Source organism: Paroedura picta, chromosome 9 (assembly GCF_049243985.1).
Source record: "Paroedura picta isolate Pp20150507F chromosome 9, Ppicta_v3.0, whole genome shotgun sequence".
Lineage (NCBI taxonomy): Eukaryota > Metazoa > Chordata > Lepidosauria > Squamata > Gekkonidae > Paroedura > Paroedura picta.
Window position 1 is genome coordinate 10937320 of NC_135377.1, and position 119311 is coordinate 11056630.

At 45.2% G+C, this 119311-nt stretch overlaps 4 protein-coding genes across 10 annotated transcripts; 3 read left to right on the forward strand and 1 right to left on the reverse strand.

Moving 5' to 3' along the window:
• Positions 1 to 2950: 2950 nt before the first annotated feature.
• On the forward strand, positions 2951 to 35694 carry FBXO32 (F-box protein 32). Its single transcript, XM_077351557.1, has 9 exons — positions 2951 to 3095; positions 14548 to 14660; positions 16941 to 16990; positions 17314 to 17406; positions 26581 to 26674; positions 29139 to 29323; positions 32823 to 33005; positions 33757 to 33900; positions 35114 to 35694. The coding sequence occupies exons 1-9, from the start codon at positions 2980 to 2982 to the stop codon at positions 35201 to 35203; spliced, it is 1068 nt and encodes a 355-aa protein (XP_077207672.1). The 5' UTR covers positions 2951 to 2979; the 3' UTR covers positions 35204 to 35694.
• Positions 35695 to 48344: 12650 nt separating this feature from the next.
• NTAQ1 (N-terminal glutamine amidase 1) lies at positions 48345 to 54986 on the reverse strand. Its single transcript, XM_077351558.1, has 6 exons — positions 54749 to 54986; positions 53786 to 53885; positions 52183 to 52233; positions 50345 to 50493; positions 49266 to 49390; positions 48345 to 48597 (listed from the first exon to the last, which is right to left on the reverse strand). The coding sequence occupies exons 1-6, from the start codon at positions 54832 to 54834 to the stop codon at positions 48491 to 48493; spliced, it is 618 nt and encodes a 205-aa protein (XP_077207673.1). The 5' UTR covers positions 54835 to 54986; the 3' UTR covers positions 48345 to 48490.
• Positions 54987 to 57824: 2838 nt separating this feature from the next.
• ATAD2 (ATPase family AAA domain containing 2) lies at positions 57825 to 85207 on the forward strand. 4 transcript variants are annotated; one of them, XM_077351561.1, is made up of 28 exons: positions 57825 to 58264; positions 61583 to 61731; positions 63975 to 64027; positions 66623 to 66788; positions 67360 to 67462; positions 67987 to 68077; positions 68360 to 68470; positions 68773 to 68890; positions 69275 to 69382; positions 69658 to 69766; positions 69968 to 70083; positions 70533 to 70707; positions 70785 to 70873; positions 71902 to 72061; positions 73347 to 73437; positions 73911 to 74225; positions 74628 to 74754; positions 75600 to 75786; positions 76134 to 76319; positions 76764 to 76899; positions 77013 to 77209; positions 77929 to 78088; positions 78274 to 78396; positions 78803 to 78955; positions 80741 to 81139; positions 82074 to 82207; positions 82617 to 82745; positions 84735 to 85207. In XM_077351561.1, the coding sequence occupies exons 2-28, from the start codon at positions 61685 to 61687 to the stop codon at positions 84765 to 84767; spliced, it is 3816 nt and encodes a 1271-aa protein (XP_077207676.1). In that variant the 5' UTR covers positions 57825 to 58264; positions 61583 to 61684; the 3' UTR covers positions 84768 to 85207. The 4 variants fall into 4 exon arrangements, with proteins under 4 accessions (XP_077207676.1, XP_077207678.1, XP_077207679.1 ...); XM_077351563.1 differs by lacking the exon at positions 57825 to 58264 and adding an exon at positions 58367 to 58698; XM_077351564.1 differs by lacking the exons at positions 57825 to 58264; positions 61583 to 61731; positions 63975 to 64027 and adding an exon at positions 64650 to 64789.
• Positions 85208 to 87479: 2272 nt separating this feature from the next.
• On the forward strand, positions 87480 to 113938 carry ZHX1 (zinc fingers and homeoboxes 1). Of its 4 annotated transcripts, XR_013233983.1 has the most exons (5): positions 87486 to 87825; positions 89215 to 89364; positions 92855 to 92989; positions 96293 to 96545; positions 100464 to 101045. XR_013233983.1 is itself a non-coding variant. In XM_077351565.1 (3 exons), exon 3 carries the CDS (start codon positions 101318 to 101320, stop codon positions 103928 to 103930), a length of 2613 nt encoding a protein of 870 aa, XP_077207680.1. In that variant the 5' UTR covers positions 87513 to 87825; positions 89215 to 89364; positions 101081 to 101317; the 3' UTR covers positions 103931 to 113938. The 4 variants fall into 4 exon arrangements, 2 of the variants coding, with proteins under 2 accessions (XP_077207680.1, XP_077207681.1); XR_013233982.1 differs by having other exon boundaries at positions 87480 to 87825; positions 92855 to 96545; positions 100464 to 101063; XM_077351565.1 differs by lacking the exons at positions 92855 to 92989; positions 96293 to 96545; positions 100464 to 101045 and adding an exon at positions 101081 to 113938 and having other exon boundaries at positions 87513 to 87825.
• Positions 113939 to 119311: the final 5373 nt, after the last annotated feature.

Genomic DNA, 119311 nt, shown 5'->3' on the forward strand with positions numbered 1-119311 from the left:
AGCACATTAAAATCAGAGTCCAGTAGCACCTTTAAGACCAACAGAGATTTATTCAAGGCGTGAGCTTTCGAGTGCAAGCACCCTCTGGCAAACATTCTTGACTTGTAAATAGCCCTTCAGACAGTCACACACACATGCATATAGCAGAAGACTGACAGCTGCTCTTCCAATGGCAAGGCAGCTTCCAAAAGGAACTTGTTTGGCTGAACAGGTTGTGTTTAACTCATAGGATTGTCAGACATACACACACACCCAGTGGAGGCAGTGGAGTTCCCCACTGACATGCCCAGCCCCCAGTTGCTGATCAGTTGGCCAGCAGGGGGAGCTAGATGAAGAAAGAGAAAGGCACGGACCTCATTGGGGCATCAGAGGAAGTGACATCATCACACCAGCAATGTCCAGGTGACACTCTGGTGTTTGGGGGGAAAACTCTATGGCAGAAGCCAGTTTTACCAGTGAGTGCACATTAGCAACCCTGCGCACAACATGCCCAGGTCCAAACTATTTCTGACTTGATCAATCAAACAAAAGCAAGATGTTTGATTGGCAAAACCAAACCAAACTATTTCAACTTTTTGACCATGAAGGAGCCCCCGAAATAATTTTTCAGGCTTGAAGAGCCCTGGAAATGATGTCAACTAGCCACACCTCTCTGACATGACCCCTGAAAGTGACATGTCACCGGAAGTGCTGTGGTAACAGCCAGGCTCAAAATGGAGGGGTGGGGAAGAGAAACAGGAGGCAGTTTAAGCCGGGAGTTAGGCTCCGCCCCTTCTCAGATGCCGAAACCACAAGATAACTCCCACTCTGGAGGCGCTGAGCAGAAAAGGGCTAATTTCCTAGCTTATGGCCAGGGTCATTAAGGCAGGATGAGAAAGGCCACAGACTCCCTCTAAGGCTCCCACGGGCCCCTAGTTAGGAATCCCTGGTCTAAATATTTGATAGTCTGATTAGAAAGTTAACCAATACTGTTCTTAAATAAATGTTCGCTGAGAGAAAAAAGTCAACCAGTCGAACAGACCGAGAAATAAAAATTGAATGTTATTTATTTATTATACATAGAAGCCCGTTTCCCATATCGATTTGCCTCCCAAGGAATGTGTGCCACAGAATCCCTGCACATCACAGAGGACTCCAGGGGTGGTGTCAGCATGCCCTGTGGTGGGGCTGCTGTCAAGTGGCCCCAGAGCTTCTGCAGGGCCCGCTGCTGTTGACTCCCAGCTGACACATCTCCTCTGAGGGCTGCCCTCACACCCTTGCACCGACTTCTTGTAATTGCTTCGTCACCACTGCTCCCGGCTGCATATGCTGCCAAGCTGTGCCGGAGAAAGGCATGTGGGTGGCTCATAAAGCATCAACAGTCTTTGTGGCCATGACCGTGGTGTTCCAAGCTGCATCCAGCACCATTAGGGAAAAGCTCTGCCCGCAGGAGGTGAGAGAGCTTGCAAGGGGGCGGATGAAGGCTGCACAAGCAGGTTGGGGGCACAGCTCCAGCCCCAGGCGCCGCTCCCAAAATCTTCAGGTGAGCTCTCCCAGAATTACAGGTTATCTCTCCACCTAGAAACCACAGAATTACAGTTCATCTCCACAGATCAGTTCCTAGGACTTTCAGCTCTAGGTATTTCTCCACCTTTCCCAGATCCTTATCTCTCCAAACCCCACCTCCAGATTTCGAAGAAGTTCACTACCCAGAGTTCGCCACCCTACACTACATAGATATTTTGTGTAGGAGATACTGACCCTGGGGTTTGTTTGGCTCTCCCTCCCCTCTCTTACAAACACCACTCACATATTCAGGATCTGCCCCTGGCATCTGAAAAAGTGGCCTATGGAAGTTTATGCTGGAATAAAATCTTGCTCGCTTCAAAGGGGCCACATGACTCCAATTTCACAAGCACCCTCCTTTATGCTAGGCTTGACCGTCACCCAAAGTAGCTGTTTTATTGTAAGGGAATTTCAGAAACAGACCAGAAGATGGCTGAGTTACAAGTTATTACACCTCTGGGACAATGGAACTCCCAGGCCTTAAGAAGCGTTATCAGTTTCTTACCTCAGTACGGATGCTGCCTGTTTGTAAACTCTTATTATGCTGTATGCAGATTTGCTGCTATTCACAGGCCTTACCAATTACCTTAATCAGCCTAGCAGCTCCCTCCAGCCATGGTCAGAACTTGGATGGGAGACCTCCTAGGAAGACTTGGGAGGGTTATGAAGAGGAAGGCAGTGTTTGTAAGCCACGTTGGAACTCGTTTGGGGAGTGAAAAGTGGGGTATAAGTCACGAGCTCCCCCTCCACCAGTTTGCAACTAGGGCTTCATACTCTGGAATCTCTTAACGCCTGGGAAGGGTGGGATATTGGGTGGCGTGCGACCTCACCAGGGCCACCAGGGCCACCTCCCAAAGCTTATTACTTATATCTTTGCGATCGAATTTATATACCGCCACCCCCGACCACCCATCTCTCGGGGAACTGTTCCCCCTCCTCCCTGAATCCTCCCTCCGCTTTGTTTTGAGCTCGGCGGCCCTATAAATATCCCGCGGGCGGGCAGCTGCGCCAGGCCCCGGTGCCAGGGCAAAAGTTTCCACTTCCCGGGATTGTGCAAGCGCGGGCGAAGGCGGCCCCGCGTCGGGAGCCGCAATAAACAAAGCCACGTGTCCCCCGCCCGCCCAGCCCGGCCCGGGAGGCGGAGCCGCCGCGGCTTCTTCCGGCAACAAAGAGCCGCCAGCGCCTCGCGGATAAATACGGCGCCGGGCCGGGCCGAGGCAGAGCGGGCGGGCCGAGGGAGGACGCAGCAGCCGCAGCTTCAGCAGCCCGAGCGGGAAGGCGGCCGACTCTCACCCGCGCGTAAAGGTGCGCAGCCGGCGGGCGCGCCTGGCTTTTGGAGCGAGGGCCGTTGTCGCCGCCTGCTGCGGGAGGGGTGTTGCTGGCGTCCACCCCACCCACCCCACTGGGCACCCTTTGCGGGGCGCGGCGGCCGCGATGCCTTTCCTCGGGCAGGACTGGCGGTCCCCCGGGCAGAGTTGGGTGAAGACGGGCGACGGCTGGACGCGCTTCCTGAACGCCAACGAGAGCAGCTTCCTCCCCGAGCGGAGCAGGTGAAGCACGCGTCGAGAGGGGAGGGGGTGGCCTTTTGGGGAAGGGGACGGGGACGGCTGCAGACAGTCAGATGCAAGCCCGCTTGCTTGCCCCCTTCTTCCTTCGCCTTGCGCGCCCCTGTCTGGATCCGCCTGCGCCGCCTTGGTCGATGTCGTGGCGTCGTTGGAGGCTGCGCCGCTCAGTGCCCCGACCTCGCCGGGAACCAGAAAGATCCGGGGGAATCGAGAGCCGCTTGCTAAACCCTGCCGCGGCTCCAGATGTTTCCCAGCAGCGCGTTGCAGCTTCGCGTCTTTTCGGGTTCGGCTAGAGAAGCGGTGGCCGGAATGTGGCTCGGCAGGTGTCCGTGGACTACAGTTCCCATGCGCCGCTGCCAGCATGGGCAGTTGGGCCACTCCTAGGCGAGGGAGAGGATAGCAAACGTCTTGTCTGTGGATATCTGTCTAGACCAGGGGTGGGCACACTGCGGCCCTCCGGATGTCCATGGACTACAATTCCCATGAGCCCCTGCCAGGTGGGAATTGTAGTCCATGGACATCTGGAGGGCCGCAGTTTGCTCACCCCTGGTCTAGATCTAGGGCGGTGAAGAGCAAGGACTCTAAATCAGGGGTCCTCAGCATGATGCCCGTGGGCACTGTATGCCAACACTTTTTCTGGTGTTAGGGATGCCGGCCCCTAGGTTGGACCAGGGGATCCCCTGGAATTATAGCTTATCTCCAGACTAAAGAGATCAGTTCCCCTGGAGGATATGGCTGCTTTGGAGGGTGGACTCCATACCATTATCCTGCCCCAAAACCCACCCACTCATGACTCCACCCATAAAGTCTCCCAGTAGAGCTGGTAACCCTGACTGGTGTTTTTAGGAAGAAGGCAGAGGCAGGTAAAGCTTTTGTCTACCAAGGCTATTTGGAAATTTCATTGGGTGTGCAGGCCTTTTTTAAAAAGTTGCTTTGCCCAAGCGCAGCCCTGGGACCTGCCTTGTGTGACCATTAGGTTAAGGTGTGGCGATCATTTTGTGGCAGGCTCTGCCTCCTGCAGCAGCCGTTCTGTAGCTGTGCCCACCTTGCTGTGTCAGAATTCCAGATGGGCCGGCAGGCACAGAAAGGTTGGAAACCCCTGCTCTAACAGCTCGATCACAGAAGAATTCCTTTATCTTGGCTGTAAATATGCAGAGGCATGGTTTAAATCAGGGGAAGTCAAACTGCGGCCCTCCAGATGTCCGTGGACTACAATTCCATGAGCCCCTGCCAGCAAACGCTGGCAGGGGCTCAAGGGAATTGTAGTCCACGGACATCTGGAGGGCCGCAGTTTGACTACCCCTGGAATATACATGCAGCTGCCTTTTACCGAATCAGACCATTGGTCTAGCAAGGTACTTTGACCGGCAGCAGCTCTCCGGGGTCCTGGGCAAAGGCCTTTTGCATCACCTATTCCCTGATCTTCCCTAGATGCCAGGAATTGAGCCTGGAGCCTATCTGCAGGGCAAGCTGGTGCTCAGTCACTAAGCCATCGAATCCAGGTTTTAATATCTGCTTGCTTGACTTGTGATATGGCAAGTTTCCTGTGGATGTGTTCGTAAGGGCAATTCAAAATGCTTGAGGATTGGGGGTTGATATTGGTGAAAGTCCAGATTCTTGAGACCGAGAGCCGACTCTTTAACGAGGTTCAGAGATACAAGATAGAAACAAGTCTGGCGGCCTCCTTGCCCCGTACTGATCCCGTGGCTGTTGCCTCTTCACAGTCAGTTGCTGGAACAGATGGATCCAAAGCCAAGACTTTGGATGAGTCATTCCAGCTGTGAGTGCCTCTGTGTGTTTGTTGTCCCCATGCAGATGTTGCGTGGGCACTGCATTCATAGTGGCATAAGGCAGGGGTAGTCAACCTGTGGTCCTCCAGATGTTCATGGACTACAATTCCCATGAGCAACCGCTGGCAGGGGCTCATGGGAATTGTAGTCCATGGACATCTGGAGGACCACTGGTTGACTAATCCTGGCATCAGGTACCAGCTGCTGGGGTGCTGCGTTCGTTGCTCAGGGCATATTTGCTTGCCGTAAAGTGGAAAGCAAATGCCGGTGCGTGTTGTGGTAGTGAACGGCACTTTTTAATAAGCGCATGGTAGAAGCGTGAGTGTGGCCAAAGCTATCTCCTTAGGAAGCTAGGACTCCTGAACTGTCTGAGCATGTGAAGCAGAATAGAAGAAGAACCCTGCTGGATTAGACCAGTGTCCCATCTAGTCCAGCCTCTTGTTTCACACAGTGGACATCCACAGAGCCTGAGGCCTTCCCTGATGCTGGCTCCTGGCTCTGGGGTTCAAAGGGCTACTGCTTCTGAATGTGGAGGTTCCCCTGAATCACCATGGTCAGTACCCATTGATGGACTTATCCTCCTTGAATTTGTCTAATCTCTTTTTAAAGCTGTTTATTCAGGTGGCCATCACTGCATCCTCTGACGGGGAAGAAACATTTCCATTCCCAAAGGAAAGGCATACTCAAGCAGTGATGCTTAATAAATAAATATGTATGTATATATATAAATAAATAAAAGATCTTAACATTTGGAAGGGATTCTGCATGTGCTCAGAGTCTGCCTTGCCTTTGGTGGTCAACATCAGGCATCAGTATCACAACTTGGCTTGCTTCCACTGTTGCTGTCTCTGACACCCAACACAGTCCCCTTCTCAGATTTTGGCCATTTTTTCTTCTTCTTGGCCCTTTTATTACTGTGGGACACTTCCAGCTTGTTTTTACACTCTCTCTTCTGGCTCTATGCATGCATCTGGGGAAAGACGCTCTAGATCAGGGGCAGTCAACCTGTGGTCCTCCATATGTCCATGGACTACAGTTCCCATGAGCCCATGCCAGCATTTGCTGGCAGGGGCTCATGGGAACTGTCGTCCATGGACATATGGAGGGCCACAGGTTGACTGCCCCTGCTCTAGGTAGAGGAATCAGGAATATGCTCTGTGTTAGAGTGAATCATTTAACTCTTTTCATAGGTGATAAAGTCACAAGTATCCTGAGGATTGAGTGAATTGGTACGGTAAAAAAAGAAAGAAAAATGTTTTTCTTGGAATTGAAGGGGGTAGTATTCAATTAGGCAGGGAATATCCATTAGAAAAAATGATTTTATTTTTTTTAAAGCAATAACCATGCTAGGAATTGGGGCTCCATTGGTAGACAGATGCGTTATAGTTAAGCTGAACTTCTTGGCACAAGTTTTGAAGGGTCCAACTTGCCCCTTAACCAAATCTGTTAATTCTTTATAAGAAAATAGCGGTTCAAATGAACCAAGGATTAGTGCTGTATAGAAATCTGCAGGCTGTTTTTTTGGCAGATGATGCCACTTGCAGAAATAGGAACTCAATGTCCTGTTAGCAAAGATATACTAAAAAGGGGGGTGGGGGGGAGAATCTTTCTTCCTTAGCGGACTGTCTGCTTAATTGCAAGCAATTGATCCTGACAGGATAAGTGGCTTCAGAGCACATGGTAGTGGGAGTGTGGGATTAGACAGAAATGGGATGAGTCTGTTCTTAAACTCCCCGAGCTCTGATGGGTTAGTATGTTTACGGTAATCCACCCGGGTCCAGCAGGCTGTTGTGGTTTATTTTGCTTGGCAGACAAGGGAATGGTGACCACGTAAGCCGAGATCTGTCTTCTGTCCTTGGGATGGAAGGCTTTAATAATCAGAAGACTTTTTTATTTAAGTGATAGCCAATCTAGTCCAAGTGTCCCATGTCTCTATCTTGGACAGAATGTTGTAAATCAAGATGTTTTGAATCCATGTTGGGCAACCAACACTCTGAAGTAGGTGGGGCTGAGAGAGCTCTAACAAGAACAGCTTTGTGCAAACAGCTCTAGCAGGGCTGCGACTAACCCAAGGTCACCCAGCTGGCTGCATGTGGAGGAGTGGAGAACCAAACCCGGCTCTCCATATCGGAGTCTGATGCTTAACCAGACCAGGGTGGTTAACTACACCCTGTAGAGTGCAGACCCCATAGCCAGTCTATAGGCCAGGTGGGAGATGGTGGGGGCAAGGGGCATGGATTTGTAGTTTTAACTGTAGGGTGTCTTATAATCTGATTATGAATGTTTTAACTGTGTTGTAAATCGCCCCATGCCTGCTTGCAGAGAGGGGCGGCCTATAAATCTAATAATAAATTGTCTAGAATCAAGGTAAACAGCAGCATGGGCAGAGGCTAAGAAGTTTTGAATTTGTTGTGGCTGCATTAGCTTGCTTCTCCTGCTGGCTCCAGTGCTACTCCCAGGCTCTTAACCAAATAAGAACAGTGTCAGCCGGGCCCCATCAAAAGTAGGAAGCACGATGCCCTTCAAGGCCGAAGCCTTCCCAGCTGCTTGACCTCTCTCTCTTGTCAGGATTAAGCATCAACCTGTTAAGTCTTAGCCAGTTAACCACCGCAGTCGGGCAGTGGCTCAGGGCCTCTGCATACACAACCACAAGGATCTTTCGATAAAGAACTAGGTGTCATCAGCTTATTGGTGACGGCCCAGTCCCAAACTGTTAGCAGCTGTAAAACGAGATATGCCTAAGAGCTGTGATTCCAAATCAGGGGTCCATGGGCCCTGGGAGGTCCGTAGCTTTCTCTTCCCACCTTCATGGACTTGGCCTCTAGCTAGGGAACCAACCACCTCTGCCCAGGGGGGCTCTATGGTAAGGCACGGTTATAAAAAATCAAAGAGGGGGAGTCGGTTGTAGCATGGCAAGGGGGCGTCTGAGCCGTCAGTTTGGTGTAGTGGTTAGGAGTGCGGACTTCTGATCTGGCATGCCAGGTTCGATTCTGCGTTCCCCCACATGCAACCAGCTGGGTGATCTTGGGCTCGCCACGGCACTGATAAAACTGTTCTGACTGAGCAGTGATATCAGGGCTCTCTCAGCCTCACCCACCCCACAGGGTGTCTGTTGGGTGGAGGGGAATGGGAAGGCGACTGTAAGCCGCTTTGAGCCTCCTTCGGGTAGGGAAAAGCGGCATATAAGAACCAACTCTTCTTCTTCTTCTTCTCTGCTCCAGCCCTTCTTTCCGGCCTACATGAGGCTGAGCCTCCATAGTAGTAGTGAAGGCAGGGGGAGGGAGCGAAAGGAGGGTGAAGCAGGGGGGTGGTTATGTCACTTCCCTGAGCATGGCAGGGATCCATGGTCAGCTGACATCACTGTTGGGGGGGGTCCTTGAAGTCTGAACATTTATTTTGGGGGGGGGGCTCTCCACGGTCAAAAGGCTGCCTTAGAGCAGGGGTAGTCAACCTGTGGTCCTCCAGATGTCCATGGACTACAATTCCCATGAGCCCCTGCCAGCGGTTGCTGGCAGGGGCTCATGGGAATTGTAGTCCATGGACATCTGGAGGACCACAGGTTGACTACCCCTGGCTTAGAGGTAGACTTCAGCAGTCACCAAAGCAATTGAAAAACGTAACATGGGACAGTATTAACTTTGCTGATGTTTGGCAACGCACACATCCCTGCTAAGGAATGCCAAGTCCACTTATGTGATCAAAGCCTGTTCCGTCACCGTTCTTGGCTTGCGCAGGGAGAGTTTCGCCTGGGCACGAATCCAAAAAAAAGCCCTTGTCCCCAGTGCCGAAGTTGAGGGAGTTCGCGTCTCCTTCCCGAAAGTCTGTATCTGCTCGGACACTTTGCAGAATAACAAAAGTCCCTTTTGGACCGCAGCTGTTGTGCAGAAGGCCTCCTTTGCAGCAAGCACTCTGCGCTTGTCCTGCTGGGAGACGGGGACTCTTAAGTTTCAGGTCTCATGGCTCGAGGCAACAAAGGCCTGTCGAATCATCTGATCTGGTGACATTTCTGTGTCCTAGTAACGTAGCCGGGTAAACACAGATACAGTTTCTGCTGGAGATAATGACGGAGGTGACTTTTGCCTTGGGAAAACACAGCAGGCGGGGGGGGGGGGGGGGCTGGGGAGAGAGGAAATGGGGTGCGAGACATCCGTGGATAAGACACGTGAGCTGCCATCACTGGAGGGTTTGAATAGCGCCAGTTTTGTTTGACAGCTCTCCGTTTCTGCATCTCTAGGTACATGCCAGGAGAAGGGCAAGGTGAGAATCTAAAACATAAATGCACAAAGCAAAGTTGAGGGTCCGGTGGCACCCTTAACACCAGCAAAGTTTTATTTTCAGTATAAGCTTTTTGTGTACATGAACACAAAAGCTGCCACTGGGTTCCAGGTTTGTGCTGTTGCTCCAGGCCGACACGGCTACCCACCCAAATTAAATGCATAGTAAGCCAAACCCAACATTCAGACTTTCCAAAAATTGCCTGGATTTTTTTGCCCATTTTCAGTGCATTGTTAGCTGTGTCTGAATTGTCAAGAGTAGTAGTTCCCCTTCATGTGTTTGATGCCCCCAAACACTTCCTGATTTAGCACATGGGCAAGGGGTCATGGCTACTATTTAGTTGGCCAGAAGGCAGAGCAGGGCGGCTTCCGGCATTGGGTGTGCCAGATAGGCGTTGTGTACTTGTATGATGCTTGGGCAGAAACTAGGGTTGCGACTTGGCTGGTGATGTTGAGCAACCTCCCAGTCGTGCTCCTTGTGCCCTGTCCTTGCTCCGTGGAGTAGGGGGAGGTAGAGGAACAGCATGTGGAAGTTAACTTCCTGTTTCAGAACAAAAAGTGATGTCATGACGCTCAAAACAAACTCCGTGGTTAACCATAGAGATTGTTTGCATTCCCGGAGAATTGTGATGTCAATTCTGTTTAAAAACAGCAAGAGGCTGCCAAGAAGTATTTGCTCTGTTAAGGAGCATATGAAACGGCTTCATAATATACAGTCCCTTGGTCTGTTATGCTCGGTGTTGACTACTCTGGCTGGCAGCTGTTCTCCAGGGTTGCAAGTGGAGGTCTTTCACGTAACCTACATCCTGAGCCTTTCAACTGGGGATGCTGGGAATTGAACCTGGGACCATCTGCATACAAAGCTGACGTTCGACGGACTACTCATAAGCTCCCTTCTCAGAGCAAATCCTCTAAGACAGGGGTAGTCAAACTGTGGCCTTCCAGATGCCCATGGACTACAGTTCCCATGAGCCCCTGCCAGCAAATGCTGGCAGGGGCTCATGGGAACTGTAGTCCATGGACATCTGGAGGGCCGCAGTTTGACTACCCCTCCTCTAAGAAATCCTGTCTTTTGGGGGGCAAAAGGAATACAAGAAAGAAGTTATCTCATTCTGCTCTTCTGCGTGCACTTAGGAACTTGATCATAGCAGTTACTAAGACAAGAGAATGGTGGTATGTTATTAATTTCTGCTGTACTGCACGGGGTAAAAGGCCAAGGTTTTTTTTTTTAATCGGATGGCAGCCTGCCAAGATGTTTCTTTTTTAATATTATCCAATTAAGAACGAGATTTTTATAAAAATGCCATGACTTGGCTAGTAGATTAAACAACGGAGTCAGCTGTCTAAAGATGGCTCAGAACATGCAGGCTCTTGTTACAGAAGAAAGCGGGAACCTGATATCTAACCGGGCCAGAGGATTGCATTGTCCTTGTGTTCATGACCCTGGCTACGCTATCATAATACAAGGAGAATAATGAGTGCGTGCATCTGATAATAACCGATAAATAATTTTAGTGCAGTTCAGCTGATGCTGATGAAATCGCCAGCTGTGTGTGTCATGCAGGACAGTTATGCAGCCACCATTCTGTTAAGCCCCGTGGCTCTCTCTTGTTAATTGATTCATTAAGAGGATATTTTCCATCGTTCCCCTCCAGTGAAGTGTTTGAGGAAGTTCAGAGAACAAAAACCATCAGCATATCAGCATGGCTGTTCTGCTTTTCTTATGTCCTTTGTTCTAATCCCTACCACGACCACCAATCTTAGTACAAGTGCATATATAGTTTGACTTGCTATTTCTTCCTTCTGTATCATTGATATGTAGGAGCATACTAATAAAGCACTAAAAGAAAACCCTTTCATACAGTTGGATATGCAGTTGTGTTAAGGTGAAGTTCTTGGTGTGGTTTTAGAAGGGGCTCATTGGTAGAACACTGGGCATAAGGAATCTCGATGCGAATATATTTAAGCTCGTAGCAAGCTTGCTTTTTTGCTGTGTTTTATCCATGTGCACAAGGACATCAGTAACATAACAGCCAGAGGGGAAACAGGATAGACCAGGAGCTGTGGCCATTTATCCATGCTCTGACTCCATTATGGAAATTCCCCTGCTTGAACCGGCATTAAGGAGGAGAGGAACACAGCACAGAGAAATGTCATAACACCCTTTGATAAGTTGTTGGAACTGTGTTGGGTTGCCAGCTCCTTGTTGGGAAATCCCTAGAGATTTGGGGGCTGGAGCCTTTCAAAGGCAGAGTTTGGGGAGGGGAGGGAACTCAGTTGTAATTCTGGGGACTCTCCAGGCCACACCTGGTGGTTGGCAGCCCTGTGTTTCAGAGTGAAGGTGAGGGTTGCATTGTTTTGAGTGATCTTCCTAGGATGGTTGGGACACTCCTTGTATTTAGAAAATGAAAACAAGAGGGACGATGACTATGCTAGGAACATCCTCCCCATCATCACAGGTCTGGCATGAATTTCCCCCCAAGGTTGTGTTCAGGTAGGACATCCTGTGCTCCTAGGCAGACTGAAATGGACCAGTCCTTGCAACCTCATGCCACATGACAGCTGCATGTGTGGAAGAGGTCTTAGTTTCTGTATTGCTCATCTCCAGTCGTAAGCTGAGTGGTTCCAACTCTGCTCCCAATACTGTGTTATTTATAGACCTTCCCAAATGTGAATAGCTGCTTAGAGATGCATTAGACAGACCTGAGTGTATCCCTGCCCAAAGGCACCTGCTCAGGCATGATACAGGCAGGAAGGCATGACGTCAGAGGTGCAGGAGGAGGTTACAGGAAGGTCATGTGGTTCATTCTGCAATTTCCGTGTAATGATGGGTGTGAATGTCATTATCGGCGCTAAGATTGCTAACCGTGCAGCTTTTATTTGTCAGGGCGAGCGATAAAATTGATATATTTTGAACCCAGAATTGCCCCTTAGGACAGAAATTTCCTGCATTTGAAAGGTGTCTGGGAGACAGGAAATGCTGGGAGGTGGATCTCATTCCAGACTTCATGATCAGTTTTAATATCTCTTCTTCCACCTTGGCTCCAGTGGACTGGAATAATAATCAGATTGTTGGGCAAAGCTGAAGGCAGCAGCAGAACAGGAAGACCCAACATGAGTTGGATTGACTCAGTCAAAGCAAGCCAAGGCCCTCAATTTGCAAGACCTGAGCAAGTCTGACAATGAGAGGCTGCTTAGGATGTTATTAATTCATAGAGCTGCCGTATGTTGGAAGTAGTTTGATGACACTTCACATATGTGCACACACATGCACACATTCTGTGTTGCCCAATCACAACCGACTTATAACAACTCCTTGTGGGATTTTCGGTGACCCATTCCATCATTCTTCTCCTAGGGTTATCCTCCTAGGATAAATTCCCAGTTCCTGGTTGACAAAACCTTGGAGAATTAGGGGCAGAGCCTGGAGAGAGCAGGTGTTTGAGGAGAGGACAGACCTCCATTTAGCATAATGCCATAGACTCCGCCCTCCGAAGCAGCCATTTTGCTCCAGGGGAACCAATGTCTGTAGTCCAGGAACCTCTAAACCAGGGGTAGTCAAACTGCGGCCCTCCATATGTCCATGGACTACAATTCCCAGGAGCCCCTGCCAGCGGTTGCTAGCAGGGGCTCCTGGGAATTGTAGTCCATGGACATCTGGAGGGCCGCAGTTTGATTACCCCTGCTCTAAACCCTCACCTGGGGGCTGCCAATTCTACAAGAATCCTGGGAGGGGAGGCCCACCTGCATTCTAACATATAAAGGGTCCTGATTCAGATACATTTAGTAGGCTACAAGATGCCCGATGCCCTTGAGACTGGAGGTATTGTCATTTATTAGATGGCACTTCTGCCCCGAGAGCAGGCAATTGTGCTGGGAGGTGAGATGAAGATAGTAGGCTCAGATGTTAAGGATTTTAATGGAGTTCTTTGGACAGATAGGGGATTTTAAAAATGTATGTTAAGCCCCTGGGCAGCTGGGAAAACATTCCATTTAGCAGCTTGCACCCCCCCTGGGTGAAATCCAAGGTGAAAGTTACTAATTCTAATCCCTTTCCCTTAAGTTTGAATGCTCTCTGTGTTTGCATGTGTTTGTAGATTCGGGTGGATAGCCATGTTGATCTGAAGCAACAGAACAAAAGTTTGAGGCCAGTGGCACCGTAAAGAGCAACAAAGTTTAATTCTGGGTATTAGCATCCATGTGCATGCACACTTCTCCAATGTGTGTGTATTCTGTTCTTAAATAAAATCATTTACTCGGTCAGCATTTGTGTATCTGGACTTCAAGTATACTTTTGACACTAGGAGGCAACATGAGGAGAAGGCCTTGTTCGTTGGCCCTGCGAGACAACTGGTTAGCAACTGAGTGAAAAGGGATGCCGGGTGAGACGGCATGAAATAGGGTGTTTCTTATGTTCTGAACTTACTTTGTGCTAAGGGGAGAGTCCGTGGGCTATAGAACAGGACATACCTGTGAGATACTCCCCGAGTGGTTTTGGGGTTGCCAATGTCCAAAGTTTTGGAGTTCTTCCAGAATTAGAACTGACCTCTAGAGCAGGGGTAGTCAACCTGTGGTCCTCCAGATGTCCATGGACTACAGTTCCCATGATCCCCTGACAGCGTTTGCTGGCAGGGGCTCATGGGAATTGTAGTCCATAGACATCTGGAGGACCACAGGTTGACTACCCCTGCTCTAGAGTATAGGGATGAATTTTGCAGGAGGAAGTGGTAGCTTCGGAGGGCGGATTCACTGCTGTCTCATTTAGGTTGCCAGTTCTGGTTTCGGAAATATCTGCAATTTTTGGGAGTAGAACTTGGGGAGGGGGCTCAACAAGATATAATGTCATAGAGCGAGGTTGGCCAAACTGGCTCTGCAGTTGTTTATGGACTACAATTACCATGAGCCCCTGCCATAAAGTCTACTTTCCAAAGCAGCCGTTTTTGTTAGAGGAACTGATCTTGGTAATCAATTGTAACAGTGGGAGAACTCCAGGTGCCACCTGGAAGATGGTAACCATAGCATTCTTCCCTTAATGAGACCACGTTCTCTCCAGGCATTGCCCTGAAGTCTTCAGGACTTTTCCAAGCTTGAGTTGGCAACCCTAGGTCAGGAGTGGCCAAACTGTGGCTCTCCAGACATCCGTGGACTACAATTCCCATGAGCCCCCTGCCAGCACATGTAGTCCATGGACATCTAGAGGGCCACAGTTTGGCCACCCCTGCCCTAGATGGTCTTCAAGTGGGTATAAGTGCCCTAGGAGTCACCTCCCACAGGGTATTGCAGTATTACTCTTGTTTTAAAAGGGAGAAAGTTCTGTTTGCAGTCAGTGCAAAAGAAATCTAAAACATTCCCCCTTTTTGATGTCATCCACAGTTACTGCAGAAAGGAAGACTACGAGAAGGAGAATATTTTCAACAGCATCAACTGTGACATTGCTGCGAAGAAAAGAAAGAAAGACCAACTGAACAGCAAGACAAAGATTCAATGTAAGAGATTGATGGGGAGATTTTTTTTGTTTTTTTTAAGCTGCTCGAAATAACAATAAACATCAGTGTTTGGAGGGAAAACCCCCTCTGCTTCTCACACAATGAAATGACCTCTGTAGCTCTTCTAGAAGTCCCTGGGGAGATTTTGCACCCATGTTTTGACCTTCAGCTAGAGAACTTGAATCCGTTTCAGCATGGAGACTTATGCTTGGGATATTAATCCTTGCTTCATGCTTTCATGCTTTTTTTTTTTTTAGTTCAGATTTAAAAAAGAAAACTTTATCATTCCCATTTGGCAGGAGGAGAGCTATTTTTTCCCGATGGTACATTCAAGTGAACCAGCTCCAACTTGTTTCTCTCTCCCTTTCTTGCATGTACATATCCCTACGTGCGATGTTTGTACGTCCACGTCTATATCTTTTAAAATATCTGTCAAATGCTCAGAATGATGAGTGTCTGAAAAGGACAGAAAGCATCAAATAACTGAACCCCCTTAAAATAAATCGCTCTTGTGGGTTATTTGTAACGTCCCAGCAGCAGCCCAAAGGGGGAAATGTAAGTTAGGGAGAGAGGAAAAGCAGAAATGAATAATTTTCTAGTCAGAATTTCATTTGTGACCTAATGGATATTCGTGGGGCCATGTGGTGGCAGGATGGACAGCCCTGTGTGAAACATCAAGCGATGGCTCTTACCTTTGGACGTGCCATCATATGTGAAGCTCTCTGCAGATGGAAAACTAAACAGCGGGAAGAAAGGGTTTACCCCCACTTACGAGGAACATCAGTGAGGAACATTTCAGAATATGCATAATAAAGACTTTCACCACTTCTTTCCCGTTGAGAAACCCCTGAAACATTCTTCAGGCTTCGAGAAACCCCAGGAGTGGTGCGATTGTGCAGAATATGGCTGGGAAGCAGAGCTGTGGACACGCCCACCCGGGGCCCCTCCCCTTCCCACCCCCTCCAGGCCCATCATTGGCCATTGGGGGGGGGGTCAACATGACCATATTTAATCATACCACCCAATGAATGTTTACTAAATTTTAAAAGTATATAAAAAATTAACTCCCACCCATTTGGGAAACCCTTCCAGGGCTGCCAAGAAACCCCAGGGTTTCATGAAACCCTGCTTGAGAAATCCTAACTTAATATTTTGCTGGCGGTTATTACTTCATTGTTTTTCTCTTTCACACTGCTCTTTTCCAGTGTGTTTTTAAAATTACTCCTCATGTCCATTGTACTTCGGCCTTTATCTCTGTGTGTAGCTCTGCCTCTCATCGTTGCCATTTTGTGCCTGTTGTCAATATTCCTAAGGTGCCGACAAGCTCAAAAAGATCGGGGACCCCAGGTTTAGAGTGTCTTCAGATCTGTGGCTAGAGGAACCAGAATTTTTATCTTATTATTTATTTATTACCGCCCTCCTCTGAGGCTCAGGGCGGTTCATGCATAACATAGGGGTAATACAGTGCAGTTTATAACATCAGAAACAATAATGGTGGATTCTATAACTGAAGATAACAAGAATCACATTTCCTATGACAACATTAACTTTCAAACCATGATCTCTTAGGTTGGTCGGTTTGGGTTCAGATTGTGGGGAGGGGTTTCTGGGGACCCAGCATCTAAATGCCTAGTGGAAGAGCTCCCTTTTGCAGGCCATGCACAACTGTAGCTGGCAGGCCAGTTTGTTTATTAAAAGCCAGGGAATCGACGGCATTGAAGCTGGCAATTAAACTATTTACTGGCAATATTAAACTACGGAGTTCTGATACAAAGTTCATTTATTACAAATGTAAGTGGGTATAGCCACGTTGGTATGAAGCAGCAGAGCAAATTTAGAGTCCTGTGGCACCTTTAAGACCAATAAGGCTTTATTCAAGGTATGAGCTTTCATGCGCATGTTCACATTGTATCTAAGGAAGTGTGCGTTCACACAAAAGCTCATACCTTCAATAAGACTTTATTGGTCTTAAAGGTGCCACTGGACTCTAAATTTGTTTTATTACCAATTTATATGCCATCTTTCCAGAGGTTTATAAAACCCTGCCAAACCTGGGGAGAGGGGAAAAGGGAAAGAATTTATGTTTTTCAGTAACACTCCCTGAAACATTGCCATTCCAAAGCAAAATTTGTCTTCAGAAGCCAAGGGAATTGATTTTGTTCCATCTTCTGTTCCTCTGCAATCCAGGGGGGGAAATATTAAAACCCATGCAGAAAGTAGCACATTGGAGTGGGATCAACATTTGTGGTTTGACGGCAACGATGGTTTTTGTTTTAACAGATTTTCATCAAGAAAAATGGATTTACGTACACAAGGGCAGCACAAAAGAAGTAAGTATACTTGTTTTTAACTTTGCTTTATGCAGCACACTCTCCCATTTGCCACAGCCAAAGAGGCTTATAGCTGTCTGGACATTGTGTAGACTAGCAAATGCGGGCAGGGGCTCATGGGAATTGTAGTCCATGGACATCTGGAGGACCACAGGTTGACTACCCCTGATGTAAACCATTCCTTTGACATCAACAGCCGTTGTTTGGCAGTACTAGCGTCAGGCTAAGTACTTTTCTTTTCTCTTTGATCCTCGTTCGGAACCTGCAACACGAGTACATCATAAAGTGTTTTCTCCCCCTCCCTTTCTCCCCTCTGTCCTCAGCGCCATGGCTATTGCACCCTCGGGGAGGCCTTCAACCGACTGGATTTTTCAAGTGCTATTCTGGATTCCAGGCGATTCAACTACGTCGTGCGGGTAAGTGAGAGAGAACGTTCTGCTCCACCGAAGCACTAGATAGACCTCGATGCAGCTTTCAGAAGATGCTTGCAGGACAGGAAGACTCGCAGGCTGGACTTGCAAAAGCGCCTGCATGTTTCAGCACTTACATGATTTATATTCCCAAATCACCTAATTACAAGAGCAGCCGTCTGGCAGCAAGCAATTGGAGGAGCACCAATGTAGCAAGACTTTAGGTTGTTTTCCGAGAGATGGGTGTTCCAGTTTCTTTGTTTAGGCGGATTATCTGTGTGGATTGGATTGCTCATATTGTTACAGTCAGTTTGAGTGCTGATAGGTATGATATTTTCTATTTTCTGGTTGCTTCCCTTCAAGTCTTTCAAGGCTTAAATGAGATTTAGGAGTGTCTCCTGAAAAACAAATGGCCCTTCATTATGGTTGGGGAGAAAACCCAAAGAATTCATAGAAACGTAGAGTTGGAAGGGACCATACAGGCCATCTAGTCCAGCCCCCTGCTCAATGCAGGATTAGCCTGAAGCACCCAAGAGAAGTATCTGTCCAGCCGCTGGTTGAAGACGGCCAGTGAAGGGGAGCTCCCCACCTCCTAAAGCAGCCCATTCTACTGCTGGACTAGACTCATGGAATCCTAGAGTGGGAAGGGGCCATACAGGCCATCTAGTCCAGCCCCCTGCTCAATGCAGGATCAGCCTGAAGCATCCAAGAGAAGTATCTGTCCAGCCGCTGGTTGAAGACTGCCAGTGAGGGGGAGCTCAGCACTTCCTTAGGCAGCTGATTCCCCAAGCTACATCCAAAGGTACTTTCAGGCTCTTTCCTGAAAAACCACTAGGCCAGAAGATGCTGTAGGCCAACATCTGAGTCTAGTTCTGAGTCAGCATCCATCATACCTTTCAAGTTTTATAGGTGGAAATTGGGACACTCTTCTGCCTTTCTATGAAGCTGGCTTATGCCACATTATAATATCATCTCATGCAGATCCATATGGTTTTTGCAGAGGAGGCTGTACTGCACTGGTAGAACACATGCTTTGCTACTAGTAAAACCCACATGCAATTGCTTCCATCTCTAATTAAAGGGATATTCAGTAGCAGTGGAAAAGATGATTTTCTCCTTGGGAGTCTACAGAGCCTTTGCCCTGGAGTGAACAGTAGGGAACTAGTTGGACCAGTGATCTGATTCATTATTAGGAAGCATTCCTCAGTGTTTCATGATGGGTTACAAAGAAAAGTGTGCTGTGAATATCTAGGACTTCCATAAGTGGACCTGTTTTATCCAGAGCCACAAGAGGTCAAGTGGAAATACAGACAGGCCAACATGTTTAGGGTTAAGGGTTAGGGAATCTATCTTCATGGAAGACCCCTACTAAGATCATCTTTGAGGAGGCCTTGGGATGGTGCTCCAGTACTCTGTTGTTAAGATCTGAGATTTATTGGAGGGAAAATAATGGCATTTGTAGGACAATGGCAGCTTGAGTGATCCTCTGGCGTGAAGTTTTGACTGACATTCGTCTCTGCATAGTTAGAGGAATTAATGAAGCTGAAGTTTGTTGCCCCAGACGGAGGCTGTTGGGAGGTGCTTCTGCAGCCTTGGCTTCTCCAGAAATCTTGGCGTATATTTTTGGGAGCTTCTAGCCATGGTGGATCTTTCTTGAATTCTGTCCTGCTCATCCAACCAAAATGTTGAAGGAGCCATGGGGCGAGCATCAAGGACGTTATGTGCTCCTCAGCTGACTTTCTTCTGTATTATTGACTTTTCATTTGAGCCTTTTTTGGTAGCATGCCGGGCCTGAGGTCATGGGAGGGAATCCAAGATGTGGAGATAACTGGGTGGTTATACAGGAGATGAACAAAATGGATAGCATCAAGTGCATATACGTGCCAAGGATTCAGCGTATTTTTCATGTATAAGTCAGCAAAAAGTACCCTTTAGTTCAGAACTGCAGGAAATACTGGTTATCTGTTGCCTGAATAATTTCCTGCTAGGATTGTCAGTGCTGGGTTGGGAAATACTTGGTGATTTTGGGGGTGGAGTTGGAGGAGGGGAGGGACATCAGCAGAATACACTGTCATCAAGTCCATTTTCAAGAGTAACCATTTTCTCCAGGGGAACTGAGGGGAGATCCACCGTAATACCAGGAGAACTCCAGACCCGACTGAAGAAGAGTTGGTTTTTATACCCCACTTTTCACTGCCTGAAGGAGTCTCAAAGCGGTTTACAATCCCCTTTTCTTCCTTTTCCCACAACAGGCACCCTGTGAGGGAGGTGACGCTGAGAGAGCCCTGATATTACTGCTTGGTCAGATCAGCTCTTTCAGGACAGTGTTGCCCCGCTGGCTGCATGTGGAGGAGGAGCAGGGAATCAAACCCGGCTTGCTAGATTGGAAGCCACTGCTCTTATCCACTATACCACGCTGGCCCTTTGGAGGTTGACCACCCTATTTCTTGGAAACTTGGCATCACGCATCTTGGGAAGTCACTTTGTCTTTGAAACTTTCAATTAGGATGTTCTTGTTCTTGAAGACGGATGGAAGAATGCCGCCATTTTTACTGAGCTCAGAATCTCTCCCAAATAATCTCACCCACAATTTGCTTCTCAGCGTCCCAAAGCTCCCTACAGCTGCATTACCCCCCTGCAGATTCACCCCCCACCACCACCACCTTCTCAACATGGTTGTAGCTGTTCAAATTCGGAATCGCTCACTGTAGCCTTTCCTTCAAGTGGGTAGCCATGTTGGTCTTAAGTAGCACAACAAAAATAGAGTCCAAGAGCCCCTTTAAGACCAACAAAGATTTATTCAAGGCTCACGCTTTGAATAAACCTTTGTTGGTCTTAAAGGGGCTATTGGACTCTATTTTTGTTGTGGTCTTTTACGTGAGAAACTCATGAGGGTGACCCAGAATGGCCTACTGTTAAAAGTTTAGCGCCTTCAAATGAAAAAAGAAAATCTACTCCAGATGGATCTTGCAAGATTCTTATGAAACTAATTGGCATTTGTTCTTGGTGCATTTTCACCAGAAGGGCTCCCTCATGGTGTTAAAAAGACAGTGTAGATGACATATTTGAAAAACTGCTTAAAGACCTGCTTTGGCGCTTCATAACTGTTTTGCAAACCTTAAGAAATCAGCCGTGATTTATGGCTCCAATAAACTAAGTGGGATTTCAGGGAAAGGTGGAGGGGGGGGGGAGGTGTCAGTGCCTTTCTCCTGTCCCCGTGATGGGTAGAAGCGAAATATTCAAATATTCAGACTGATGCTAATGTAGGTCAATTGGAGGCAACAATTAAGCATTATTATTGTAATTTTTGGTGAATGGACACACCTCTGCTCCAGTCTTGAGCATTTGGGCTCACTTTCATTTTAACTTTTCCAACTCATCTACACATTACGAAGAATGAGGTGACGAATTCTTGAACATACTGATTCAGTTCCAGATGGGGAGGGAGGGGATCCTAATCTTGACCGTTTCTTAAAAACCTTTAACCAGAAAGTAACTCAGCGCAGGAGGCCAGATGTCCCAGTTTATTTCGCTTCTCAAGAGAAGATATTTTCTTTTTAAAAACAACCTCCATGGCAGTCTGAGGGATGGTAGAGTCCAGAATTCAGCCGTTTTATTCTCTACAAAGTGTGGACAGGCTCTAAATTTAGACCACTTCCAAACAGCTTCTTTACTGGCATGCTAGAGTCACAGTGCTTAAGAAGGCATAGCTGTGTTTTTCTTCAAGCAATTCCCTTATTTCCTGGAGCCTCCGAATTCGAGCGCCGGTTATAAATGCAGAACTCTCTAATTCAAACGAGCTGGTGGTTTGGCAAAAAGGAAGCGAGTCTTCCAGCTAACCACTGGAACCCAAATAAGAACCTGATGTTTTAAATAAATTGATCCTATCAGCCAAGTCTCTGGTGAATAGTAGCTCACTTCATAAAATACCACATCCACGACGGGGCTAGGTCCAGAAAGGCTTCGGCTCTCCCGAGAAGGAATTCTCTTTTTAAGAACCTGAGAGACAAATTGTTGATTGCCAGATGTCAGACGTAGCTCGTATCGTAGCCCTGGCTCGATGCTGCTGTCTTTCTCAATTGCGTAAGAGTTGGAATAACGCCGCCCAGGCCCTTTGGCATTAGCTTTTGGCATTAGCTGGGGGAGGGAAAGGATAAAGAGCGTGTTAACAGGAAAATCGGTGATGGCGGCTACCGTATTGTCCTGTAGCTCGGACAAAAGGCTGCTTGGCTTTCGCGTTTGTCTAGATAAACTTCTAGCTGTTCTGGAAGGAGGGGGAAAGATCCTGAAAACTGATGAGCTGCTACATTCCAGAATCTGAGACTGTTTCTTTTTTTTTTCTTGTGCTTTGAGCACGCTTATGTGGAAATGTGACTCTGGAAATTGGTTGTTCATGAACCTCTGCCCAGAGCCAAGATAATTAATAGGCGAGGTGGATGGAGCATAGTCCCAGTACTGGGGAAATGCTAGGGCTGGGGTAGGATTACCCCAAGTCTCCCAGTGCAGAGAGGGTTGGACTCCATCCAATATGACAGTTGTCCACGAGATGAGAGCTTGCAGGTCTCCCTAGGGGGGACTCCCTTCTCTGGCACACGGTGTCCAATTCAGATTGAGACTGGGCATGAAAGGCAACTGTGCCCAGTCCTCCTCTCCATGTGGTGTTGTTGCAGAAATCTTTGTGTACCCGATCGGTACATGTGGAGCTTCCAGCAGTATAAGGAAGACCTTCCAGGCCATTTCAGGGATGTTGGATCCCCTCCCTCTCCTTGCGCACCCCAATCCAAATTGACGGCCTCACACGTTTGGGTATTAGACTTGAAAGAGCACGTGACTTGTGCAGACCCAGGGAAAGTGATTATTTGGTCTTTATTCTGCGTATTACAAAGCTTGTTAGAGAGACATGACATGTGCATGCCAGCCATAGCTATTGATCCCATCCCTCCTGTGCTGACAAATCCTGGGAGATTATGGAGGTGGTGGTTGGGGGGAGGGGGTTCCAGGAGGAAATGATGTCACTTCTAAATGATGCTCTAGGAATTTCCCTCAATCTCTGTGGTAAAAACTTTAGAGACTAGGGGAAATTCCTAGAGTGTCATCATCAACCCTCATTTTGCAAAGGCTAAATGGTAGGGTAGCTGCTCTGTGCCTCTCCTTCGGTTGTATCCTCTCTGCCCATGACAGGTGAGGAGAGCCACCAGCGAGGCAAACAATCTGAGCCGTCGCTTCTTGAATTTTTGCAAGCCCTCCTGGCCGCTCCCCATCCCAGTTGGCCACATTTCCGACAGCCTCTCTTCCTTGCCGAGGTGTCCGGTCATAGACAGATGGCAGCGGCGCATTCCTTGCATCATGTGATACACTCTTGAGCAGTGTTTCGCAAGGGTGACTCCCTCTCCCACACTAATGCGTCAGGCAGAACTGCTTGAAGATGTTAGGAAGTACAAGGAACTCAGTTCCTGGAGGATTGCATTACGGTGCGTATGACTGACACAGTTGGGTAGGCTTCCGTCTAATCCAAGCGATGAATGGTTTAATGCAGGGGTGGGCAAACTGTGGCCCTCCAGATGTCCATGGACTACAATTCCCATGAGCCCCTGCCAGCGAATGCTGGCAGGGGCTCATGGGAATTGTAGTCCATGGACATCTGAAGGGCTACAGTTTGTCCACCCCTGCATAATTCATGGGAATCGTAGTCCATGGACATCTGAAGGGCTACAGTTTGTCCACCCCTGGTTTAGTGCTAGCAAACAGGCATTGATTTTCAAGTATTCTTATACCAGCTGTTTTCCTCTTGGGAGGCCATCTTGGGAGCCAAGTACACATAGCCAAGGAATAAAATAATAAAAGTGGACCTATAAAAACATAAAACCATGTTAAATACTTACCTGCCTCCCGGTTGCACGGAGAGCTTGTGGAGCAAGTACTTCTTGAGCGGTGGTCTTACTGCGTTCTTCTTCCTGTAAGATTTCTTTCAATGAGTTGTTGGGGGGGGTGTAACTTCACACTCCTGGCCCAAAGGAAGAAACACAGCTGAAACAGATGAGGCAGGGAGACCTTGAGGATGTGGAAACATCTGCTTTCCAGATGTGCGTGCAGAAGATACATTGCCAGTGCTGTGTTTCTGGTGGATTTTGTAAACTGGGGTGGTCTGTAAGGTGTCAGTCTTGGATCTGGGAGACCCAGGTTCAAATCCACACACAGCCATGAGACTTGGGTGACTTTGGGTGAATTCTTTCCACTTAGCCTACCTTGCAGGGCGGGCAGTTATAATAAAATGGAGGAAGGGGAGAATGACAAACTCTGCCTTGGGTGTTTTGGGGGAAAGGCTGAATAGAAACATACCTAAAGGAATAAATCACGAAGGGTTATCTTAATGGGCAGTTGTTGTTTTATTATTTTTCTCTCCAGCCGTAGAACGGATTCCGGTGTTGAATAGGGGGTGCGGTGCAGTCTTCATGTGACCATGCTATTTCAGCTATGTCCTGTATGACTGCACTCTTAAAAGCCTCTCTGCACATAATCTCATTTGACTAGTACACAAAGAAGATTGGCTAGGCTAGAAACCCAGGCTATTTGAAAAATGCACATCTCCTCCTAGGTCTCTGCCTTGGGCACGGTGGCTGTTTTTCTCATCTCCCCCCCCCCTTGAAATGGTGACTCATTAAAAAATAAACAAGATCAACTGGTGCTAGACAGCTTGGCATATTAGCATGGGTGCTTTTTCTAACCCCGTCACCCTTGGCTGATGCCAGTCATGTGGAGCGCGAGGTATTAATAGAATGCCCACGGTAGAAAAGCCATCTGTTGATGTCTCAAGTTAGCTGGGAAGATAAACAGAGGAGTGGATCAGTTGCCCTCGGCCCTTTCGCTGCCTTGCCCTGACGGTCACACGGTGGTGACATTGCTAAATAAATTGGGCAAATGGCTGAAAATCTCTCTCTCTTTCTCTCTCTGTGCTTCCTCCTTTCCTCCATTTCCCACCTGCTTTTGCATTTCTGGGCAAGTGCTGGTCAGTCCAATAAGTGCCTACCATTATTTTGAAAGGACGAAGCAGCACGGCCTTAGAGTAAGGGTCCCCATCCGTTTTTAGCCTGTGGGATTCCGACACGGCATGGTGCACACAACCGCAAAATAGTTCCTGTGGCTTCCCATTAGTCAGGAAGTGGGGATCCTTATGCAGAGGTGGTGGCGGTGGCCAGAGCAGTTTTTAAACACTGCACCGCCAATCAGAAGCCTTGCTGTGCAGAAGCCAGACCTGGCCCCGCCCACTTTTAAAAACCATATTTGTCGGGTGCTGGAAAATGTGTTTGCGGGCATTATGGCACCTACTGGCAGCAGGTTGTGAACATTGTTGGTGTAATCCAGCTTTTTTCCATTTACTATTGAGAAACCCCTGAAACATTCCCAGGCTTCGAGAAACCCCAGAAGTGGCGCAATTATGCAGAATATATAGTGGGAAAGCATAACTGTGGACACACCCAACTGGGGTCCCTCCCCTTCCCATATCCCCTGGGCCCATCATTGGCCCACTTGGGAGGGGGAGGCAGGTCGACACGATCATATATGGTCATATCACCCAATAAATACTGTATATACTCAAGTATATTTTTAAGTACATTTTTAATGCTGAAAAAGCCCCTCCTAAGCATATACTCGAGTGAGGGTCCCACTTACCTTTTATTGTTGATATTGGCTAAAATTCAGGTGGGCTTATGCTCATGTATATATGGTACTTAACAAATATATATTAAAAGCTAATTAACTCCCACCCTCTTGGGAAACCCTTCCAGGGCCATCAAGAAACCCCAGGATTTTACAAAACCTTGGTTGAGAAAGCCTGGTGTGATGTGATCTCTTCTTTGCTATGGTCAGTGTTGTATAAGTTGAAATGCAGCTTTTCTTCACAAGATGAAGAATCCAAATTCTGCAAGCATCACAAAATGCGTCAAGTATATATTCCAACCCCCGTATATTTTCTTCCTGATTGTAGTTCTGGTGCTGAATTTAGATGTGTCCGCATCGCATTTGGCCGTGTTCTACCTGATGTTTATGTTTTTTTTTAAATGCAAGTTACTAAAACGTGAGTGCTTTCTAGGTTGTTTCCAAAGCAGACACAGCATGCAGCCGTATCAAATACTTGTTCTGCCGGTGTGTAATTTAAATAAACAGTAATTATGTATAATGATATGCTGGCCCCTCTCCATGAAGAATTGCAGAATCCATAAGCAATGGCCAGAGAGTGAGAGAGACCTTCATGATTCTAATTCATGGGGTTGCTTTCAGTCGGAAGTTACTTGACAGCACGTAACACGCAGAGATGTGCATGCACACACGCAGAGGGGTCTTTTCATCCATGGGAAAGGGAGCCAAGTGTGGGGTAAAAGATGAAGCTTGGTTACAAAGCCAAATCTTTTGGGATGCTTCAGGCAGCTGTCTTTCTCCAGAGCTTTGAGAATGCACATGATTGATATTCTCTGTGGTCCACAGCTGAATAATGAGATCTGGTTCTGCTTAATGGACCAAACAGGATTTGTGATCAGATGGCAAATAGACCATGGTTAGCATAAAGTGAGCCAGGGCTTGTTCTAATTATGGTTTGGTATTCAGTAGATAAACCATAGTTGTGGTGGTTGTTCTGTCTTAGGAGGGCAGAACACTAAGCAGTTGGGAAATGAAACTGGATGAGCAGTTCTAAAGTTTGGTTTGTGTGTATGTTTGGAAGCTCAGACCATGGTGTGCAAGCCACGAGTTCTAATCTAGGTAAGACCTGAGGGGAGCCATTTTCTAAATACTATTGAAAGATTCTGGTATGTGCCCATGACAGTAGGGAAGAGTAATTTTTGGAGATGGTCTCATAGCGGCTTCCCTCACACTCCTCTTTGTGACACATCCACTCCCAGCAAAGATTAGGGGGGCCCAATCTGTTTTTCTCCTCTATCACTTATAATGGCTCAGCCTAGCTATTAAACCCTTGAGAAAAGGCAGAATCGATCACTATCACTTGAGCTCCTGAAACTATCTCTCTTTTCCGGCTCTTCTGCCTATCTCTCTCTTCTTTTTTTTTAATAGTCCGTCAACAAGCCAATGTCCAAACGGTTTTACTGCAGGTCGTCTGATGAGAAAGCTGAAATTAGAAAAGCATTTCTGTATTCTAAAGCGGAATGTCTTTATTTTTATCCACAGCTGCTGGAGCTGATAGCAAAGTCTCAGCTGACATCACTGAGTGGAATCGCCCAAAAAAACTACATGAACATCTTGGAAAAAGTTGTTCAGAAAGGTAAAAGCAGAAACAAAACAACTCAAAATCTAGGGCTGGGCTTCCACAGGGATCAATCTGAAGCATGTTTACTTAGAAATTAGTTTGGAATTCCATGCTCTGTAGGAGCTAGTTTGGGAGCTCAATTGAATTCACTCTAGTAGGGCTCTCTCGGTTAAGGTTGCCAGGATCAGACAAGAGAATTCCTGTTTCAAATCCCTCCTTGGCCGTCTAGCTTATCTTGGGCCAGTTATTTGACCTAATTGACCTCACAGGGTGGTTGTGAGGAAACAGTGGGAAAAAGAAAGTTATACACTTGGTGTCGTGGTTAAGAGTGGCACCTAATCTGGCAAGCTGGTTTGATTCCCTACTTCTTCACATGCAGCTGGGTGACCTTGGGCCACACACCGTTCCCTTAGGGCTGTTCTCACAGAGCAGTTCTGTCAGATCTCTTTCAACCCCACCTGTTTCACAGAGTGTCTGCTGTGGGGAGAAGAAAGGAAAAGGTGCTTGTAAGCTGCTCTGAGACTCTTACAAGGAGTGAAAGATAGGGTATAAAAGCTTCATTTTATCCTCCCAAGACAAGAAATCTGCAAGGTAGGTTAGGTGTCTGTGTGAGTAAGCCGCTTTGAGATTCCTTCAGGTAGTGAAAAGTGGGGTATAAAAACCAACTCCTCTTTTACTTCTATCTTGAGCTCCTTTGGAGGAAGGTCAGGATAAAATAGCTGTAAAACAAACACACAACTGGCCTTACAAGCAACAGATCAGGCTGCTTGCATGAACCATAGAAAACAAGCCCTATGCAGAAAAAAACAAGCAAGTTGGATAGAAGGCTAAGCTAAGGCCCTTCTCTCTGTCTAGCTTTTCTGTGAGGAATAGCATTTTGACATTGTATGTACTTAAAGCATTTCCACGAAGCTGCCTGATACTGAGTCAGGCCCTTAGTCCATCAGAGTCATCAAGGGCGGGATTTAAAAAATTAATCATGAAGAGGAAGAAGAGTTGGTTCTTATTTTACAACCAACAAGTACTTACAACCACTGTTATTAATTACTGTATGTTTTAACGAAGACTGTTTCATGTATCGTTGATTAGTTTTAATGTAAACCGCCCTGAGCCTTCGGGGAGGGCGGTATATAAATCTAAATAAATAAATAAATAAATAAATAAATAAAATAAATTATATGCTGCTTTTCTCTACCTGAAGGAGTCTCAAGTGGCTTACAGTTGCCTTCCCATTCCTCTCCCCACAACAGCCACCCTGTGAAGTGAGGCTGAGAGAGCCTTTATGTTACCGCTGTGTGAGAACAGCTGTAACCAGACTATGACCAGCCCAAGGTCACCCAGCTGGCTGCATGTGGAGGAGCGGGGAATCAAACCTGGCTCGCCAGATTCGAAGCCATCTGAAGCAAAGATGCAACTGTTGACTCAAGCAGGCAGCTCCTCCACAGGGGTCTTTCACAGCACCCATTCCCTGATCCTTTTAACTGAAGCTGCCAGGGGTTGAATCTGGGACCTTATGTAACTACCTAGATCAGGGGTAGTCAAACTGCGGCCCTCCAGATGTCCACGGACTACAATTCCCAGGAGCCCCTGCCAGCATTCGCTGGCAGGGGCTCCTGGGAATTGTAGTCCATGGACATCTGGAGGGCCGCAGTTTGACTACCCCTGACCTAGATACTCTGCCATTTATCCATGGCCCAGTTAATATTTTATTTCTGTTCCGTTATGCACAAGGAGCTTCTACCGGTAGTCTCAAGTGGTGCAGTCCAGACATGGGTTCGTTACCTTTGTGGGGGAAGTAGATCTGAAGCTTCATACTTGGCAGGAAATCCCTAGGTCACAATGACCCGAGCTAGAGAGTTAATTGTGTTTATGTCTCATCAGTAAATCACTGATGTGTAACTTCTGTTCCATTTATTTCAATGTAGTGTAAGAGTCACGAGCTTTCCATCTTGACCTGGATGGCTCCAATCTTGTCAGATCTCAGAAGCTAAGTAGGGTTGGACCTGGTTACTGCTTTTATGGGAGACCCTCAAGGAAGTTCTGGGTTGTTAGACAGGGGCAGGTGGTGGAGTGGTTAAGAGTGGCAACTTCTGATCTATGAAACTGGGTTAGATTCCCCACTCCTCCACATACATCCAGCTAGGTGACTTTGAGCTAGTCCCAGCCCTGATAGTGCTGTTTTCACAGAGAGGTCATGTCAGAGCTCTCTCAGTCTCACCTACCTCACAGGGTGACTGTTGCAAGGAGATAATTATAGAGTTGGAGGATACATCCAGGGTCCTCTAGTCTAACTCCCAGTACACTGCAGGAACTCCCAACTATCTACCCACCCACGGTGACCCCAATTTCATGCACAAATAATCTCTCCACCAAAAATCTTCCAGTTACCAATGAAGACCACTTGGATAGAGTTTAAATTCACTTAAAAGATTTTTTGTTTATTTCTTATCCCTGTTTTTTTCTTCCCATGCACAAAAAGTCCTGGAAGACCAGCAGAACATCAGATTAATACGGGAACTTCTGCAGACTCTGTATACATCCCTCTGTACCCTGGTCCAAAGCGTTGGCAAGTCCGTCCTGGTTGGAAACATCAATATGTGGGTCCACAGAATGGAGACGATTCTTCACTGGCAGCAGCAGCTGGACAACATCCAAATCACCAGGGTAAGTGAGGATCCTGCCTTTCCTCTGAGCAAGCTCCAAAGTGATGCGTGCTTAGCTTTTTCCATCTGGTTTGTGGAATCTCTCCCACTTGGCATGGGCAAGTCAATTGTGAGCCTTTCTGAAAGAATGGAGTTGGGCTGAATTCTGGGGGACCTGACTGAGCTAAGGACATCTGCACATAGAAGCAGGTCTCTGAATGCGGATTGCTCCCTCGATCAGGAACGATTGGTGCAGTACCAGAAACTGCAATGTAACATGTATCAGACACAGATGCAATCTTCCAGCAGTGCATTTCTTCCAATGGTGTGCATGCTGAATTTGCATGTCCCAGTCATGTAATAAAAGAAATATTTTTTTCCAAACATGCCCGGGAACGTAGCTGAGAGATAATCCATTGGATATATCCATAAACTCCTTTGATGGATTTCCTTTCATTTGCCTACTGCCGGGTCTTTTAACTAGAGATACTGGGTCTTGAACCTGGGACTTTCTGCACACCAAGCAGATGCTTGACCACTGAGCCACAGTCTCCCTCCCCCCCCCCCCCCCCCGTTTCATTCTTTCCTTCAGTTCTGTTTTTTAGGCTTCTAGTTGGATCCACAGCCCAGATCCTATTTCAACACTTATTGATTGTATTGTCTTGTTGATTGTATTGACTCGCTCTTGAGTAATCCGCCTTGAGTCCCAGTGGGAAAGGCCAACTATGAATAACATAACTAAATAAATAGAGTGTGATTTTTATGTTCCTTCTACGGCAGCTTAAAATGCTCTCTAAAATGTTGCTCTTCAGGAAACACGTATTTTCGCCCTGTTCACACATTACCGTGAATGCATTACCTGTTTCTAAGGAACAGCCAATGAGCTTTCACTTTACACAGGAATCTGCGGCCCAGTGCCTGGATAAATGTAGAATTTGAATCACACGTTCAGCTGTATATGTCTGGACTGTAACATGGACTCAGGTCACACATAAAGAAAAATCAAGGGTGCACTGTACTCATATTTTAGGGATTCTCATGATTATTTAACCAGGCCTCTTAGGAGCATTATGAGGGACAAACTGGGGCCTGCAGGTAGAGGGAGGAATTGATGTCCACCCTCCATTCGTTAGCAGAGTCTTACTGCTGATTCATTCCAGCGGCTTGCCTCATGCTCCCTTGTGAATTCGTGACTCACGGTGAACGCGGTGACCCCAGTCCAGGCTTGTTAGGGGCCCGTTTACACATCTTAAATCTACAGATCTCCAGCATCTTTTTTATGTTGCTTGGCCTTGAAAAGTCCCTTCAGCCATTGCCCTTCAAGGAGGGGCGGTCCTCGCCAGACTTATGCTAAAACTGTTGAGGGGAGAGAGATGAACTGTACTAGCGGCACTTGGCCATTTACAGTAAACAGGCCGAATGTTTCGGCTGTATCTGAGTTGGCAAAGAGTGCTTTTGAGCCGCCAAGTAATCTGCTTGAAAGGACATGGCGGGGGGGGGGGGGAGGGGGCGACTAGGATATTAACCACATAATGCGTTTCAGTGACTCATTTAAAACCCCGTCAAGGAAACGAAAACGAACTCGCTCTTCCAATCCATTCTGAGCTTGTTTGTTTTCGGCATTTGAAAAAGATCAGGAAAAAGAAAAATCTAATTCCTCAGGGAACGCTCTTGGTCATCACGCTTAATTCTGACCGATTTAAGCTTGTGATTAAGGATTTGGCTGTCTTGTTGCCTTCTGCTTAGGACAAAGCAAGCCGGAGTTTAATCCCCCTGAATTAAAAATGTCTGTCCGGCTTGAAGGTTAGAGGTTGAGCCTTTTCACTCCTTGAGCCTTTTCTGGTGAGTGAAAGCTGTCCTCTCCCCCCCACCCCCGGTAACATATACAGATATTACAATTACATCGTTGGAGTGACTCCATGAACAGTATTGTCCTAAGACAAACATACCAGTCATCTGGCTCTTAGTGAGGTGGTAAACCTGTGTCTTGAAAATACCCTTTCGGACTTCACTGGAAAGCTTGCATGATAAAAAGGCTTCCCTGTAGAAACCAGGCTATACACAGGACATCAGCGTGAGGGAGGAGGCCAAGGTAGCACCGTTCTCCTTCACATGCCAGTTTTCTGTTCAGAGGGTATTTTTTTTTCTGACTTGGACACCAGTTTCGGAGTCAGGAATTCTGACTCGAGTGAAACCTCAGCCTGCGCGGGAGCACAAAGCTTGCTCCCAAACTTCCTGATAAGCTTTCAGCTTTCTGCAGGGCCTATAAAACGGAGGTCTTCCGCCAGGTCTATGGTTGAGGCTGGGGTCGGCGAGGTAGATCTACTGCCCCCCCAGGCCTTCAGGCTTGGAATGAACATTGTCGGACCTCCTTCTCCACCCACCCCCCTTTAGTAATAGGGATTAGGAATGGGGTTTTTCCGCCATGTTGGGAGTATTTTGAAGTCTTTTAATGTGTGCTTTAATGGGGATTTTTTAAAACATTGTGACCTGCCATGAGCCGTTTAGGGAGTGGCAGGAAATAAATCTAAATATAATTACTACTACTATTACTACTACTACTACTACTACTACTACTACTACTACTACTACTAATAATAATAATAATAATAATAATAATAGAAGGAATCGGTGCGTTCATATGAACAGAAGCCCTAACAAATATCTTTTGTGCTTGCATGAAGACGGCCGTGCCAACTCCACCCTGTTCATTCTACCACATCTGACAGGGATGATGAAACTGCCAAGGATTGTGTCACAATTGGCTCCAACTAGGACTCAAGGGCGTAATAAGTTGGACAGAAGCTGGTCATTGATTCAGCTGCAGATTAAATTCCTTAATGAATGAAAATTAGCTTCTTTCAGGCACAAATCCATACCCCAGACTGGCTTAGCTTACTTATTTCATTTATAGATTCTTATTTTCCCCCACATGGACCTCAAGTGACTTACAACATTCTCCTCTTCTCCGTTCTATCCTCACAACCATCACTGCCCTGTGAGGGAAGTTAGACAGAAAGTGTGTGACTAGCTGAGGGGCACCCACCATGCTGCCATGGCAGAGCGGGGACTTGAACTTGGGTCTCCCCAGTCTGTGTCGGAGACTCTAATCTAGGGGTGTCAAACAAAAGGCCTGGAGGCTGGAATCGGCCCATCTAGGGCTCATAGCCAGTCTGCTGCGAGGAATGATACAGAAGGCTGCTAAAAAGGTAGGGAGAGAGAACTTTCAGCACAAATTGGTCTTCAGCAGTCAAGCAGAACCCCTTTGCTTACATGGCAGCCTCACTAGTAATTTAGGGGCCACCAAGGCGAGGTCAAGTACCTCTCCACTTGACCTGCAACTCCAGAAATGCTGACTTGGATGGCCATGGGGGTCAGCATTTCCGCAGACTATTCCATTTGAAACTTGGAAACAGAAGTCCCTTGTCAAGTGCGTTTGTTGGTTAACTTTTGGAAATGGCTTGCAGCTTCCATGGTTATCACACCTCCCTTTCTAACTCCCTGTTTCTGTCTTTTCCCAGCCTCCCTGTAAAGGCCTGACGTTCACAGACCTGCCCTTATGTTTACAACTGGACATCATGCAGCGGCTAACAGACGGGAGAGACATCGTGAGCCTCGGGCAAGCGGCACCGAGTCTTCAGGTGCTCAGTGAGGACCGGCTGCTCTGGAAGAAACTTTGCCACTACCATTTCACAGACAGGCAGGTAAGAGCCTGCAGGAATGCAATTTGGGGAAAGTCCTAACAAGAGGGGGGACAGAGTCACCAAGGTATAATGAACAGCTTTGGGCTGATCCTGCGTTGAGCAGGGGGTTGGACTAGATGGCCTGTATGGCCCCCTCCAACTCTATGATTCTATGATTCTGTGATACAGGGGTAGTCAAACTGCGGCCCTCCAGATGTCCATGGACTACAAAGCCCATGGGAATTGTAGTCCATGGACATATGGAGGGCCGCAGTTTGACTACCCCTGGTATAATATCATGCTAGGACTGGGGAGACTTGGGACCAAACCCCAGTTTACCCATGAAACTCACTGGGTGACCTCAGGCTGCATTTTCTCTTTCAGCCTTTGCCAGTTTTCCAGGGTTGTTGTGAGAATAAAATGGAGGAGGAGGGAAAACTTGTACAGCATTCTGAGAAAGATTATGAGTAAAAATTGGTAGGCACTGAAAACACGGCCCCTAGAACCTTGTTTCATTTCACCCCAAATTCATTTTCAGTCTCTCGGGCCCAAATTATGTATCCCTGAAGATTCCATGGAGTTGAAATGCCAGTTATCCATCAGATGCCTAACAGACAGTTTGCAACATCTTTATATATCCTGTAGCGTTAAATAAAAGAAGGAACATGTTCTAAGTTCCTCCTGCTGAAGAGACAAGCATCCATTTAAAAAGTGGCTTGTCTCTCCAGCAACTATAACGTCAGTAAAACAAATATATTCTTTTACCTTCCAGATTCGCAAGCGGTTAATCTTGTCAGACAAAGGACACTTGGATTGGAAGAAGATGTACTTCAAGCTTGTGAGATGCTACCCAAGGAAGGAGCAATATGGAGATACTCTGCAACTCTGCAAACACTGCCATATTCTCTCCTGGAAGGTAGGTGGTCAACCCCCAAACCAAATGGAATGCATACCTGATAGGTGTTAAATTTTTAGCTTGGGGTAGGGGACATTTTTGGGTTAGCCTGAGCTATCCAGGACAGGACAATCTTGCTAGATCGTGGAAGCCGACCAGGTTGGATCAGACTTGGTTAGTACCTGGGTAGATGACCATGGAGGAAATCTAGGTTTGCTACGCAATGGAAGCCAATGGCAAACCACCTTTGTTCACCTCTTTTCCATAAAACACTATGGGGTCACTTCTAAGTAATGTAATGACTCTATCGAACCAAGAAACAACATCCAGGTTGTCTCCCAAACACAAATAAGTTTATTACCAACTGAATAAATGAAAGCAGCAGTGGAGCGTAGGAAGCAAAGGCAAGGTACGCTAAACAACCAGAAAGTGAAATTATTTATATTCCACGTGTGATAGGAGAATGATCATACTTTTTAAAGCATACATCATAGACTGTGACTTGACAGCACTTTACACACGCACAGTGGATATGCTACCTGAGTGTAGAGTTAGGCCTTCTGGCTACTAACCAGGGCCAACCCATCCTGCTTAGCTTGTGAGACCTGATGGGATTGGGCTGTACTATGCTGCCTTCCCTCCCCCACCATTCACTGCAACATTCCTTATGACATGATCTGCTTTGAGAAATCGGTGACTGCATTCATCCCATGCAAAGGAAAGCGACAAGGAGGATCCGGGGCCTGGGGACCAAGCCCTATGAGGAAAGGCTGAGAGACTTGGGAATGTTCAGCCTGGAGAAGAAGAGGCTGAGAGGGGACTTAGTTGTTCTCTTTAAAGTATTTGGAGGGCAAGGAATGATTCCTGCTGGCAGCAGAGGATAGGGCCTACAGTAATGGGTTTGTGCAGACCAGTACTGGTTAGATACCAGGGAGGAAAAATTCACATAGTAGTTCAGCTGTGGAATAGGCTGCCTGAGGAGCTGGTGAGCTCCCCCTCACAGGTGGTCTTCAAGCGGCTGGACAGATGCCTATCCTGGATGCTTAAGGCTGATCCTGCATTGAGCAGGGGGTTGGACTCAATAGCCTGTATAGCTCCTTCCAACTCTCTGATTTGATTCTATTCTTAGCGCATTAACTTCAGTGGACTCAGTGCTGTTTGGGATTGCTCTGCAAACCACCTAAAGATACGCCGCTGATCAAGTAACCAATTATTAATTGTTTCTCCTTTCTAGGGCACTGAGCATCCCTGTACAGCTAACAACCCAGAGAGTTGCTCCGTTTCACTTTCACCCCAGGACTTCATCAACCTGTTCAGGTTTTGAACTCCACAGGGATTTCACTGTATCTCTTGATACCTTGAAGGGACACTTCACACTGCTGAGAAGACCTGCTCCGCCTGTATATAGTGTGTAAATATCGCAGTTTGGGACTCCCGCACCGTGAGATTTTTAGGAGGCAAAGGGACTTGTTGTTCGGGTGGCATCAGCCTCTTCAAGAACATGGCCTTCGACTGATTAAACTGATGTGCGGAGAGACATTGCTCTGTAAATACATCGCTTTGTAAGACTCTAGAGTGGAAGGTACAGGGGAGAGACTGAAGTCCTGCTTAAAGGGATTCGGATGAAATGTGCTGTCCATCCATTTGAAATCTCTCTTTTGTTTCAGAGCACGGGAAAGGAAAACAGTTGTGGTTAGGCTAAAACGATTGAACCACTCCCCGATCTGGGTTTTGTTTACTAGAGATATTTATACGGAAAATATTTTTAGAATGACATATATGATGGGAAGGATACGTCCCTTTATGCTTTTTTTTTTTAAAGAATCAACACAAAATGTACACACCATGCCATTTTCTACCTCTGAAAAGCTTTCCGACCTAATATGCAATGTGAAGTGCTTGCATTTTATGCAGACTTAAAGGGAAAAACAACCTTTGTGACCGTAACCCTGCTTCTTCAGGTTAATGTTTGATCCCTGGTTTTACTCTGCTTGCTTTTTTTGGCCATATTTGAATAGCTGCGGTCTAGGGAAGCTAGAAAAGCTGTTAGGTTTTGGGTAGACCCTATCTTTGAGGGGCTGCTAAAAAAAGAGAGTTTATGATGGAGACTCTTGTTGTTATGCCCCATCAGTCCTCAGTGCCCTGGAGCTGCAGTGTGGCCATCTGCTGATGCTGTTCTCCTAGATCAAGGGTAGCCAAATGATGGCTCTCCAGCGATCCTTGGATGACAAATTCCCATGAGCTTCTGCAAGCACGTGCTGGGGCTCATGGGAATTGTAGTCCAAGGCAACTGTAGAGCCAGAGATTGGTGACCCCTCACCATAGTTTTACAGAGCTAGATTCAAGTCCAGTCATACCATAGAGTCCAGTCGTACCATAGAGACCAGTAAGGGTGTAAGCTGTTGAGTCAAAGCTCCAATCAACTCTCAGAAGCTTATGTCCCCCAAAGTTTATGTCCCACACACTTTTCTTGGGTGCTTTAGGATGCTTTGGGCTGACCCTGCGTTGAGCAGGGGGTTGGACTAGATGGCCTGTATGGCCCCTTCCAACTCTATGATTCTAAGTCTTGTTGGTCTCTCAGCTGATACTGGACTTGAATCTAGCTCTTCTACTGCAGACCAAGATGGCTGCCCTCCTGAATCTATTGTCATGGTTGTGCAGGTTTACAATGCCCTGGAGCTTCAACTGGGATGACTCACCTACAAGGCACTCTGCCTATTGGCTTGGTACCCTTTGACATAAATAGTCCACCTTTCCATCCTCCTTGCCATCCCCAAAGCAGCTTTGATTTTCCCCCCATACACACAGTCTCCAGGCTGCCTGCCTGAAGCACAGGACGAACCTGACCGAATCGGCATTCCATTTATTGAATCGTGAAGCCAGGATGATGCAGGAGGTGAAAATTGGTATTTGCTCTGCATTTGTCAATAATGATAACGTAGGCATTTTGAATCTAGGTTACTTAAAGGCAGCCGGGTGGTAACCACCCAGTCGTGAAATCTGGTACGCACCTTCATTCATTTCAATGGAATGGACAGCTCTGTGTGCATTGAAGTGAATGAGGAAGCTCACTTCTGCCATAGCTTATTATGTTATCATCAGGGCATGCTCTGGGCATTGCAAGGAATTGGCAAGGATGGTCATGAGTCACTCACAGCAACACTTATCAGCATGAAAGGCTACCAAAATAAAAACCATGTCTCCATCCTGATTTACTTTTTGCCCCCCAAAAGTTTTACATACACATAGCTAGAATTGGAGCAAGGAATACAGGTTGAGTCATTTAGAATGTTTGGGTTTCCATGAAATTAATGAGAATTTCCACCTGAGACTACTCCAGTGTTTTGTATTGTAACTGCTATTCCCTATGTTAACATCCTGAGGACCACCCAGGTTTTAACTCCAGGATCTGATTATTGTCCTCAAGGAAGAGATCCCCATTTTGGGGGAAACCAGGGAAGAAACACAATTATAAAGTTTTCTTTCTCATTGTTTGAAAATAATGTATATAAAGTCCAGGTGCCTTGTCAAAGACAAATCTGGAAAGTTAGTGTCTAAAGAGAGAGAAATTCAAGATATCAGGAAGGAGTATTTGAGTTAATTATTGTTAAATATTTTATGAGACACTTGTTTTTTTCCCCCCCTGCTTTGGTCATTTTTGATCATCCATTTTGCAAGCGAAGACACCATGCCGTGACGCAGAAATAAATTGGTTGGAGCAGGTTAGTGATAAGGGGTGGCTGCTGTTCCCTGTCAACAGGAATGCAACAGAAAGGACTTCCCCCTCTTGCTGCATTCCAAAGAGAAGCCAAATCCACAATTCTGAATATCTGTTAAAGAACCATTCGGAAAATTGTAATGGAACTGGGCTGTGAGCTCATCAAAGCCTGTGGGATTGCTCTCCACCAGTATTTCGATGTCTGTAGCTGTCTCTGAGCTGCATTTCATAGACAAAAGATGCTGGCTGTTGCCTTTGGTGAGCCCCTGGGTGGTTTTCACCAGATGTTAGTATCTTGAGGAAGCTCCATGCCCTGCAGGTCACATACATCCTGAGCACAGCACAAGCCTCAACTTCCATCTCTCAGTGGGCCTCATGGCCCAAATAAAAAGGGCAGGCCTCTGTTCCACTGCATCTTCTCTTTGGGGGCAGCTTCTCCTGCATGTCTACTGGGATGCAAGCATCACCCAGCCCCTTGCTAAATGCATAAGTACATCTGCCGTCAGAAGGCATCAAGAAGTGAAAAAACCCTATGCTTCTAGAGGTATGTCTTTAAAGGGGATCTTAGCACGCTTCTTCCGCCGGCTGGCTAAAGAAAATGCATTTTTGTGGGATGGGCTATGTCAGACCCAGTGAAGCCAAAGACCTCAGCGGCAGCCTCATGTGATGCATCTGCTGCTAGACGGCACCACTTCAAAGGGCAGGCAGAGGGATCAGATGTTCGCTTGCTCCCTCAGGCTAAAAAAAGAACACCCGGGCATGTGGAACTATCAGGGCAAGAGAAAAAGGGCTTGTTTACTAGAGATTTTCTTACGGTGCTGTCATTCAGAGGAACGACAAAACATGTTAACATTTCTACACTTGTGATGCTCAAGTTGTATCCAGTTGCACCGTTGAATAACAGAGTGAGGACAAGCAGCATGGTTTAGATGGTTACGCTGAGAGTCGAGTTCAAGGAGCCAGCAGCCCAGCTTGTGCTACAGGATAGGGGGGTGGTCTCCTTATATATATGTTTATAGTTGTTAGCGGTGAATTAGGGACGGACTTGCCATACGATTGCCCATTTCACTCTGTGGCGCCTTCATGCAAGGGACAGGGCATTTGTCTCAGCAACCAAACTCCCACGATTCTTTGCGCGAAATGGACAGGAAAAGTGGGCATGTTCGAACCGCAGAAAGGACCCTTTGGCAACCGTGCTCAGAAATCTGTGCTATTTGTGACAGTAGCAAAGGCAATGGATGTAGGGGAAGGTGACCTTTGGCTATTAGGCCATGACGTGTGTGGGAGAAAAGGAGCGTGCAACTGTGTGTGTGCGTGAAAAGTCACATTAAAAATGCCATCTTTCGGTGTACCACACTAAGTGCAAAACCGGTTAATCTGTACTGGTAATCACACATCTTGTTCTTTTTATTAATCATTTCCTGCATACAAACCAGCCCTTGATGAACAAATCCCTAGTGAATATTGCTGGCCTGTGTTATGGCTTTTTATTGTTTTGCTTTTATAAAACGCGTGAGATCTCAACGATCGAAGCACTTAATATTCATTCCTATGCAAAGGAAATAAATAAAGGTCTGTGCAGGATGTACGTAGGAAGATTTGAATGCTTTTTGGCTTTTGAATAAGGAGCCCAAGTTGAAAAGGCATGGCTCTTTGAGGGAGGTGACTTTTTGCCACTCCTTTGCCCATATCAGACGAGTGGGTTAGAATCTTGGAAAGATCAGATGGATGTGGAAGAGAAATCTCAACTAAACGGGGATTTCACGTAAAGCTCTTGTTCTCCATGGAGCAAGGTCAGATGCTGATAAATGTGCTGAGGAGTGTGATTTGTAGCTTGTTGCTACTGTACAACTGCAACAAATTTTGCAGGACAGGTGGTCATGAGGTGGTAGAGTTCCAAGAAGGTTGGGGGGACTGCACCATTTCAGACGGCTACAAGTCCTGTGTGGGGAGGGGGAAATCACATTTTTTTGGACGCTTTTCTTATATAAAAAGGCTCTTGTGCAGCAGGAAGGAAACTAGCATTGCAGGTATAGGGAGGAGATTCAGCTGGAACCTTTCAGGTTTTAAATTGGGGTGGATTAAAAAAAAAATGGCCCTCACTTGCACCCTTGTTGGCAATGCACGTGTAGACCAGTCCTGATTTGAAATAGTCCAGGGACATTCCACATGCAGTAGTATTTAATAAATCTGACAGAATGTTCTGGAGGCTTGAAATCTTCCATTCACTACCCGAGAGAGGACGGTGTGGGGAGAGACTTCTCAGCAACCTGTTTTCATGGCTTGTTTTCAAAGCCCCAGGGGTTTTGTTGAAAGGGAGAGAGGCCTTTAATTATAACTTTTCCTTTTGCTGGCTGTCCTGTTGGCAAAAACAATAGCTTGCTCTAAACGTGAAGCCTTTATGGATCTTTTAGGTCGTGTTCCTTTTGTGGATCAGATGGGCTGTTTATGAGATTCAGGGTTCTGGAGTGACGCCAGTGATATGTGCAGCGCAAACGAAAAGCAGGACTCGGTTCTGTTTTTTTTTTTATACAGTTCAAAAGCTCTGTTCTTACTAAAAGACGAATTCTCTTCCCCCTCCCCCTCCCCCTCTAATTATGCAGTCTCCAGAAAACAAGCCTGTTATTACATTGTGTTTAGGATATGGTTGCCATCTGGGCATTGGAAAATACCTGAAGATTTTAGCGGGTGAAGCCTTGATGAGGGCGGAGCCTGAGAAGGGGAGGGACCTCAATAGCAGACAATGCATAGAGCCCACCCTCCAAGGCAGCCATTTTCTCCAGGGGCGTGGCTCTTGGTCACTTAGAGATCAGTTGTAATAGTGGGAGAAGGCCAAGTGTGATCTGGTGGCTGCCAACATTTGGATTTCATCTGGGTCTTTAGAGGACCAGGAGTTAAATGTTGGATTCCCCCCCTTTCTCACAACTTCCGTTTAGGAATGTCACCGATCTGGAAGCTTATCCCCAAAATAACTGTGAAGAAAAGGCTACTAAAGACTGTGGGTGAAATTATTCTCCTTGATAAGGGCATTAATATTACCCGGGGGGGTTCCTTGATTTGCAGTGTTCCCTAATACCTAGGGGGTAGCAGCCCAGACAAACCACTGACACACTCCCGCCCTGTTTTCAAATTATCTTTGGTTTCGACATTCAAGATTAGCGATTTGTGCCTTTGCTGACAATATCGTGTGTGGCACGGAAGCATCTTGCCTGTCATTTTGCTCCAGGGAAATCTTGTTTGCAGGAGGCCTACTCCAACAAAGCATCTGAGGACATTGCAGTCATGTGTATTCCAGGGAGCTCCTGGAAACCACGAGTTGGGTGGCTGTCTCGGGTTCAAATCCCGGTATCTCCAGTTAAAAGGACCGGGCTGAAAGACCCCTGCCTGAGACCCTGGAGAGCGGCTGCCCGTCTGGGTAGCCAGCACTCACCTCGAAGGGCCGATGGTCTGATCCAGTATAAAGCGGCTTCATGTGTGTTGAAGGATGAATACAGTTTTCTGGAAGGGCTTTACGAGAATAAGAATCATTCCGTTCAGATTGTGAGGTGTGTGTGCCGTGCAGGAACTGGAGTGGAAGGGCGAGGCATCCGTTTTGCCCTTTAGCTGTCTCTGCCCTTTCCCCTGCTCAAATGCAGTCCCTGGCAGGGAAAAGAAGGGTCTCTGTCCTGCTGTGCAATTACATAATGCCAACAGAATGAAATGTTTCTTTTGCATTAAAGTCACTGACATTTCTTTTTAGAACTTGATTAGCAGCACTGAGGTACGCCTGCCTCTATCTGTATAAAGAAAACGCTTATTTGTTTAAGAGATTCTGGTGTTTGTTTGTTTTTTAAAAACACAATGTAGTTTAATGATATGGTTCTGAGGTAAAACTAAATAAATAATTGGAACCTCTTATTGTGTGGTTGAAAATCCTCCCATATAAATTTTGCACAGTTCTTTTTTCTTGCATGTTCAGCCCTTTAACTTTTACAGCTGTTTGGTACAAGCAGTGATATATTGGGTTTTTTTTTTTTTTGTAAACTGTTTTTTGACACTGAATTATAAATAAAATGTTCAGATATTATGGATGTGCGTGTCTGCCATTGCTTCGGCGGGTTTGGTCATCTGGCTTAACGTTGCCTGACTCTGGATAACTTTTATGTCCCAGGTTTTTTGGGGAAACACAGCATAACTCACTGGTAGAGCACATTCATTACTGAAGGACCCACTCCTTGGCATTGCCAGGTAGCACAGCTTGGGTAATAGGTGCTAGGAGAGGCCTGCCTGTGTTTGAGTTTCTGGGAGGCCTTATAATAATGAGATTAGATGGGCCATTGGTCTCATAGAATCAGAGAGAAGGTATCTCCTGCATCATCTAGTCCAGCCCCCTGCAGATTGCACAAAATTCTCAACTACCTGCCCACCACAGGGACCCCAATTCCATGAACAGATGATGCCCTCCTCAAAACCAGAATCTCTGGCCTGGAGGAAATTTGCCTCCTGACTCCAAAGTGGTGATCAGCATTTCTCTGGGCATGCAAGAAAGGGCCACAAGAGCCAATCACTGACACGTCCCTTCTGCCCACCCACTCACAACCTGCCTAATCTGTCTCCCTTCTATGAACAGCTTCATATGTGGCCTGGTCTTCATTGAGAGTCACCCCTGGCAGCTCTTTTCCCAAGACCATGAACAACATCTGTTCACCAAACCAAAATAGTTAATTTAAGAACCGATGGGCATTGTGTTACATTGGCAAATTCGGTAGATCAAGCTGACAGTGGTATTAATGTGCCGCACATCAACAGCACAGATTTGAGGTCATGTATTAGTCCTTCCCTTTTTCTGAGGAAACTTGGAGATGTAGTTATGGGCCTACGCTCTCTTGGGAGAAGATGTTGGGGTTTATATCCCACTTTTCAAAGCAGCTTACAATGACTTCCCTTCCTCTCCACACAACAGAAACCCTGTGAGACAGATGGAGCTGAGAGAGCACCGACAGAATTGTTCTGTGAGAACAGTTCTAATAGGACTGTGACTGGCCCGAGGTCACCCAGCTGGCTGCATGTGGAGGAGGGGTGGGGAATCAAGATGGCTCTCTAGAGCCTTCGGGGAGGGCGGTATATAAATCTAAATAAATAAATAAATAGATTAGAGGACGCTGCTCTTAACCACTAAAGTTAGTAGAATGGTCATCTCTCTAACCAAACTACATTTCCCATGATTCTTTGGGGGAAAACCCTAAATGTTGAACAGGATTCAGATTGTGGTGAATGTTGAAGTGCAAACACTTGTAGCTTAATTTTTTATTTCCGTCACTCATAGTCTGCCTTTCTGAGAGCCAACTTGATGTAACGGTTAAGAGCAGCGGCCTCTAATCTAGAGATCCGTGTTTGATTCCCCACTATTCCACAGGCAGCCAGCTGGGTGACCTTGGGCCATGCACAGTTCTGTTAGAGCTGTTCTTTCTGAGTAGTTCTCTCAGAGCTCTATCAGCCCCATCTACCTCATAAAGCATGTGTTGTGGGGAGAGGAAGGGTAGGCAATAGTAACTGCTTTGAGGCTCCTTCGGGTAGTGAAATGCGGTGTATAAAAACCTGTTCGATCAGAAAATCTGTTAGATGATTGTCATCTGTCCCAATGAAGAGAGCTCATGTGACCGCAAGCTGAACAGGAGGTGGAAGTTCAGAGCTCTGACTGTGCCACCATCTTTTAATGTTTAATGTTTTGAGGGGGGTTTTAAGGGTTGTACTGCATTTTATGATTTTATTGTAAACCGCTGCAAGACTAATTGGGAGTAGCGGTATATAAATCCAAAGATAAATAAATAATAATTTTTTAAAAACTCTATCTCACTTACTTGGACTCACGGAGGATTACAGAGTGAGTCGATACAATCAACAGAACTGGTCTTTTTTGTCTGGAGATGTGCTGCCATCCCTAGCAAGCCCAGCATAATTGTAAGTCTTTACATGGCTCATTAACCAGGACAAAAATTACATAAGAGGATCCTAGTTCAAGTATGTCAAATGTTATCTATGCCTGCAAGCACACTGTAATTCCATGATTCTGAGAAGTCTGCTGATGAAAGAACAATGCAAATGGATGGTTTATTTGGCCAGTATAAAATAGGCACGGTTTGCTACACTGCTCTGTTAAAATATCAGGTTTCCTCAAATTCCTTGTCATGCAAATTAAATGCATCTAGCAATAAGTATTTTTTTTTAAGAAGCTCACTCCTGGGACTTGACTACAACATGCAATCTTTATTTCAGGATAGTCCTCATACTTAGGAACCCTCTATTTTTAACCCAATGGTGGAACACAACACAGTCCAGAGTCTAGAGGGGTGTCTAGACCAGGGGTAGTCAAACTGCGGCCCTCCAGATGTCCATGGACTACAATTCCCAGAAGCCCCTGCCAGCATTCGCTGGCAGGGGCTTCTGGGAATTGTGGTCCATGGACATCTGGAGGGCCGCAGCTTGACTACCCCTGGTCTAGACAGTTTGTAGGGACACTAAGAGAAGAACAGGAAATGTCTTACATTGCAGAATAAGCGGAGATGTTGAAAAACTTGTTTTGCTAAGTAGCTGATGGCTTGGGAAAAGCAGAATTTACTTCAGATTTGTATTTTGAAATGGCCAAAAATACCCTTCCCCCCCCCCCCCAACTTGAACAAATGCAAGTTTACCTTTTTTGCAATGTACGTCTTGGGACATTTGGATGACACATTCTTACATGTTTTGACTCACAAATTATTTTCATCCAAGGATATATTGGAATAATAAAAATGTGCTCATAAATAGAATTTAATACCAATGTACTAAATGGAAGAAAATCCTGACTGGTCTAATTCAAATCATTGTTAAAATATAGAGTCCCAAAAAGAAAAAAACCCTCAGAACCAAAAGCACAGCAACCTACAGCTTGTTCATCATTTATATCTTACTGGAGGCGATAATATTGTTCTAGAGGAAATTCAGTTATGGGTAAAATAAAGCCCTGTTCCAAAATACAGAGGGAATTCACATCCGTGTGCACAAACATCTCTGCTTCGTCCTTCCTTTCATCCCACTGGGAAAGCTCTATTTTTATCATTTTCTGGTAACGGAAAGATCCAAATATATTAAAGGGTAATATTTTCACATGGCCTGGATCCTGTTGATTCCAGCAAAAATAAGAAGTAAAAAAGGATAATAGTTGGTTGGTAATGTTATTTTGTGACAGTAATATTTTATACAGATGAATGTCAACTTGCCTTTAAATATGATTCTGTGACTTTTGTCAGGGTTACCAGAAGTCCTCTTTTTGTGTGTGTCCGTCCTGTTTCGGGCCCTTTTTAAAAAGCTGATTAAAATGACCACGTTGGGGGTCAGAAAGTTAGGAATATTTCAATTTAGTAGCAATGATCACTGCTTAAAGAGTGGAGATAGAGCCTCTTGTGGCGCAGAGTGGTAAGGCAGTAGACATGCAGTCTGAAAACTCTGCCCATAAGGCAGGGAGTTCGATCCCAGCATCCGGCTCCAGGTTGACTCAGCCTTCCATCCTTCCAAGGTCGGTAAAATGAGTACCAAGCTTGCTGGGGGGTAAACGGTAATGCCTGGGGAAGGCACTGGCAAACCACCCCGTATTGAGTCTGCCAACAAAACGCTAGAGGGTGTTACCCCAAGGGTCAGACATGACTCGGTGCTTGCACAGGGGATACCTTTACCTTTTTAAAGAGTGGAGGTATTTTAAAATGATATTTGTTATAATGATCACTTGTTTGAAGTAGTCAAGAACCAGGATCTTCTTTTTTGCTTTTTAAAATATGGTAACCCTACTTTAGTAGATTTCTCTTGAAAATCTAGAGTTTCCAGCCACCTAGGAAAAGAAAAACACTGACTTCTTAACAGAGGCTTAAAGTGTGGAAATGACTAGCTGAAATTTTCCATGGCATGCAGGTAAATAACATCCCATTAAACCTCTATGAAAAGAGATGGATTATTTTTTTCAGTCCAGACGGCCGACAACCCTTGTTAGGCTGGATGCAATTCAGAGGGAGAAAGAAATAATAGGCTTGAAGAGCAATTGTGCTCCTGATTTGAGATTATTTGCAAATGGTGACACCTGGTGGCAGAACACAGTATTAGCCCTCTAGAGATAAAAGAGAGGTACCAACTCAGTTTTAAAGCAGAAAAATCCTCTTCCATCTCATGATTAAACCACTGAATGCAACAGAAGTCAAAGCACCTTCTGAAATGGAGCCATTAAAAAAATTTAGGAGGAGCTAGAATGTGTCAGGTTGCTTCAGTTGCCCAGAAAACATAATCTTTGATTTGGCAAAAGAAAGTGAAGTAGACATATACATTGTTGGAACCGAGGTGCAGGGAATTGAACACAGCCTATAACTCATTCTAATCCCACCCCCACCCATAAAACCCCAAATAACAAGGGAAGCTTCAAAGGGAAAACAAGCCAGGCAGGTAACATGTCCAAAGGAAGGAAAGATGGGGGGGGGGGTGCAAATGGGGAAAGGAAATGAGGGAGCAATAAATTTTCTAGAATTTCTATAGGCATGCTCATGAAAAAGAACAGACATTCCAAATGGTTTGTAACAGTGTCAGGAATCTCCAGGCAAGAACTGGAGATTTCAATACTCTTACAGTCCAAAGAATCAATGAATCCCAACAAGATTTACAACACAAAAGCAGTTCTCTACAGGAAGGCAAGGCAATTAAGATATTAAGATATCAGTCCGTTACTCTTCAAAGACCAACAATGGTAACTATACGCAGAATAAGGTGGGGGTAGGGGTGGAAAGATACACATTGGAGCCACAACAATTTGACAGAACCAAACTGGTTCTGACAGAATGGTCCAGAAGGTTTAAAAATATATACATCTATATGTAGAATTTACCCAGGGAAATCAAATCCGGTTTTATCATGGGTGATACAAATTCATCGCAGTACAGAACAAAAATATACAAAAAGCCTGAATTTGACAATGGGCCCATGTGTATCCTGCATCCTGTATCCCAACATGGCTACATAGGAAAACAACAGCCTCCCCATCTCACCAACTATTATCCAGAGGTGTGCTGCCTCTGAATGTGGAAGTTCTTTTTAGAGATCTCAAACCTGGAGACGGTTTCCTGGGCATCTCTTGCAAGGCTGACATTGGAATAGAGGATGGGAGTGTTCCTCTGGGGACCCAATTTACACTTTTCCTTTGTCTTGCCTTTAGCTTTCATAGCTGGAGATGATCCCAAGGGAAGCATGACCGAGACCGGATCCACTGGGACACAGATCTGGAAGATGAGCCGAATGCATTGATTCTGAAGATGACGGGCCAACTTGGGACAAGGGCTCCGAATATGCCTTAATTTCGATGCCCTGTCCTCCCGAACTTTAAGGGTGAAGAGTTGGCAGGCCTTACATGTGGAAATGCTATGCCCTTCATCCAGACAGGCAAAGGTTGTGTTTATCAGTTTGAGTCATCTTTGCTCCACAATGGAAGCACTTCTTGAAAAGGGCCTTCTGAGCCGTGGGAGGAACTCAGAAGCCAAAAAATCCTCTAAACTGTAGCTGGAGACTGGAAAAAAATGACTTTCTCCTTTGGTGGCAAAAGAAGAATTGAAGGAAGAGGGACACTGCTGTGCTGGAGTACATGGTCCCTGGGCAGGAGCAAGCTTTTGTGTCTAGTACACAGCACCCCCTGGAGGCTTCTAGCTGTAATGACCTGTCCGATGGCAGGCCTCCTCATGCGCAGTCCCCATGTAGGACTGCACAGAAGATCAATGAGGAACAGGAAGTTTCAAGATGCTGACATCTCCCTCTGCTGGTCAAAGCTAATATTACATCAAAACCTTGATGCCTCATTCTCTCACCCAACGGAATATACCGTATTTGCCGGCGTATAAGACGGCTTTTTTCCTCTGAAAAACATGCCTCCAAGTGGGGGGGCCGTCTTATACGCCGGGTGCTCTTCTGGCGAGCAGCAAGCGGCGGCGAGCGGCGGTGGGCGGCGGCGAGCGGCGAGCGGCTCCCCCCCACTGGGTGAGCTGCGCCGGCGGGCGGCGAGCGGCGGCGAGCGGCTCCCCCCCACTGGGTGAGCAGCGCCGCGGGCGGCGGTGAGCGGCGAGCAGCGGGCGGCGAGCGGCGAGCGGCTCCCCCCCACTGGGTGAGCTGCGCCGGCGGGCAGCGAGCGGCGGCGGGTGGCGGGGAGCGGCGAGCGGCGGCGAGCGGCTCCCCCCCACTGGGTGAGCAGCGCCGCGGGCGGCGGGCGGTGGGCGGCGAGCAGCGGGCAGCGAGCGGCAAGCGGCGAGCGGCTCCCCCCCCCCACTGGGCTCACTCAATATTTTGAGTTGAAATGTTGGGGGGTCGTCTTATACGCCCAGTCGCCTTGTACGCCGGCAAATACGGTAGTTGTGATTGATACTGTATTTTAATTCTGTACGGAGCTGCTGCCAGGTTATTTCTGGGTTGTTTTAATGTACTGATTTTATTGCATTTTTAAAATGCTGTGAGCTGTTGGTGACCATGGGAGCAGTGGCATACAAGTATAAAGAAATTAATAATAAAAATTAAAAAATAAGAGCCCAAATGCTTGCAATTTCTTTTTTTGCTTTTACCGAAAATATACTAATTGCAATCAACTGAAATATCTCAGCCCTGACATGGATGGCCCAGTCTAGGCCGATCGCTCTGGATCTCGGAAGCAAAGCAAGATTGGAAGTAATTTCTAAAAACTTGTGAGAGATTCCCCCAACATTAACATACTGGATTTAGCTTAACACATTTTTATTTCCAAAAATGCCACAAATAATATTCCAAGTTCAAACAAATCAAAATCAATAAATACACTGGCACGCATCATCAAAGCAATGATCCAGCTGGGATGATTTCACCGTCCTTCGCTGAGAGCTGCAATCAGCTCTGCCTGCCAAAACCCTGCACAAATTCAGAAAGCGGCAATACGGACCCCCATCCCACGCCTGGATTCATACTGATGAAATCATCCAGGTTCATCTTGAAATCTAAGGAAAAAAAGAAAGAAAAAGAAATCAGCAATGGTTTTTTAAAGTCTCCTAAACGATGACCTGGGTGGACTAGGCTACTCTGATCTCGCCAGATCTTGGCTTCTAAGCAGGGTGTCTGTTGTGGGGAGAGGAAAGGGAAGGCAACTGAAAGCCGCTTTAAGACTCCTTCGGATAGAGAAAAGCGGCATATAAGAACCAACTCTTCTTCCTGTTCTTCTGTTCTGAGCAGTAATATCAGAGCTCTCTCAGCCCCACCTACCTCACAGGGTGTCTGTTGTGGGGAGAAGAAAGGGAAGGCAATTGTAAGCTGCTTTGAGACTCCTTCAGATAGAGAAAAGCAGCATATAAGAACCAACTCTTCTTCATGGTAATTGTAGTCCATGGATATCTGGTAAGTCAGTTTGGTCACACCATATCTAGGAGAACCCAGCTTCGAAGCCCTATTCTGTCCTAGAAGCTCACTAGATGACCTTGGGCCAGTCTCCCTCTCACACAACCTACCTCACATGGGTGTTGTGAGAATAAAGTAGAGGACACTGATGTGAGATGTTCTGAGTGTCCCCATTGCAGAGAAAAACGGGATCGAAATAGCAAAGTGTCTATGTCGGTTAAGCACCCACAGTCCTGGGGCCTGGTTTGGAGAAGACGTAACGAGAGGGGCTTACCTGCAGTTGTGATGCACGGGTACAGGGGAGGCGGCTGTAGCCAGTTCCCACTGGCATCCTTCATATGGGACCGGTCGGAAGCAAAAGTCTTCAGATACAAATCCGCTCGAACCACTCTGACTTTTCTAAACAAGCAAAACGCTTAAATGACAGGCGCTGTCGAATCCCCAGCATGGACATCAGCAAAAAATGGTCTGACTCTGCTCTGGTATCTTCCCATTAGGTCTGAACCTAATACTGATACTTGAGCACTGAGCTACATAAGAACAGTTAACCTGGAGCCTGGAAACCCACTTTTAACACATTTATTTTACAGACTGACATCTATATGCCAGCTAAGTCCAGAAAAAAGTGACAGGGTATGTGTGTCTGTGTCACTTTGTTTTTTAATCTTCAACATTTCCCAATGTATAACTCACAGGAGTATAACTCAACTCTGGTGATGTCGGTTACTTAGTGGTATTCTGGCTAGCCCAATTTTGTCAGATCTGGGGAGCTGACATATGCTGAATCAAGTTCATTATTATCTACACCATGGTTTCAGGCAGAGGTCTTTCCCATCACCTCCTGCCTGGTCCTCTTAACTGGAGATGTTGGGCAGGCAGGTTTGAACCTGGGATCTTCCGCATGCCAAGTGGTGGCCCTACTACTGAGCCAAGACATTCAGGCTGACTGTCTTTAAGAATCTGCAGAGGGGCCAGAGCTCAGTACTAGAGGATTTGCTCTGCCAGATTCAATCCCTGGCATCTCCAATTAAAAGGGTAAGATATTAGATGAAGTGAAAGACATTGAGAATTGTTGCCAGTCTGAGGAGGCCATGCATTCTCAACCAGGGTTTCTTGAATGGGGTGGAAGTCATTAATATTTTTAAAATTTGTTAAACATTTATCAGGTGATATGACCGTATTGATCATCAGCCAATCAGGGAGAAAAAAAATCCTGTACTTTTAACAGATGCTTTATGGGATGCTATTTAGTAATATCCGCAACCTTATTTAGCTCCAAGCTGTGAAAAGCCACTCTACAATTCCAAATTCAGCACAGCGTGTCACGTTCAAGTTTGTGCTTTTGAGCCTCACCTTCGAAATCCTGGCTCAAGAATATCATCAGATTTGAATGCCTCTTTGACGTAAGTGTCAAATGGGCATGGGAAAGGAAGCACCGTGTCGAGGTCATAGATGAAGTTCTGGTTCCCACTCGATACGTGAAGTAAAATAACATGGTAATCCTGAAAAATTGGAGAAGGCGGGGAAAACCCTGTTAACTGCATTTATAACAACTGTAGTTGTGATTATTACAGAAGCCTGGAAAATTCTAATCCCCTCTAAGCCAGAATTTTTTGGTGCAGCTAAACCAGAGGTAGTCAAACTGTGGCCCTCCAGATGTCCATGGACTACAATTCCCATGAGCCCCTGCCAGCGTTCACATGAGCCCCTGCCAGTCCATGGACATCTGGAGGGCCACAGTTTGACTACCCTTGACTAAACAGTCAGCTGGAGAAGACTCTTGCGAGTCCCTTGGACTGCAAGGCGAACAAACCGGTCAGTCCTAGAGGAGATCAGCCCTGACTGCTCCTTAGAAGGCCAGATCCTGAAGATGAAACTGAAATACTTTGGCCACCTCATGAGAAGGAAGGACTCCCTGGAGAAGAGCCTAATGCTGGGAGCAATCGAGGGCAAAAGAAGAAGGGGACGACAGAGAATGAGGTGGCTGGATGGAGTCACTGAAGCAGTCAGTGCGTGCTTAAATGGACTCCGGGGAATGGTAGAGGACAGGAAGGCCTGGAGGATCATTGTCCATGGGGTCACGATGGGTCGGACACAACTTCGCACCTAACAACAACAAGACTAAACAGCTGTTTTACCCAGCCAATCTGCTCAACACAATCACACTACTTACTTGGGGAAAATCACTCAGTCCTAGAGCTACTATTAGTAGAGGCAGTGGCGGGAGGGGTGTGGTGGACTGGGCCAAACTATGGCTCTCTAGATGTGCACAGAGTCCAATTACCATGAGCCCCTGACAGAATTTATACATCCTAGAGCAGGGGTAGTCAAACTGCGGCCCTCCAGATGTCCATGGACTACAATTCCCAGGAGCCCCCTGCCAGCGAATGCTGGCAGGGGGCTCCTGGGAATTGTAGTCCATGGACATCTGGAGGGCCGCAGTTTGACTACCCCTGTCCTAGAGCCTTATGTAGCCATGCCACTTAGTCTTCCTCAGCCCTAAGGCTCCCACTACTCCTAAAATCTCCCCAACCTGAACCATACCTAAACTAACCCTAATTTTAACCCGAGAATTTACCCTGACATAAATCCCTAAATTTGTTTACATATTTTTACATGCAAAATAACATCAAAAATATTTATATATCCCATGGCCTTTCCTAAATATCCCACTAAGCCTTCCCAATCCCCAATACTCCCACTTAAGCTAAAAAAGCCCCAACCCACACCTAAACTAATCCTAACCTAAGAATTTACCCTGATATAAACCCCTATTTTTAAAATATTTTAGCATATATCCCATGGCCTTTCCTAACCATGTCTTCCCCAGTTCAAATTCCCCAACCTGAGCCATACTTAACCTAACCCTAACCCAAGAATTTACCCTAATCTAAATCCCTATTTCTTACATGTAAAATAAGGTCTGCTGCTCTTAATCACTGCACCACACTGGCTCTACCTACGCAGTGTGCTGTATAACTCAGTAGCAGAGGGGAAGTTTTGCATGCAGAAAGTCTTTGCATGCAGTTCCATCCTTAGCAGTTCAATAGACAAGGAATCTCAGGTCAAAAGGCTGGGGAAGATAGTGGCCACCAGCAGGATTCAGAAGGGTGGACCAGTGGCCCAATTCAGTATAAAGTAGTTCCATACTTTTGTCCTGAAAAAGCAGAGCTAAATGTGCATTTCCTCACCCAGATCACTGGCTGATTTCCACCTCTTGACTTTTGCTTCCAAAGTGGTACCTGTAGGATTACAACAAACGAAGGTGGGGGTTGGGTTTTTTTTTTTTAATACTGTACTTTGTAAAAACCTTGACCACCCTCCCAGAAGCATAGGGCAGAGGGTGTGGCTTTCCCTGTCCTGGGGGGGGGCTAGCAATGCCCTAATTACTTCTCCGCCCCCTCTCTCCTTCCTTCCTATTCGAATTTCAGAATAGGCTATTAGGGATGGGGCAGTTTTTAGATTTTAATTATTTATTGTACACTGATTTTATACACATTTTTGTTTATGTTTTATTCTGATGTACCCTGCCCTTAGTCCAAAGAGAAAGAATGGGAAATAAAAACAATAAATAATAATATTATTATATCCTCATCATGTGAACCCTATGAGGTAGGCTATGCTGAAAGACAGCAACTGTCCTAAGATCAAAGAATGGGCTTCATGGCTAAATGAAGATTCATTTATTGATACCCTGCCTTTCTCCCTAAGGAAGATCCGAAGTGGCTTTCATGCCAGCTTGGTGTAGTGGTTAAGAGTGGCAGCTTCCAATCTGGAGAACCGGGTTTGATTCCCCGCTCCATCACATGCAGTCAGATGGGTGACTTTGAGCAGTCACATTTTAATTAGAGCTGTTCTCACATAGGAGCTCTGTTAGAGCTTCTTCATCCCCACCTACAGCCCAGGGTGGCTTTTGTGGGGAAAGGGGAAGGTGTTTGTAAGCCACTGAGACTCCTTCAGGTAGTGAAAAGCAGGGTATAAAGAACAGCTCTTCTTCTGTTCTCCATTTTATCCTCCAAGAAGTCTGTGAGGTAGGTTAGGTGACCATGTGTGAGCAGTCTAGGGTCACCTATGGCAGAATGAAGATTCGAACCTGGGTCTCCCACATCCTCCTTCATGTGCTAACTATTATACTCATCTGAATGAGAATGGCCACTTGTTGGTTTGTCTTTCTTTTTACTCAACTTGCTTCCTCCTCCTCTTGTTCCTTAAATAGGTGCCAGATTCCTGGGAACGTTGTGAGTGGCAACATTTGAACACAAAGTGACAGGGAAGAATTTAGTGATGGGTTCCCATTAATGGCAGAGAAGCAGGACCTATTGTCAATTCAGAACAACAACGATCCTCTTCTGGACAAAAAGTCATTAGCAAAGGGCCTGAAGCTACAGACAGCTACACACAGTATAGAATCTAGAATAGACTCAGGTGGGTAGCCGTGTTGGTCCGAAGCAATAGGAAAGTTTGAGTACAGGGGAATTTTAAAGACCAACAAAGTTTAATTGTTGGTCTTGTTGGGATATGCAAAATCTGCAGTGTGCATAATTGAGCAGAATTTCAAGGGTGTCCTGCGGGGGGCATCAGAAGACATGTATATTTAGCATAGGTAGAATAGGAACTTCTAGAAGGTTTTCAAATTATCTACTCTCTCACACATCTTGAAACTTTGCCAACAGGTTTTACAGGTGCCACTGGACTCTCAATTTTGTTCTGTAGAAACCTGGTGTCACATAAAGGGCCAGGCCGTATTTCTCACACCACTTTGTGCCTCAGCGTGAAGTTCCCACCCCAACTCACCATCCTTCTGTCATTGGAAATGAAAACGGCATGAAATTCTTCCAAAGGGTATCGATCCTGGCTTCGGATGCATTCGCAAAGCTTCCAAACGTTTTCCTCACTGCAGGGGGGAAAGTAAACCGAGATGATCTCAGAAGGTTAGTGGGGGAGTCTCATCCAGGAATGTTAAAGGCTAACAAAATGGCTATTCCAGAGATGGACTACAGCCCAGTTGGTAATGTGGGAAGATGAAAGATCTGTGGTGTGCATGATTCAACAACATATGAAGAATATCCTACACAGGGCATCAAAGGAGCCTCACGGGAGGGCAGTATACAAATGTAATAAATAAATATAATTAGCATAAATTATTCCCATGACTCACAAAGAGGGAGATAGTTGACATCTATGATATCTTTCTTTCTAAGACTTCTGTCCAAATTGTATTCTAAATATTCTAGAGTCTAATTCTACCTACCAGCCATATAGCATGGCACAGGTTCCATATAGGGTGCAAAGAGGCAAATTCATTTTGTAAAGGGGTCATCCCTTATGGAGAAAATACACAAATCCCCTTTGAGACATTACAATGTAGAGGGGAAAATGGAAATCGAGTGAAGGACCGCAATGCACTGTACAATCTGCAAATACTCTCCACTAATTTTTTCCCCATTATGCTATGCGTTAGTTAGGAAATTATGCTCTTGACTGTCATTCCACTGGAGGACCAAGTCAAGGTGCCCCAGGACTCAAAGCTGTGCGTGGCCTGGAGATGAACTGTAATTCCAGGGAATCCCCAGGTCCGGGTTGGAAAATACCTGGACACTTTGGGAGTGGGCGGGATGGAGTATACTGCAACGCGGTCCAGCCTCCAGAGCAGCCGTTACCTCCAGGTGAGCTGCAACCCCGGGGCATCCCCAGATCCCTCCCGGAGCCTGGCATCCCTGGCGGTCCCCAAGCAGAGCCGCCTCTGGGGCTCCTTACCAGTAGCAGCTGGTGTAAAGGCAGGCAGGGCGCGCAGGCACCGCGGGCTGATAGGCATCGGGGGCGCCTGCAAGCGGCTGGTCCATCCGGCCCCCTGCTCAGCGGGCGATGGGGTGGCAGCGCGGGGCTCATGGCCCGGGAAGACCAACCCAGGTGTCCCTTTGCAGCTGCACAAGGCTCAGGAAGTGTGCGGAGCGAGCGGCGCAGACGCTGCGCAACGAGGAAATCCTTCCCCGGGAAACCGGGCAGGGTTGCTGGAGCGAGGCGCTGGGCGTGTGTACTCCGGAAGGCAGCCCTGCCTAATTCTTTGGGCTGGCCTCCCGAGGATGCCGTGCAAAAGACCGCGCCGGTGCACGCTCCTCGGAAGGGAGCCGCGCTCGCCTCGCGGGGATCCCTCCTCAACCCTGGGCATGTTTGCTTGGGAGGAAGGCCCACTTGATTCCTTAGGATTGAGTCCCAAGGGGGTTGTGCATGGAATCCCACCTCTACCCTGGGCGTGTTTACTCAGAGGGAAGCCCCCGTTGAAGCATTGAGATTTACATTCTAGAAAGTTGGACATAGAACTCCTTCTTCTAGCAGTTAATTCCATCAATTTACTTTTAAGTATTTCTTTTCTTCTGGGCCTACTTGTTTTATCACCTTCACTGCACCCCCCCCCCAAGTTCTACTGCTGAGAGGGGGGGAAGCAATCCATGCATAACTTTATAAACCTCCCAGAGTGATTGGCCTTTTCTTATGGAAAATCTGAGTCAATTACAAGCCTGAAACTTGCTTCCTGGTTCTGCTTTTATTAAATGTAGCCCAAAATATCCAAGCAATGAGAGAGAGGGAAACCTGTCCATTATAAAAACACACAGTGCAAATGAACTCATGGAATTCTGTTGTTAGGTAATAAGTTCTAAGTAATTCATTGACAGCTTTGGAAACTGAGTACTCCACAGGCCCTGGGCATTGTCCTTCTTTTATTACCTATTGACAGTTTGGTTTTACGATTCCTATTCACTCTATCTGCTAGTCTGAGCAAAGCAAGCCCCAGGCTTGATTGAATCTTTGGGTGGGATCCCTTCCTTGACCAAGAGAGTGACCTTCAGTCACCCAGCCTTTTTCAGAATGATCCGTCAAACAAGCAAAAAGTCCTTTGATTTAATTTAATGTGATTTGATTAAGCTTCTCACATCTGTACAGTGCTGTAGATTCCTCATGGGCCCCTAGCGCCAAATAGTTCAGGCAGCTGTTTGCAGATAAGGGATCCACAGCATTGTATTGATGTGAGAGAGCTTAAACCTGCCTTTAGAGTTGGAAGGGGCCATACAGGCCATCTAGTCCAACCCCCTGATCAATGCAGGATCAGCCCTAAGCATCCTAAAGCATCCAAGAAAAGTGTGTATCCAACCTTTGCTTGAAGACTGCCAGTGAGGGGGAGCTCACCACCTCCTTAGGCAGCCTATTCCACTGCTTAACTATGACTGTGAACATTTTTTCCTGATATCTAGCCTATATCGTTGTATTCTCTCTCTTTTTACTGTTGAGGAATCCCTGAACCATTTTTCAGGCTTTGAGAACCCCTAGAAGTGCAATGGTGCAGAATATGGGTGGGAAGCATAGCAGTGTACATGACTGGGGCGCCTAGCCTTCCCGCCCAGGGTGCCTAGCCTTCCCACCCCCTCTAATCCCATCCTTGGCCATTCCGGGGAGGGGGGAGGTCAACATGACCATATCCAGTCATAAAGTTAAAGGTATCCCCTGAGCAAGCACCAAGTCATGTCTGACCCTTGGGGTGACGCCCTCTAGCGTTTTCTTGGCAGACTCAATACGGGGTGGTTTGCCAGTGCCTTTCCCAGTCATTACCGTTTACCCCCCAGCAAGCTGGGTACTCATTTTACCGACCTCGGAAGGATGGAAGGCTGAGTCAACCTTGAGCTGGCTGCTGGGATTGAACTCCCAACCTCATGGGCAGACAGCTTCAGACAGCATTTCTGCTGCTTACCACTCTGCGCCACAAGAGGCTCTATATCCGGTCATACCACCTGATAAAAATATCTTTAAAATAATTAACTCTCAGCCATTCAGGAAACCTTTCCAGTGCTGTCAAGAAACCCTAGAGTGTCATGAAACCCTGGTGGAGAAAGCATGGCTTGGCATGGCATGGCTTCTGTTTTTGTACTTGTATGTGTTGGTATATAGCTTCTACCTCACAGGGTTGTTGTGAGAAAGAAAGGAGAGGGAGGGGTGTTTATTTCGTCTGTATATTGTAATCCTGCCCTCTCTCTAAAGAGCATATGTGGCTGGCTTTCTCCTCACTTCTATTTTATCCTTGTACCAACCCTGTCTGGTAGGTCAGGCTGAGGGGGTGACTGATCCAAGACCATACAGCAAATTTAAAGGAAGAGAAGGTTTGGATTTTTATCATCCAGACCAGGGGTAGTCAAACTGCGGCCCTCCAGATGTCCATGGACTACAATTCCCAGAAGCCCCTGCCAGCATTCACTGGCAGGGGCTCCTGGGAATTGTAGTCCATGGACATCTGGAGGGCCGCAGTTTGACTACCCCTGATCCAGACCCTAGCTCCAGTACTCTTGAGACTCTCACTATTCCATATAGTTTACCCAGAGCTCTTTAAGTGTAGGCTTAGGACATATTAGTAATAATGTATATAATGTATTGTGTATTAGTTTCTGCTGACTGAATTTTTTCTTTCTTTCTGTACTTGAGTTATATAAACCTGGTTATGCTTATTAAGAAGGTAATCTGGGCTGTGGAAAGCTTATGCGGCAGCTAACAAGATGTGCAAATGCTTAAAAAAACTTTTTTTGCAGTAATAGACTGGTAGTCCAGCTTTGGAAAAATTAGGTGTGACATGACTCATGCACACAACAGCTTATTAAAGGTATGCAGCTTTACAATGTTTAGGCTTCCCATTCCCAAGGCTCCCAGCTGCGGGTTGGGAAATACCTGGCGATTTCTGGGGCGGAGTCTAGAGGTGGGGTTTGGGGAGGGGCGGGATCTCAGCGGGATATAATGCCATACTGTCCACCCTTGAAAGTAGCTTTTTTTCCCAGGGGGACTAATTTTGATCGTCTGGAAACAGCGGGAGATCTGCAGGTGCTATCTGGAGAGTGGCAACCCTATCCAGCCCCCTCCCTGGCTTCTATCTAACACGTTAGAATATAGGAAAGCGGGCTTTCGTAAAATGGAAAGGCGAGCGGGCGGGTAGGTGGCTGCGCCTTTAAACAAATTCTTATTTGAATCCCGCTTGGCACACACCGGCAACGCCAGGCCGATCGGGCGCAACCGAAGGCAGCCAATCAGAGCCCGGCAAAACAAGCTGCTCGCCTGAAAAAACTTCTGCACGCGCCAAAAATTCCGAAACGGGGAAAGCGCTCAGTGATGTCTCCTTCCGCGAGCAGTGGCGCTCGGCGGAACTTTTCCCCCCTGAGAAAAATAGCCCCCGATATAGACGCGGTTTAAAATCGCAGAATCGTTTTGTGGTCGGCTTCGGGCGGACGGCAGATCGCGGTACGTGAAGCATTTTATCCTCGACTAGTGTTTTGAGCGGGTTGCCGCCGGAGGGAAAGGGCTGTGGGGCGGAGGGATCCGTGAGGCGGCCCCGTCGGTCTGTGGCGCCAGAATTCGGGGGCTGCCTGGAGAAGTGGCGGAAAGAGTCGGGGTCGCCGCCTGATTCGGGGCCGGCCATGGTGATGCTCCGGAGCGGTTGGGGCGGCTCGAGCCGGCCGGGCGCGGAGGAGGAGAACGATGGCGGGGGCGGCAACGGCGCGGCCGCCCCCTCCACCACCGCGAGCCGCCGGCGGGACGGGCCGCCGGGGTCCCTCTACGACGCCATGGAGACGAGCTCCGTCTTCCTCAGCCTGGACTCGCCGAGCCCTTCCTCGCCCCGGAGCAAGCGAAGCAGCCGGTCCGGGGCGCCGCGGAACGGGTCTCGAGCCGCCGAGGTGAGCGGGACGAGGGAAGGCAGGCCCTGCGGGGGCCCCGGGGCCGCGGGGAGGCTCGGCGGGCGAGCCTTGATTTCGAGGGCTTCCGAAGAAAAAGTCTGCCACGGCTGCCTTTCCTTTCCTTTCTTTTCTCTTTTAAAACAAACACTACACTTTGCATCCCAAGCCAGACTGGATTAGGGTGCCAGGAAGAAGCACAGTAAGAAATTCCCTTCAAAAAACTTAAGATTTCCAGCCGAGACTGGAATGTGGGGATCGAGGCATCTCCGTCCCCCGCCTGGAGGTTGGCAACCTTAGGAAGCCCGGGTCATTCTGCCGCGGCCCTCCCCCCCGCCTCCCTCCCAATTTTAGCTGCCCTCAACCCCCGCCGCCAATGTTTGCTTAAAATTGCCGTGAAACAGAGAGGGCGAACCGGTCCCAAACTAACTGCGAGTGAGATCCAAGGGGCAGGTTGCAGGCGAAGAAGTAAGGATCCAGAGATGTGAGATCCAAGGAGTACTTGATTTATTCAAAACAGGAACAGGCCAAAAATAAATAAAACGGGGTTCCAAAATCCCTTTTTGGCTCGCTCTTTTGAATAAATCAAGTACTATTCGGATCTCACATCTCTGCATCTCTGGAAATGCTTCACCTGCAACCTGCCCTCTTGGATCTCAGGCGTACTTAAAATTGCCTGCTGCTTCTAATATTTGGTAGTCATTTCAGGCATCTGTCCCACCCTTCCCCCAGGCAGATCCAGGTGCATAGTGGTGTAGGTCTGAAGTAGCAGAACAAAATTGGAGTCCAAAGGCACCTTTAAGACCAACCAAGTTTAGTTCTAGGTGGTGGGCATGACCAATTCCTCAGACAGTGAAACAGGAATAATCAGTGGAGACAGAAGGACAGTAAATAAGCAGGAAATTAGTAAACAGCATCGGGAGGATATCTCACAAATATGCTGCATGATATCTTGCTAGAATCACAGTTGTCAGCCCTTTGAATTCAGTTGCCGTTCTCAAAAACATAAGGGGAATAAAAAGACTGATATATCTGTTATTCTAGCAAGATATTATGGTTGCAACAGGTGTCCTGGAAAAGCATCTGCTCTTTCCTCATTTTCTCTTCTGTAGCTTTTGTGGGCGCTTTCTAATAATGAACTACTTCATGCTTTTGGAACAGGATTTTGTTACTGTTTTGGGATATTTCAGCTGCTGGATTAGATAGGATGCTCCACAAAGTCACTGTTGTGTATGTATTTTAATGTATCTACCTTCAGTACTCTTGTCATTACATGAGGATGCGAGGTCATTGGTGTTCTATGAGAGAATCATCAGTTCCCCTTTGATTAGGTGCTCTCCTGAGAATCTTCATACTTTTAAACATTGGGATTATTCAGGCCTTGTGCATATTGTCCTTTTGCAAATAAAGTATTCCCCAGGCCCAATCATATGCTGGAGAAAACATATTGGTCTGAAGGAGATGTAGCAGCATATGCCCTTCCCACCCTAAATACAACATAGGTTGGTTGCATAAATTCAAAGGCTAGTGGGGTGGGGCATGTTTGATTTAACTGGTTACATAATTATGTGTCTGTCTCAATTTACTAGTTGCAAAAGCACATTAATGTGCTTGGCACTGTCAATAGATAACTTATTTCTAGTTAGAAGGTGTAATTTGTGCAAATAGTGACCAATGGAATAAGCCATCTAGGAAAATTATGATGCCTTTTGTTTGAGTGATTCAAAAAGTTAAAGCAATAGTTTACCCTGTTTCTGACCCTGTTTGATGGTAGCTTTGCTCTGCTAGATTTGAGTCCAGTAACACTTTAGAGACCAAGATTTCCAAAGTATGTGCATTTGAGTCAAAGCTGTCTTTCTCAAGTGGTATTTTTGTGATTCATAAGGCAGGTGTATATTAATGTGTTATTGCCTAGGAAAGCTCTTCTCCAAGTAAGCTAGATTCAGGTGGGTAGCTGTGTTGGTATGAACTAGCAAAACAAAACTTAACTCCAGTGGCACCTTCAAGATCAACAAAACTTTATTCAATGTGTGAACTTTTATGTGCATATACACTTCCTCAGACAATGACCTAGTTAACCTAGCAATTAGGTAGTACTGTTGGGATTTTGCAGGAATGTCCTTTAAAGATTAGGGTGATGCTCAATCCAAAATGCAATATGGGGGCAATGGCATGTTTTGTTAAAAAAAAAATCCCTGATCCTTTTTTTAAAAAGCAAAACCAAACTAGAACTGCCTTACAGTTTTCAAAGAAGGGAACTTGTATGGGGTCTGAATTAGTGTCTAGAATAGCTAGTTGCTTGGTTTTTTTCCTCTGCAAAACAAATATACGTATTCCAGTCCTCTGACTGGTTTCTGAGAACAAATCTTCATAATGGATAACAGTTTGCTGTAGTTACAGACAGGTATAAGTTGTATTAAAGAAAGTATGCTAGAATCACTTTTATTGTTCATTAGTACTAAACTTTGTTCCCAGTGTTATTCATTTATATACCACTTTCTCCCCATCATTCCCTTCTGCACTTTACCCTCCAAAGCCTTCCTCTATGTAACTGGCCCAAGGTCACACAGTGAACTTGCATGTCTGAGTAGGGATCTGACCCTGGTTCATCCAGATTTTAGCCTGACATTCTCATCACTGTACCATGCAGGCTGCTTAATTTGCTGCTCTTCAGTTTTTAATATGCTGCTGGATTTCTGCTTCATTTTCCTGAAATCAAGCTCATAAATTTGTGCAGTGGCTAGTGTTTTTTTCCCTGTGTATTATAACATTGGCCGACAAGACTGTTATCCTTTGTTGTCTTAATCATTCCAAGTTTAACAATTTTGTCAGCAAGGTGGAGCAAAGCTTCTAAATGTAATCTGTGTATGCTCTTGTATCTCTTTAGGAGTTCGCTTCAGACAAAGAATGTGAACATTTTACAAGGCATTCGGTAAGAGTTCTGCAAAAGAATAACCAACGATACTCAGATTCAAGTTTTGGAAAAAGCATGGCAATGTTAAGCGAGAATGGTATTAACAGAAAACATTTTACAAGGTAATTGCTTTTTATTTCTTGCAAATAAGTTAGCAAAATCCTGTTGTCCTTTCTGACTCTGAGCAGAGTCTTCAAGTAATAGTACCCTCATTCGGCAAGCAATAGTACCTTCATTCTAATAAGAATTTCTAATAAGAAATTTTAAAAACCTGCATTCGTTTTTGCTGTGTTCTGTGGCATACTAAATGAACAGTGAAATCTTGGTGAACTGATACTTGATATAACCCAAATCTGTAGGTACAATTAGTGTAGACCAAGTTGTGTTGGGTGCAGTAATATCAGTCTTATGAATGATGAACAGAATTTATGAAATATATGGTTTCCTATTAGAATTCTCACCAAATATCTTCCTAAAGATCAAGAACCCTGTGGAAGGAATACATGGGGCAGTAGATGGAAATATGTAATCCATCTGAATGGAGCAAGGCTTCTTATGGGAGGGGGTCCATTATTTGCTCCCTCCAACTAAGATCTTTGCATTTTATTCTAAGTATCCAGATACTTAGGCACAGTTTTTGGGGAGAGCTCTAACAAAAGCAGGGGGGCCGCAGAAGAGTTCCTTCTGGGAACTCTTTCCTGTTCACAGTACATGAGAAAGCCAATATAAATGATTTAGCTCTTAAATTAATAAAAACCAAACAACTAGGGTCACACAATATAACTGATTTCAGAAAGCCGAGTGCAATATCTTACATGCCAGTTTTTTAAAGTTTTGAATCCTAGTGTTTATTTATTACTCTATTTTTGAAACAAAAACTGGACTTCTGATGCATTTTATAAATTCAAAGCAAATGCTAATAGAGATTAAGTTACAGTTTTAATAATACTGCTGGAAGGATGCCTGTCCAATATGTCTTCCTCTGGGCTCAGTAGTGGCAGTTGAAAGAAGGCGGGGTTTTCACCTGAATCTGATGTATAAGAACAGTGGGAAGTAATTAGCTGTTTCTTATTCTGGCCTCTCAGTGTTAGCCAAAAGAAAGAATAATATAGGATATTGTCTGAAGGACAGTTTTCATGATTATATGACAACTTAATCTACCTTAGATGTCTCAGGGCCCTGGTGACCCAACAAAATCAACATTTTAAATAGTTTAGGTACAATTTAGATATGTATTCTGCCTTTTCCGAAAAGGTTCAGGATGGATTACAACAATAAAACAATTGCATATAAAATACATAAGTTTTTTTTTAATTTTCATATTTATAGGCTGACGCTGTCAGCCAGTCAGCTTGTGATAGCTAACAACATTTAAAATCTATAAACAGCATATAAAAACAGTTAAATATTGGTCTAACCCTCCTGTGCCAGTCAACCACCACCACCATGGACTGCTGGTAGGGCTCCAGAGCAGTGGAATAGCCATTTTCTAAATGCTGGAGGAGGGGCAGATCTCCCCTTTTTGGCTGCCTGGCAGAAGAACTCTGTCTTGTAGGCCCTGCAGAACATATTAAGCTCCGTCAGGGAGCTCTTCCGGGAGCTCATTCCACCAGGATAATAAAATCAGACACTGGCCATGCATAAATAATAAAATATAGATAAGTAAATGGCTGGCTGAGTTCAAGGAGGGTGAACGGAACAAGATCAGAAGAAGGCCTCTGAACAGGTCTGACTGACAAGCTTGTGGAAGCTCAGAAAAAGAGTTGGCTCTCATATGCTGCTTTTCTTTACCTAAATGAGTCTTAAAGCAGCAGACAAGCCTGTGAAGTAGGTGAGGCTGAGAGAGCCCTGATATTTATCAGTGCTGTGGTGAGCCCAAGGTCACCCAGCTGGCTGCATGTGGTGGAACGGGGAATCACCAGATTAGAAGTCAGTGTTCCTAACCAGCTCATCAGATTAGAAGTCAGTGTTCCTAACCACTACATCAAACTGGTTCTTGGTCCCACAGGGCTTGAAATTCATCTAGTGAGGGATTCCACCAGGATGGGGCCATTAAAAATGTCTTTGTCTTGGCAGTAGCCCAGTAGAGCATTTGGAGACCTGACACCGCCAACAAGCTGTGTGATGATAAGTGCAGTGTACAAAGGGAATTATAGTGGGAGAGTTGGTCCCTCAATTTTATCAATTGGTGATCTGTCTATAGCCAAAAGTTGAATAAATAGTGTTCTGTATTCCTTGCCAGTGCTAAATTCTTTCTCATGATCAGGAAGATTCTAGTACTGCTTCTAGAGAAAAGTGGTGAAATCAAATATCAGACCCAATGTGCAGCTTTGAGATTTAACCAGTGTTATTATTTTTTCCGTAGGCAACTGGCCAGACTGCAGGCAGATAATAAAAAGGATGAAGACTGTGAAGAAGGTAATTTAGTAAATAAAAATCTTGTGAATTGGTGAGTGGTAAAAGGACTTAGTGGACCGCTGAGCATATCATACTTTCTGTTCAGGGCTTTCTATCAGCTAAGGTGGATGGCTATATGTAAAAGGTATCAAAGTTAAATTACTCTCTGATATAAGGGATTTGAGTTCTCTTCACTGCAGTAATAGGGACTCCAGGGGTAACGTTGCTGAAGACAGGTGAATGCAAGGTGGTAGAGAACAAGAAAAGAGTAGGCTGAGAAAAAGATTTGAGACAAGTCATCAGTGAACCGAGGAAGTACCTACAATTGTTAGGAGGGGCTGAGCAGGAAACTAGAAGGGAGTACTAGAAACGTTAGTTGGCCCAAAGGATGCAGGACAAAGCATGCCATGGCCTGAAATCTGTGGAAACTTAAGTTGGGAAATGTGGAGCAGAAGCTAGGACTGGGGAAATCTTTGGAAGAAGGGCCTGAATTACAGTATTGGTGTGAGAGATGCGAGCAAGCAAGGAAAGTTTTTAGGGGTGAATTTTGTGGGCCAGAAAGCCAAGAAATAAAAGGATTGTTACATATGGGATCTAGATTCTGATAAGGAGTTCTGTCATGTGAGGCTTCTGTTATTGCACCATTGTGATCTGGCATTCTGGAGGGAGCAGTGATAGTTGAAATGTACGTCTAGTCAGCCAGTTATTTGACTGCAGGATTTGAGAAGTGTATTCTCCAGAATGTAGCTTTGTTGCTTCAGATTTGGCGGTGTATAATTTGAGGTGAGGCCATATTTTCAGATGTAATGGTACTTAATTTTCAATATCTTTACTGAAGCAATTCTGTATGGATTATATATTTAACTAGTGATGAGGCCCGTCTTAAAAGCGGGCTGGGGGATGGCGCCCTGACAGCTCACAGCAGCAGGCTGTAGAGAGTGGCAAGACCATGGTGGAGGACACAGTGGCCTTCCCCTGCCCCTACCAGTGGTGATGGCATCACAAATGGCAAGGTGCCAGTGGGTAGGCAGCCACTTGTATCGTTGTTAGGGAGGAGACGGGGAAACATGAATGACCATGACCTGCTGACTCCATGCTTGGGTGAAGGGGGAGGTAGGGAAGAGCTTCTGGCCTACAGTGGAGGAGGGCCCTCCCAGTGAGGGCCAATTATAGCCCCCCTGGTGCTTCTGGGCAGTGCTAGCTCCTCTGAGTGGCCCTCAGGGAGCAGGGTCCTCCCTCCCCAAGGACCAAGCAGATGGCTGGCATGTCAGAAGCACCCTTTACATTTTACGTGGGATAATGATGATGATTTTGGACGTGCCCTCAGAGTGCAGATCAAAATATCTGCGTATTGGTCTCAGGTACTAAAATGGGAGAGATTTGTATAAACCTGGGAGAACCAGGATGGGGGGCAAACAAGCAAGAGGGAGCAGCACCTGGTATGGTAGGATAGAAAATCTATTCTTGTGGTTTCTAATGTGTTATAATTTAGTGAGTACCAGACTTCTGGAATGTTATAAAAGTGAAGGTACTTTTCAAAGCAGTAAAATTCTTAGCGACTTTACAATTTAAGGTAACACAAATCTAAGGTTCTTTGGTAATCCTAGCTGTCCACTAAAACATATAGTTACTTCATAATTCTTCAAGAGCAAATAATTCACACTGTCTTCTGACAGCAGGGATAATTCAGACAGCAGGGATAATGTGGAGACCCCTTCCCCTCCTTAGCCATCACTTAATTATTTTCATAATCTTGTGCTCAAGTGACACACCAATGTATAAGGGAACTGTAGGCAAAGCCAGAGGTTATATTTCTCCCTCAGCCATGCTCATGCTTCTAAACAGATAATTTGCTCTGTTTTTTAAATGTCTTTTGGTATTGACAGATATTGTATACTTTAAAATGTGTATAGTTGATCTCTTCCTTGAAGGAGGCTTTTTAAATAGGACTGTAAAGTAAAGGTTTATATTTACGTATAAAACAATAACGAAGATAGCATTTCAAGGGAAGTATATTTAGTTCAAAATTATCACATTTATATTATGGTATGTTCCACATCTTATTTTTCTCTCCCAACTTTGGTTTAAAATTGCTCTGAAGGGCCACATTACTCTCTGGGTATTTCAAGAATATTCACTGATAATGATAGATACAGCTGAAAGTTATCCCTCACTCATGCCTGCATATGGAATCAGAGTCATCAAGTTGGAATGCACCCTACAGGGTCATCTAGTCCAGCGCCCTACAGAATGCAGGAAATTCAGAACTATCTGCCCATTTACAGTGACGTCAATTCCATATCCAGATGATGCCCCCCCCCCAAAAAAAAACTTCTCAGAATTCCTAATTAGCTTAATCTGGAGGAAATTTTCCTTCCGACTCCAAAGTGGTGATCGGCCACTGTGAATTAGCCTTGTGTCTAATTCATAGGGGTATTTCTTTTTTTTAAATTATGTAGTGTAAAGTATACAGGATATGCCACATACTTAGCCATAATTCCCATGCAAACTATATGTGAACCAATTATATCCTCCAAGATACAGTATCTAAAAATGTGTTTCTCTTTGCATAAACAAACTAGTGAAGATGCTTTTCCGGGGTTTTTAAATAATTAGGTACTGTAGTTCCTGTCACAAAATCCCTCAGACCAAGAGTAAATACTAAGCCTGGTAATGGTGCAGAAGAAAATGGAGATGTCGAAGTCCGCCGCAGTTGCAGAATTAGACGGAGCCGCTACAGCACAATGAATCAATCGGTTCTGTTTGACAAGCTTATTACGAAGTAAGTTTTGTGTGTATTGTCAAAGTCTGAAGAATTTAAAAGCTTTTTAAACAAAAGTCCTTTGAATTGTGTTGGGTGATGAGCTAGAGGCAATGATGATGGGTTTTCTAGGAAATATTGAATCAAGAAATTTTCTAATTTGAATAATGCTACAAAAGAATGCAAACTGTACGTTAAAACTTTGTCCCTGTAGAAATGGTGGGATTTGTAACACAACAGCCCTGAAGACTACAAGTAAACAAATGTTGTAGGGCAGAAAAATTTCCACCCCATATTATTTTTGGTCTTACCTTCAGGAATGACTTTACCAGGGTTGCGAGTGGAAAAGGACTATGTGAATATTCTGTGTATGTTCTTGTGGGGCCTTCTGGATGCTAACGTGTCCAAATATTACACTTCTTAATAATGCTTGAATAGTTCTAAATACAAGTATAATACATTCTCATTGTCCATTTTAAATGATTGGCTTCTTTGTACTTGATTGTCTTAGCTCAACAATGCAGGATGGCATGTTCATCTTATTATATGAAAAAATATTTGAAATAAGTAATATTTTTTACACTTTTATCAGCACTGCAGAAGCTGTATTACAAAAAATGGATGACATGAAAAAGATGCGCCGGAGACGAATGATGGATTTGGAAGACCTTGGGGTATTCAATCATGCTGAAGAGGTAATGTATATTCAGTTTATGCAAAGAACAATGTCTCTTTATTTACTTTGTTAAATGTATTTTGCTTCATTACTTTACTTTTGCAAGTATGGTAAATATTGGGTAAATATTTTCAGAGGGTTGTTATTTGAGGAGCATTCCACAGATATATTCATACATTCTTAGGTGTTTGTTTAAAATTATGGACCTTGTTTTCATTTGTACATCTCCTAGGTTGACCAACAAGTTTTCAAGTATGAAATAAGAAAGAGGGAACCCAGAAGGACATGTACTTTATTTCCCCCTGAGTCCCATTTCCTAAATCCTCTCTCCTCCTGGCAACCTGTACATCTACTCCTTAGTTCCTTTTCCTTCCAAGTCACCAACCAGCCTTTCATTTATTTGTATCCCCTTCAGCCTTATTTAAAGGAGCTATAGCATTCTTCTCTCCTTGTAACAGCCGTATGAAGAAGATTAGGCCTGACTTGTTTTCTATGAACTCTCATGCATAGAAAGCAACTCAGTGTTTTCTTATGTCATTTTAGGAAAACCTTGATGTATACTCATGTGGGAAAACAAAAAGAGGGATTCCAAGGATTGATGAAGAGACCACAGATAACCAGGATGGGAGTGCAGGTAACTGCTGCTTTGAATGTTCTGGTTGTGTGACATATTAAATGCTGCACTTATATTGATTTCTCTGTTTTAGAAATGCAGGAAAAAACACCTTGAAAAAGACCATGTGGTCCAAGAATTTATCCATTGAAATGCTTTTGCAGTTTATCTTTACAACTGTAGAAAATATTATTTGTTTTAATGAATCTGCACTTACTAATCGATCTCCTAGAGCTATATTTCCTAAAATCTGCTTGGAGTGAATAAACTATTTTTAAAGTTAAATTATTTTGTATTAATCAGAGTCTTCAGAAGAAGGAGAAGACCAAGAAGATGAAGATGGGGAAGACAATCGAAAGCGCTATGACCTCAGAAAGCGAAAAACTGTAGTGCACTATCAAGCCTCACCAGAAAGTAGGTTGCTTATTGCTGTGAAGTTATGCTTAGAAAACATTTATCTTATTGTAAATGGATTCCTTCGTTTTTACTCCTTACATGTGTGCTTAATATCATAGTTATACACCACTTCAGTTTTTTAACCATTGAAATAGACCTGATTTCTGCAAACTTGCCAGTGTAAAGGAACACAAAGGCTTTCCTGAAATGAGCCAACTTAGCTATTACTGTGTTTTGATCCTGCATAAGCATGTTATTAGCCCATGTATCTTCACTTATTAACATAGGCAGAAATGTATGACAGTTCTTTTTGTTAACAGAACCTAGGCACCAAAGGAAGCCCAAATTATTTTATCCTGATGCTGCCTCTGCTGTAAGGCGAAGATTTCCCTTCAGTCCTGCGGGCCCAAGGAGCCCTTACTGCAAAAAAATGAACAGGTTAGCTACCGTCTATGATAATGATCTACTATTAGTACTTCAAATGTCCTCTCTGTTCCTTCAGTTACTGAACCAGCAGTGTCTTCAGTAATTTCTGTGTTCTGTAAGAATACTTGGCTCACTGCTGCTTTAATCAAGTGGTTTGTCAGAAAGCAAAGTTGTGATACTTCTGTATGTTGGCAAATAGTTTTTTAATAAGCTGTTCTTGTACTATGATTATGTAGGCTGATGGTGGACATGGTAGCTTGCCTTCATATGAGTACTGGCATGGCATACCATTTTGAGTAATGCTGGGATTTGTGTGTGTATCGCTTACTGAGTGTGAATTAAACATTTCATAGTACATGAATACTTACATTGCTTTATACTTTTAAATAAAAACAGACGGAAGCATGCAATTCATAACACTGATTCTACATCGTCATCGTCATCTGATGATGAACAACACTTTGAAAGGCGTAGGAAGCGAAGTCTGAATAAAGCATTAAGCAGGTATCTTTTTTGCAAACTTCTCCTACTCAGAAAATAAATGCTACCTTGTAATATTTATCAGTAAAATAAGATACGGTTACTGAGAAGCTGCATTCATGCAAGCTTTCCTGGGGTTAAATATAATGCTGGAGGAGAATGGTGTATATTGCTTGGTCACTTCTAATGTATTTCTAGACACCTTCATATTAAACATTTTTAACTTGACAGGAGAAAATAACCTATTTGTGATAGCATTTTGTTTTCTCCTACATGTTAACAACTGATTTTTGAACCAGGTGCCTTCCACTGAACTTCAGAAAAGATGACTTGAAAGGAATCCATAAGGATCGTATGAAAATTGGAGCAAGCTTAGCTGATGTTGATCCAATGCAAATTGATTCCTCAGTAAGTCTAATATTTCCGGTTCATTGTAATATGTTACTGAATGCTTTAAAAATAAACATGTTTCAGAATGCAATTGCAGGCTGCTTGAACAATCTGATTGTTCAAACAATCTTGATGACACTGCCTCAGGTGTCTGTCTGTCTGTCTGGCTTTCCTTTGGCTGCAGTGACCCTGTTCACCTGTAAACTTTTCCTTCCATAGGTTCATTTTGATAGCGTGGGCGGACTCTCCAGCCATATTTCAGCTCTAAAGGAGATGGTGGTTTTTCCATTGCTTTATCCAGAAGTATTTGAGAGGTTCAAAATTCAGCCTCCAAGGTATGACATTTAAACATATGTGGCTTCTAATTAGCAGAAGCAACAATTCTTGAAATCTTGGCCATCAATTTTTATCAACTTTCCGCCTTGTCATTTTGGTCTGTTACGATTTTGTTGTCTGTTTTAATGGGGTTTTACTGAGGTTTTTATTGGACATTCTGTAACCTGCCATGAGCTGGTCTCAAGACTGGTGGGAAATAAATTGAATAATAATAATTTGTCTTCAGAATATATACACATGCTAGTAGAAAACAGGTGGCAGAGAGCTTCAGAAGCAATTTCTATTGTGATACAGGTGAGAGAAGGGAAAATGAAAGCTCTAGTATATAATTCTTAGGTACCTTTTTAGAAGCACTGCTAAAAGTTATATCCAGTTATCATGAAGTTGGTTGCAGCGTTGAATAATGCAATTCTCTTAACTGACGATTTCACATTCCTATTTTTGACAGGGGTTGCCTTTTCTATGGTCCACCAGGGACAGGGAAAACTCTTGTTGCCAGGGCCCTTGCTAATGAGTGTAGTCAAGGTGACAGACGAATCGCGTTTTTTATGAGGAAAGGTGCCGATTGCCTCAGTAAATGGGTAGGAGAATCTGAGCGTCAGCTTCGCCTGTTATTTGATCAGGTAAACCTGCTTGCTTTTTCTCTCAGTTGCATTCTGTGTGGCTGCTTTAGTTCTTACGTATCCAACTTCCCTTCTAGGCCTATCAGATGCGCCCTTCGATTATATTCTTTGATGAGATAGATGGTCTTGCTCCTGTACGGTCCAGTAGACAAGATCAAATTCATAGGTATGAACCTAAAATTTAAACGTATGGTTGTCTTTTTAATATTGGCTTGAACCTTTGAAAACCTGGGATCAGTTAAGTTTGGTTTCTTATTTATGGTCCTCAAGCTATAACGCCAAAGAAAGATTATAGAGGATAGACTACAACGGATCTGTTTTGTTTGGAGAATAGAATAAAAAGAATAAATATGAATACAAGCTTAATTAGTGCCATCATGGTGTTAGTCCACATTTCTTTTCATGTTTTTTTTTTTAAATAGTTCAGAAGGCTCATCCGATAACTCATTTGCATTTTCAAATTATTCATTTGTTCTTACTGGGAAAAGATCCATTGTAAATAGTACTTGTAGAAATACTTGGTTGTACATGTCATTGTTTCCATTTTTGTAATGGGGAAGTTGTGTTGATTTAGTGTAACTTATTTAAGAAATCCTTGAAATTAGCCACCTAAGAACAATTGTTTAACTGCAACACCAGCTAACACCATTCCATGTCAACACCAATTTTGAGCAGCTCAAATACTTACCCGGGTCATTTCAAGTTTGCTTTTATGTTACCTCTGGCATAGCCATTGGATCAGAGGCTAAGCAGCAGCATCTACTAAGCAACTGGCTCGTTATGTCAGTATCGCTAGTCCCCAAGGACATATTGGATTGCCATGATTGTGTCTCATGTATTCTTCTGATCTTGCCTGTTAACTAACTTAGACATTACAGCTAAATGGCTTTTGTACTGGTGAGATTATTTGAGTTGCTTCATGATCAAACCATTAGAAAGTGTCATGAGTTTCTGAACATCCTGGTAGAAAAGGTTTTCATCATCCTAATTCCACAGAAATTGTTTAGATCTAAAAACCTTATTTCATAAAGTTGTCCTCAATCTATTCAAGAAAAATCACTGGTTTCCTATTCATTGCTGCAGGTCCCCGCCCCCGTATCATCTCTCTAAAAACTTAGTGGGATTCCCCTGCCTTTTTTTGGGGGGAGGGTTCACATGAATCCAAGTAGTAGTGAACATATTGTTATTTTCTAGTTCTATTGTGTCCACACTGCTTGCACTGATGGATGGCTTAGACAGCAGAGGCGAGATCGTGGTGATTGGAGCTACCAATAGACTGGATGCTATAGATCCTGCTTTACGGAGGCCTGGGCGTTTTGACAGAGAATTTCTTTTCACATTGCCGGATAAAGATGTAAGAATATCCTTTTTATTTATGAATATCTGGGACCCACTGAGTCCATGGGATGAGGGAGCCTATATCTGACAGATTGAAGAACTTAATTTCAGTGTTTGTCAGTCTTGCTTCATCAGTATTCCATTCTTCTCTAAATGGTACCATATGGGCTGGAAGTGGTAAAGTCCTTCATACTGTGTCTCATAGCATCCAAGAGTTTTTGAGGCTGTCCTAATGGGCTGGTTGGGTAGAGTGTTGAGCACTTAGAGGAGGCTTTCTCAACCAGGGTTTTATGAAACCCTGGGGTTTCTTGACAGCCCTGGAAGGGTTTCCCAATAATTTTTAATAGATTTTTAAAATTTGTTAAATTTTTATCAGGTGATATGATATACAGTCACGTCAGCTGCACCACCCCCAGTTGCCAATGATGGGCCTGGAGTGAATGGGAAGGGAAGAGACCCTGGGTGGACACATACACAGCCATGCTTCCCAACAAAGATCTTAACTAAAACTGCCTGTCACATCTGCTTAACCAGCCAACTTTTCTCCTTTTTTCCTTATTTGGAAGTCTTTTACTCCTTAATGCCAATGTTCTTTAAACTTAAATAAACAAATATTGGAAATGTTGTCTATATCTACAATATAAGGTTTCATTTTCAATGCTCCTCCAAATGTCTTAATCTTTCTATTAGGACCCCCCCCCCCCTTTCTGTACACTTAGAATGAGAGGAATTATTTGGCAGACATGGGTTTCTCACAAAAAGTAAAAATATTTCATAGGAGATTATTTCAGTGCTCCCTAAAATTTTGTTTTACTGTCAGGAGAACTTAAACACCCACCCTACCCCTGTGCTCTAAACTTTGTATGGGTTTTATGTCACATCTGTCTTGGCTCTCCTAAAACATGGTCAGTAGCTTGACCTTGAAATGTTTCTGGTCTACTGTGTTTTTCAGCGTTCAGTCTCATACTTCCAGAAAACTAAAGCATGAACATTGCCTTGTGTAATGTCTGGTTGAGCTTAATAAGGAGTATTACATGAATAATATCCTGGTGAATTTTATTCTGAAACGTCAAATTTCAGCCTTCTTGCTGCATTCAGTGGTCCATCTCCTGCCCAAACTTCTTGCCTAAGCTTGGTTAAGATCAGGCTGAAAAAATGAGCTAAGGGGAAGAAGGAATACTCAGACATCAGTGTTGAAAACTGCCTTGATCAAAAGTTGGAAAATAGTTGTTGCTTTTCTAATTTAAAAAAATGGTCTTGAGGCTGGAAGAATTTGTCAAATTAAGTATTTGTGTTATTAGGCAAGAAGAGAGATCCTCAAAATTCATACACGAGAATGGTCTCCTAAGCCATCAGAGATGTTCCTTGAAGAGTTAGCTGCAAAGTGTGTTGGTAAGATAAGAATCTTAAGTAGAGTCTGAAAATACATTTATTTCGTCCCAAAATACACTTATTTTACCTCAACCTTTGTCTATAAAATATTTTTAATGATACACCAGTTGCTTATAACAACTGACAGATCTGTTTTGTTTTTGTTTGTTTTTTTAAGATAGGTTAACAACTTTTCTTATAAATGAAAGCAATTTGGATACAGCCATTAGATCCAATTATTGGGGGGGGAGAGCTGAGCAAAAAGCTAAATCAAAGACAACTGAAAATCAGTTTCTCTTGTCTGCTTCTGAGTTTTGGTGGGCTTTTCTCTGTTAAAAGCAGGATAAAACAATGATATTTAGGATTCAATCAATAATCATGCTATGGGTGTGTGTGTGTGTGTGTTAGAGGTCTAACAGTTAGGAGAATGAAGGTTGTTGCCATCTGAGTTTGTTTTCAGACTGTTTGGAGATAATGTTAAAAATTCTTCGTAGGATACTGTGGCGCTGACATTAAGTCCATATGCACTGAAGCGGCTTTGTGTGCCTTGCGTCGACGTTATCCTCAAATTTACACCAGCAGTGCCAAGTTACAGTTGGATATTTCTTCCATCAACATAACAGCTAAGGATTTTGTAGTGGCCATGCAAAAAATCATACCTGCCTCTCTGCGGGCAGTGTCCTCACCTGGCCAAGCACTCTCTACCATTGCAAAGCCACTGCTTGAAAACACTCTTCAGAGAATCCTGGAAGCCCTGCAAAGAGTGTTTCCACATGTGGAGCTTGCTCAAAAAGGCAGGGGAAAGTCAGGTATGTGTATATGGGTTTCTATTTCATTTGGGGAGAAATGATGCCAGTGATAATGTACATTTAAGTTTAACAGTTACACGTTTATCTATTTTAATATGTGATGTCAGTGTTTCTGTAAGAGTGATGGAGGAAGCTGTTGCTCCATGGGGTGTTTGCTGTAGATATACAGGTGCTAGGTCCCATGCCAGTCCTCTTGGCCATTGGACCATAAAGATGCCTTCCACAAACTTGCTTTATCTGTAAAAGGGCTGAAGCATTTTCAGGTTGGTGCGCTTATCATAGCACTAAGTATTGGACTACTAGCGTGATTTAGATGTAATGGGTACTGACCAGGAATGTTTTATTTAGTCCAAACCATAGAAATAACTACATTTATTTCAGGGGGTGTTGTTTGTTTTTAAGATTTTGCAAATGAAGTGTTGGATAATGACATGCTGTACAGTGATGAAGAGGGACCATCGGTCTTTGAAGCTGAACATTACCAGAAAATATCAGACAAGCAGAAAGAAAACACTCTTAATTTTAAGAAGTGAGTATATTTCTATGCAATTAAGATTGCAGAAATAGTTTCATTAATTCCATATTCTTGTATAGATTAATTTATTACATCCTAAATGAAGATCAAGAGCCTCTTGTGGCGCAGAGTGGTAAGGCAGCAGACATGCAGTCTGAAAGCTCTGCCCATGAGGCTGGGAGTTCGATCCCAGCAGCCGGCTCAAGGTTGACTCAGCCTTCCATCCTTCCATGGCCAGTAAAATGAGTACCCAGCTTGCTGGGGGGTAAACGGTAATGACTGGGGAAGGCACTGACAAACCACCTCGTATTGAGTCTGATATGAAAATGCTAGAGGGCATCACCCCAAGGGTCAGACATGACTCGGTGCTTGCATAGGAGATACCTTTACCTTTAAATGAAGACCAGTATTGAAACTTGAAAGTAGGCAGTCTTACTAGCCTTATATGTCTGGGCAAAAGGACTGCTGCTGCTGAAGGAAAGTGGAAACTGGTTGATTTGAGTGGAGGTGGGTATGCTTCTGGTGCCTAACTTTTCTCTGCTGTTTCCCAACACATTCCATCTGTGTGTGTGTTTAAAATGATGGAGGGTTCCATTTAGTAGGAGTTTTAGAAAAAAGTTGGAGGAGTTAAGCACACCATCGCCACCACTCTAACTTCCATACTGAAAATATTTAAGTGTTTTCCCCTGCTAGGAATTGTTGGGACTGCATGTGAGGCTAGTTTGGGTCTTCTCAAGGACACTGGTCTTGTCTCTTTTTTGTGGCAAATAAAATATAAAGAAACTGTAGAAAAAAACAAGATGCTTTAGCTATTCTGAATTGAAATCTGCTGAATAGAATTTTTTGCTTGTTTGTTTTAGAAGTGCTTATCACCAGCCTACATCCTACCGACCAAGACTTTTGATAGCAGGCAAACCTGGGTTCGGGCAGGCCTCTCACTTGGCACCAGCAGTTATACATGCTTTGGAAAAATTCACAGTGTATACACTGGACCTTTCTGTTCTCTTTGGAGTTGGTGCCGAAACACCAGAAGAAAAATGCACACAGGTACTTCAGCTGTTTTGAACCACTGCAGAGATGAAACGTTTTGGGTTTTATCTAACTTGTACGAAGCCAGTGAATGTACCTAAACAAATAGGTGTTGTTGATCAATCACAGATTGGATTGAGTCAGTTTCCATCAGATTTGTAATGTGTGATAGAAAACTGGTAAACATAAAGCATTCCTTGTACAATTAAGCTTCTCTGAGAAAAGGTAACATGCTAAATTAGTGCATAAACCAAATTAACTTTATTTTTCGAGATTAAATGACTGGGAGATTTGAAACATGGGAATATTAGTACTGAGATACTGGTAACTTTTTTCCTTGATGTGTCAATTCTCTCTTTTATCAGTTGATCAGTGAGGCCAAGAGGACAGCGCCAAGTATAATATACGTGCCTAATGTTCACTTATGGTGGGAGACCGTCGGGCACACATTGCAAGCTACATTTACTACACTGTTGCAGAACATTCCATCCTTTGCTCCAGTTTTGCTACTGGCAACATCAGATGTGTATCATGCTGGTTTGCCAGATGAGGTACTTGCTGTTTGAGTTCATACAGTCTCTTTTTTTCATCCATAGTACTTTATTCTGAACTGCCTGAATGCTGTAACCTTCTGAGTAAGCTTAATAAGAGAGAGATGCAAACTTTCTTAAGTCTTCTTCCTGTTTTAAGCCTTTTGATTCTTCCAGGGAAAAATGAAGATGAATGCCTGATTAAAATTGGGTTTGCAGATATTTTTGAATATAAAATCAGAGTGTTCTATGAATAACATTGTTCACTTTTCAAGTCATTGAAGTACTTATTGCTAGAAATTGCCAGATAAAAAGAACTATATTCTCATCCTTTCTCCATTTGATAGGCAACAAATGCTATAGGATAAACTCTTTGTTGTTCCTATGCAATATTAGGACACAAATGAGTGTGATAACTTTTGCTTGTTAATGTCCTTTTCCAATTTCTTTTCTTTTTTTTTTTAGGTACAAGAATTATTTGCTACTGATTATGGAGAAGTTTTTGATGTCTGCATGCCTACCACTGAAGAAAGAAAAAAATTCTTTGAAGATTTAATTCTTCACCAAGCTGCCAAACCTCCCGCATCAAAAAAGAAAGCAGGTTAGTGCAGCATATTACAAAGTATATGAAAGCCCTTTGTAGACTGTGGGGTATTGATAGCCAGAACTAAAAGGTTAGTTCTGAAATATTTTAAAATGTTCTGCTCATTTAAGTTTTGCAGGCTTTAGAAGTGTTACCAGTAGCACCATCTCCTGAACCACAGCAGCTGACGGAGGCAGAGGTCAAACGGCTTGAAGAGCAAGAAGAAAATACTTTACGCGAACTTCGGATTTTCTTAAGAAATGTCACTCACAGACTTGCTGTTGACAAACGTTTCAGAGCCTTTACAAAACCTGTTGATTTGCATGAGGTAACAATTAAAAGCTTTCTAGGCAGTGGTAATTACGTATTCTTTAGAACTTCTATATTGTTTGATGAAATTAAGTATTGTTACAAAATGCTGCAAAATATCCCTCCTACTTATTTGTATGGGAATATAGCAAAATAACTGCGGGTGTTAACAGCCGCAGATTGTATGGGCAAAATAAGGAACCAGTATATTCTCTGCTAGGTTTGCAGAATGATTAAGCAGGTTCAGGATATATGAAAATAGATATCCATTAAATGTGCAACACAAGATTGGATTAGTAAAAATGTATGCAAGTTATTGTTTATGGGATGTTTTCCTTGGCTTTAGTTTGCTTACATCAGGTCTGAACATTCTTCTTCAGCCTCTTCCCTTACTCCTACCTCCCTTTTCTGTTCTCCTTAAATTGCATTCATTACTGTTCAGTGTCCCAGCTCCCTTTATACTGGCTCAACACTAGCCTGTATAAGGGTAGCATTAAGTGAGGTGTTCCTGTAGCTAATTCCTTGCTTTAAAAAGTGCTAGCTCTGCACATCAAGTCTGGGAGGGAGGAGTAAAAGGAAAGGGGAGTGTACCATCCAGAAGGTTAGAGGAAATATAAGAAGACCACCACCATATGATGCTTGGACACACATCAAGGAATATAAGATTCTTCATTTCATAGCTTAAATAAAGAACTTCTATGAGCTTGTGTATTGACCTGTATTATATTACCCATTTAGGTACCAGACTATGTCACAGTTATCAAGCAGCCAATGGATCTTTCAGCAGTTATTTCTAAAATTGATCTTCACCAGTATCTCTCTGCAAAAGATTATCTGAAAGATATTGATCTGATCTGTAGCAATGCATTGGAGTACAATCCAGACAGAGACCCTGGAGGTAAACATATGCCGTCTTGCTGTAACAATAATTAAATATTTAAAGAATGCTGTACCTCAGATTTGTTTGTTCTGTTGTAATACAGAAGGAGGTAAAATACTTCTATAGAAAGTTAATGGAAACTTCTTTGCCTGATTGAGCTGCTACAAGTTACTCTGTGTTACAAGTTACTCTGTGTTTTCTAGATCGTCTCATCAGACACCGAGCTTGTTCGCTCAGAGATACAGCATATGCAATAATTAAAGAGGAAATGGATGAGGACTTTGAACAACTTTGTGAAGAAATTCAGGAATCTCGTAAAAAAAGAGGTTTGTGTGGTGTACTGATTTAAAGGTGTACGTCTAACCAAATGTGGACTGGTTCAGCAGACTCTTTAAAAGAAAGGAGGTAAAGAGGGGACACTTGTGGAAGTCACTTGAGCAAGTGGAAATGCTGTTCCATCAGAGGAAGTGTGTGACTGGGTCAATACCACTGTTCATATGCATATAGATAATATGGCTGATCCAAATGCACAAATCAGTTTGCAGACTCTTCCCTCCAGCAACTTGCATGACATTAAGTGATATTACATTAAGTCATTCCCACAGCCTTCAGCTGCAACGTTTGTATATGCGGTTAAAGGGAGAGCTGGAAAAGCTTGAGCGTACAACCTTTGTATACACATTTCAGCATAATGTAGTAAAAGATGCTTATAGTATTTTGTTTCTTTTAAAGGTTGCAGCTCTGCAAAATACGCCCCATCTTACTACTACGTAATGCCGAAGCGGAATACTACTTTGGAGGACAAGAAATTGGACTCTGAATGTGGTGAGAAACTGAAAAGCCCTCCAATACCTGTGGAATCTAGCTCGCCTTCCTTTTCTAATGGTAAGAGCTGTCTGGTCTTTTTATGTTCCTAGTATCTGAAGCAGCTTCGAGCCACTGCACTAAGCCAGGGGCTAATTATGAAAGCATGTAGAATCAGTACCAGGCATTATGCAATGCTATGTCTCTACTTCCTGCTGCTTTTCTTCCCTGTATCCCCCCCCCCCCAATCATTCCCTTAAGGAATCCTTTGGTCACAGCAGCATGCAGTAGTGTTGGCTGTATTGAATTAACATGAATCTGTAATAAAATGGTGGCCTCAGTTTGACACATCTACCTAAATGCAAGGTAACGTTTTGATGGTTACAGGCTATGGATCCAGCATGGCATTTTGATGGCTGGAAGGATACCTGTGCATGAAACATGATTATTTATTTACCTCCCCCTTCTACCTTTGGAATGCTTCTTCTAGAAGCAAAATTTGGGGGTACAGCTGTAGGAGAGGGAGAAGTTGTGCTGAATAAGGAATATTTCCATTAACATTTGGAATAATCTGCTATGGATTCACTGCATAACTTTCTTGGTGTACTCCACCAGAAAGAGGGCATCAATCATAGGAGATTATTTCAAATGTTAATAGAAGCATGCTTTTTTATTAGTTCTCCTACGCAACACTGAGGGGAATAGTTCTGTTCAGAGAACCCAAAAATCAATCCTCAGATTTTTGACAGATTAACTTTCAGGATGAAATCAAGTGGTGCCACTGCTCCCCGCTTTTTGTATGCAGAGAGAAATAGACTGAAACTGAATCAGCCAGCATCATGCAGGGCAGCTAGGCAAGGCACAAGAGCACACAAGGTCCATGCAGGTGGCACAAGAAGAGAGAAGCATGCACACACTGACATCCTTTTCTCTTAGGTCCACATCAGCCCTTAATTCCTACCTAGCTCCCCTCACTGGTGTGTTGCAGCCTTGCTCTGTAATCATGTGAGAACAGCAATGACAGGCAGCAGCATCAGAAAGTGCTTCCATAGCCAGAATCCTTACCAGCTGGGCCAAACCAGCCTTGTCTGTCCTCCCTATTGTATGCAAGCACTGGGATGGTGTCGGGGTGACCAGGCACACCTTAAAATATATGTCTGAAGATTAGAAGTGTGATCCAGGTGAATAAGCCCATTTGTGGAACACAATCTTTTGACCAAACTTGATGTTGATTCTTCCAGACAGTTAGCTGGTCTGTTCCAAGAAAGCTGCATAAACACCATTGTACTCTGATTCTCTAGGGCAGTGGTCCCCAACCTTTTTCAGGCTGGGGACCGGCGGCAGCAGGGAGGGCGATTGCCTGGCTGCTCATGCGTGCATGCGACATGCGCGCATGCGACATGCGCGCATGCGACATGCGCGCATGCGACATGTGCAGTACTTTCGCACATGAGCGTTTTGCGCATGCGTGGCCCTGCTTCCCTCTCCCCCTCCCTCCCACAGTAAGAAGCTTGCCGGGCCGCAGGCTTGTGGCCTGGGAAGTTTCTTACTATGGGGGCGGGGGCGGGGAGAGGGAGCCGCGGCCTGGTGGTTGGGGACCACCACTCTAGGGAACATCAGTGGCCCATTATGTAGAAAGCCCAGAAGCAAACTTTATGTCCAAGTTCACTTAACTGATAAGATACTAATGGTCTCTCATCCCCTCACAAATAATTTCCCCTTAATTTAGCAAATATTTTCCATTAATCCTTTTCTACAAAATGTATCAACTTTGTTTGTCTATTTCATATGGGGAACTTTTAGAAAAGATTGAAATATATAAAATATACACATTTCCACATGTGTCATTCATTCCTTCCTGTGTAGCCTTATCAAAAAGAAAACTCAGAAGAAAGAGCCGGTGGTGCTTGGGTAATCTAGCAAAGCGAAAGAAGATTTCCCATTTCAATAAAGAGAATAAAGCTCCAGGGGAGGACCCAGATGAACCAGACAGTGATGTAGAGGAGTGTCTAGAAAATAATGATTCCAGCATGGAGCAAAGTGAAATAATTCAAACTTCACTAGAAGAAGCTGAAATGGTACTTCCTGAGCAGCAAGCCAATGGTTATGAAAATAAATCTGACGTAGAAAATAAGAGTGAACAGGCCTCTGGTAATATCGCTAAGTCTAGATCTGAGGAGGGCGACAAAGATGCTGAATGTTCAGAAAAGAGCAAAAGATGTAATGGGAGCCTAACAGAACACTTGGCAGAAAAGGATACTAATGGTAAGTGAAAATTCATCTGTTTGGGCTCTCTCAACCCTGCTAACAACAAACCAAGCATGTGATGGTTTTCACCTCTTCAGTCTCCATTCTTTTGATGACAACGTTGTACTCCTTTGCATTCCTATTTTCATGCATTCTTCCTAACTGATTGTAATGTGTCTTAAGTAGTCATCCAGCTATATTTGTAGGGCTTTTTAAAAAATCCTATTCAACGAAATTATTTTAATCCTGCTTTTCTCTCTGATCAGGGGACTCAAAGCAGCCTTTTCCATCTTTCCCCTCCGTTCCCCTCAATCCTTACAACAACCCTGTGATGGTAGATTAGGCTGAGTGAAGAATTTGTACCCAGTCTTCCCCAATACTAGTCCGATGCTACACCAGCCCTAGAGTAGTAATGCTGAGCTGTTAATGTTTCGCTTGGGAGTAGGGTTTTGTGTTTTTAAAGCGTACCTGTCTCTTTTATGCATAGGTCTGCTACTTCAGAAGGCTTCTGTACTGTTCCTCATGTCCCTGGGAGTAAACACAATTCAATTGGGGTTAATTCCACACAGACATTCGAAGGATTGGCAGTATTGGTTGTGCTGGGTCTGGTGCGAAAGTAAAGCAAAGTTGATTTGTCTTTTATCCTCTGAGGCTAGATTAAAATACAAAAGGAAGCAGTTGTAGCTAAAGCATCTTCTATTAAGAATCGGTTACATATTATGACTTAGGGAAGTGTGTCTAGGAATGGCCACAAACCTAAAACTTCCAGTTAGGAGCAGCCCCCGAACCAAGCCCCAAATGTCCCTGACTTGGCTAGCTTGGATCCCCCTGGAGGAGTTAAATGGCTGGCAGCCTTTTAATGTTACCTGTGAAAGCAAATCTGCTTATTTGCCTGTTGCTTGCTTTCCAGCGGTACTAGTGTTCAAATTAACTTCACCTTTTTCCCCTGCAGATGTATGTGTGCTTCGCATGACTCGTGCCAGGCGCTCTCAGGTGGAACAGCAGCATCTCATCAGTGTTGAGAAAGCAATGGAAATTCTTTCCGAGCAGGCTCCGCCCCTTATTGTGGACTATGAAAAGCTCAATGTATGTATACGATATTTTTTCTCGATGCTGAAGTAGCAGGAAAGTTATGAAATAAACAAAATCCTTATTTTAGAATACATGTGGCTATTGATCCTTTGGATGCAAGCTCTTAGGCCAATGCACAATAATTTTAAATGGGCAAGAAACAACATGCCTGAAATGTAAGTTGTGCTATAAACCTCCTGTGGAGGGACTATTGGCTGTCTAATAAAACTGAAATGCGTATGTACATGTACAAAACATTTGTTATACTTCTGAATTACAGTATAAATTTCAAAACATATGGAGGTGGGATGGAATTGAGAGACACTGTTCTTGTGCGCCATCTGCGTGTCCTCTGTATTTTGTGGCCTGTGTCACGAGTGTGTTCTGTATAACACTGTGTGTTCGACTTTTATCCCTTTCCCAGGCATTACTGCAAGTTGTTGTTCAGAAAAGTGAAAGTTACACTCTGTTTCAGTTGGAAAAGCTATATGCCTTGCTCAGCCAATGTATTTATCGCCATCGCAATGACTATGATAAAACCAAATTGATCCAGGTATGGTATTTCATGCACAGCTATTCCCTTCTGAATTTTTATGCCTATTTTTCCCATTGTTTTATTGCTAGCCCCTTAGAGGGTATCAAGAAGCAGGTTGGGGACATTAACTTGCCTACTTGTCCCTCTTTGTCCTAAAGGATTCTTTTTGTCCTAAAGGAGTCTTTTTTGGAATGCACATTGCACATGCATTGGCATGTTGCTTTGAACACTGCCTTATGCAGCAGAGGCCATGGCTGTATATATCACTTTCTGTGGGTATTGGTCTGTGTTATAAGCTGATTGTCTGGCTGCTGGCTTCTACAGTAGCTCCTGTATGGAGTTCATTCTGTGTTTTTAGGTCCTAAATTATTCCATCGACTTGGGTTTATCCCAAAGGTTGTAGGGATGTAGTTTTGCTTCTTTATCATGGCTTTCCCTCAATTGTAAAATAGTACAATTTACTTAATGGCAGAAATTTGCATTTTAATATATCTGTAGAGATTATCGGGCTTCTTAAATTGTAAAACTTGGAAATGTTCAGTTATGAACCAAGTTATGAACCAACACTGTTAGTGTTGCAGCATTTAATCTTGTGCTGTACTCAGCAGAATCAAGGTGAAATGAGTAAAAGTTTGTGTTCATTTATTTAGTGTGCATAAGGTTGAAGTGTGACTTGGTCCCAGGTTCATACTCCTCACCACTAGCAATACAGTCAAGGGATAACATAACAAATTGTGTCTATTAGAAGCAGTTGCCGTGTGCAGTCTGTTTTTTAACTCAAGGCTCCATGTTTGGGGGTTTGCCTTGCTGCTAATTTTGGATGGCTTGATTTCTGATCAACTGCAGCCCCCTGCTGAATATAACTACCCTACTAGGTTTCTATCTGAGCCATATGGGAGGGCGGAATAAAATCTAATAAATAAATAATGACACTAAGCAAGCACTCAAATAATTCTTGCTGAATTGTGGTGTTGTGTAGTTTGGTAACTCTAGACTTTAATTGTAGTCTTCCAGTTAACCATTATTCCATATTGCTATTTGTTATATTGATATTGTTCTATGTAAATGTTCTTCAATGTTTTATGTAAACCGTCCAGAGCCATAGGGAAAGGTGGTATAAAAATCTAAAAAATAAATATGCTTATGTGAGATAGCAGTTGTCTTGCGAATTTGGCTCCTTAAACTGAATGATCCATGGCTTGGATGGCCTAGGGTAGCTTAATCTCATCAGCTTTTAGAAACTAAGCAATGTCAGCACTGGTTCATACTTGGATGAGAGACCACAAAAGAAACCCAAGTTGTAAGCAACCCGCCTCTGAAAGTCTCTTGCTCGTAACCTCTACAGGAGTTAAGTCAACTATGGTTTGATGGCACTTTCCACTGCAAAACTGAATGGAAATGTACATAAAGGACCAGAGGATGCTGGCCAATTAAACTCCACTATACAAATTTGCAAACATTATCGGAGTTGGAAGGGGCCATAGACGTCATCCAGTCCAACCCCCCCTGCTCAATGCAAGTTCAGCTAAACCATCTATGATAAATGTGTCCTGCAGTTGTTTGAAGATCACCCGTGTCAGGAGCTCAGCACCTCCTGAGGCAGTCAAAAAATGTTCCTGTTATCTAGCCAGTACTGTTCACATTTAGTATATAAAATTCAGCCACAATTATATTTTAGTAACTTGGTTAATATTAACATTTTCAGTTGGGATTCAGGGATGTGCAAGTGGAAGCAGAATGAGTTCACAAGTCCTGTTTGTTCAAGGTATTCTGTTGACATTTAGGACTTTTCTCCCTCTATTTCTTGCACAAGCAGAGACTCCAGTGGGGAAGGGGATACAGTAAGTTAGACTGAGCTCAAGTTACTACCCTTTGTTTGACTGCAGCTCAAGTTACTTCTTGCACTTCTGCTTGTGCAAGAGCAGGAAGGAGTGTAAACAGAAATCTTATACTGGATCCAACCCACTGCCTGTACTTTTCTCATTTGCGTCTTTTTTTTCCTTTCAGGCAATGGAAAGAGAAATTATGATCTTCAATTAATTGCATTAATAAAGTCTTTGGATTTGATAATTCCTTGACAATGAATTGAGACTCTTCCACTGCTCTCTAATGTTCTTAATTCTAATGTCTGGCTGCAGGAGCGATAGTTTGTGATAAATGATGCTGAATAGTCCAGACAGTGTACCTGGCAATCCCTGTACAGCTTGTTCGTGTGTTTTTATGATTGAAGAGCATGCTAATTTATCATAATGTACTATTTTTTCAGTCAAATCATGTATATATGTTGAATATCTATTTTTAAGAAGCCTGTTGGCATCTTAACTTCTTTCTGACAGTGAACTTTCTGGTATTCGAGTTTCTCCTGCTTTCGTTATCTGTTTTTATTGCTGCGAAAATGTCAGTGTCAATATGACTCATGTTAATGCTTTAAATATAGCATAATATATAAATGTTAATAAAAAATGAATTTATACTCTTGACATAGTTCATGGGGTAGATGTATTTTATTTTTTTACAGTTAAAAGCATGGAGGGTGTCACTGGTTGAACACTATTGGTGTAGTTATTCCACTCTTAAACTTCACTTTCACATAAAATATTTTGTAGCTTGTAAATCCCTAACATTAAGCAAGTCTTCAGAGCAGATGTATGTGCCACAAGTGGACTGCTATCTCATGACTTTAATCTTCGGAAGGGAAAGCAGAGATCCAGTATGGTGTAGTGGTTAGATTTTTCAAATTAGAATCAAGTGGCCACTGTTATGGAAGCTTGCTGGATGATTGATCCAGTTGCCCCCAGCCTAATGGAGGCAAGGGGGCTCTGGAGGTGGGCCATTTTGACCAGATAGTTGACTTATTGAGAACTGACCATGCTGGCAAAAGGCTCGCCATGTTTCTGGCTTCTGCATATGCTTGCCTGTGTCTGAAATCAGGTGGAAACACTCAGGTTTTTTTTTTTTTTGTAAATATGACACCAGAACTCTAATGGGACTGTTATGCCATTTCTGAGAAACTTGTAACTCCATATGCGTTTGTGTCTGTCATTTTTTGAGTTTTTGCTGATAAGTCCTTAACAACTGAGTGCAGTGTTTATTTTTTGTGCTTGCTTCCAACAACCTGTTTGGTGGAATGTGGTTTTAGTGTGGTCACCCACCTTTCCAAGCAATGAAACGGGCTCTGGATTACTGAACAGGGTGCTTTAAGACTCCTGCTAAGGGATTCTAAACTAGCCACTGAGAAATGGTGTCACTTCTTCGAGCCCCTTTGTTACATTACGAAGTAGTTGGTATGAGATTCTTGTTAAATGGCTTATCAGACTTTAAACAGCTGGTATCACTGGTCCCAGTTCTTTAGGGGGTTGTGCAAACTGTTATCCTTCTATGGGATAAAGGAGTCCAAAAGCAGCTTACACTTGCCCTCCCGTCCTCTCCCTGCAACAGATACCCTGTGAGGTATGTGGAGCTGAGAGCCCTGACAGGACTGCTCTGTGAGAACAGCATTATCAGGATTATGACTAGCCTAAGGTTACGCAGCTGGCTGCATGTGGAGGAGTGGGGAATAAAACCTGACACCACATTAGAAGCTGCAGCTCTTAACTGCTACAACAGTAAAATGACAGGCCTTGCGCTGGATGCAGATCCCAAGTAGGATTGCTGCATAGTAGCCACGAAGATGAATGAGTATGGAACCAAGGTGGGTGTGGCATTGGTTTACTTGTTGAAACAATAGTTAACCATTCTAACAGGTGGGACCCAGGAATCCCCTGGTTTTATAGCTCATCTCCAGGTGACAGGAGATCAGTTCCCTGGGGGAAATGGCTGGTTTGAATGGTGGGCTCCATAGCACCACACTCCACTGAGGAGCCTCACTGCCCCAAATCCCACCCACTCCTGGCTTCACCCCCAAAGTCTTGGCTATTTTCCAGCCCAGAGCTGGCAACCCTACAAGTACTTCATCTACCAGTGTTATCTAGGGACCCAGCCTTTTGGCACTTCTGGAATTCTGACACAGGGTGAATGGCACACTCACAAAATGGCTGCTGCAGAAGGTGGAGCTAATCGCCAAATGACTGCCAGAGGACCACAAAACATCCCAGGACTAAAGTTACATACAAGTCTTCAGTCGAATTTGGCATCTCATGCAGATCACTCCGTTTCACAGGACGCTTTTGAATCTGCAAAGCCATTCAGAAGCCCAGTTGGGCGAATGTCCCCGCCAAGCGCCCCTTCCCAAAAACCACTTGGCGGGCACCACGTTGAGGACCCTTGCTACAGAACTAGAACCCTCGAGCTGGAAGGGACCATACATGCAGACCATCTAGCCCCCACTCCCTGCTCTAGGCGGCGGCTTCCGAAGGGGATTTCTTTTGCGGCCGAAATCGCCGGCCTTGAGGACTAGCCCCATGGGCAGCCCGGCTTCCCCGAGGTCTTCATCTCTCCCCCACCCAGCAGACCCTTCACGGGGGAAGGGGCTGCCCAGAGGCTCGCCTTCTTCCTCTCAGCGCCCCTTGCTTTCCCTGCCAGAACCCCCTCCCCCCCTCCCTTGCATGCCATGCTCCCGAGCGCCTTGCATTCCCCCTCCCCTGCATTGTCGCTCCAGTTCCCCCTGGCTGCAGCGGACCCTCCCCGCGGCCAATCAGAAGGTCGCCTTCTCTGGCTGCAGCCGGGGGGAGGGGGGGAGAGGAGGCTGACCCCACCCACTCGCTGGTTTCCCACACTCTGGGGAGGGGGCTCTCCCCAGGGCCGGCCCCGCCCCCTCGCCTGTTGTCCCCCCCCCCCGCCTCCTCCTCCTCCTCCTCCCCGGGCTCCGCTTTGGAGATGCCGCAGGGGGATGGAGAAGGGGCTTGAGCCTCCGGCGGGGCGCCCAGGGGAGGGGGGGGGGCTGCCTGGCTTCCCTCGCCCCTTCCTCGCCCAAGGGCCGGCGCCTAGTTCAAAGTTCACGAAGCATCCTCCTCCCTCCCCCCCCCAAAAGTGCAGCGGATTTTTTTTTTTTTTTTGCAAAAATGCAAGATGGCGGCCTTGCGCTGAAGAGCAGGCCGAGAGAGCGAGGCAGGGGGGGAGTCAGCCTGCAAAAAGCCCGCGGGACTAGATGCATGGCCAGGTAGGGGCCGGGGAGGGACCGGGACGTTGGGGGGAGGGAGGGGGGCCGCCGAGGGTCGGGCTTGGGCTTCGGATCGCGTCCCGCTTCTCTCCCCCCGGTCGCCGCCTGGCTTCCCAGCGCCCTGGCTCCGGGGCTGAGACGGGGGGGGGCGAAGGGGGCTGGCTGCTGGGTCCCCTCGGCCCCTGTCAGAGCTGGAGTTTACTGTGGGGGTGGGGGTGGGGGAGAAGGGGCAGTGGGGAGGCAGGGGGGCACCTCCGTCCTCTCCTCCCCCCTCCCCACTTCTTTGTGCTCTTTGCAAAAGCACAGGGAGTTTCAGGGCGAACCCCTGAACAGAAAAACTGCAGGCGTGCAGAGGGGGAAGTCTTGTCCCAAGGTTTGCAAAGAAGTCTCTGTGGAGATTTGGGGGGGGGGAGGGTCCGAGGGGCTCCTTCTGGGCCATGCTGGCTCCCCTATTGTTTGCTTGGGGGTCCGTTGCGCGTTCTCTGGCCAGGGGGAATCAGGGGGTGTTTGGGAAGTGCCGCCAGGGTGGTCCCCATCCCCTAGGCCCTCATCTGGAAAGAGGGTCCTCCCAAGTTCCCTGCCTGTGCCTTGGTTGTTCGAAAGGGCCCTTGTTCGAAAGGGCCCGCTGGGGGTGCCCAGGCTGGCCAAGAAGGTCCCTTTTCTCGCTTTCATGTTCAGCCAGTTGTTGTTTATTAATGGCTGTCGGACAGGGAGGAGCTTGGGTGGTGTGGTGTTTTTAGGGCGGGAGGCCTGTTGTAGCCCACGGGGGAGAGAAGAGGGGGGAGGGAATAGCGTCGTTTACACATGTCATTCGCTTCTGAGGGTGGCGGGCTTGAAATGAGGTCTTTGCGACCTGTGTAGGAATAGAAAAGAGCAAGGGTCTGGGAACACCTTCAACGCAAAACTGGTGGCGGGGCAGGAGCTGTCGTGAGTCACCACTCTCACTTCTTCAGATGAAGTGAGGGGTGAAGAAGTGGCAGTGACTCACAAAAGCCTGTGTCCTGCCACAGATGTTGTCAAAGGTACTACCGGACTGTGGCTCTTTTCTCCTTCTACAGAAAGACCCTCACACGGCTACCCGTCTCGGAGGTAAGTCTGAGGGAGAGAAAGAACTTGCCCGAAATCCGTGACAGGGTTAAAACTTGATGGCCAGGCACTTTGGTGTGTTCCTTGTCAAAATCTGACCCTCTTAACAAAGAGTACCTAAGTATTATTTATTGTGGACTTTAGGGACCCTGGTCTTTTTTGGACGGTGGAGAACTGTGCTTAGATTGTGGGTTACATCTGTAGGAGGCCACTACAGTTCTCTTTGCTTCTCTTGGGGTAGTCCGTTGCAGTATGGAGAAGGCCAGCCCATGTAAAAATGAAATTGTAATTTTATTTTTGCAGAGTGCCAGTCTGTTTTCTTCGTTAAAGGATGATGATATCGATGATGGTCCATCTTCTGTCCCCACAAATTTGATGGACGTCATGAGCTGCAGTTTCTAAGGAGATCTGCCCCACCAAGGCGTATTTGAAAGCGGGCCTGAACTCAAAACGGTGGGTATTCTTCTGCTAGGCCTTGCTAATTTTATGTTAGTTAAAACCCCTGGGTGGTGCTCTGAAATCTCTTGTTTGGCCCTACCTCACCCCCCCTCCATTCCCTCCTCTCTGTGGCTTTGAAAGTTCACCTCTCCTCTTGTTCCTGCGTTGAGATACCTCCTGCTCCTCCTCGAATTGCAGCACTGCCTTCTTGGCCCCTTCTGCAACCAACAGAACAGTTTTCTCTTGGCCTTAAGGAATCCCCGTGATCCCGCTTTGCCCCGTCTGTCCTGCTTTATTCTCTGCCTTATTTATTTATTTCTCACATTTATATGCCATCCTTCCCTGGAAGCTCAAGGCAGCTCACAACGATTTATAATTTATAGTGGTTAAAACAATTTAAAACTAATAATTTAGATTTAAACTCATCTAAATTTACTGTCAGAGAGGAAGGGGAATAAAGAGCTTTGTAAGTAGAGTCACAGAGTGCATATTCGGTTGTTTCCAACTGTGTCCAGATAGCCTTCATTTAAGTTCTTCCTTTAAGTTGGGCCAGCTTGGGAGTGGCATATATGTAGGCCTCAACCATAGGCCTGGCTGCACAGCTTGGTTTTACAGGCCCTGTGGAACTATTGTAAGTCCTGGAACTATTTTAAGTTGAAGCCAATTTTATTTCTCTGGGGCTGGGGACCCTGAGCAGGTTCTTTGTGCTCAATTACAGTTATCTTTGAGGGGGTGTAATGAAAAAGGCGGCCCCGTAAGTGTCACCCATGAAAAGGCGGCCCCGTAAGTGTCTGTTGTGGGGAGAGGAAAGGGAAGGCGACTGTAAGGCGCTTTAAGCCTCCTTCGGGTAGAGAAAAGCGGCATATAAGAACCAATTCTTCTTCTCCTCCTCCTCCTCTCCTCCTCCTCCTCAGGAGTCTGAGAACTTACACATCTTGGGCCTCCTCTTCAAAATGCACCTTGTTTAAATACCCCACCTACAGAAAACAAATCTATTAATGTATAGTTGCTTGCCCAAACCTGCATGGCCCAGGCTAACCTGCTCTAGTCAGATCTTGGAAGTTAAGCAGGGTTGGCCTTGGCTAGCACTTGTATCTGAGGCCACTGGGTAAGGTCAGGGTCGCTACGTAGAGGCAGATAACTGCAAACCACCTCTGTCCATTTATTCAATTGAAAACCCCACAGAGTTGTCACAAGTCGCCAGCACCTTCCACCATCCTGTGTAGCTGTTTATAGTCATTGCGGAAGGAATGGAACTCAGTGGTAGAGCATCTGCTTAGCATGTAGGAGGTCTCAGATTCAGTCCCCAGTATTTAATAGAGACAGGGCATGTGAAAATCCTCCACTTGAAGCCCTGGAAAGCTGCTGTCAGCCAAAGAAGACAAAAGTAACCCGGGTAGACTAGTGGTCTGACTCTGCAGAAGGTGGTTTCTTGCATCCATCCCCTAGTCCAGCCTTTTTCAGCCTCTTGACCATGGGGGAACCACTGAAATATTTTTCAGGCTTTGAGGTACCGGGAAGTGATGTCCGCTGCCCACGTCTCCCTTCCACGGCCCCTCCCCTTCCCACCCCCTCCAGGGCCATCATTGGCTACTTTGGGAAGGGGCGGGGTAACCAGCCCAAATAAGGGTAGAATCAATTTTTTTTTTTAATTATTTACCTGGAGCCAGAAATGGCCAGCACAGGGAGGGGGAAGTCTGTCCAGGAACCATTTTGAAAACCCCCATGCCGTGGTACCATTTGGTACCATTTGGTACCGAGGTTGGGAAACCCTGCCCTAGTCTCTTGCAATTCCCTTCCCCTTCCTTCTCTGCCTGCCGAGGGCAAGGGTGCCTGCTTTTGCTTCTGTCCTGCAGCACCAAGTCGGTGCTACTAAACAGTTAACAGTAGGAACTGAATGCTGCATCTTTCTCCTGTCCTTTTTATTTTTTTTTTTAAAGCACAGCCTGAGAAATGGAGGTGTTAAATGCTTGTGTGAAATAGAACTGCTACTTTTGGGAATAATTGCTAAAAGTGAGAGCAGTCATGTGGCAGACAGAAACTTGTGAAAAATGTTATCCAGTCTGGGATAGGCGGCTAACCCTGGACATTGCTAAAAAGTTTACTCTGCCCACGAGGAGGAGGAGGAGAGCTGGTGTGGGAGAATGGGGCAGGGGGCTGATCTCAGATATGGGAGGCCCCCCGTTCCAATGCACCTTTCGGCCATGAAGTTCACAACAGTGTTGGGGTGAAATGGAGAACTCAATGATGTACACCACGCTGAGGTCCGTGAAGGAAACGCAGTATAAAAATATAACTGTTTTTATCGGTGTAACTGTTGTTGCAATTCATTTACCTTTGGTTGTTTCCAAATGGCCATCCCTGAACTTTTGGTTGAGAGAGTTAGTGCTGAAAATCCTCATCCACAACTGGGGGTTAGATCTGAGAAGAGAGTAATGCGTAGCAAGCTGTGCTTCAATCCTGTTTATATTCGCCTGCTGTCAAGTTCTGTCGGCATAAAAGCTGCACCTTTCATGACTCAGAAATCAGCAGCCGAGGGCAGGCATTGTCTCTCAATGGCCCTGATTTGGCTGGAGGGAGGGTGGGTTCCCTTTGCTGACCTCTGTGCCAGTTCTCTGTCCAATGTGCCGTACATCCCTTGGTTCGTACAGTGCTTGCCTACCCGGCCCTATTCTCTGGTTTGCTGTTAGGAGAGCAATCCCTAAACATGGATTGCGCTTGGCTCTCCTGACTCTGAAGAACTTATTGGTGTGGAAAGCACCCTTACACATTGCTTGACACCCTTATTCAGGTGCTGTTCTACGGGTTTCTTTTATAAAGTGCGCATGCCCTGGCTCTTTCTGACAAACAGGTGTATGCACCCATATACAGGTTGTATGAGCATTAACTGTTACATGTGAACAGGGCTATAGGAGGTGTGACGTTTGCAGCACAAGGCTGTGCAGTTACTCTTGTCCAAGGCCACAGATTTACGTAGGTTTAAGCCGGACTCTGTCTGCATATGCTCACCTGTTTAGTTAAGGCTACAATATTCAGGAGCACCAATAGCCCTTGTCATCTTGAGGGATAAGAACTCCTCTTACAAGGCACTCTTCCGTTGCATTTTAAGGACAGTGTTCATTTCAATAACTCTTAAGAGGCATTGGAGACTTTTTTCTTGATTCTGTCCACTGATATTTCTCAGCCTTGTCCTCCCACGTGATACTGCCCTGTGCGGAATCAGGCCCTACGGGTCTGAGACTGCTCTGTCAGGGCCCTGAGATCCTCCGGGAGCTCATTCCATCAGGCACGGGCAAGGACCAAAAGGGCCTGGGCCTGGTTGAGGCCACGCAGAATAATATCAGGCCAGGGACCACCGACCTATTGATGTCTGAAGAGTGGAGTGCTCTCCGGGGGGCTAATTATCAGTAATGTGACGCTATATATTTTTATTTAATGAAAATGGACTTTCTTATTCTGCCTGTTGGTTGATCTCTGGCTCTGAATTCTGATGTCGTTTGAACAGATTCCAATGAGTAGCCGTGTTGGTCTGAAGTAGCACAATAAAATCAGAGTCCAGTAGCACCTTTAAGACCAACAGAGATTTATTCAAGGCGTGAGCTTTCAAGTGCAAGCACTCTTCTTCACGAAGTTTGAACAGGTGCGTGCTTGCGTGCATGCTGTTGAGGGAGAGAGATGAGGGCAGGTAACAGACGGGGAAAGCAGAGTGGCCGTGAGCTAGGAAGCTGGAGAAGAGCAGGTCCTCTTACCTCTGACTTCTACATTGGTGGTTCCTTTAAAAATGAATGGGGCTCAATTCTAGCTTTATTTGAGAGAGTGTGTTTTTTAATACCTGAATTTACAATCACATGTACCCCCCCCCCTTAAGGATTTGTGGTTCATTATTAACACCAGGGGCTTGCACAACAAAACAGAATGAGATTCCAGTGGCACCTAAGATGCATTCAAGGCGTGAGTTTTCGTGTGCAAGCATTCTTCCAGGGGCTTGGTATCTGAAATACTATGTCGCTTGCTACACAAAGAGCCCAAATTTAGGTGACTCGGGTGTCTCCAAGCAAGGTGATATTTTAGCAGCACCAGTGCAAACTATTCAGTTTGTCATATAGGTGGGTCTTGACTTGACCCCTGTTGAGACCTGGCTCCAGGGCCTCAGCCAAAGAAATCTCTTGGTTTGAGCCATTTTTATTCGAGAAATTGAATAACAACCACAAAATGTAGGCAGCTGAATTTTTCCTGTGCCTGTTTTTCACTCTGAGGGATTTCTTGCCTTGCCTTCAAATCTCAAAAGTAAGATGTTGGTTTCTTCCATGCAGCAGTACCAAAAAGTAGGCTTGCCATCCTCTGGGTAGGGCCTGGACATTTGCTGAAAATGCATCTGATCTTCAGATCACAGAGATTGGTTCGTCTGGAGAAAACAGATGCTTTGCAGAGTGGGTTCTGTGACTTACTATCCCACTGAGTTCCCCCCTTCCCAAAACCCTACCATCCTGAGGCTCTTCTTTCAAAATTTCCCTGAATTTTCTAACCCAAAGTTGGCAGCCCCATTCAAAGGTAACAGCTGGACATGGTGCCAGTTAAAAATGAGAGAGATCTTCTTTCTCTGAAACGATGACACCATTTAGCAGTTTGCTTTATTGCCATCTGAATATTAACTTGTTTGACTATGGGACAAGGAAAAAATGAACACTGAAAGAGGCAATGCTTCATTCGTGGAAGAAAGGCTGGGAAAGCGGGTAGCCCCCAGAACAGATGGGCTAGGATGTCTGCCTACGCATGGTTCCTATTAGTCATTTGTTGTGGAACAGATAGCCCAACCAGAAAAAGAAGACTCAACTCTTTTTCCAGTTCACCCAAAACGTTTTGGGCTGGCTGCTTAGCCTTTGGCTAAACAGTGAATTTATCTAACTAATTTGGGCTCATTCCACACATGCTGAATAATGCATTTTCAATGTGCTTTTTGCAGTTGGATTTTCCTGTGCAAAACAGGAGAATCTGCTTGTAAAGTGCATTATCCAGTGTGTGCAGAGTGAACGTGGGGAACAAATAAGGCAGTGATTCCTGACCCTTTTGGGTACGGGTCTTTGGCAGCGATTGAGTTCGTGCATTTGAAGTTTCCCTGTTTTATAACTGTTATACTTGAGGCATCCAAGCGAAAATCAATAACACCGCAGGAGCCTGTGACCCATTTTCACAGGCTTCGTGACACACTTCTGAGCTGGAACCCACAAGCTGAGAAATGTGGAAAGAGGCCACAGAGTAAGTGATTACCGTCAACTGTGGGCTTAAAAGCCCTGAGCTCATTGCTATTTCTTCTGTTTTGTCAGGAAACGTGGCCCTGTGGTCCTCAGAACCTCTCGGAGCACTTTTTTTTTTGCACATTTGGATCACTTAATAGGGACCGTGTACTTAATGGAAAATGTCTTGCTATGGGGAGGAGGGACTAGTCCTTCCCTTCCTGCCAAAGAGCTCACGGTGGAAATCCTGGACTTGGTTATTGGCCCTTATCCATCCTGGAGGCTAGATTTGGGCTTGGTAGCACCTTGGAGAGAAACAAGATTTTTCTGGGTATAAGTTGGGGAGAAATTGAAGCTGGTCTTGGGGAAAGGAGCAAGAGCCCGTGGGAACTGATAAAAACCCTTTTCTCCCTATGCATTTCCAGAAGTTGTTCGGGAAAGTAACTGCAGTGGGTAGGAAAATATACCCTCACACAAACAATGTGGGTTTGCTGATTGGATCCATAGTCTGAGTAATTACACACACACACAAGAAATCTGACAAGATTGGACTATTTGGGGCTGTCCAGGGCAGGTCACAATCCAGAGCAGGTATAATAATGAAATAATAGCAGTCCAGTTTAAGGTAGGGGTCCAGTTTAAGGTAGTCACACTAAGGACCTTGTTGTTGTTTTCTTGCCCTTTTTCTTTTTACTCCATTAGCCCAGGAGATATTGTTCTGGAACTTAAGCTTATAAATAAAGTTTATAAATAAATTGGGGGGGGGCAATTTGGTGTTTTCACATCTTGGCAACAGCCCCTTATATAAGGAAGGGCTGCCCAGGAAATTAGCAGGCAAAGGAGATGTAAGCTGGATCCTCCCCGAGCTATAGTAAAATCAAAGAAATCGGATTGGTGGCAGAAATCTTTGTTCCATTCTTTTAATTGCTTTTTTCTTTAAATTCCCAAGGGTTAACAGGAAAAGGCAGAAGAACAGGGTGGGAAAAGACCCCTCCCCTTCCACAAGCTCCCTTTTTTGTGACTTTTAAAAGCTTTTCTTCAATGACTGCATTGAACAGGCCACCAGTTGCCCAGAAAAATAAATCAATCCTATATTAACTTCCTTTTGGCAGTAAAGGAATAGAACAGCAGCAAAGGCACCACTGAGAACATGTATAATATTTATGGAAATGTAATGCTGTCATTTTCACTCTCTATGCTAGTTTTGGTTTTCCTTTCAGGCTCAATGGAGGTAAAAGTGACCCAGAGGCCACTGGAGGGGTCGTAGGGGTCCATCCCACTCCGATCTTGTTCTATCTGCTCTGGTTCCCATTCCTCTTTCAGGCACAATTCAAGGCACCTTCATACTGTCGGGAAATGTGTGCTAGAATTTATAATCGATAATTTGAATAATTTGAATAAGTGGAAGTGAATTGTTTTATGATTATGGTTGTAAATTTTACCGGGTTTGTCAGCCTTACTCAACATTTTATCGTTGAGAAAGCCCTGAATCCAGCTGCACCCCACCCCCCCTGAGTCCTTACCCTGTTTGCCAGCTTCAGATTGTCATTTTGTCTGCTCGTGGCAATGCTCCACAAATCTTATTACATGCAGATAAAATTCAGATTATTGAGTATAACAATAATAACTCGTAAAGAGTTCAAACGTTTTGCTCTGCCTGAGGAAGAGATCTTTCGATAACTCGAATATTTACGTGTGTGCCTTGCCAGAGTCCTCAATTAGGTCAGTCGACCATGTTGCCGGCGCCGTTTCAGCCAGAGGGCCTCGTAGGGGTTGCCTGATGAACAGGAGATCCCCTGTGCACAAAATGATGTGGACCATTCCTCTTGGCATGGGGAGTTCTGCTGCTTGGGCAATTTGGTCTGAGCCATGCTGGGCCTGCAGAGCTAAGCATTTGCCCCCTTTTGGATCCCGGCCTCCAGATACGTTGGTGATGACGGCCTCAAATACGTAAGCAATCAGGTATTTTGATGGATTTGTTCATTTTCAGTACTGGCTTGTAAGGGTCTTTTTTTCCTTGGGGCAGAATAGTTCACCCTTTTGCATTGGTAGTGCAAAGAAAAATATTATGTTTGCATTTTTTTTAGGAAGAGATGCTTGCCACGGAAATAAAATTTTGAAACTGTTATAGTGCAGATGATATTTCCTCCTGCAGCATTCCTACCATACCGAATTTCCCCCTACAAATACTTAAATTAAAATACAGCTGCAGTATTAAATGGAGTTGCAAAGTAAATTCTGTTTTGTGACACTTAACCTTACATAAAAGAAGCCTGCTGGGTTAGACCAGTGGTCCACCAAGACCAGCATCCTGTCTCACACAGTGGCCAGCCAGTTCCTCTGAGGTCCATCAACATGGCAGAGAGGCCAAGGCTTTTCCCAGCGTTTTCACATGGCACTGGGATTCAGAGGTTTCCAGGGGCAATGAATAATTGATAACCCACAAGTTGGTTACCAGTAGCAGAGAGGGATGGATCTCTGCACTCTTTTGAAAGCAGCAGTGATCAGAAAAGCAGTTAAATGGCTCTGAGACATTTAAACCCCTCCTTTTTTTTGCAGGGAGCAGGATTCCCCTCAGAAAAACAGCTGAGCGGCAGGGAGTAGAAAGGGAGCCATTTAAACCCCTGATTTCTGCACTTCATGAACTGACATAAACTACCTTAAAATTTGTGAAAGTTCCTGGTGGCTCTTCAGTTTGCAAACATTGCTTTACAAACCGTGAGCCAGCCAAAATTTGTCACACACTTTTGTTTGTGAGCTGATTTGTGCCCAGTCCTGGAGGCTGGCCCTATGGGTAAGGTGCTGGGGACACAAATCATATATTGTGAGTACAACCACTGGAAGTAGTAGGCAGCAATGTGAAGCTTCTGCTTGTCTTGAGACAACAATACCCACTACCTGTCCGTAGGATGTGAAAGTGAAGCTCGGTAAAAATGAAAGAGAGAAAGCAGGAGAGCTCAAAGATCATGGCAGGTTTAACTCATATGGGCCAGAAGCTTAGGATTTTTTTAAAGACACCTGAGATCTGTCTGGGTTGCTCCCTGGTCTGAATAATGGCCCAGGGACAGAAGAGAAAGAGCAATTTAAATTGAGGCAAAACTGGTTACCCCTAGATACACTGATCTCGTTAGATCTCAGCAGATGAGTCAGTGCTGGTAAGTATCTGGATGCAGAGACAGGCAATGGCAAACTACCTTTGTCGGTCTTTTGCCTTGAAAACCCTACAGGGTCACCATAAGTCAGCTGCGACAACTATAGAAATGGGACCGGCCTCCAGGGTGGTAGATTAGGGGCACTATTGAAGCTAGCAAGAGAAAGATGTATTTTACATCCAGTCTTTTCTCATGAGTGTTGGGTGTGGAGTGTGAAAACTTGGACACTTCACAAAGAACCAGTGGACCTAAATAGTCATTTCCCATGACACAAAGTTGAAGAATGGCCTGATAGATCTTGTGTTAAAAAGGAGGTGCAGTAAGGTTTTGCAGTGAGGAGAGGGCTTTCCAGTATGTGGGTCTTGCTGTGCTTCCCCCAGTGTTAACCACAGGTTGTTCAGTTCTCCCCGTTGTTAAAAATGTTTACCAAATTTTTCAGCAAATCCAGCCATTGGAACTGTTCCTAGCTTTCGGAACAGTTTTATCAGTATCGTTTTAGGCTGTTTCTGCACACAGGCTTGCTTTAATTGGCATGATTTTATTGACTTTGACTTGTTTTATTGAATTGTTTTTATTGGCAGGATTTGTTTTCACAGACTTTGTTTTGTGGCTTGGTTCTGTTTTATGGTTTTTAGTTGTGAGCTGGTCTGGAGAAGCAGCCGCCTGCAGATTTTCTGAAATACATAACTGTATCTAGTGGATTTAAGTCTGTTTCGGGGTGACTGATTAGTTTGCTCTGCATGCTCTTAAAAATAATTGGCCAACTGTCCTTTGCAACCTTGGGAACTAATGAGACCTGGTCACTGACGGGGAGGTGATCTGCAGGCTTGGTGGTGGGGAGTGCTGTCTAGTTGCAGCCACCTTACAGCAACCCCATAACCATTCAGAAGTGGTTAGCCATTGCCTGCATCTGAGTAGCAATCCAGGACTCCCTTGCTGGTCTCCCATCCAAATACTAATCAGCTTCCAAAATCTGACGAGATAAGGCTAGCCTGGGCCATCCAGGTCAGGCCTTAATTGCATAGAAATGTAGAGACGATTGCCCCTCACTGGCAATTTTCAAGCAGCCGCTGGACAGGTACTTCTCATGGATGTTTTAGGCTGATCCTGCATGGAGCAGGGGATGGGACTAGATGGCCCCTCTATGATTCTAAATGGAGGTTGTGTGTCAATTGGCATGATGTTGCTTGTTGTCTGCTCCTTGCACAGGTTGTGCTCACAATATAGGACTTGTGCCCCTAGCACTTCACCCATATAGGGTAAGATGAAGCACCCGCCTCCAGGATGGTAGATTTGGAGCACTATTGAAGTTTTGCTTGCTGCCCAAATCTGTGGCAAGCCTAAAGCTCAGAGCAAAATGATTCCGAGCCAATTAAACCAAACAGTTGTCTTTTGTTAAGAGCAGAAAGCAGACGGCTCACAGCCATTTCAACCCGTTTTCTGTTCTTCGTGATCTGCCACAAACTGCATCGAAATTTGTTGAAATTTGCAGCAGCTCTTCAATTCACAGACATCGCTCCATAAATCTAAACTTGCACATTTCATGATAAACTTTAGTTTCTGAGTTGGTTTAAGCCTGTCCAGATTGGTTACCTGCTTCACTGCATCTCTGAGGAGAGTGGATGGCCATGGTCTTCCTACTTCCCTGCATTGGGGGGGGGGAGTGCCGATAACCTGCCTTTCCATGGGGGGCAGTATGGTACATTGGATACCCTACCCTAGAGCAGTGGTCCCCAACCCGTGGTCCGCGGCCCGGCACCGGGCTGCGAAGACCTCGGCGCCGGGCCACGGCTGCTTCTTCCCTCCCCCCCCCGAAGTGAGAAGCTTGCCAGGCTGCGAGCAAATCGGCCGCCAAAGCGGCCAATTAGCTCGCGACCCAGCAAGCTTCTCGCTTCGGGAGGGGAGGGAAGAGAAGCTTGCCGAGCCGCAAGCTAATCGGCCACTTTAGCGGCTGATTTGCTCGTGGCCCGGAGGGGCCGGGGGGGGGAGCCGTGGCCGCCAGCATGGCAGCGGCGCATGCGCGGACTGCCGCACATGCCGTTTGTGCTGGGGCTGTGCACGGGCCCCCGGGCCGCCCTCTCCCACCACTTCGCCGCAGCGGTCTGCGGCAAGCAGAAGCTTGCGGACCGCTGCCCTAGAGCACCCAACTTCTTTGGGCTGTTTTTGCCATGCCCACTTTGACTATATATAGCTTACTTTAGTTAGAAACCCAAAGGTTGAGCTGCAAAAATAATTTTTAAAAATTTCCAGATATTTATTACATAAAATGCACTAATTCAACATAATAAAAACATAGTCGTCATAATTTAAAAACATCACATTTCTAACTGCACAGGAAATATACCCACATAGAATGGACCAAATGCATTTCAACCCCGAGGAGTCTTCCTTAGTGGTCAAATTATGTTTGGACTGTTTCTTCCATGCCAGCTTTAACTACATATAGCTTACTTCAAGTACCGTATTTGCCGGCGTATAAGACGACTGGGCATATAGTTAATCTGAATTAAAACCAGTTTTCAAGAAAAGAGAAGTGTATGTAATGGCAATTTTCTGAATGAGGTGCTAATTGGAACTTAACTCTTGTACAAACAAAGCTATTGTGGTATTTGGCAATAGGAAAATAACTGGACAATAAGTATTCTGACTGTTCCCCAACTACTTTGTGTTTTCCAGTTTTCACTAGGAATCATCTGTTTAACCGATGGAAAACATTTTTTCTCAACAGCTTTCCCATGAGATTCGTCAACTGGAGATGCTGCGGAGTAATCGAGGTGTACATGGGTGCATCACCTCTGACCTGTCTTCCTTTTAAGTGCGGTGCTTCGCTCTCTCAGTAGGCTTCCAAAAACCATCAAGCAAGGTGTCCCATCAGCTTAGTATACTCTACCTACCATGTATTATGGTCTGCCATCTGCTTAACAACATTGCCATTCCTACGGTTATAGGGAGGCAGAACTACCAGGATGTTTTACTGAGTCCCCTGATAACTGTGTGCAAGGTCCTGTCAGGTCACAGCTGACCTATGGCAACCTGTTCTCAAGGCCAGAGACAAGTCAAAGTGGTTCGCTATTGCTTGTGTCTGCATAGCAACCCCAGACTTCCTTGGTGGCCTCCCATCCAGATTCTGAGGGTTGACCCCACTTAGCTTCTGAGATCTCATGAGATCAGGCTAGCCTGGGCCATTCAGGTCTTGCTTGGAGCTCCATAAGTGGCACAGGGTTGCAATATTCCTGCGGTAGTCTTGTTGAAATACAACTGAAGGTAGAGGAAGGCATTTGTCTCCATGCAACAGCAGCCACTCCATCGAACCAATCTGATTTTCTATTCTTCTTTGTACTGCAGGTGCAGATGTTAAGAAGTTGCTGCTCGTTCTTTTGTCCTTCCGACTGCAAGCTACAGGCTCACCTAGTTGCACTACAACAATGCTGCTGACGTGATCAATGTGCAGAGTTTGCCATGCGTTGACTTGTTGTATCTTAAAGCCATTATTCGAAAACCAGCCGCCTGGAAGTTGTGAAGGAGCAGTACCAACATCGGTTCCATTGGGAGAGCGATACATATATATTTAACTTCAGCAGAATGGCAAGTAAGCGTAAATCCACCGTCCCCTGCATGGTGCTTGCGAGTGAGCCAGATCCAGACTTGGAAGCTGTGTCTGATGTCGAGGAAGGACCACCTGTGACCACGCCGGCAGGAAGTGTGACCAGCGACGAGGATTCTCAAGAATACGTGGACCCGGACAATCAGCCAAACAAAAAAGTTGAAGGAGGATACGAATGCAAATACTGCACATTTCAGACTACCGATCTCAATATGTTTACGTTTCACGTTGATTCTGAGCACCCCAACGTTGTACTAAGTTCCTCTTACGTCTGTCTCGAATGCAGGTTTGTTACCAAAAGGTATGATGCTCTTTCGGAACATAATGTGAAGTACCACCCCGGAGAGGAGAACTTCAAGCTGACCATGGTGAGGCGTAACAATCAGACCATTTTCGAGCAGACGGTGAACGATCTTACTTTTGATGGGAGTTTCGTGCACGAGGACAGAGCTGAAGAGACGGAAGCGTCCGAGTCTCCCTATTCGGGCATCTCGATTAGCAAAACCCCCATCATGAAAATGATGAAAAACAAGAACGAGGCCAAGCGGATTGCGGTTCTTCATGGTGCTGCCGAGGAACGTCCTGGGGAAGAAAAAGATACTGAAACTGACCCGGATTGTGAAGAAATAATAGAAAAGCCGGTTTTGACTGTTGCGGACTCTAGCACGAGTAACACACTGGTTACAGAAACCATTAGCACGATTGTGAATCCCACCACAGTGATCCAGCCTACGCAGGTGATTGCCACCATAGCATCTCCACAGAATAACTTAATCTCAAAAGTCTTGATCCCTGTCAACAGCATCCCTACCTACAACAGTGCTTTGGATAGCAACGCCCTCTTGCTTAACACCTACAACAAGTTTCCCTACCCAACCGTGTCGGAGATCGCTCTTCTTGCTAATCAAGCGAAATACACCGAGGAACAAATCAAAATCTGGTTCTCCGCCCAGCGCCTGAAGCATGGGGTCAGCTGGACGCCCGAGGAAGTGGAAGAAGCGAGGCGGAAGCAGTTCAACGGCACCGTGCACACTGTCCCTCAGACAATTACGGTAATCCCGGCGCACATTTCAACAGCTAGCAATGGCCTGCCTTCCATTCTGCAGACGTGCCAAATTGTGGGCCAGCCCAGCCTGGTTCTCACACAGGTTGCTGGCACAAGTACGCTTCCGGTGACAGCCCCGATAGCCTTGACTGTGGCGGGGGTCCCAAATCAGCCCCAGCTGCAGAAAGCCCAAGTCCAAACTGCACCGCCTGTTGTTGAAGCCAAGCAAGTTGCCGCTGTCCCTGCCGCCGCCCCAGCTGCCGCCCCAGCCGCCACCCCAGCCCCTCAGCCTACCAAACCAGAAGGGGTGATTGCAAATGCAGACGTTGCTGGAGTGCGTGCCAAGAAAACAAAAGAGCAGCTGATGGAGCTTAAAGTCAGCTACCTTAAAAATCACTTCCCCCAGGACTCCGAGATCAGTCGGCTCATGAAGATCACAGGCCTGACAAAAGGAGAGATCAAGAAATGGTTCAGCGACACCCGGTACAACCAGCGAAACTCAAAGCATAACCATTATAATAACCTCAGCAACGATTCCTGCACTATCGTAATCGATTCGAGTGATGAAACCAACGAATCCTCAGCACTGGTCTCGCCGCAGCAGAAGCAGCCGGGCAATGCGTCAGATGGTGCCCCGCAGAAATTCAAAGAGAAGACCCCCCAGCAGCTGCAAGTCCTTGAAGAAAGTCTCCACAACAATTCCATCCTTACGGAGGATGAACTGGCGAGGATAATGTCGGAAACGAATCTGACCAGGGAAGAGATTGATGCTTGGTTCACAGAACAGAAGAGATTCAAAGGTTTAAGCGAGGAAAGCGAGGAGCTCAACGAGAGCAATGGGAGCGTCTCAAAGGAAACATCCACAGAAACATCTGGTGGCGAAGGGGCTCCGAAATCAGGAAAGCTAAGTAAAAAGTCGCCAGAGCAGCTCCACATGCTGAAAATGTCATTTATCCGGACTCAGTGGCCGTCTGCAGAAGAGTATGATAAGTTGGCTGAAGAAAGTGGACTTCCTCGGCCAGACATTGTGAGTTGGTTTGGAGATACTCGTTACGCTTGGAAGAACGGGGGCCTGAAATGGTACTACTCCTATCAAGGGGCCAAAGCAAATAGTGTGAACGGTCAAAGCGGTTCCCGGAGGAGAGGGCGAGGAAGACCAAAGGGGAGAGGGAGAGGAAGGCCTCGTGGGCGAGCGAGAGGGAACAAAAGGATCAAGCACTGGGACCGGACTCCGGTCATCAAATTTAAAACTGGAAAGGCGATTCTGAAGGATTATTACCTAAAACACAAATTCCTTAACGAACAGGACCTCGACGAGCTGGTGGCCAAATCGCACATGGGGTACGAGCAGGTCAGGGAGTGGTTTGCGGATATGCAGAGAAGAGCCGAACAAGGCCTTGAGCTGTTTGATGAGGAGGAAGAAGAGGAGGAGCTGCTGGATGAGCAGGAGGATGACGAGGACAAGGAGGACGATGAAGAAACAGATGACAGTGACAATTGGGAACCCCCACGACATGTTAGACGTAGGCTCTCAAAATCAGACTGACATGTAAGTTTCCGGGTTGTGGGGAACCGTAATCTTGCTTTGCTGCACCAGGAGTTTGGTGCTGGTTCTAGTGACCGCCAACTTAGAATTTGGTCGTTCGTGGAAAGGGGGACTGGGCTGCTGACTCATGCAGCTGACTTAGTCTCGGTTAGCAGAAGTGGAAAAGCAAGTCCAAGGTTTGGAATTGCAAAAACCATCCACCTGCCCAGATTCTGCTCTCCTCCACATCTCTACTGCTAGGGGATACAACGTGTTAAGGAACTGTATGTTTTATTGCCTTATGTTTGTTTGTTTTTAAAATCTTGTAAGGATACAGGTGCATTTTATTGTTTTCCTCCTCTTGCCAGAGGAAAATAAGTGCAAAACAAAAAGGTATGATTGTAGTGTTCCTTGCGCAAATGTGTTTGTCTTCCTCCCTTCCGGCGTAAGGAAAATTTCAAAGGTGTACAAGATGGGTAGGGATAAAGGATACCAAAGGAATGTGGCAGCAATGAGGGTGAGGCTTGTTTGATGGTTTTAGTTGAGGGGTGAGTGGCTTTTAGAACAATAGAGGGGAGGGAGGAATACCTTTGTTACATATGGAGCCATGTGCTAGGTTTACAGAACTCTCTCAAGCTGTCTTCAGGGAGTGAAGGTTGGGCCAGAAGTATGTTTTTTTAAAAAAAATATTAAACCGAACTGGTGTGTATCATATTGAAAAACAAGATAAAATACTGCAGCCAATACCAAAACTTGCTTTCAATAACACATCCTTTTCGAAACGTGTAAGTTAAAGTTTCTTTCCATACGCAAAAGCCCCCAGAATTCTACCCGGTGTGTGTCTTGAAAAGATAATAAGAGAAGCAACATTAAAACGTTTGCATGGATTGCTTTCGCTTGAAGCAGCCGCCAGATTCTTCAGCATGGGACGGCCGGACATTTTGAGGCCGTGGCTTCTTTATTCTTCTCTACCCCTCAGATGTGCATACCAAGTAGCTTGGCTGAGGAAGGCCAAGCCTTACCATCTTGCTGGCTGGGACTCCTCCTGTCCCCGGAGCAGCGCCCATCACGTTGCCGGCACCCTGCCAGTTTACCCGTCTTGCTTGAGAAATTGCATGATCCAGTCCGAGGGTGGCCTGTGAGGCACCATGTCTCACCTGGCTGCCCCCAGACAGACACATCCTTTGTTGGTGGAAGAGCACCTTCCCGTTAAGAAAGGGAGATCGCAAACAACAAAGAATAGCGGCTGCGAATCTGATAGAACTGCAAAGGCACAACTGCACGGATGTGGCATGTAATTTCACAAAAAGTGGAATATGAAATGTGACCGTTGTGACTATTGTTCATTGTCTGGAAGCCATGAAAGAAGTTGACTGAGTTTTGGGGTGTAAAACGTTGTTGGAGACAGCAATTATCCTGAGGCCTACCAAGCCGCTCTGTGGTTTCTTTCTATTTGCATTGTGGCAGTCATCATTGATAGGTTGATATTAAGCCAGAAACATTGTACCTTAAGAGCAGGGATTCCCAGTCAGGGTTCTGGGGAACTCTGGGGTCACACGGCCTTCCGCAGAAGTTCGGATGGCCACTGACATCACTAGACGTCAATGTGGCCCCACTTCCCCTGTTGCTGTACAGGCCTAGTCTCCTCCTCCACAGTGGAAATGATAAATGATCGATCAATTGATTGGCTGGCTCCTGCTTTCCTACCCACTTTCCTACCCACTTTCCTACCCACTTCTTTGAAGGGGCATGTCACCACTTCTGGGGTTCCTCAAAGCCTGGAAAATATTTCAGGGGTTCTTCCATGGTCAAAAGGTTGCTTTAAAGGTTTCTGAAAATATTTGAAGGGAATTATGTCAGCACAGGGAAAGATACTGGAATCTTGGGAGATGTCTAAAGTAGAGAGGGAGAACAGGCCTAATCCTGTAACTCTTCAGACTGAATAAGAAAGTTCAAGACCATTCTGTCTTGCAGAGTGACTATAGAATCATAGAATTGGAAGGGGCCATACAGGCCATCTAGTCCAACCCCCTGCTGAACGCAGGATCAGCCCAAATGACTATCATTCAGCCAAGAGACAAGAAAGCAAACTGCTTCCATGTTGACTTCCAGCAAGGGCAATCTTCAAAATGTGAATTACACATAGTCCCCATGATTGGGAGTCAGTGGTCCAATCCATTAAAACCTCTTGTAAACCGAAACGGGAAGAAGTTAGCAGGCAATTCTTGGAACCCCTGGCAGATGTTGACAGCTTCTTTTTTCAGAACTTGTGGGTTTGTGGTACAGATTCATGACAGAATACTCGAGAGCCTACAAGTTTTGGCCAGGACTCCACTGTTTTAATTCATCGGAGGAGTTAAAGGGCACCGTTTCCTGTTTTTGTATCTTTGGGTGTTGCTAAGTAATTCACACGGTTCCCACTCACCTCCTTTGTCTTCTTCTGCAATGGCAGCCCAAGCGAATAAATTCTACAGCTAGTATGACCAGCTAGTATGGAAATGAGCTCATGCAGTTAGTTACTCCTGCAGCCGCCCCGCACAGTCGGGCTGCACTGACTGTTATGCATTTGGCACTCAGCTTTATTTTGCCATCACTTTTCAGAAGGGTTCTGCATTTGATAGATGGTACTTCTTTTTCTTTTTAGAAAGCTGCCTTCCCCTCCCACAGTGCCTGAGGGTCCAACTCTTAACAGAGTATTAGAACCGGGTTCAATTTGTTAAAATAGAAATGCAGCAGTCCGATGTGCCCTGCTTGTTGCCCTGCTCCTTCGTTTGCCGCAGACCCAATGCTGAAAAACATTAGTAAACTGCATGTGAATGTGTGTTCCCTTTGGGGGAAGAGCATGGTTTAGCATTGCAAGTATACCAACCAAGGTTGATGCTCACAAGCTTATTTATTTAAGGCTTTTTCTGTCCCGCCTTATCTCCTTAGACTCAAGGTGGCAAACAGTGTAGCAGCCAAGTTGCAAAGGCCAAAAGCAAGAGATTTAAAACACACCATTGATCAACGTGAAAGCATTTAGACTTAAGCCGCCAAAGAGTTGCAGTACGCAGGATCAGCAACCTCACAGCCAGATCTGTGTTAGGAAAATTCATCCTCCGCCAAATTCATTCTGAAACGGGGACCGCTTTAGGTGCATGTGTAAATGATGTCAAGTCGCAACTGACCTGTGGTGACCCCAACAAGAGGGCTTTCAAATCATGTGGGAACCATAGAATCATAGAGTTGGAAGCCAACCTTCCTGCTCAATGCAGGATCGCTCTAAAGCATCCAGGAGAAGTCTCTGTTCAGCCACAGCTTGAAGACCGCCAGTGAGGGGGAGCTCACCACCTCCTTAGGCAGCCCATTCCACTGCTGAACTGCCCCGATATGTAGCCAGTATTGTTCTACACGTAGTTTAAATCTATTACTACGGGTCCTACCCTCTGCTCCCTGCCCTCCTCTAGTGACAACCTTTCAAGTACTTAAAGAGAGCAGAGGTAATTTGCCACTGCCTTCCATTGCATTGCCTTCCTTGATGGTCACACATCCAAGTACTGAACAGGCTCATCTTCTGAGACCTCATGAGTTCAGGCTATACTAGGGGTCCCTAACTTTTTTGAGCCTGCAGGCACCTCTGGAATTCTGACCCAGCATGGTGGGCTCAGCCACATAACAGCTGCCACAAAATGTCTGCCATGGGAACCGGAGCTTGCCATGTAATGGCTACTGCCACTTCTCCAGAGTCACGCAGAAAAGCTCCTTGTGTTGTGGTGGCAACTGCTGCTGAAGAAACGTTTAAAAAAAAAATCCGGTCAGTCAATCAAAGCTCCAACAGCCAGTCAGAAGCTTTGCTGAGCAAAAGCCTCACTTTCCTCTGCCCAGTTTCTGGGAGAAAAACCTCTCTGCAGACACTGTGAAAGGTGTCAGTGGCTGTGAACCAAAGCCACATTTGAAAAATACATTAATTGATCAAGAAGATTCTAAAGACTCATGTACAACTGAAACCTTTCTTTTGGGACTAATGCACAGACAGCTAGGAAAAAGTCATGGAAATTTGTTTTTATATATGGCAATGGCAGCAAGGTTATTATATGCTCAACAATGAAAAGGTCTGACATTACCCACAATGGAAGAATGGCTGGTGAAGATGAAGGAACTTGCAGAGATGGCTAAACGTACTGCTTTGATCAGAGAAAAGACAGCATCTGCAGGAATTGCCAACTGGAAGCCCCATACAGACTTTTTGTGTGAAACAGAAGGAAAAAAGCAAACCGATGATTTGATGATTAAGGGGGGGGGAATCAGGTAATAGGAAAAAATAACTTTTTCTTTTTAAGTGATAAGTTCATAATTGTATGTTTATTTGTCAGAACAAATAGGAAACTTCCTTCCTTCCTTCCTTCCTTCCTTCCTTCCTTCCTTCCTTCCTTCCTTCCTTCCTTCCTTCCTTCCTTCCTTCCATCCATCCATCCTTCCATCCATCCTTCCTTCCTTCCTTCCTTCCTTCCTTCCTTTCCCTTTTATAAATTTTATTTATTTATTAAGGGATTTATATACCGCCCCTCTCGAACATACCGTCTCAGGGCAGTTTACAGAATCCGAAATTCAGTAAAACCAGTATTCCATAAAACAATATAAAATAGATTAAAATTTCGAACCACATTTTTCTTTAAAAAAGGACGGTGACCGCGTTGAGGGCCCCGTGCCATCTTCCCTCCCACATGCCTCCAAAAATGTCACAAGGACAGTGCCCTCCTTGCTCCCTCTGGCAGGCAGTTTCGAGGTGATGGGCCCACCGTGGAAGCATAAACGGCAAACTCACTTCTGAGAATGGTGCCTGATTATATGAGGGGAACGATGCCTGTGTCAGTGCAAGTCAAGTCATTAGGCCATGGTTAATGTCAGTCGGAGGTTGGGACTTGCTGTGAGCCCAGGGGAGCGTGCATTTCCAGGTTTGTGATTTTGATCTGCAGAAGCGGAACGTTTGCAAGGAGTCAGATTTGCATCCGCACTCAGCTCTGACATTGCAAGCCAGTGACTGATAAAACAGCGGTCAGATAGTGTTAACCCTCAATGCATTCAAAGACATTCTCTTTTCGCAGTGGCTGGAGCTAGAGGGGAAATAATCCCTGCTCATTCACAGGATGCAATACGGCAGAGATAAACAAGTCTGGGCTTGCTAGAGGCTTCGCAGGGCGGTGGCTTCCAGCAGTGCGTGTGGAAAGCAGGCCTGACGACCGAGCTTGTTTTTGCTGTCACAAGATTATTTGTCCTGCTCCGCTCTCCTGCCGTGAATATATCTTAAGAGCAGGTCCCTCCACCACCCAGTGGGAAGAGCTGGTCTTAGTTTTCAAGCTTCCCGTCATGCAGTAATGTTTTATTCATAGCAGTATAATCATGTGGAGATGACATGCTTGTGCAATCCTGAAGACACTTTCCTTGGACGAAACCCGCTGGATAGATCTGAGTAGGATTCGGAGTGGACCTTCTGAAGATTGCTCTCTAACAGCGCCATCCTAAATACAAGTTATGCCCTTCTAAGTCCACTGAAGTCAGTGGCTTTAAAATGGCGTAGCCCCACGCGGGTTTGCACTGTATATCACCTTGTGTTGACTTTTTAATATTTAAACTAAACATAGCCACTCCAGAAGAGGGGGAAGCATTCTTTGTATATGGAGAGTTTGTTAAAATCAATGGGGGGGAAAGAACGCTACGTTTATTTTGCTCATCGGAAATCTGTCTCCGGATATTTGTAGGCTTTGGGGGTTCAGAATACCCAAAATAGTACCATCAAGCTCGAATTCTCCCTAGAAACTGAAAGGATTCAACTATCGTACTTCGATCACATTATGAGAATATGAGACAAGACGATAAGGCTGAGAAAAGTCGAAGGCAGCAGGAGAAAAGGAAGACCTATGAGATTGACAGAATCAATAAAGGAAGTCACGGTCTTCACTGTTTTTGCAATACCCAAGCATGGGTGTTAACAATAGGACATTTTGGAGGTCATTAGTTCTTAGGGTTGCCACAAAACAGGAACGACTTGATGGCGCATAACACACACATGCACGTATGATGGTATAAGTGCCAAAAGGCCACTAGTAATGGGTTAAGGCCACCTGAGTTCATGCACATGTCACCATTTCCAACAAAAACACAAGATCGGATCTCAACCTGTGGAGTTGTAATGTGTTCAGTTTTGACTTTGCTGCTAACCAAATTGAGCTCATATCTCAACTATGAGTCACTCCTTGCTTTTCCCCCATGGAGAAATGCCACAGCTTTCCTAAAACAAGTCATATGAGTGTTTAGCGCTGCTTGATACTGACCCTGTATTTTTACCACATCCTATGAAATGTTGTCTAAGAGATGGGCAATCCTTGTTCACTGCAAAGGTCATAAGGGCACTTTGATTTTACGGATGGTCAGAGAAACAGAGCTCATGGCTGACGTGTTCGGCTCACAGATGCTTGTGGAAGTTGGGGGCTCAGAAGATGGCAGTGCAGCGTCGATCCTTCTATCACGCCTTTGGATCCGATCAAACTGATTTTAAATTCCAAGAACAGAAGCCCGAAGAAACAGAATCAATGCTGGATTTACCTAACTCTTGCGTTGGAAGGTTTGGGGATATTAATTGCAGTTTCATGTGTGCCCTTTTTGCTCCAGTTAAGTGTCATCCTTGGGAGTCTGTTAGTATGTTCATGCTAGAAGAAACATCAGGAGCCAACAAGAACCGGTGTAACACCATCCTGGCAGCAGTCCCTTAGTAGGGGCATGAACTTTTGGAAGGCACATGTGGCCTGAAGCGGGGATGAAGCCCAACCCAAGGCCCACCCAACCAGGGGCAGGACGGGTCGAGAGGGAGTAACCTCTGAATAGTGAAGAGGCTGAGCAGAACCATAGAAAAGACAAGGCGAACAGTTTGTTGCAAGAAGAGAACTTAATACTGGCCTGGAAGATAAATGATACCAAAAAAAGAGATTTCACGCACGCTGCTAGATTGAAAGATTCCATGCTGCAGAAAAAGGCTCCTCACTAGTAAACTGGAATCAATCAAAATCAGACTCCAGTGGCACCTTTAAGACCAACAAAGATTTATTCAAGGTGTGAGCTTTCGAGGGCAAGCACTCTTCCTCAGACTAATGGAATCAATTAATGTAATCCATAGTCATAATTCCTGCTCTGAGGAAGGCTTAGTTGTATCCAATGGCCTTTTACTTCACAGACAAAGGGCACCACAAAGGCTGATATCATTCTGTCACTTGTTTGTAGTGAATTACCCTGACCTGGAGGGCTATGATTTGCCTGCTGTCACCAGATCTTGGAAGCTAAGCAGGGGTGGCCATGACTAGTGTTTGGATGAGAGATCACGCAAGAAGGACCAGGGTCATGACCCAGAGGCAGGCAATGGCAAACTACCTCTTAAGTCTCCTCTTCAAAACCCTGTAGCAGAGGTGACCAAGCTCTCCAGATGTCCATGTACTACAATTCCCATGAGTCCCTGCTAGCACAGGGTTGTCCTACAGGGTTGCCATAAGTCAACTGTGACTTGACGGCTCTTTCTGCTACCACTCAACTCCTTGACTGAGTGGGCTGTTGCCTGTCCTTTAGCTTTGCGGCCAAAGGGCTCTCACTGAGACTTGGGTTTCCCCCACAAACTGGCACTCATAAGTTTTCCTTGACGACTTCTCCCTGCAGGGGTTTTCCTGAACATATCTTCATTTTTCTGAACTGAAAAAAACCTTTATAATTTAGCATGAACTAAGGGACTTTCCTGAAGTTGTGCAGGTGTACACTGAGGAACGGAAGGAGTCAGCCAGTCTTAAGAGGTTCTTGGGTTACCCTTAACATCTCACAAGTCTGTCGTCTGTACCTCTTCATTTGAGTTCTGGGCCCGATATCCTTGAACCTGTTTGGTGGGAAGGGGGATATTTAGTTACCTGTTTCCAAGTTGAATATGCCTTTAAGGTCCAGTAGCATCCATAGAATCTTTCCTGTTGCCCTTGGGCAGGCTCGATCTTTGCCCAAGATAGAAATATGGTGATCCGATGGGGACAAAGGAAGCTGCCACATTCTGAACAATTGCTCTTGCTCAAAGTTAGAAGCTGCTGCCTCAGCAGGGGCATGATTGCTCCCTCCCATATAGCTGCAGCTTATGAGGACAGTAACTTCCCCCTTTATTAAACAACAACTATCTGTTCCATGCTTCGAACATCTCAGAAAGGCACCTGCATCGGTGCTTTCAAAATATGTGAGTTATTTAAAACTCACCCGTCCGGATGATTAATCAGCTCACAATTCTGCACTGTAGGTAGGCTTTTTTAAAAGAAGACATCTTAGATGCTTTCTAGGAAGTCGTTCTGAGAAGCAAGTAAAAAAGGAGAAGCTGGTGTGCCGTGCAAAAGAAAACCACCAGTAAAAAGCGGCCTGCTGCCATTGCAATAATGACCAATGGGGCTGAATGAGAATTTGAGCAGGGTTTGGAGCAGGGGTAGTCAAATTGCGGCCCTCCAGATGTCCATGGACTACAATTCCCAGGAGCCCCTGCCAGCGAATGCTGGCAGGGGCTCCTGGGAATTGTAGTCCATGGACATCTGGAGGGCTGCAGTTTGACTACCCCTGGTTTGGAGGTTCCTGTTCTACTTCCTGTTCTGCTTTAGACATGCTTCCTTCTTTGAGTACGCTGGCCAGGGAATGCTTATTAGACTGCTTTCTGGTCCAGCTGACTCTGCACCTGGGCAAGCTTTCTTTCTAAAGGTACATAGAAGGAAGGCATTTTGGTGCTGATTAAGTGAGCCCTGAGCAAACAAGAGTGTTGTTTCTCTTTATATTTCTTATACAAGTTTGCAGAGTGTTTTGGCCTGACAGTACTGTGGGATTTCTGGGTTTTTTTGGTCTGTGTTGTATTTGTTTACAGCCCGCTTTCTCCCAACTTTGCTGTGAGCAGAGAAAAGTGTGCGCAGGCACGACGCTGCGAGGCCCCAAGCCAGCCCTATGACAGAATGCAGCAACAGGACTTCCCGACTGTTACAAGATGCATTTCAAAAACGGTTTTCTTCCCAGTTTCGGGTGGCGGGGGGGGGGGAGATAACAGTTCTGATAATTTGGTTTTCTCCTTAGGATACACAGGGTTGAAAGATTTGCACTGAATAGCACAAGAGATCTGAAATCCCAGACTTGCTTCAGTGAAGCTCCGGCAGGTTTCGAAAAAGTTTTCCTTCGATGTGTACAATAAAACATCTTATTTTGTCCTGGCTGTTGCATCAGTGCATTGTGCTGTGTTTGAATCATGGAAGATGGTGCTGCTGTCATTATGGGCAACAATTTGAGCTTGGCCTGGAGCAAATGACTGAATCTGTCCCTGGTGCATTGTAACTGCAGGTGACTGAAGCTACTGGGCTCCTTTAGAAGTGAAGATTTTTGTTGCTTGACCAGTGCACAGCAGCTGGCTTACGGGTTTCTTCCTTTCTAGCTGTCTGGAAGTGAAGAAGGGGGAAGTGGTTTGGTGGAGGAGGAGGGAAATATCCAGGTCCCAGGGCTCTGATTTACTGTGAAGGGGGTGGTGGAGGGAGGGTCACCTGGTCTTTTGTGAAAGCGAGAAAAGTACCAGACATTCAACAACCCTGGCACTGGACTACCCCACAAGGATCTGAACGTCTTGAGCTGTGCCAAAGTTTAAAAAAATAAAAAATAAACAAAAACTACAGCTGGAAAGAGTTCGGCACGTGTACATAAGACTAGTTATAAATTGACAACTTGTAAAAGAATAATTGCAAAATAAGATTTTAATTTTAATAGAGAACATTTTTATTCTGCTTACATGATGGAGACTTTCTGTTTTAAGAACTGTATTCAAAAGGGGGAATCATTGACCACTAGATAGATGTTTGTTTGTTTCTTTTTGGGGGGTCTGGCTTGTACTGAAAACTGTTATGTTCTTAGTTTAAAGATGGGCTTCATTGCCTGTGTTCTTTGATATGTGATTTAAGCTTATAGCTTTGAGTGACCAAACATTTTACAGAGTAAAAGTTCTTAGAAACAAGTAAAGATGACTGATATTTCTGTGTCTTATTTACCAGCCTAGGATGTTGTACACGTATTCTTGTACAACTGCGAAAAACCACAGGAATGCAGTGGACTTCTAAATATCGTGCAAACGCTGTGGGTCAATGGGATCTGCAGATAATGTTGTCCTTGGTGGTTATTTTTCCTAATATTGAATTGAAATGTATCATACATATGTCAAAGTCTGGATGCCCTTTTTGAAGAAAAAGGAATGGCAAGGGAAGGGTTAGAGGCATTTGGAAGGAGAAAAGCCAAAGGAGGCCATGGGAATATTTTTAAATGTTGACAAAGAGGAATATCTGCCTACTTCATTCCTTTCCTGTGAGAGAGGGGGAAATCAGAAAACGTGCTTATTGAAGCCCTCTTTCAAGAAGAGTCCTCTTCGAAGCGCCTTTCTGTAATGTTGCACAAACCGTACAAGCCCGGCATGTGATTAATATTTTAAAAGGGATTTGTTTTTAATTGAACGAGAAATGCTGTCACCTCTCAATCTCGCAAGGCAAGAGACATCTGAAGAGCGACCCGATTCTCTGCGATATGGTAAACAACAACAAGTGCTCTGCTGGAAACCCCCCCCCCCCCCGAGTTCACCGGTATGGATCTCATCCCATTTGGCTGGGTCTTAGCTTGTATTAGGGAGTGAGCAGCACGAGGAGAGAATTGGGAAGCCTCACAGGGTGGAGAAAATTGTAGGGCTCTCTGCCTCTCCTCTGGAGGCAATCCTGCGCATTAAATAAGCTGCTAAGTCTGATGAGAAGGCCCTGAATTGGTTCCAGTCTGTTTTAATCTGGTGGAAAAGGCTCGTCTGTGTTCTTGAGACCTGCATGTGCCAAAAGTCACGTGTGATGGTGTGGTTGCAGCAAAGAAAGAAACTAGGCAGGCTTGACTGAAGGAGCTGGCTGGATCCAACCTCCTTTGGAGTTCTGAACACCTATAAAATCTCCCTGTATAATTAAGATGATTACCTCTTAATGCACCTATCATTAATTTATTCCAACTTGACTGGGGAAAAATTAAAACTGACTTATTTCCAAGTCTGCAGATGATCATTTCAAGAGGATTCACCCCACCCACCCCGGGTTTAGCTGTGAGAAATCTGAATTCACTGGGAATCGTGTGGCTTTTGTGGCTCTGATGGCACCAGCAGTTGTGTTCACGGAAATGACAAAGTCACATGTTAGCAATGTTTAGAGAAGCCAGATGCTAGCTTTGTTACAACAGAGACATTTTTTTAAAGTCTGCTGAATCCTGCTCAGCTGGGTTCATATCAAGTGGCTTTTGGAAGCTTCATTGCAAGGCCTACGCATCCGTTCCAGTTACAGCGATGCTTCTCTCGGGCACAAGAAGCCTTCCCAGAATGCCAAAGGCCTTTCCAAAGCTAGCTGAATTTGCGTAATACAATACACTGTCTTTTTAAAAAATTTTTAACGAAATGCTTGTTCCTGGGACAGATCTGAAGAAACACACAGCTTTAAAAAAAAAGCCCTGCATATAGTTTTATTAGCAATCCTGCAGTATAGTGCCATTTCGGTGGCCCTGAAACTGCTCAGTGGTCAGCCCTGTTTTACTTTAAGCAGTGTGTGTTAAGGGGAAGGCCATCTGCTGACCTTTGCACAGCAAGGGAGCAGACTTTTGTCTGCTGAGGTTTCTTCTGGTTGGCTGTTCTAAGTTATGCGCTATTGGGTTAGGATTCCCCTCCCACCTTTAGAAGAGCTGGTTCTTATAAGCCACTTTTCTCGACCCAAAGGAGTCTCAAAGTGGTTTACATTCGCCTTCCCTTTCCTCTCCCCACAACAGACACCCTGTGAGGGAGGGGAGGCTGAGAGAGCCCTGAGATTACTGAAGAAGAGTTGGTTCTTACATGCCACTTTTCTCTACCCGAAGGAGTCTCAAAGTGGCTTACATTCGCCTTCCCTTTCCTCTTCCCACAACAGACTCCCTGTGGGGTGGATGAGGCTGAGAGAGCCCTGAGATTCCTGCTTGGTCAGAACAGCTTTATCAGTGCTGTGACCAGCCCAAGGTCACCCAGCTGGTTGTATATGGGGGAACACAGAATCAAACCCAGCTCACCAGATTCTGCACTCCTAGCCACCACCCCAAGCTGGCTCTCTCCGGCTTGATCATTCTGTGCTTGTTTTGCATTTCATTTGGATTTCACAGTTTAGAAATTTAGCATCTGGAATTGGCTATGATTGGGGGCGGGTAATAAAAAGGTTTCTGCTCATTAACAGAGATTAGTTGGGCTCTAAAGATAAGCTTGCTGAAACTCAGCTGTTGGGGAGGGCTGCTGAGCAGCATTTCTAGTTGTCGGTGCACATGGGGCGAATTTCCTATAAATTACAGGGAGAATTGATTAATTTGCATAATATAGGATGTAGAATTCAGCTGTTATGCATAGCATTATTTTTTAAAGCACCAGCCTGCCTATGATCATCTAATTAAATGGCCATCCCCCTTGAGGAAAAGGAGCAAGAAACCTCATGCTAGGGCTGTATCGAGAGTCGCAAGATAATTCAGAAGGGCCTTTAGACTGCAGGACAGGGCAAATGGATCAAGATTGTATCCCCCTTGTGCTCACATACAATAATTTCTGGTCTGGGGAATGTTTCGGCAAGTTTACCTTGCCATGTCTACCTTTCCTTGACCTGCAACAATAGCTGGCAAATTCAGCTTTCTTCCTTACCTTCGCCATGTTCTTCCTCCTTGCTGATGGTGATCTTGGCTTGGCCTGTAACTTCTTAACACTTTCAGCCATGGACCTGATTGATTTGTCGTGCTTCAGATCCTGTGAACTGAAGTTCTGGAATAACTAACATGATTACCCATTTCCCCTGTCGTGATGGCCACCTGTCATTGTAAATAGTGTCTTCTCTCATCTTGGGTTTCCTTGGTGCTGATCTGATGTCTGCTAACTTGAAAGCGTGCGGGGAGGAAAGCGGGAAAGGATATCAGCCCATATTGGATTTCTATCTTTTAATAAAGGTCAGCATTCCATAGTAATTCCCTTTTGTTGATTTTCCTTTCCCCCCCCTCCTCTTGAAAATCAAATAGAATTACAGTAATGAATGCCTTTATGGACCACCAAAATTGGGCGGTTTATTGGGAATTATCTTAACAGCTTTTGGAGATAACCCAGTCACACGAATGATATTAATGTGGGGTTGGAGAACTCGGCCATGTAGCAAAGTTCCACTGAAACCACAGAAGAGCTAGTCCTTGCCTGGGCGCACATGTGCAACTCTCCAGCTCCCTACCCAACTGAACCCGTGGCATTCAAACCGACTTGGTTACAGATCCCTCTTGGCTTGTCCAGGGCTCATCATGGGGACTTGCCTCCTTAGGTGACTCAATGGCATCACAGGGTAGAGTAGCTGTGGTGCTGTGACATCTCCACTGAAAGCTACATAGGTGACCAGTTACTGCCAAAAATGCTCAGGATCCAGAGGACCGACTGAACAGTGGGAGCTGTATGTTCCTAACAGGATCCTATCTGTGCCCGAGAGACCTGCAAGTGTGTCCTTGCCGTTTGCCTGAAAGAGTGTGTGTGTACTGCTCCACTGAGAAAACTGAACTTGCTCACTTGTTCAATTCTTTGTATTCTTGTTAAAATAAAACGCACACATACTATGAATGGGGGGAAGGTGACAAACTCTAACTTATATGAAAAATATAGACCAATACAGTCCACTTACTTAGTCATTCCGAAATCCAATAAACAGTGACTGTCTTGCTATGAACTTTTATCCACATATAGAGGAACTCCTACAAAAGCAGACTGATTTTCTCAAAAGAGCAATCCCTGAAATACATTGTCACCAGTCAAGAGACACATGGTTATTCATATTTTCTCCAGGTATCATCAACAGGAATTTGGGGTACGGACATTAATCACAATATCCAAATTGGTGTGCGCCACAGTGACCTTTGAACAGTATAGCAAGTGTCATAATCCCTAATGTTATTTGTTGTGTTAGTTATTTGCAACCCAAAAAAGCTCAATTTTAGGACAATACCAGAACAAGTGCAGCAAATCTGGCAGAGAAAAGTCACAAAACCTTAAAAAGTCAAACAATTTTTCTAAGCACAGGGTAGCGTATGAAATGTCACATCCATTACATACTTTTTTTTTTAATGTTTAGCGATATTAATCTGGGTGTCACTTGTGTCCAGGTCCAAGGCCGACCACCTAAACATGTTTCTGGATTGCGTTTATGCCACCAGTTAAAGTAATACAAACATGTAATGTCTAAATTTGTGTCTGTAATTGACCCTCTTGTTGTATGGCTACTTCAAATGAGTTGGCAAACTGTTTTAGCTCTGATGTTATTCTTATTTCCTTGACAAATGGGTAACCTGCATATCTCAGCTGGAAGTACTGGGGAAAATATGCAGGGAACTCCTTTGACTCCTATAAAATAAGTTGATTTTTTTTTCTCAAAACACCAGCTCTTGAAATACATCCGTTTTCTGACCTACCTCTTCCAAATACAATACCTGGTTGTCCTTTAAAATAACATAAACTCTGTCTAATCTCTACTTCCTCCTAAGTTGTATATCACAAAAAGAAGACATAGCCTTCAAGAAGAAGAGTTGGTTTTTTATACTCTGCTTTTTACTACCCAAAGAAGTCTCAAAACTGCTTATTTCCCTCTCTCCACAACAGACACCCTCTTCTTAAACCAAAAAAAAGAATAATTTCTCAGCTGGTGGTTCTTTCCCAGTATGTTAAATAGAATAATTTTGTTACCCTGTTCAACAATCTTTTGTTGCAGCTGTTCTATGGGTCATAATATGTGCTATTATTAGGCATCCCAAACCCTTGGGGGTTTTCTTAACCAAACTAGAGGTCCCTTTTGCCATGATTTTAATTCAATTGTTAACTTGAAAGAGAATTTTATTTTAAAGGGTGAATTTTAGGTGAAGCATCCATCTGGACGCAAGCAGTTCAGAAGGAGCGACCAAGATTTCATTTCCAAACCAATCTCAGTCAGTAGTTCAGAGTGACTGAACGAAAGTAGTAAGAGTTTGTTTTAGCCATGTTCCTAGACACTTAAGAGATGAGGATCTCTGCAGCAGGCAGTAGAGTTCGTTTTTGAATAAAGGGCTTGGAGGAAGTCCAAACAATCCGTGATTTATTAACATTTACTTTATAGCTAGACGCTGCTCTGTAAGGACATTCAGAACTTCCTTCTTTGGTTCAGACGGTTTGGAGAGAATTAATGGGATGCCCAAGAGAGAGATGTTTATATAAATATTTTAAATTAATAAAAAAGCCCCCCTCATTCACATAGCTTTAACCCTATTTGTTAAGGATGCCAATTCCAAGTTGGGAAATGGCTGGAGATTGAGGTCTGG

Bases quoted from the DNA above. Each gene is read 5' to 3' on its own strand.
- FBXO32 (XM_077351557.1), top strand. From the start codon at position 2,980: ATGCCTTTCCTCGGGCAGGACTGGCGGTCCCCCGGGCAGAGTTGGGTG. The intron at 3,096-14,547 runs GTGAAGCACGCG...TGTCATCCACAG, and splicing joins TTCCTCCCCGAGCGGAGCAG to TTACTGCAGAAAGGAAGACT. The intron at 17,407-26,580 runs GTAAGTGAGAGA...TTTTATCCACAG, and splicing joins GATTCAACTACGTCGTGCGG to CTGCTGGAGCTGATAGCAAA.
- NTAQ1 (XM_077351558.1), bottom strand. From the start codon at position 54,834: ATGGACCAGCCGCTTGCAGGCGCCCCCGATGCCTATCAGCCCGCGGTG. The intron at 50,494-52,182 runs GTGAGGAAATGC...CCAATTTTTCAG, and splicing joins GAAATCAGCCAGTGATCTGG to GATTACCATGTTATTTTACT. The intron at 48,598-49,265 runs GTAAGCCCCTCT...TTTTTTCCTTAG, and splicing joins CCCGTGCATCACAACTGCAG to ATTTCAAGATGAACCTGGAT.
- ATAD2 (XM_077351563.1), top strand. From the start codon at position 58,441: ATGGTGATGCTCCGGAGCGGTTGGGGCGGCTCGAGCCGGCCGGGCGCG. The intron at 70,708-70,784 runs GTAAACCTGCTT...CTTCCCTTCTAG, and splicing joins TTCGCCTGTTATTTGATCAG to GCCTATCAGATGCGCCCTTC. The intron at 72,062-73,346 runs GTAAGAATATCC...TTGTGTTATTAG, and splicing joins TCACATTGCCGGATAAAGAT to GCAAGAAGAGAGATCCTCAA.
- ZHX1 (XM_077351565.1), top strand. From the start codon at position 101,318: ATGGCAAGTAAGCGTAAATCCACCGTCCCCTGCATGGTGCTTGCGAGT.